This window comes from Pristis pectinata, chromosome 2 (assembly GCF_009764475.1).
Source record: "Pristis pectinata isolate sPriPec2 chromosome 2, sPriPec2.1.pri, whole genome shotgun sequence".
In the NCBI taxonomy this organism is placed as follows: Eukaryota; Metazoa; Chordata; class Chondrichthyes; order Rhinopristiformes; family Pristidae; genus Pristis; species Pristis pectinata.
Window position 1 is genome coordinate 104,736,998 of NC_067406.1, and position 144,179 is coordinate 104,881,176.

The following is a 144,179-nucleotide window of genomic DNA, read 5'->3' on the forward strand; positions in this document are numbered from 1 at the left end:
ACTGGCACAAATGCAAGAAAGAGACAAAGCAAGAATCCAAGAGGCATCATGTCTCATGTTACCATTGAAAACATGATGAATCAGTTTTATTGGAGTGACTGTCATAATCCAGTCATTGGGATACATTGTGAGAAATGATCTCGCTGGCAAATGGAATGGCTGTAGTAGGACATTAGCACGTCAAGAGGTGAGAATCTGCTGATAGAAATCTAGCACAGGGGGAAGCCTGCATGCAATTTAGGATCACTCTCAGCATTTCTCCTTTTTTAGTCAGTTAACATGCATCAGGTTAAATGCCATTCTGAGCACAGTAAATGTAAAAAGTCAGAAAAATGCAAAAACATCAGAAAGAGGAAGGGTTCAATATATTGCATAACATGCAATGGATATTTTTACTGAAATACGTGTATCAGACATAAATTATAACTCAGATTTTGGAAAAATTTAAAGTTAAATGATATAAGAGACAGAAAAAGAGTTACTGCTAACCTTCTTCCAATATTTCCAAAGCTCTAAATATCATTATGAAAGTTGAGTGAGCAAATAAATCTAGCAGGACGAATTATCTGCATTCTTTGTGTTTGTGAGAAGTTATGTTATTTATCATATTTAGATGAATTTTATGCCTTCCATTATGTGGACAATCTCATGAGTCTAATGGGGTAATTCTTCCTCTATATTCTTAATTGTGTACAGTTCCATAGAAATAGTTAAATAAGAGAAAAAATACATTTTTGTAGCATCTTTGACATCCCTTTCAAGATGTCCCAAAGTGTTTTACAGACATTTAAATAATTTTGAAATACACTGTAGTAATGTTGAAAACATGACATTCAATTTGCCCACAGCAAGTTGCCACAAATATCAATAAAATTATAACAACCTGGTAATCTTTCTTTGTGATGTTATTTATAGAGTGAATATTTCCTTGGATGCCTGTGGTAACTCCACCGTTCCTCTTCAAAGTACCTTTATGTCCACCTGAAAGAGATGACAGAGCCTGAACAATGGCTCCTCCAGCAATGCAGCACTCCCTTACTGTTTCACAGCAGTGTCATTCTAGATTTCTGAGCTCCTAAGCCTGGATAGGACTTAAGCTCATAACCTTCTGTTTCTAAAACAAGCATGTTACGACTGTGCCAGAGCTGATTTAATTACATAAACATTAATGAAGCAATGTATATACTCCAGCTGATGTCATTTTAAGTGATTCTAATATCTCAGTGGGTTTAGGATAAGTAACTAAATCAGCATTGTACTTGCTTTGAATTCTGACATTTGCTGATCTCCAAAAGAGTGGCAGAGTGTAGTTTTTATTAGCACTAAGAGGGAGGGAGAGAACTCAGTTACCATTCCTGCTCCTAATTTTTATCCAGTAGTTTTAGCTGGAAGAGTAGATACCAATGTTATGGTGCAAAATTTCCTCCACCACTTCTGTCTTGTGTTCATGACATAAATTCAGCTTCCATATGCAGACTAAGTCTTTTATTAACCAACTCCTCTTCCCTTGTACGAAGGAACAAACCCAAGATTAATAATTACCAGTTAATTAAAGTTTAAGCTGTGATTATATGAAAAGTTTTAAAATACTTTTCCACCAGACCAAACCTAAGCAGCAAGAAATAATGGAGATAATATCAGTCCATAAGAAGAATGAACTATTTTCCTTCTTAAGCAACTTGATAAACACCAGTGATATTGGATAGAAAAGCCTGTTATTTACTTATATAATACAATGTCCTGCATGAGTTAAATTAATACAAGTCCATTACCAGAGATGAACACTGGGTTTCCTTTTCTTCTCAGTACAGAAGAAGAAATAGATTTCCCCTCAGATTTCCAGTCAGAACAAAAGACACGAACAACTTAAGCTATGATATACTGCGCAAGTTCTATCTTTTAGTTTGTGAGGTCGATATTGGTGACAAGCAAATTTATCTTTTTTCTTTATAGTTCAGCAATTACACAAATTAAAAATGTGTGCATTTGAGAATATTAATATTTCAGATAATTTGTTCCCAACACCTGGCAGCAATGAAATCACAGTGTAATTTACCACCTTCAATGCAAAATACCAATTGCTTTTCAAATAGGAAATACTTTGATTAGTTTGTGTTCAAAGGTTGAAGGGACGTTACTCACAGTCTCTACTTGTAACTTTCCACATCATTCTAACATTATTTTTAAAATATCTGAAGAAAAGACACCCCAATGGAAATTTGCTTTCAAAATTTGGATAATGTCATTGTCAGACTCCTTTACTATAAAATAACATGAAACAATTGCCCAGGCTCCCATACAAAGAGTGGGCATTAGGGTGAGGTAATGGAGTGATACTTGCTGTGGGACACCATTCCAGAAAGGTGTCAATATCCCATTAACAGGAAAATTTCCAAAGTAATCTGGTTCATGTCTGGTAACATAGATTAATTATCCACTGCTCAGAGCTTTATTTTAACTTTAAATTATCAGATATCATCTAATACACAACCTGGACATGTCAATGGATTAATCAGCACATGCAGACAAAACTTTTCTGGTTTATGTTTGACGTATTTGAAAAATCAGTCTTCAGATTATCTGGGAAGACACAGCAGCTGCTCAACAGGAAGCCTGTGAGAAATCTTCCAGGCATAAATTCCTTGAGCATTTGAAAAAGAACCCTGAGTAGCAGTTTTGTGACTAACTATTTCAGCAAAAGAGACAGCAGTTTGTCCAGTACATCAAAAACAAGTTTTAAACATGTAATTCCACCCAGGGATTAAACTGTTAGCTTTACTTCCACTGGCTGAGTGATGGAGAACTTTTAACAGCCTAAAGACTTTAAGCCTCAGTGCAAGACTTCACATAAGACCCTTAACATAGGTAAAGTCTTTTAATCCTCTCGGACTACATGGTAGCTATTCAGTTTTTTCAGTAGACATGATAAAGGGTGCTAAGATATTAGATTTTGTATTTGTTTATTTGTTCACAACACATTTCAATGCCTAGAATTTTAACAAAAGTAACTGTAGCATTGCACTGACATGCAATGGACAACATTGTTGCATAGTTAAGACAGTGGTGTTGGCATTCAAAAGTCCCTGAGTGATAGCAAATGATAATTGGTATTATATAACGAATCAGGCTAGTCTCAAAGGCACATACATGCATAAAGTATGTGTGTGGAATTGCAAATATGCATTAATTGATTGGACTAATATGCAAAACTTTCAAATGGATTTCTGTGTAGGTAAAAATAAGGTCATCCAACTTGGATCTCAAAAAGACAGAACAATGTTCTTTCTAAATAGTTAAAAATGAGAAGCAAAGCGACATAAGATCCATTTACAGTACATAAATAATTAAAATATCATGTTCAGATACAGAAAATAAGACTCACAGAAAGCCAGCCTTTATATCTAGAGAACTTGGGAATAAAGGGATGGATGTTGTGTTACAGTTTTACAAAGACCTGTTCAGACTATACCTGGAGTGATCAGCTCTGGGCAGCATGACATAGGAAGGGTATGTTGGCCTGGAGCAATTGCACATAGATTTAGCCAAATGATGTCTGGGCTATAAGAGTTAAGTTTGAAGGAAAAAGACTTGCTTTTAAATAGCACTTTCATTTCTCTTTAAGGCACCCGAGGCACTTTTCAACCAAGGAACTACTTTTGAACTGTATTCCCTGTTGTGACATAAGAAGCACAGCAGTCAATTTGCTCACAACTCTGGAAACAACGTGATACTGACCAGATTATCTGTTTTACCATTATGAACAGAAGGATAAATATTGGCCAGGTCACCAGGAATAACTGCCCTGCTTTTCTTCAATGTTGTGGATAAGATCTTTTGCATCCACCTGCAAGAACAGACAGGAACTCTGTTAACGTCTAATCTGAAAGAGAGCACAACACTCCCTCAACCTAGATTTAATATTAGCCAAAGCTAATATTACAATACACAGTAAGTTTGTATTCCCTGAAATTTAGAACGATGGATGATTTGACTGAAGATTTAAAAATTGAGGGAAATGAAAGCATAAATAGAGGGATACCAACAGCAATTCTGCAAATTGTAATCAATGCAATTAACTTTGAATCTGAGATGGAAATCAAAGGTACTAAAGACTATGGGGAAATAATGGGTCCACAGAGTTACAGCACTCAACCACAATCTCACTGAATGATGGAAGACTTAAATCGTCTGCTCCTGTTCCTTTGTTCACATGGAGTTTCCTATTTCTTATAAAACAAGGAAGTGATTAGAATATATAGCAATCAACTAGTTAACAGTAAAAACAGAACCATCCATTGACAGAACATGTTCAGAGCATAACAGTGTTTTCTGTGAAGAAATGTAGTTAAAAGACAAGTGGTACAAGTTATTAAAAATATTCCAAAGGAAGAATAATGTTAACAGAAACATGTTAGGCTAAAAGCATGAGGTTAAAGTCTCAAGCAAGTTATACAAGGAGAAGATATTAATTTATAACTGAATGAACTCCCAATTAAAGCAGCTAATGAATATCCTTAAACAAATTTTGGATGTATCTCTCTATTGGTGATTATGTCTAAGTGTTCATTAAATGCTGTGGATTTTAATCATGTATCCATGCCAACACATGGAAATTCCATGTTAAGAAAAATAACCAATCAATGATCAATAACATTAAATATCAGATTAGATTTGTATTCTGGAGGTCACTCTGCAAGTTCACAGAAAGTGTCTCAGGAGACTGCACATAACTGATGTTCACCAGTACATAATTTGAAAGAAATGTGAACATGCCTTAAGTGGAGACCATCATCTGTGATGGTTTAATTTGTGAGCAAACACACAACCTAACAATCCTATTGATGAAGAGCAATGTCACACAATTTACAAGAAAAGTTTGCTTTTGCATACCAAGCCAAGATAAAATGTGAAAGAAAGCAAGATCCTGCAGTTGGCCATGTCCTCCAATTAAGACAATCAGAATTAATATTTTATTGCTAGTTGTAGGCTAAGTACAGCACAGGAATAGAACTATGGTTCGTCCAACTGTTTGGTTAAATGCCACATTTTTTAGAAAGGTTTCTTACAGAGGAGTACCCAGGACCCAATGACAACTCGTTCTTTTTTTTTCCAATTATACTTACATTGTAACAGAAAAATCATCAGTGCATAAAGAATAAACTCACAATCAAATATGATTTCCTGCCAACTTATTACACAACTGTAGATAAGGTATTGTATTCCTATTGCAAACTTCTTTAAACTTTGATGACAAAATGTTTCTACGTAGGTAGCCTTATATTAACTCAAATGTGCCTGTGCATTTTTTGGATTCAAGTGATTGACAACCAATAATACTCAATTGCGAGAAGCTCAAGGCATCCATACTCTTCAGAGATATCAGAGTGGGATGTCAATCAAATCAGTGGTGAGCGCTGAAGTGAAAAGGTCAGCAGAGCTAATGGATAGGCGTTCCAAATGACTAATTTAGACCAACCAGACTGATTGGAGAAAACATCCTGTGTTTGGCAAGGGGTTACACTGTGTTCACTTTCATTAGATATGCTTTGTAAACCTCAGTTCCCTTGTTTCTTTTAATGGTGCGTGTACAGAATTAATCATCTGGGCTCAGCCAGACACCATATCCATTACAGACTTTGCAGATGGGCACATATTGAACTGTATGCAGATTTTCTGGTTGATCTCAAGTTGATTGATATATCACTGCTGTAAGCAATACTCCTACAACAGAGTTCTTGCTTACTATTGAATTTAGTTCTTATTAAAAACAGGACATTCAATCCATTGAATAAATAATTTGGAGTCTATTCTTAAAGCTTTTGTTTGTTCATTTTCAGTGTTTTAAGGCCTACAGTTTAACTCAGGATTTGTAGGCATCCTGTTGGAGTGGATCAGGGATGTTCTATGACAAGCTTAAACCTGCCACAGGATTAGTTGGTTTGACCAAGTGACCTTGTGGGAGTAGCTGAGATGGGGGGTATTTGGTGGTGGGGGGGGGGGGTGGGGGGGGGGTTGGGTGAGGGGGGGACTGGCTCCTGGTGATTGGAAGCCTCAGCTGTGGCAATGTTTTTGTTGGCATGTTTTGTGACTGAAAGGTTTTATCAACACTACGAGATGAGCACTTTCTGAAGCTGTGCTGATGAGAATTGTGCTAATCAGCCAGGGATTATCTACAGCTCAAACTATACAGCTTCTAATTCCTCTTTCATGAATGCAGTTTAAAGAACTGAAAACAGAGCTGCATGCAGTCCATACAAACAAGAACTGAGTGGCATCAGCATCTTTTAATTAGTCCTGCTCTGTGTTTGCAATGGTGTGACAAAATTGAAATCTGTCATAATATTTGTGGAATAAGTAAAATATTAAAAAATACCAGCACAAGACAAAGACAAAAAAATAAGAAGACAAAAGACATGAGCAACATTAGAAATGCCATACAAGTGCATGACTCACTTCTAATGGCTCAGGAACTGTGTTTTATTTCTTGTATGGCAATTGCTTCCCAAACTGTCATTTCTATTTGCAGAACAAGTCTACAGAATGATGTTGACAGTACATAAAGTAATGTCATGTCTCACAGCACGTGGAATTCATACTTTAACAAAATAATGTAAATCGAAGGAAAATGTCAGGTACTGGTGGGAGATCCTACAGGTCTCTCAAATAACTGCTAATGTAGTGAAGTTTGGCACAACTTATGTTTGCTTGTTCCAAACACTTAATTTGCACTTCTAACTAATATTTCCTCCTCAAATGCTGCCACTTCAATCTAATTTACTTTAATGTACTTCACAGGCTGTAAAGGACTTTGTGAGAGCTGCTGTATAAATGCAAGGCCTTTTTTAATTACCATATTGTAATTGGATGGGAGGAACATGATGCAGGGTGAGTACTTCGAATCCTGTTTTTAAAAGGGAATAGACTCTGTGACCTCTGGCCACCAGCCTGATTTGGCTTTGTATCCTCACTCACACATGTTCTGCCAGGAGGTAAGTTTGCCTTTCCTGAGGTAATCCTTCCTGCCAGAATGTGGCCCACCCTCTTGGCCAGGAATCTGTGATGATGTAGAAAGGGGGAAGAAATGAGTGATTTCTAAAATTCCTCTGGACATGAGCAAATCAACAGAGCAAACTAGCTCTTCACACTGTCTTAGATTGCTTACAGACCTTTAATGTCTTACATTGTCCATCCTCTGCTTGTTGGTTAGTCAAGCAAGCTTTTGTGTCTGTAAGCTTTCTCCTTTGAGAAATGATTGAAGCAGAATATGAGTGAAATCAGTTGTATCAGTGCACAAGTTGTCTTGCTGTCGCAGGTGGATTCATTGTAAGTTTGATGAAATAATAGTCTTTAAGTAATAGACAGTAGCATTGTTACGTAAATACAATATGCTCTTATATCTATGCATAAGTTTTTATCTGCATCTAATTGCCCAATTGCACTTTCAATGCAATAATAATTTTTTGACCAAATTCTGTTTAATCAAAAAGGGGTGAAGAGGTCATTATACCATTCCTCACTAGCTAAATTGCAGGAACATACAGTTCTACAACGTTTATCCCAAGGCTAGAATTTCAATAACAACAGGAAAAAAAAGCTAATTTTGATTCAACCATCCTTTATCTTTTAGTGCTTGCTGAGCAGTTAGCGAGCAACTCATCAAATATAAAGGCCATTTATGAACAGATTTGACAAAGCAACAATGTTTCTGAGCATTTCACGGAAGAGGCAGAATGCATGTGAACCAGGAACTGGGGTGAAACATTGGGAAAATAGCAGGAATGAAGAAGGACTTGGAAAAAGAGTTTCAGACATCACAACAACTTAAGGCATCAATATTGGCACAGCAGGAGGATATCTTGCAGCTCCTGTTCCATCACAGTAATTTCACCAGAAATGCAATGGAAATCCTATTTACACACATCTTAATCCCCAGTGCTCATGTTCAAAGACAAAGCTGGCAGATAAGTGACAGCTTGACTCAATGGATAGCACTCTCGCCTCTGATTTGGAAGGTTGTGGATTTAACTTCTAGGCCAGGCCTTGAGACAGAAGCTAAGTTAATCCTTTATTGCAGCACTGAAGGAGTGCTGCATTGTTGACGGGTTGGATGAATTATCAGACTGAGGTTCAATTCTCCTGCTTGAGGAATTGTGAAAGACCATATACAAGGAAGAACAATGTGTTTTGCTGTTCTCACAGCTTTCTTCCTTGATTCCTACGATAAGCAAAATGTTATGTTCTGGAATTTGGACTAGAATCTGAAATACTGCTATACCTGAAAAGGACATTTTCATTAGACAAGTACCCTAACTCAGCATAGTTCAAAGTATGCACAGAGAAGGGAATAGCTTGAAGAGCCAAATGCCCCTTTCTCTTACATAATAAAAACAGAAAATGCTAGAAACACTCGACAGATTAGGCATTACCTGTGGAAAGAAAAAACAAAGTTAACATTTCAGGTTAAAGACTCTTCTTCCTTTCTGTTGGGTCTTCAACCTTAAAAGTTCTGTTGCCCCTTACTTTGCATGCATTCTTGTGTTTTTAGATTTTCATGAATCATAAATGTGGTAGTTGAAGGAAAAAGGCATTTCACATTGTTGCAAGGAGGGCTCTGTCACGGATTGGCTATTATTGTTTCAGCAGTGTCAAGGGTGTTTCAGTCTGGAGATAACTTGTGCCGTGTTGACAAGAGAAATTTTAGTGTCAGAACCAATGCAATAAAGTAGAAGACTATTCTACTCCACGTCACAGACATTTCTGAATTTGGGAAGTAATATTTTTAATGAAATATATTTTTAATGAATTTTGAACTTTGACCAACTCTAGAATAGACAGCAAGCTCAGTGCAGCATATGGTGGAACTCACTGCAATATGAAAAATCTTAATATGAAGGCTTAATAAGCAACAAATGGTAAATTAAATGGCATGAGATTTCCTTCAAAGTGTCATTGGATGAATGTTCACTAAGAAGGAACAAAATTATCACCTATTAGGTTACAAGAGAAACTTTCCACACACGTTGGAGAGTTCTGAACCTGGCAGCACTCTCGTCTATGGTATTTTTTCCCACAAGAGGTTGCAGTATCTGACATTGTGACCTGACAATTTTCTCAGTAACCTTCATTGAACACATTGTCAAAGTGACATAGAACAAGATATCATTAATTCCCTGACACATTTCTTTAGCTCAATGCACTGGATGACCACCCACAGAGATAGTGTTATTCCATTTGCCCTGGATGTTAACCCTTCCATTAGCTCATTATACTGAATGACCTAAGCAGCACATAATAATTTTCTTTATTCTTTGAGCTTGCTTTTCTTTATTAGTAAAAGATTAAAAGGAATATTACAAAACTTAATAATACTTCAGTTAAAATGTGGATAAATATTCTGGCACTTCCATTGTAAAGTAAAGCAACAGCATGGCCAATATTGTGCATTGTCTACTATATATCTACTTTATACATCTTTTTTACACAGTGTAAATACGTCTACTTTAATATTAGAAATTAACAAAATAAGAAAACATTTATTTCCAGAAGTTCATGATTATTTCTGAATAGGTTGATTCAGAAACTATCAACCAACAACAACGCCTCATTATAAAATAAGATACATCCACTCATCCTTTATTGATTTTAATGACTTAAATAACAGGGCACTACACAGACATAAATTGTCGCTGGGTAGGAACAGCAACACCACATCCACATAGATTTCTACTTTCTTGACGGCTAGTTTGTTCACACTCGGGATTGACTGTTGATAACTCAGGTAAACTAGTTGCCCAATTAGACCCATTCAAATTTTATAAAGTTTTTAACTTTATGGTCTTCTCCAAATTTAGGTAGCCTGTTTATTGTAAATTATTATAAGTGTGAAGGAAAAAAATGCTTTGAAAATATGCTTTCTTTTTCTCCAAAGTAAACAGCTGTCCCGCTTAACTAAATAGTTGCTTTTGCTTTATTAAGCAGTAACATACTTGTTTCAACAACATCTGGAACCATGGGGAGGAGTGAAACAATGGCCTCCCTTGCTCTGCTGAGTGTTTCTCTCCAATCTGATGGAGTTTCTTGTTGCATGGCCTAGCTTCAAATACTTTGAGTGCTTCAATGTCTTTCCAACCTTGAGGGAAACCAAGGTCAGAGAATGGGAAATGGCACTCCCGGCTGAATAAAATGAGAAAAGAGAGGGTGTTGTCAGTCATACTTCTCCAACTTTCAACACTCTTGAGGAGAACCCTAGAAATCCTCAGATATCATAAGCTGGCAGAAACCCAAGTTAATGCTGCAGATCTTCCATTTAAAAGCTGGTAGTTCCCTGCTGGCTTTTAAGCACGTAGAAGGCTACACTTAAGACTGCACCTGGGAGTCTTGCTCAAGTACAGCCTTCTGCTCCAGATAAGTCCCAGATCTGGGACACCTGCACTGTGCCAGTGGACTCTTTGTGGAGACTAAGGGGGAGTGCAAGCTTCCCCAGATTCCCATCTCTTAAGCTGGGAAAGCTGGTATGTTTGGGCAATTCAGCAGTCTGTGGTAGATCTAGTCCAATAAATCTTCTCATCTATTTCATATGCTTTATCCACCAGGAATAAATGCTTCCTGGGCACACGCTCATTAGAATTCAATTTCTTAAGAAGAAGCCAGAGGAATATTCTGGGTATTATTAATTGGCAACTGTTTGATGTAATATATGAAATTTCTGATAGCTATTTTAATGTAAGCTTTGACCCATTTGTTTTATTTTAACAAGGTTATCACATCTCATAAAATAATAAATAATATAACAAATAGTAATTTTTGCTGTGTCAGGTCAGTATGTTCTGACACTGTCAACACTGCATAAGATCATTGAAACTTCACTTCACACCCCAGAATATTGAATGCAAAACACTAGGCTGATATTGAAGTGCAGAATTGAAAGAGGTTTCACTGTTGGAGCTGCATTCTTTCAGGTGAGACTTTAAACTGATAGCCACAGAGCAGATGATTTAGTAATTTTCATATTACTGTTTAAGGGAGTTTGCTGACAGCAAATTGGTTGTCATGTGTTTATTATTGCAATTTAACAATACTTCATTAGCTGTAAAGTACTTTGGGATGACCTGAGATACGATAAAATCGAATATATTTTTGTCTATTTTGATGCCAGAACTTCTAAGTTTGGGGCTGCTTGTTACACCTTTAACTAAACATTTTAGTTGAGGTGCACTTCATGCGGCTAAAATTAAACCTAACAGCTGACGGTTCTTCAAAAATATATGAAGTGTTTTTGTACAAAATGTGTAGTGGTATTTTCAAATGTCACCATGCAGCTCACGGTCAAAGTAAGCAGGTATCTGATGCATAAAAGCCAACAATGGCGTGTAGATCTTTATTTTGATTATGTATGCTCCAACTTTCATCATTGATGTGGGTGCCCAGTTCCCTTGTCTGATAATCAAACATCTGATCCTGGTGGTTGGCTTGAATGTGTAAATAAGCCACATCTATCTCGTGTTCAGTGTGTTGCAAGCCCTTGCATGGAAGCAGTAAATGTACATGTCCATCAAAAGGTCAGAAATGAAAGATGGGAGATTGTGTCCAATGCATACAATCTGAGGGAGTGAAGGTCAGGGTGTGTGTCCATGGTAATTTACAGGGAGGGAGGGTTGTACTGACCTGGGTTATCATACCCTTTGGCTCTGGAAATGCCTGAAATTTAAAGTCTCATTGCCAAAGCTGAAAAAAACAGGATGCTTATCTCTAATCTGTTTACAAATGTCTCTAAAGTCTCTTGCAGACAATCAATTTAATGGAGTATTTTTGTGAACCTTTAAGAAAAGTAGATGATCTGTAGCTGGAATGTTCCAATCTGCCAATTGTCTTAAAATTTTCCAGCGCAGTTTATCCAATCTTGTCAGATTAAATAACATATTAATGAACATTTGTTAGGATAATTCTCACATAAAATCAATTATTTCTCTCTTATTCGAGGGAAGTTGAGAATTATTTATTCAAATGAACACAGATAGCAATTTACAATCAAGCATTCACTGGGAAAAAATATGAAGGAAATGAGGTACATGAGTGTTACATTAAAGGGTAGAATCCTTGCCATAATGATGAAGTATTCAAGCTAAAGACAAATGAATCTCATCATTATGCAGTGTGCATTCCATGCACTCAAGCTATTGCATTGTCAGATCATTTGGTACATCTGTCAAGTATTTCTGCTGCTTTCTCTACAGTGCAATTACAGGTAGACATCATCCTCACAGTTTGTGTTAGAGCCTTCCAGAGCTCTCACTCCCTGAAGATAGATGAGATTCTCATTATAAACAAACAAGCACTTCAGAAGGTAACATTTGACAGCTTTGGTAATCCCAAGAGTCACTTTTATCAGCTGATGGGTCTAGCACAAGGCCTGTACAGTTTCCTAGCACTGCAGGCTGCTTTGTTGCTGAATAAATTAATCTATTTTGCATTTACTTATCACTAAACAGAAAAAACTACAAAAACATTTTAATTAGCCTTATATATCCTAAGTGTGAAATACGCTATACATAACCAACCTCTAAATTTAGCCAAAAATAAATAATAAGAATGACTTTTTAATCTTATTTGATTTGTTAAAATGCACACCAACAACAGTTAAAGCTTTGTTACTTCAGCTAAAGCAGAATTATAAATAAAATTCAACTGAAATTGTCATGTAATTATTTTTTGTTAAAAGAAATCAAATTAAAATGAACATTACTTCATTGACCAATGCATCATTTGGAAAATATACCTCCTCTTGGTTGCTGAAGAACTGCTCCCTGGATCACAATGAGAATTCCATCCATCTAGAGACTCAAAGCGGACAATTCCATGTATCAACTCCAAGAAAAACGCAGGACACATTTTCAACCATGTTGCCTGTCCTTTTTTGACCTCACTATAACCTTTGACTCTGTTAATCGGAAGAGTCTATGGAGAATCATTCTCAAATTTAGCTGCCCGCAGAAATTCATTTCCATCTTGCATCTGTGACATAATGGCATGCAAGCTGTGACTTTAAGCAACGGATCCAGAACAGACCTGTTACTGGAGTGGACTGGTTTGAAATGAAATTGTGTCATTGTCTCAACACTTTTCTTAATCTTTTCAACCATAATGTTGCACCCCACCTCCAACAAGCTTCCTGCTGAAGGGAAGCTAATCTACATGCAAATGGGAAATATTTCAACCTACTTTGCTTCCACTTGCAAGATTACCCCAATTTCAGTGTTGGGCTGCAAAATGCAGATGACACCTGCACATGCACACATTCAGAGGTCAGGCTTCAAGTCATCAGTTACTTCTTCACTGAACCACATGAGAGAACATGCCTTACATTTGGCATGAGCAAAATACACGCAAATTCAGAGAGTGAGAGCTCTGGAAGGCTCTAACACAAACTGTGAGGATGACGTCTACCTGTAATTGCATGTAGAGAAAGCAGCAGAAATACTTGACAAAGGAACCAAATGATCTGACAATGCAATAGCTTGAATGCATTACTAGAAAATGTCCATATCGTGAATTTTCATAACAAGAAGCCGGATCATCTGTGCATGTGTCAAGAAACGGGAGCTGTAAAAGGACAAATTTTGTGTTCATTTGTTTACTTTTTTCACATAAATCCGTGAGAGCAAATTTTATTCCATATCTCAAATTTTTGAGTAGTGATTTGTAAATTCAGTAAGGGTGAACTTCCATTACCTGAACAGCTGTAACACGGGAGTCACCTATAAAAATCCACTACCAACCAACCAAATTCTGCTGTACAACACCACTCTCAGTCAATAAAGGTCTATGATGAAACACTGGAAAACTTGAACTATTTGTCATGGGTCAAGAGTCACTGCCCAATAAAGGCAGACATGGATGGTGAAATTCACTATCACCTTCAGTCAGTCAGCACAGCCTTATGCCTTCTATGAGGAATTAGTATTTGGGAATCAAGACCTCAAATTAAAAAAATCTCTTGGTCTACCAGGCAACGTTCATGCCTGATCTCCTCTCTGCTTCTGACTCATGGGGTATCCAGAACAGGCACCTCCAAGTCCTGGAGAGTTACTACCAATGTTGACTCTGCAAAATCTTCTGACAGGTCAAGTGAACTGACACCAGTGTCCTCTCTCAATCCAAACCTCCAGCACTGAGGCCCTAATTACACTGTCAATTTTGATGGACAGGCCACATCATTTGCATGCCCGAAACAGACACTCTATTCCAAGTTTTCTCATGGCAAGAGATTGCAAGGTGGATAAGGAAACTATCTGAGGATGTTTTCAAAGCCTCCTTGAAAAAGTATAATATCCACTCTGACTCTTGAGAATCCTTGATGCGTGACCACTCATAATGGAGAAGGGGTATTTGGGATGGCATTAAGAATCTCAATTCATCATGACCACACAGAAGCCTACAAAATGGTATAAGGAGCACCCAGCCACTACCCAGCCACTCACCCCATCAAGCACCTTCTACCTATCAGTGTCAGAGTCTGCAGGTCCCACACTGACCTTATCAACCAAGTAGGAAACCACAGAACTGCAGTGGAAGCAAGTCATCCTTGACCCCAAGGGACTGCCTAAGAAGAAAAGATATTATTTTGAGCTTCTTCAAAAACGTAATCAAAGCAATTTTTAATTAACTCATAATGGGATATTTAGAGATTACTGAGTTATTAAAATGTTATCCTGTGTACATGTCTGTTCTACATTAATATTCAATTATTTTTAACTTTTTCTTTACTAGTTTTTTTGGTTTAATTTAGAGTCCTTAAAGATTTTTTTTAATTAAATCAATCTTCAAAACATAAATGTGCAGAACATAATGCATTTAATGTCACAAAGTTATCAAAGAATTCATCAGCTAACAACTTTCTGAGGGGGCACCAGTGGAGAAAATAGGAGATGTAACCATAGAAATCATTAAAGAGTAAGACTTTATGGAAGCTTTTGAAGGAAGGAGAGAATGGACAAGCTTTAAAATGATCAAGATTGTTGGACTGCGCATTGAAAAGTGCTACGGAAAGGGTTGGAATAGAGTAGGCCAGACCCAAGAGACAAGAAAATGCAGGAAACACTCAGCAGGTCAGGCAGCACCTACAGAGAGGGAATGGTTTCTCCATCCACAGATGCTGTCTGACCTGTTGAGTGTTTCCACCACCTTTAGTTTTCATTTCAGATTTCTAGCGATCAGTTTTTGTTTTGCTTTTCGGACCCCAAGAGAAAGTGGAAAAAGAGTAGTTCTTGGAGAAAATGTAAAGATCCAGTTGGTCAGGGGGAGGGGGGAAAGTTTTGTTCATGTTGAACAATTTTCACTGCCTTGTTCAGATTAAAAGTAATATGTTGACATCATATTTGGTTGAATATACTACTTCATTTTAAAGGAGGGTCTGCTTTCTTGTTCTGCATTTGCCTGATTTCTTAACTGTACCATCTGAAATGCTTCTGTCAACACCAGCATTTCTAATCTCCTCAGTGCACTCCACTTGCCTGTGGCTCTATCATGGAACTCCACTATTATCAGAATGTTGTTGCATAACATATTGGACCAGTTCCTATCAACCATGCTCTGTAGCCTCTTGACCCATATTATTCTTGGTTCATTCATCACCTACACTCTCTAAATGACTCTCTGTATGTAAAGGACTTAATTCATATCAGTTTTATTATACTTCTTACTGATAGCCTGCTCATGTCTGTAAAGGCAATCAACTCTTAAAGCAAGCAGAAATCAGAGTACTGCATAACTTAATACTGTTTTGTTAGCAGTTGCTCAGCTGTCAGTACAGCTATTTCCAAGAAAAGCAACAGCTGGGGGAATATTACTTCAATATTAGTGACTTTTCCTTAAAAAGAAAGCTTCTGTTTATATTCCATTATTACATGATTCCCTTTTTCACAATTAGATAGCAAACATGCTTGTCATGATTGAAAGTGACTGTGAACACAGGGAGTTTATTTGGAGTTAGTATTGAGAGAGAGATTTTCATTGTGAAAATCTAAAGAAAAACTACAATTATTGGAAATCTAAAACAAAAACAGAAAATGCTGGAAACACTCAGCAGGTCAGGCTGCATCTCTTCAGTCTATCATCATGTTTTCAGATTTTCGTTAACTTTTGCTATGAGATATTAGAATGAAGCATTGTTTTGCAATTCAGTCCATCTGGGTTAAAGCTCAAAAGTATCTCCAATTATCCTTCACTTTAGCATCTTTTATGCTATCAGTGATGTTTTGCCAAATGTAGTTGCCACCTTTACTATGAGTTCATGTAACTCAATAACCTTTAGGCAATGAAAACTCAGACCATGTGTCAAATCATTATCCACTGCTCTGACTGGCTGTGCTGACCTCATCAGAACTATTCCATTACGTCTGCAATGTTCCTGATAATTAAATCCTGAAAGGTCATAGTCAATGAAACTTGTACCTTTTTCACATTTGTTCAAACTGAATATTTGCGCCTAGAATACCTGGTGATCCTTCCAAACTTCTAGATGGAAGTATCCTTGATCTTCTCATATTGATCACTCTAAACCAGCTTATTTTTCAGTTTATTCATTTATGGGAAGTGGGTATCAATAATTGTTATCCCTAATTTCCCTCTTGAGACATTGATGGTGAACAGATTTCTTAAATCAAGTCCTTCTGGTGACAATATTCCTACAGTATAAGTGGGAAAGGCACTCCTGGAATTAGGCCCAGTAGCAATGACAGAATGGGAATATAGAACATAGAACAGTACAGCACAGAACAGGCCCTTCGGCCCACAATGTTGTGTCCACATAGCTAATCCCTCCTACCTACAGAAGGCCCATATCCCTCCATTTTCTTCTCATTCATAGAACATAGAACAGTACAGCACAATACAGGGCCCTCGGTCCCGGCTCTTAAACTCGATCCCACGGCTTATAAGTGCTAATATTCCATAAGCTTTCTTAACTACCCTATCCACCTGTGAGGCAACCTTCAGGGATCTGTGGATACGGGCCCCCAGATCCCTCTGCTCCTCCACACTACCCAGAATCCTGCCATAAACTTTGTACTCTGCCTTGGAGTTTGTCCTTCCAAAGTGTACCACCTCACACTTCTCCGGATTGAACTCCATCTGCCATTTCTCTGCCCAGCTCTGGATCCTATCAATGTCCCTCTGCAGTCTTCGACAGTCCTCCACACTATCCACAACACCACTGTTCTTTGTGAAATGTGAAATTGTCCCCATCCTCAAATTTCCTGCTCTCGTTGACTGTCAGCTTATCCTTTGATCTGACACTGTCCTTAACTGCTCATTAATCATAGCGACACCAACTTTCTTCTTGGGCTAGTGTTTTATAAAGAATGCAAAACTGTTTAACATTAGCCATTGCTTGCTTGTTTTCATGCCTTTTAATGCAGTCCCCCAATCAACCAAAGGCAACTCACACCTCACTTCTTTGAAATTTGCAGTTTTATTTAAGACCCTGCTTTCAAACTGAACTTACTTCCAAGCACAATATTAAACTCTATCATATTATGATCACTCTTCCCCAAAGGTCCCTTGACGAATGGAATATTAATTACCCTTCTCCAATTACAAAACACAAGATATGAAATTACCTGTTCCCTCATTCTTTCAACTCACTGCTCCAGAAACCCAATTTGTGTACACTTCACCCTCCACGTTTACTGCTGATTTCGGTTGCACAGTCCACATGTAAAGTTCTGGTCATCACTGTTTCCCCTAGTTATATCGAAGTCTAATTTCCTGATTTGTACTGCTGGTGGGTCTGGAGACAACTTCCACCAATGTTCTCTGCCCCTCGATGTTTCCCAGATCCACCCAAACTGATTCCATTTCTTGATTTTCCAAGCTAAGGTTTGCTCTCTTCTGCTTCCATCCCACTGCTTGTCTCTCAAACTCTCTCCCACATGCAAATTCTCTCTCAAACATTCCCTCTCCTTCAAACTCTCCATCAAACACTCTCCCTCTCAAATACTCCACCTCTTCCTCAAATTCCTTTTCGCTTCCTCAAACTCTCCCTCCCTCAAATTCCCTCTCATTCTCTCCCTCTTACCCTCAAACTCTCTCCCTCAAACTCTCTCCCTCCCTCAAAATTTCTCCCTCACTCTCCCTCAAACTCAAACTTGCTCCCTCTCCCTCAAACTCCCTCCCTCCCCCAAACTCTCTCTCTCAAACACTCCCTCAAGCACTCTCCCCTCAAACATTCCCCCTCTACCTCAAACTCCACTTCCCTCCCTGAAACTCCCTCTGACTCTCTCTCCACCTCACTCTTTCCCTCACAACTCTCCCCCCCCTCAAAACTCTCACCTGACCCTCAAACTCTCTCTCTCCCCTCAAACCATCCCCGTCCCTCAAACTCTCCCTCAAACTCAAATTCCTTTTCCCTCCCTCAAATTCTCTCCAACTCTCTCCCTCTCTCCCCCAAACCCTCCCCCTCTCCCTCAAACTTTCTCCCTCACTCTCCCTCACTCTCTCCCTCTCCCGCAAACTCTCGCAGACACAAACTCTCAAACACTCCCTCTCCTTCAAACTCTTCATCACTCTCCCTCTTCCTCAAATTCCTTTTCCCTCCCTCAAACTCTCTCCCTCCCCCAAATTCTCTCTCTCCTTCAAACTCTCCCTCAAGCACCCTCCCCCTGAAACACTCCCCCTCTACCTCAAACCTCCCTCCCTCAAACTCTCTCTCCCCTCATTCTTTCCCTCAAACACTCCCTTCTCCCTCAAACACTCCTCTTCTCCCTCAAACACTCTCCTCTCTCCCTCAAACTCCCTCCCTTACCCGCAAACTCTCTCCCACACGCAAACTCTCTATCTCAAACACTCTCTCTCCTTCAAACTCTCCATCAGACACTCTCCATTTCAAACACTCCCCCTCTTCCTCAAATTCCTTTTCCCTCCCTCAAACTCTCTCTGACTGTCTCCCACTCTTACCCTCAAACTCTCTCCCTCAAATTCTCCTCATGTGCCCATCCAAGTCCCTCTTAAAAGCCCCCAATAAATTTGCCTCCACCACCCTACCAGGCAACGTATTCCAGGCATCCGCCACTCTCTCAGTAAAAAACTTACCCCTCATGTCTCTTCTGAACCTACCCCTCTCACCTTAAATGCATGCCCTCTGGTATTGGATCGCTCAATAATGGGAAAAAGATATTGCTTGTCCACCCTATCTATGCCCCTCATAATTTTATACACTTCCAACAGATCACCCCTCAGCCTCCGCTGCTCCAGAGGAAAGAGCCCAAGTTTGTCCAGCCTCTCTTGACAGCACATACCCTCTAATCCACGCAGCATCCTAGTAAACCTCCTCTGCACCCTCTCTAAAGCCTTGACATCCTTCCTATAGTGAGGTGACCAGAATTGCATGCAATACTCCCAGTGCGGCCTAACCAGAATTCTATAGAGATGCATCATAACTTCTTGGCTCCTATACTCAATACCTCAATTAATGAAAGCAAGCATTCCATAAGCCTTCTTACCCACCCTATCTACCTGTGTAGCCACTTTCAATGAGCCATGGACTTGCACCCAAGGTCTCTCTTGCTCTTCAACGCTGTTAAAGGTCTTGCCCCTCAAGAGTACACTGCCTCTTGACATTAGTCCTACCAAGGTGCAACACCTCACACTTATAGTGTGTGACTTAGAGTGGAACATGCTGCTGCTGGTAGTGTTTCCATGCACTGTTGTCCTTGTCTCCCTTGGCTGTTGAGTTCACAGGTTTGGAAGGTAAGATCAAAGTAGCCAGGGTGAGTACCTGCAGTGCATTTTGTAGTTTGTGCTCACTGCAGCCATGGTGCACTGGTGGTTGATAGAAGAAATGTTTAGCATAATGGATGGTAGTGCCAATCAAACAGGATGCTTTGTCCTGGATGCTGTTGAGCTTCTTCATTTTTGTTGGACCTGCACTCATCCAGGTAAGTCTGAATTCCATCACACAGTTGATGTTGGAGTGATAGGAGGTGAATCACTGGCACTAAGATTCTCAGCCTCTGACTTGCTTTAGTAGGCACGGTATTCAAGGGGCTGGTGCAGATGGGTTCCAATCAATGGTGGTCCTCAGGATGTTGGGGGTAAAGGATTTAGTAATGGCAATGCCATTACCCTTCAAATGTAGGTGGTTAGACTCTCACTTGTTGAAGATGATCATTGCCTGGCACTTGTATGACGTGTTACTTGCCACATCAGCCCAAGTTTAAGCTGCTTCATTTGCTGATGACTTGTGAATGGAATTGAACATTTTACAATCATCAGCGTTCCCACCTCCATCCCTATAATGGAAGAAAAATCATTGATGAAGCAGCTGAAGGTGATTGAGCCTAGGACACTCGCAGAGGAATTCTTGAAGTGATGTTCTGGGCTGGGATGATTGACCTCCAATAATCACTGCCACCCTTCCTTGTGCAAGGTATGATTCCAACCATTGGAATGTTTTCCCCTTGATGCTCATTAACGTCGGTATTACCACAGTTGATATCACACTGGCAGCTAATAGTATTGTCACTGAAATATTCCATCAATTCGAAGATGATTGACTGATTTGGTGTAGTTAGCCAAAGGGGATTTCTCCTCTTCTTTGTGGACAGGATATAACTGGGGAATTCTCCACATTTCAGCTGGATGCCAGTTATAACTGTACTTGTACAACTTGTCCAGAGACAAAGCTATTTCTGAACTATATTGCATTCACATTGTATTTTCATTGCTTTTGCTATATCTAATGCTCTCTGTTGTGCTGAAGCTACCTAAGTTGACTCAAAGGCTAGCTTCTGAGATGCTATGAAAACCTCAGAAGGAATCTGAAATAAATCAGCATTTCAGGCTGAACAAAGTAAGAAACTGTTGATGTTATTCACCCTGTCATACCAATGGGTCAGATCAAACCTGGAGGGAAAATGCAACAATGCTGGTAAATGTGTTACAATTGATCACAGTGAATATGAAACAAAGATTTCCTCTTCATAACTATAATCGACCTGAAGTCGTCCTCCCTGCTCCTCAGCCCCAAACCTTAGGACATGCAGAGCTCTTGAATTTCTCTCTTCACCAAAAACTCTGTCACACAGTCAAACTTCTCACATCCTGATCCACAAAGCCTCATCCCTCTCGAGTTTCTTTCCCATGTCTCCATGTTGTTTTATCTCTCCCGTGAGACCCTTACCTTGCTCGTTTTTCATTCCAAACTCCTTTGTTGTATAATATTGCACATTACTTCCTCTTCTTCGGAATTACTTCCCCCAGCTTCTTTCAAAACCACCACTGAATACTCTGGCTTTGACCCCTCCTTCCTTGCTAACTAGGTTTCTTTTCTGTCCAAAGTTCTTGAACTTGTTAACACTTCCCAGATCTGTGCCCACTTCACCTGCTGGTTAATATTTAAATTCCAGGTTTTTGCCCTGTAGCGACATCAAAATGCACTGTCTGTGACCATCCCTATTTGTGCTCCTTGGCTTCCTTAATGTTGAAAGAGATACTTATATCAGCTTCCTTCGATGTCTCCCCTGTTGTTGAGTTCAGTGCCCTCATCTGGTTCCACTTTAATTGTTTTGCTCACAGCCAGAGTATCTGTAGAAATGGCTTCTCTTACTACTGCTTTCACACCAGCCTGGTTGTCCCTGAGGTCTATCATTGGCTCCGTTCTCTTTCACATTATCCTGTGTCTGCCAACTCATATCTCATCTGCCTCTCTGTTTCCCTCTGTTTCCCTCTGTCTCTCTCTAACTCTCTCTTTTTCTCTCTCTCTTTGCCTCTCTTTTTCTGTCTGTCTCTGTGAATCTCTCTGTCTCTATGTCTCTCTCTCTCACACACCCCTTCCCCCACCACACACACACACGCACACTTTGTGCCCTAAGAACAGAACAACTCATTAATGCTCTTGAATCCTTTCCTCTGTGGGATTGACCACTGTAGAGCAGATTATCACTGTTCTGAACTGTTAGAAAATCAGTCTAGGTGAGACCTGAACCTTACAGATCAGATTGAGCTGTGGAGTTGGAGAGAATGTAATAAAATGCTGGGGTGGGGGGGGGTGGGGGGGGGGTGGAATGCAGATCTGGATTTATAATAGGATGGAGTAAGGGGGAGGTCAGCCTCACAGTCAGATTGGAGGGCAGGCATATGGCTGGGGATTGCAGGGATTGGAACACCAAGGGAGAGCTGACTAGAAGTAAAAGTGTTTAACAAAGCGGACCTGAAACAGAACCACAGCACCAAACTCCGTAACCTGAGGCTCACTCAAGCAGATCCCCATTAAGTTATGATGAAGCAGGTCTCACAACTGATACGAAAACCTGATTCTTCAAGGCAACTGTGGGACACCTATGCACGCGTTACAATAATGGAAGATATATCCAATGGAGGACATGTGTTGCAGAATAACATGAAGGTCAAGAGTGTCTGTACCTCACTGTATCAGTCACCAAAAGAAGTAAATCACAGACTTTGTAGACCTTTCAATAAGTCCCAAAGCACATACTGTGAAGATTTTTCCTATGAAGTTATATTGTATAGCACGTATAAAAATTATGCTGTTCCATAGAATTTTTAGGTAAAGATATCATCGTAGATTGCAACATCTGTTACCATTCCCTGCAAAGCCTTGGTGAAAGACCCAGGCTCCAACATGCTCTTCATTGGTATAATTGCAGGAGAAAATTCCTTTAATGAATGCAATCCATTTGAATGTGGCTGGTTTTCTGTCAAATATCTATTGAAGTAACAGCTGTTTCTGCAAAAGTCACCAAATCTCTTGAATCTCCTTTGGAATCTTAATGGATCAGAAATCTTATGGTCTATCAGTGACGGCATTGATTTCAGCACTTTGAGATACCTCTTGCAGCATTGCAACATTGCAAAGATACACGGTGTATTTGTCCTGCATGGGTGGTCCAGTGGCACAACAGGTAGAACTGCTGCCACAAAGCACTAGTGACCTGGGTTCAACTCTGACTTGTGGTGCTGTCTGTCTGGGGTTTGCACATTCTCACTGTGACTGCATGGGTTTGCCGTGGGTGTTGTGATTTTCTCCCACGTCCCAAAAATATGCTGCATGTTTCATTAACTGGCTACTATAGATTGTCTCAATGTTGACGGGTGGTAGGAGAGTCAATTGGGGATTGTGGGGGAGGGAAGGTTGAGAGGGAGCTGGTATAATAGGCATTAATGAAATAATGTGAGGTGATGGGATTGCTTTGGCAGCCAGCATAGACTTGATAGGCTAAATGGCCTCTATCTATATCATAAACAATATGAGGAAATAAATATTTTGTTCACTTTATGATCATAAAATTTTCTCTCATTCTTGAAGCTCCAATAGAGTTAAAACTGCATAACTTTTCCTCAGAGGACAACAGATCCATACCCAGAAATATCCTCGTAAACTTTCTCTGAACTACCTCCAATGAAATAATATTGTTCCTGAAACAGAGGGACTAAATCTGCTCACAGTACTCTGTATGTGGTCTCACTAGTGACTTGCAGAGTTGCAGTAAGATTTCCCATGATTGCTGGGATCATTTCTTCCTCCTAGAGCTCAGGAATTGAAAGTTGACCTTAAGCTGTGTTAGATTCAATTTAAAATTTTCATTAAATATAATATGAATAATCTCAAATGTAAAAGCTTCCACAAATCAGTGCAATCAGGCAACGATGGTCCAATGTATTGTAATCTTTCCATTGATAAAATAGTCTTTGGTCAAAACTGCCATTTTACAAGCAAATATAAACATTATTAATATTATCAGTATTTCACCCATGAATAATTGGATTAAAAACCATTATGTTTGTTTTTCTAGAACAAAACTAAATTGAACCATACTCTAGTCAGTCCTTATTAAATGTTTGCCGATATTGATAAACTCGTAAAATACGCTTATCAATAACAGCAACCTTTAACAACAAGCATTTCATTCTCCTTGTAATGGAAAAATTAATAAAAGTTGAAGAGTCTTCTCTAATCTGGGGAGTAAGTGGAATCCTGCAATTTTGATCATATAGTTTGTTGGAAGTGCATGGTTTGGACAAATTGCATTGTGAACTTGGATCAGTAAAAAACTATGCTAGCTAGTTTCACGTGTAACTCACTTACTTTTATTGTTCGATATATTTTGTACTCATTTACTGATTCCTTTTGTGTTGCACTGATATAAACAGTGTAGAAAACTGAAGTGCAGCCCCATAATGTTCAATGTTAGCAACGGGCATGTTAAGGAGTTAGAGCATCAGCACATTGAGTTGAATAGATCAATGATAAAACAGTGGACAATGAAATTTCATGAAGAATCTTCAAAGTGTTTGCTAAGCAATGGTTGCAACTCATCATCTCATGGTAACTTTATTACAAAATAGTTTGAGAGTTTCCAAGGCAAAAATGGTTAAGTTTGACAGTTGCTATTTGTTTTTTGCTATTCCTTTGACAAGCCCAATAAGGCAACATGCTTTCCTGATGATCTGATGAAAGAAAAAGTCAGGAACATCTGTAGGATATAGTTTGGAAATTAGGGGCAGAACCAACTTTGGGACTCTGTTTCTGGAGCAGTTCAAAATGTTAGAAGTGAAACATAAGAACACAGATGGTAGTGTAATTTCCAAAGGAAATTTGAGTTGTGTGACAAAGCATCTCACAGAAACACTTGGAAATGGTGCAGCACAATTGTATATCTTTGGCAGTCTTTTCAGGCTGTGATCCAAAACCACAGAACTGTAACTGTTAACATACTTCAGTCATTTTCCTTGTTCATTTGTTTATTCAGATGAAGACATGAAAAATATAGCAATATTGGTGCAATGTCATTATGATAAATGTAAACAGAGAATTGTTGTCAACAGAATGTATCACAATTATAGAGCTGAAATGATGGAGTAAGCTTAAAGAACATAACATTCACAGTTCGTAATCATACAGCTCCTGTAATTAAATTAAATGTCATTTAATCATTCAGTGCTACTTTGTTGAATAAAGTAACTTTAAAAGAAAATTAACTGGAATATATCTTCACTGAATTGACTGATAAAAATCTACTTCCATTTGCTGATTAGACATAATTAGAGCATTAATAAATACCTGATAATATATTTCATATCTTGATTCGGTAGGTAACTGGCAGACAGCATTTTTCAAAAGGGCAAATGGATAAATGATTGCCTGGTTCATCGAATGTCGTGAAAGTACAAGGGTACATTATGGAGGAATTCTGATTATTTCTGTTTTACTAATAAAGAGAACAAGAATATAAATCCTGTTTTTTAAACTTAAATGTAGAAACATGATACAAATAACATTCTCTGTCATTGGAAAAATTGCAAATAACTTTGTTTTATATTTATACCTGAAGCTTAGGTGTTCTAAAAATAAGCATTCCTAAAGAGGACATTTTCAGAACCTTTCACCATGTTATCCTTCATGTCATGCCATATCTTGATAGCATGGTATGAACAGCATGGCGCCACAATCTCTGTTATCCATTAGCTGTTCCTGTGTTGTAATCATGCTCAACTCTCCATTCTATCTCTTACTGATTTCTAGACAGTGGAACGGACAAGGGGGAGGGAGCGAGGTGCTTGGAGTTCTACAGACCGAATCTGGCATGGATTACATGATTTGTGCATTATGTATCTGTGGTAAGAGTTTCATGTCTGTATATAATTCATCTTGAGCTCCTCACCACTAAAAGAAGTGGATTGTGCATCTGTCAAATGATGTCCTGATATGAAAAAATGCAGTATGAGAACACATGGATCTCATCAGACACAGCCTCATTCCCCACAGCTGAACCACTTCAGTGAATCTTGGTCGTGCTCAAAATACTGCACCACACTTCATAAATAGCCATGATCTATTCAATCAGATGATGGAAAGATAACTGAGAAATACCCAGCCTTGCTTAACCTGAAAACACTTTTTTAGGTGTGCCAATGTAAGAAGTTTCAAGATTATTCCATTTTATATATTGTGAAGCCCTTAGATGCTTATTTCTAAATTGCACGTATTTACTCTTCCAGATTAGGACAACTCAGCAGGTTGTATTTATTGTCACTTAATATTCTGTCATTAACAGACATAAAATGGATATGCATTATACCTCGATTCTTGCACTTATATCATGTTTTTAGCATAGCAAGACACCACAAGACACTTCCCTGCAGCATTATTAAATATTGGAAGTCTTCATGGGGTGAGATTCCGATTTACTAACCTCACACATCAGATATTTGTCATGGGAATGGAGAGTTACCCATCCTCGGCCAATGGATGACTTGCTAACCAATCATTAACAGATTGTTCTATGGCAACAACAGCTGTGGTCAATGATATAACTGGCGGACAGCTGGAAGATATGCAAAAACAACACTTCTTTCCCATTTTCCAAAGTAATTTCAGTTTTCCACTCAAAAACAAAGAAATTGAATGATTTCAAAAAAAATCTTTTCCAAAAACAAATGGCTTTTAAGGCTTTATTAGTAAGTTTTCAGAGAAAGATTGATAATCACACAAGAAATTAAAAGGTCCAGGGCATTGCTCAGCTGTTTATTCAAAAATGTGCAAGTAAATCATTGTTAAGTTCTTGGCTCATGACCACTCAAAATGGAGAAAGCACAGTGGGGATGTTATTGAGAACCTGGAGTTCTTTTGTCTGGAGTGAAAAAAAAAGATAAATATAAATGGCAGAAGGAACACACCATCTCCCAAACTACTCACTCAAATATCCCGTGAAGCTCCTTCTGAGACAACCTCAACCCACTGCAATTCGCCTATCGCCAAAACATGTCCATGGCAACCCACTGCAATTCGCCTATCGCCAAAACATGTCCATGGCAGATGCCATCTCCCTGGCCCTACACTCATCTCTGGAACATCTGGATAACAAAGACACCTTTGTCAGACTCCTATTTATTGACTATAGCTCCACCTTCAATAACATAATTCCAAGCAGACTCATCTCCAAACTCCTAGATCTGGGAGTCAGCACTTTCCTCTGCAACTGAATCCTTGACTTCTGGATAACAAAGACACCTTTGTCAGACTCCTATTTATTGACTATAGTTCCTCTGCAACTGAATCCTTGACATCTGGATAACAAAGACACCTTTGTCAGACTCCTATTTATTGACTATAGCTCCACCTTCAATAACATAATTCCAAGCAGACTCATCTCCAAACTCCTAGATCTGGGAGTCAGCACTTTCCTCTGCAACTGAATCCTTGACTTCTAACCAACAGACCGCAATCAGTAAGGATAGGAAGCAGCACCTCTGCCATGATTGTCCTCAACACTGGTTCCCCACAACTCTGTGTCCTCAACCCCTTTACTCCCAATACCCTCATTATTGTATAGCCAGATTCTGCTCTAATTCCATCTACAAGTTCACAGATAACACCACTGTAGTGGGCCGGATCTCAAACAATGCTGATGCAGAGTACAGGAAGGAGATAGCGAGCCTAGTGACATGGTATCAAGACAACAACCTTTCTGTCAATGTCAACAAAAGAGCTGGTCATTGACTTCAGGAAGCGGGGTGGAGTAAGCACCCCTGTCTGTATCAATGGTGCTGAGATGGTGATGGTTGAGAACTTTAAGTTCCTAGGTGTAACTATAATTGACAATTTATCCTGGTCCAACTACGTGGACGCTATGGCCACAAAAGCACACCAGTGCCTCTAATTTCTCAGAAGGATAAGGAAATTCAGCATGTCCCTAATGAACCTCACCAATTTTTTCAGATGCACCATTGAAAACATCCTCTCCAGATGCATCACGGCTTGGTATGGCAACTGCTCTGCCCAAGACCACAAGAAATTTCAGAGAGTTGTGAACACAGCCCAGTCTCCCCTCCATTGACTCTGTTTACACTTCCTATTTCCTCAGGAAAGCAGCCAACAGAACAAAAGACCCCTCCCGCCCCAGTCAAAATACTTACCACAGCCTATAAAGACTCTTAAATCACCAATCTATGCTTAATCAAAATAGATGCACAATTTTAATGATAGCTATGCTGATCAGAACTGTTTTATTTTCCTTTAAAATCTATGTATCGGCTTGATTTTTGTTCAATCAAATCACCTCTAATCAGATGCACCACACAAAAGATCAAAAAACTTCACGTGAAATTACACTCAACCAGGCTCAAGGACAACTTCTATCCCGCTGTTATAAGACTCTTGAATGGAACTTCTGTCCAATAAAGATGAACAATTTACCTCGTAACAGCTCTTGCACCTTATCTGTCTACCTGCACTGCACTTTCTCTGTAACTATTTTCTGCATTCTGTTTTTGCCTTTCCTTTTGAACCATCTCAATGTACTTATGTTTGAAATGATCTGTCTGGATGGCATGCAAAAACAAATTTCTTCATTATATCTCGGTACATGTGACAATAATAAGCCAATTACCAATTGCCTCATGGGTGGCAGAGTCTGCAAGTCCCCACAGTGGCCTCACGAGCACCCCAGAACTAGATCAAAAGCAAGTTACCCTCAATCCCAAGGGACTGCCTAAGAAGAAGTACAACGAAACCCAGAAGGAAGTCAAATGACATTTCAATGTTGGTACCAATGCAAACATGGGACAGAATTAGTGAACAGTTTTGTCAGAGAACATGGCCTTATTAACGGCAAAGTATTTTAACTAATTTCATGGAGTTTTTACTGACAGAGATGCAGTAGGTGTAGTGTATGTGGACTTTCAAAAGATATTTAATAGAGTGCCACATAATAGGCATCAGCAAAATTGAAACCCTTGAAATAAAAGGAGCAGCGGCAGCATGGATAGAAAATTGGCAATGTGACAGGGACCAGGGTAAATGAACAGATACTTATCAATCGGAAGGAAGCATACAATGGTGTTTGGCAGGGGTTGCTACCAGGACCATTGTTTTTCTTAAATATATATTCATGATTTGGGCTTTGAGAACAGGACACAATTTCCAAACCTATAGGTGACACAAAACTCAGAACTGTGGGGAGGATTTTGGTTGGTAGAATGGGTGGACATGTGGTAAATAACATTTTATGCAGGAAAATGCAGTCATTCATTTTGGTAGGAAGAATAAACGAGGGAAGTATATAAAAAATAGACACAATTCTAAAATAGGTATATGTAAAGAGAGAAGAAGGTACAAATACATAAATCATTGAAATTGGCAGGGTAGCTTGAAAAATCAGTTAAAAAAGCAAATGGGACCCTAGGCTTTATTTATAAAGAGTAAAAGAGCAAGAAAATCATGATGAACCTTAATAAAGGGTTGGTTTGACCACAATGTAAATATTGTACCCAGTTCTGGGCCCAATGAGGGTACCAGAGATATCTGCTAGAATTATTCCAGAGATGATGAACTTTAATTAAGTAGATAAACTGCTTTAGAACAGAGGAGGTTGAGAAGCAGCCTGATGATGGTATTTAAGATCATATAGGGTATAGACAGTAGATAGAGGAAAGCTCTTCACATTGGCAGAAATGTTAAACAGGCTATGGGGAGAAGATTGGGGAAGTAAACTGGCTAGATAGCTCTTACATAGAGACAGCCCAGACTTGATGGGCCAAATGATCTTTTCCATGCTTCCTAAGATTCCGTGAAGGGTCAGTCCATTAATGCAAGAGGCTTGGTGCTAAACCAGCTGAGGTTAGTTGGCCAGTTGTCTTGTGCAAAGCTCTCAAGAGATTGTGGTAATTTGGTCAATATTTAGGAATACAAGGAATACTGAATTGACTATTTTTCATTCTGATTTCAAAATGCAGAATTACAGTAATACAAGAAAATATTTTGATTCCACTGCCATTGATTTATTATTCAGCCTTCCGACATTCAGAAATAGCAGTGAATTGTTAGAGTTTTTAGCCCTGCTCCATTTCGTCCTCTTCAAAGGTGAACTAATATCTTTGGCCACTCGAAAGACGCAAGTTGAACATTATGGGAGATGAGTCCTAATTGGCCAGATTACAACATTAAAATGAAATCACATGAAATTATCTGGGGTAAAAAACGACGATTATTTTATACCCCTTTCCATCTTCTTAGACAGTTGCTCAGATTGAGGAGGACTTGCTTCCATTCCTGTTCTGTGGGTTCTGCAATGGATGATAAGGACAATGTGGAACCTGTAGACTCTGCCACAGGAGATGCTTGACGAGGCAGATGGATGGATAATGTGAGATATGGTGTGCTCCTACTGCAGCCAATGAAGAGGCTTAAAGTTCTCAGTGCCTTCCCAAATCCTCCTTGTCTGTTTCAATCAGTCATGTTAGCAAAATGTCAACAAAACAAAAGAGCTGGTCATTAACATCAGGAAGAGAAGCAGAGTACACACCCCTGTATGCATCAACAGTGCTGAGGTGGGGATGGTTCAGAGCTTCAAGTTCCTAGATATACATATCACCAATGGCTTGTCCTGGTCCAACCACATAGACACTCTGGCCAAGAAAGCTCACCAGTGCCTCTACCTCCTCAGAAGGCTAAGGAAATTTGGCATGTCCCCGTTGACCCTCACCAATTTTTATAAATGCACTATAGAGAGCATCCTATCCAGATGCATCACAGCTTAGCATGGCAACTGTTCTACCCAAGACCGCAAGAAGCTGCAGAGAGTTGTGGATACAGCTCAGTCCATCACAAAAACAAGCCTCCCCTCCATGGACTCTGTCTAGACTTCTCACTGCCTCAGTAAAGCAGCCAACATAATCAAAGACCCCACCTACCCCAGACATTCTCTCTTCTCCCCCCTTCCATTGGGAAGAAGATATGAAAGTTTGGAAACACACACCACCAGTCTCAAAGACAACCTCTATCCTGCTGTTATAAAGACTCTTGAATGGACCCCCTTGTACAATAAAGATGATGCCTTGACCTCACAATCCACCTCATCATGGCCCTTGCACCCTAATATCTACCTGCACTGCACTTTCTCTGTAACTGTAACGTTATATTTTGCATTCTGTTATTGCTTTTGCCTTGTACCACCTCGATGTACTTATGTTTTGAAATGATCTGTGTGGATGACATACAGAAAAAAGTTTTTCACTGTATCTCGGTACATGTGACAATAATAAACCAATTCTAACTCCAGTTCATGGGCCAGAGACTCCTATGTTTCAGTGGTGATTTTACGTTTTTTTCATGAAGCCTTTGAGAACATCTTTGAAGTGTCTTATCTGTCTTTCTGGAAATGTCTTGCCATGACATGGTTCAGGGTGGGGGAATGCCTACTTCCGAAGTCAGGAATCGGACATACAAGCAATATGCCCTGTCCAACAGAGATGCCTGATGTAACTGGTGCTTTGATGTTAGAACTGGTGGGGCAGGCACAGTAGTGTAGCGGTTAACGTAACGCTATCACAGCGCCAGCGACCTGGGTTCAATTTCGGCCGCTGTCTGTAAGGATTTTGTATGTCCTCCCCGTGTCTGCGTGGGTTTCCTCTGGGTGCTCCGGTTTCCTCCCACATTCCAAAGGCGTATGGGTTAGGAAGTTAGGAAGTTATGGGCATGCTATGTTGGCGCCACAAGTGTCGCGACACTTGCGGGCTGTCCCCAGAACACTCTATGCAAAAGATGTATTTCACTGTGTGTTTCCATGTACATGTGACTAATAAAGATATCTTATCTTATATTTTGGTTTATTTATCCTGCAAGTGTACTTGGACAAGTATGCAAGGACAGCAGTGGTTATACTCCTCCAGTGCTTTGAAGTGCCCTCTGTAGGAAGAGATAGAGAAGGTGGGGGGGTGGGGGGGGTAAATGGAACATCAGAAAGAAAGAGAGAGGGAAAGGAGGTGGGGAAGGAAAGGAAGAGGGAAGGACAGGATGTTGCAGGACTCAAGAGAATGACTTATAGGGAGAGGTTAGACAGGCTGGGTCTTTACTCCTTGGAGTGTAGGAGACTGAGGGGTGATCTCATTTATATACCTCATAAAATCATGAGGGGCATTGATAGGGTGAGTGGTCTTTTTTCCAGGGCTGGGAATCAAAAACTAGAGGACATAGTTTTAAGGTTAGAGGTGAAAGGTTAATAAGAACCTGAAGGGCAACTTTTTACACAGTGGGTGATAGATATATGGAACCAGCTGCTAAAGAAAGCGATCGTGGTAGGTACATTAGATACATTTAAGAAGTGTGTGGACAGGAACATTGATAACAAGAGCTTAGAGGGATATGGGCCAAGTGCTGGGAAATAGGATTAGCTTGAATATACATCAACATGCACTTGTGTAGGCTGAGTGGCCTTTTTCCGTGCTGTACAACCCTATGGCTCTATGGCTCTATGACTCTATGACAGGGCTAGTGATAAGTTGTGCGGTTCAGGGTGGGTGAGATCGGGTGGGAGGCAAACTAAGAGAAGGTGGAGGGGTGGTGAAGAACATTAGGGCAGAGTACTCTGAGGAAAAAGAAATGCAGGATGGAAAAGACTGAGGATGCAGAGTTCAGGGGAAAATTCATGAGGGATAGATCATTTGAACGACAACAGCATTGTGTGTGTGTGTGTGTGTGTGTGTGTGTGTGTGTGTGTGTGTGTGTGTGTGTGTGTGTGTGTGTGTGTGTGTGTGTATGTGTGTGTGTGTGTGTGTGTGTGTGTTAGAGAGAGAGAGAGATAATGATAACGAGAAGGAGAATGATAATAGAATGAGAATGAGAATAGATTATGAGAAGGAGTCAGTGGACAACAGCATTGTGCGTGTATTTGTGGCATGTGTGTGTGTGTGTGTGTGTGTGTGTGTGTGTGAGAGAGAGAGAGAGAGAGATGTGGAGGCAGATAAGATGGGAAGATGTGAAACAGAATGGAGCCAGTGATAGACCTCAGGGATTCCCATGATGATGTGAAAGCAGTGGGAAGAGAAGCCATTGCTTTAGAGGCTCCTACTGTGATGAAAACAATTAAAGTGGAACCAGATGAGGGCACTGAGCTCAACAACAACAGAGGCATTGAAGGAGACTAATATGAGTAACTTCTTCAACGTCAAGGAAGCCAAAGAGCACAAGGGGGGGATGATGGATCAGAGTCAGTCACAAACAGCACAGTTTGTGATGTTGGTGCAGTGAACAGCGCAGAAACCTGGAATTTAAATATGAACCAGCAGGTGAGCTGGGCACAGTTCTGGAAAGTGTTAACAAGTTCAAGAACTTTAGAGGGAAAAGAAAGCTAGTCACTAAGGAAAGAGGGATCAAAGCCAAGGCAGTCAGTGGCAATGTTGAAAGAAACTGGGGGAAGTAATGCCTAAGAAGAGGGAATAATTTGTAAAGTTATATGGCAAAGGAGTTTGGAATGAAAAATGAGCAAGGTAAGGGTCTCACAGGAGAGGTAAAAGAGAACATGGAGAAATGGGAAGGAAGCTAGAGAGAGACCAGACTTTGTGGATCAGGAAGTGGGAAGTTTGATCGTGTGACAGAGGCAGATCTTGGTGATGAAATATTTCCAGATTTCTGCTCGTCCTGATCAAGCATTCCAACATTTTTGCATCTTTCTTCCGAGTTTGATCTCACCATTTGTATCACAGGTTTTAATAAAGTCCATATTTGCCCATTTGCCACTGAATCATGATCTTACTCTGCCATGTCCATTGGTAATTGGTGTGCAAACATTATCTCACATGAAGAGAAATCACTTCCAAGCATCCTTGACTCCACAATATGAAGTTCAGGACCTGTTCACACTTCAGTTTCTACAAGTGGAAATCATTAGGCTCTGTTCAGTGGTTCCTATATTGCTGTCGGCAATTACTTGGTCATTAATTGGGAAGTATGTAAATTCCACCCGCAATATTGTTTTCATGTTGGTTGACTTTTAGGAATTTAGGATATGTCAAATGAGAAAGCCTTAGAAACTACTGGAGGAAATAGAGAACCATTTTCATTGGTTTTATTTTGTATAAACATTTATTAAAGAAACTTCTTTTGCCTCCTTCAATAACACAATTGGTGAAGGCAGGTTAATACTGAATCATTGAGATGGACATGTTACAAATGGTTTCAGAATCTGCAGAAAATGGAAAACTCAACCAGGGATTCTGTATTTAATTACAATCAAGAGACTCCTGGCAGAACTTGAGTGTGTAAATGTGTTTGTGCATATGTGTGTCCATGTGATATAGTCTGTCAGGTCTTAGTTTGGAGTTTTATATTAATGTGCACTGTGCTTTCCATGTTTCTCTGTTTCATACTTCTCTGCATTTGTTCTCTTTCTTTATTCACCTTTGTAAATCTATCTATACAGCTTGACTTATTGCGGATATAATGGATTTTCCTTTTAACTAGATAAAATTGTATCTCTAAATAATTAAGGTGTTCCTGACTGTTTCATTTGCTCACAAACTCTTTAGTGAGGTTTTGCCTCAGCTTGTCTATAAAGAAATGACTCACTGTGACCAAGAAATAGATTTTGGAAGAACTATTGCTCTGTTTCATATTACTTCAATATCCAGTTAATACCTCTGTTAATTCAGAATTAATTAAGCTTGCTTGAGCCTGCCATGATCTTGTTTTATTTTCAAGCTAATTTTTAACAAGTGTCTCTTAATACCACAATTACACCAAACAGACTCGCTAGCTTGATGTCACATTCTTCCACACCAATAACATCTTTCCTTCAGGTATTTCTTTCCTCATCCCAGGAGTTTAAAAATTTAAGTTAAGGATTATTAGAGAGCAGTTTAGAGTTTAAATTTTTCTGACAGAAGTATTTAATGCTGACAGATGAACTAACTTTTGCGATGTAGATGCTCTGAGGCAAATTCAAAAATATATCATGCATGGAAAACTGCAGAACACAGCGGCATGTCACGTAATGGAGAAGAGAGAGCTGGGCCCGAACATCAGCAGGTGATGTTGCAAATCCTCTGCTTGCATTCTGCTGTCTCCATTGCCTGGCCAATATTAGATGCCTGCATGAAATTCAGTTTCTTCTCACTGAATGTATATCTTTGGGCTCTGCAACTCATACATTCCCCCAACTTCTCCAAACTCACTTCATAGTCTCCGTGTTCAGCAATTCGGCACATGCCCACACAAAAGTCTGCAACACTTTCATCCAGATGCTGATTCAGCTGTTAAGCATACTAATGCATTACAGCATCGGAGGTGGACACTCATGATATTCAACCAGTTTAACCTTGTCTCCTGGCTTGGCTGATACAGTAAAGTTTTAATCAACTTCTACATTTTAGCAGGCAAAATGGATGATTTCTTCCCACCTGCAATATCATTTCCAGCAAAAATGTGTTGCAATCTCTCCAGACATTCAATCCATGATTCAGTTGAACTATTGGAAGAAACTAAAGCACCAGTTGTGCTTATCTTAACCTATATCTTTCTCTGACAAACTGATGCAAGCACAAAAACTGAACTGGTGAAATCCAGCTGGGTCTCAGCAAAATGTGCCGTTCCATAGCTTCAAAGGAAAAAGAACTAAAATTGAACATAAGGCCAGCAACACATACTCCCGCATCTAGCTTGGCTAATCTCCTTTAATTTTGAAAACCAATTATCATAAGAGCCCCTTTATATGTAGACAACACTCACAGTTGAGCAGCCTTAACATTAGCTTCTGTGTGTGGGGCCATTTTTACTTCTTGGATGTCGGCCAACTACCAGAGGAAGTTGAACAACATCTCTTAAAGTTTCTCTTTGCATCATCTTCAAGAGATTACCATAGCCAGGTTACCAGACAATCAAGGGTTTTTGAGGGAAATGCTGACTCACTAAATCTAATAAAATGTTACCAAGAAAATTAAATACTTCAAAAGTAACAAATCAAATGATTACAATCTTTGTAAATGGACCTGAGTGATGGATTGAGTTAGAATACCCCTCCACCTTCCCCTGCCCTTTGTTACCCTTCCCTCTCCTCCTTCCCTCCATCCCATCTTTTCAGCTCTGGGGCCTACATTTCAATCCAGGCCATAATGATGCATTGGAAGTCTCTGTTCCAAATCAATGGAGCTTCTGCGTAATTTGGTGCAAAACTGCAATTCACTCCGAGTCCATTTGGTTGATGGTGTATGGAATATTAAATTAAGGTTGAGGAGCAAGAAGTTTACAGTTTAAATTTATTTGACAGGAGTGTTCACATCCTTGATATAGATGCTGTAGGACATTTCAGTAATACTTCATGCATGTGTGAGGAACATAGAAAACATAATGGAGAAGGAAAGACAGAGGCAGTACTATTATATCACAAAACAAAAATTTTGAGGATGTCCCTTTCACAGTGGGAAGCAGTTCTCATGGGGTACACTGTGCAGGAAGTTCCACAATTAATGTCAGAAAAATCACAAGCTTTTAATCCACAGCTTCTTTCAATCTAACACCTCAGAGTGCAATTGCCCACTTGGAATGCCAAATACTGGAAGTGTGTGTCAAATAACATCAATTAAAAAAATCCCCCACATTGCAAAGCTTTACTCCCAGTTTTTTTTGTTATCCCTTAGGGAATTGCCATTTAGACCTGTACCCCCCTCCCGCCTCCCCACTGGAAGCTCTGTCTTCCTTTCTGATTGGCATCAACAAATGGCTCTGTAACAAATCTCACAGATTGACATCTTCACCAGCAATAGTTGAGGGGCACAAGAAATGGAAAAAAACAGTGCCAGCTGAGTATTGCCATGGATTTGGGATTTAACTACTGTCTAAAAATGAACCAATTTATTATAAGAGTGATGTTCAATTTGATCAAATTACCTAACTGCACTCTATGCATTTAATTTTTTTCTGTTCCCTGGCCCAATGCTGAACATGAAAAGCCATCAATACAACTATAGCAAGGATGTTTATTCCATGTTATGTGCTCCGAAATAATCCAAGCAATTGGAAATCCCACATATACTATTACAGCGCCAGCGACCCGGGTTCAATACCGGCCACTGTCTTTAAGGAGTTTGTACGTTCTCCCCGTGTCTGCGTGGGTTTCCTCCGGGTGCTCCAGTTTCCTCCCACATTTCAAAGATGTACAGGTTAGGTTAGGAAGTTGTGGGCATGCTATGTTGGTGCCAGAAGCGCGGCAACACTTGCGGGCTGCCCCCAGAACATTCTACACAAAAGATGCATTTCACTGTGTGTTTCGATATGGATGTGACTAATAAAGATATCTTATCTTAAAAAGAAGCAAATATAAAATTATGAGAATCTGATGCCTTGTGGTCCCACAGCAGTGCCAGACGTAAAAACCAACCTAAGACTGTTTCACCAGTGTGTTCACTGTAGATGTTTATTTCAACAAAAGTTAACATGCACTGCCTTTTCCTGGTTCTGTGACTATCTGTGGTGTTCATTACAAGAACCACACTACTCTGACAGTTGTCTGGTTCGTGGCTGTCCTGTATGAAGTAATCCATTTGTTGCTGACCACACCTGCCATTTTCATCATACACAAGCCGCTTGAATGTAGGCTATAAATCTGTCAGCTAGGGTAGCACTGACTGGCACTAATGTTATACACAGACTTGCTCAGAACAAACTCTTGTCATCCACTTTCAAATACAAAGATACATAAATTTTATACTTGGTGAATAATGCTTATAACCTACATTTTTAGAAGGCATGACAAATGAAGATGACTTTATCTTTACAAAGTATCATTTGTTGGCCAGTCATAAATTAACATTACATTCCACAGAACTTGCATGCATGCATCTTAATACCTTATCTTTTTACATAGAAGAATAAGCTGGATAGTGACCTTTCCCTCTGGGCTTTACATTAGTTAAGGTGTAGGTTCTGATGAGTTAATGGAAAATGACTCTTAAAAAAAGGTTCAAAATCAGAAAAATAGGAACAATTTACTGAATCCTGGAAACCAAATGGAGAAGTTAGTCTGGGCCTGTTTTCGAGTTCATATCTGAGTGTATCTGACCAATGTATGTGTGATGCAAGAAGCTTATTAGCACGCTCATGATTTATTCTTCTATGCAAACATGAGGTATCATGTATGTAAGTTCTGTAGAATGTTACATAATTTATGTTTGGCCATCAAAATAACACTATAATTATAAAGATAAAGCCACATTCATTTTTTACATTTCCTAAAAATGTGTTTGCATCTCCAGGCAGCTCTCCCAAGCAAAGAGATCAATATTGGGCCACTGCCTTCGGGCAAGTTCAAGGGAATGAAGACTGGGGAGGTAGACATGGGTGAGTAGCTGTAAGTAAATAGCCCATCATCACTTGTCCCATTAGAAGATTACTTTAACAAAAGTAATCAACAAAGTTTCCCCCAATGATGTTGATTCTATGGGTTCTTGAAGAATCCTGAGCAGGGTAAGCACTAAACATTCCCTAATTATTGACAATTTCTTGATTGGGTCCTTCAACGTACCTTAATTTACATATTTAAGAGGCAAACAGATGAGTGTAGTGGAAAAAGCAATATCTGTGCAAATTAGATGCAGCCATTCCTCACAGATTAACTGGATTTTACTGGCATATAACAGCATGAATTTCTACCTCGCCAGAGTCTTTGGTCTTCGGTCTTCCAAAATCCTGCACAATAGACCATTGGGAACAGCCTGCCATATTCCACTCTGTCCAGACCACTCGTCGCTTTATGTACTTTTATCAAACCTCCTCTCAGCCTTTCTTCTCCAAAGAAAACAGTCCCAGCTTCTTTAATTTATCCTTGTTTCATTAGTCCCTTATGCTGGTTACCATTCTTGTACATATTTTCTGCAAAATTTCTAATGTCTTTGCATCCTTCCTGTAATGTGGCAACCAGAAATGAACACAGGTGAGACTGGTTTTATAAAGGTTCACTGCTTTTATATTCTTTGTCTATATTGATAAAGCCTAGAATTGTATATACCTTATTAATCATTTTCTCAGCCGGCCCTACCACTTTCGATAATCTGTGCATTCTGTGCATTCTGTGCAATCTGTGCAAACCCTCAAGTCCCTTTGCTCTTGCACCATTTTTAAAACAGTTTCCATTACTCTATATTGCCTCCCCTCACTCTTTCTGAAAAAAATGCTTCACCTCACATATCTCCCCATTAAAATTCATCTGCCACATCTCTGCCCATTCTACCGATTTGTTTTTATCCTGCATCAATCTATTACTATCCTCTTTGCAGTTCGTAATACTGCTAAGTTTTGTGTTGTTAGCAGATTTAGAAATTGTGGTTTGGACCATCAAGTGAAGATCATTAATATAAATTATTAAAAAAACAGTGGCTCTAAAACCAATCCACATCTGCCCTCACCCAGTCCGAAAAATAACCATTGACTATAACCCTCTTTTGTCTGTTACTTAGCCAACTTTGTATTCATACTATTATTGTCCCTTTTATGCCATGTGCTTCAACTTTGTAGACAAGCCTTTCATGTGGCACCTTATCAAAAGCCTTCTGGACGTCCATGTACACCACATCAACTGCATTATACCGATCAACTCATGATTAACTCACCAAAAAAGTCTATCAAATTGGTTAAATATCATTTGCAATTAACAAATCCATGCTGGCCTGCCTTAATTAATTCATTTTCCTCCAGGTGACCATTAATCCTACCCAGGATCAATATTTCTAAAAGCTTTCTTATCATCAAGGTGAAACTAGATGGCCTGTAGTTGCTGTACTTATCCCTACTCCCTTTTTGCAGATGTCTGATCTTATGTGGAGGAGATTAATAAAAAGAGAATCACTTTGTTTTATGCTTAACACAAGCGATTCCATAAGTCAGGAACAAAAGGTAAAACTAGTTTACCATTTTTGTTACAGATTCTGCATTGCGTTGATAATGGAGTAAAATACATCCCAATGGAATTTCAAAATGCAACTATTAAACTCTTTCCTTCTCCAAAAAACCTCCTGCTTTTGATTCTATATTTTGCTATACAATACTGCCTTTTCTGCTAAGTATCCTATGCCATTAAAATACTTTGTTTCTCTGGAGTTTAATACTCAAAGGAATGTCAAACAAACTTGTTTCAATTTTTTTTAATTCTCTAATCCCCAAACCACAACTTTTTACCACAGTCTCCAAATTGTTGGCACCAGAATAAGTTGGAACCAATAGTCAAACATGCACATGAAAACAATTGCTTCATAAAATATTACACAATTTTAGAAAACGTTATCCTATCCTGCACCATGGGATAAATAACCACAGTTGTCAATCTGTGAAATGATATGGGTTCAGTGGAAGAGGTGAAAGGGAATATCCTGGATACGCCATTAGTGATACTTCATATTAAAATGATACCCAATCATCACAGTTGGTGCAATTTGCAAATAAGTCTCTTGGATAAAGAATCTTTGCAAGATTGGAGCACATATTAGCAATGTGGATATAGAAATCATCAGGCTTTGCATAACTTTGAATCTGGTGTCACGTGAAGTTCTGTGCCAGCTGTGCTAATTCATAAAATCTATCCCTTTATAGACGTACTACACCTTGACACTTTAAAATAAACTCATAAGTCAGTGAAACATTTGCTTTGACTAAGGTCTAGTTTTATTTATCACTGTTAACAATATTAGCATCCTAACACTTAAAAGGTTCATACAGCAATTCTGGATTTGCTGTTTTACAACAACATAAGCAATTTAATATAAATAAGTTAAATCATCTCTTAATGTAGTCAAGTTTATGCTTTTGTTCTCTCCATCACAATTAGTCATTGCTAGGAACAAATTCTTTTGCCTAAATTCTGTGTGCTAATCAATCTAATTTTAATGAAAAATCATGTCGACATGAGTTGCAGTAAGTCTGTGATTTTTGCTACAAATTTGAGTGACTGATGCGACAATACACACAGGAGTGCGGGCTTTTGCAGCCGCAGCTGATGGTGCTTAGTACACACTTGGACATCACTTCCAATATCCTGCCTCTGTGGCTGGCACCATCTCTGTGGCAATCAGGGAAGAGGCTTTCGGACTGCCCATGAAGCCTGCTTCAGCGTGACTTGAAGGATACTGACCAGGGCTCATCCCAGACTGGGGCTTTGAACCCAGTGTAAGTAGATCCCCTTTAAGGTAGGCAATTACTCAGCTCACTTTGTACACACCAATCCCTTATCACCCTCCCCAAATATGTAACCTTCTCCAAGCTTGCAACCTTGTCTGAATTAACCCCATCCACTGATCCCATGATCACGAAACCACTCCAGCCACCTGGTTTGCCTCCTATCCCACAACTACTTACCTCACCCATCCCTGAACCACTAACTACAGTTACTGAACAATGACCTTGACCCCAATTCCTTATCCTCACTCCATCCATCACTGGCAGCCAACAATTGCCCAGAGTTCTCAGATTTTGCATCCCATCCTTGATCCTTCTGTTTTTTTTTAAATACTTTATTTATACAGCCTGGTAACAGGACCTTCCGGCCCAACGAGCCCACGCCGCCCAATTACACCTACTAACCCGAATGTCTTTGGAATGTGGGAGAAAACCGGAGCACCCGGAGGAAACCCACGCAGTCACAGGGAGAACGTACAAACTCCTCACAGACAGCGGCAGGAGTTGAACCCCAATTGCTGGTGCTGTAATAGTGTTACGCTAACGGCGACGCTACCGTGCCATCCTATCTCTCAGTATCTCTCTTCTTTGCAACCCTCTGGACCCATCCCGGCCACAGGCTTCCTTTATTACCTTTGTGGATAATAGTGACACACAAAAAGGAAATAGCTCAAGGTGCCAGAGCTACTCCATGGTGCACAATGCCATAGGACTTGTGCATTACTAACTTTACCACTTTAAGCAAAACATTCATCAGCCTGTCACAAACCGACTGTTTACAATGACTCTAAACTGAAAGGGAAAAGACGTCTGATTGCACTTATCTTTGAATGAACCACAGAATTGTGATGGTAGTGGTGGTTTATTAGCAAATTGGAAGTCCTGGTATGTAAGTCAGATAGCTTCTGAAAACAGGTGCAAGAGTCATACACCTGTTGCTTCCAACCTAGAATTCATACCGCCTACTATTTAATGTTAGTGTAGCATCTAGGTATTATGAACTGCATTGCTAAGTCCCATTTCCTTCCACTAGGAATCCCAAAATGAAGTCACCCTGCACCTGCTATGGTTGCAGCAGCTGCTGACAATCATTCTGCGAATGAACCTGATCTGGGGCAGTGAAATGAAGACCTTGGTACAGGAGCTAAAGAGGGTGACAGAAAGACTTCTAGCCAAGGCAGTGTGATACACAATAGCTGCAATGCTCACTGCCGAGTCTCAAGCCCTGAAGCAAAAACAGAAAATGCTGGAAATGCTCAACAGGTCAGGCAGCATCTGTGGAAAGAGAAACAATGTTAACCTGAAACATTAACCTTATTTCTCTTTTCACAGATGCTGCCTGACCTGCTGAGTGTTTCCAGCATTTTCTGTTTTTGTTTCAGATTTCCAACATCTGCATTTTTTTTATTTTCATCAAATCTTGAAGAACTGGAGACAATGCTGCAAAAAGTCACTTCACATGCAAGGCAAAGGCAGTGAGTCCAAATAGCATGTCCTGCCACATATCTCATCACCAGCCCACCAACTCTCATACCTAACATGTACCTGCTTCATCTCACCTTCACACAGTTAATTCAGAATTCATATTTATATCTCATAGCATGCATAGACAGCCAACTATTTTACCATCATTTCCAGATGGGAGCAGAAGACAACTTAGTTGGCTCAAAGAATAGCCAGTCTCAGCTTCTATTGCAACACTAGCAAAGGCCAAACTATTGGTGAGCTTAAATTCTTGCTGCCATGCACCATCAGACTGCTCTACAATGGTTGCAGATTTCTGTTAACCTTGGGGCTTGCCAACGTCATATATTTACACCAATAGATTAATAGAATTGCTCTGGCATTGCCCCAGGTATAGGGAACAGTTCTGGTGGGTACAGAAAAACTGCTGTCATCTGGAGACAGAACTCATCCAAACACCACTGTTTCTCCACCTATCTCCTTACTGCTGCCTGTCTGACAATCAGCCCAGATTATTGATGCACAAGCAACCTGAGCTGTTTGCCTAACAGACAACAATCTGGTAGACAGACGACAATCTGGTGGTTTCACAATTGCTGTGGTTTGTGTAAATAAGTATCACGTCACTTATGACATTTTTGATCTTGTGTATATTTTTGTGAACATCTGTGTAGTCTGCAAAGAACTTCAAATAAACCAGGCACTTGTTTTAGAATGTAAAAACGCAGTCTTATTAACAGAGGTAGGCTCAGATGTGTATGCCACATCAAAAGACCTCCTGATCCATGCAACATAAAAGATGGTGCAGTCTGAACCAGGGTCTTTTGGCCCAGAGCTACTCGAGGACATGCAAGCTGCAGCCTCACCCACTGGAAGTCAGTAGCCTTCTACTAGTCATTCTGCAGTTTCTGTGGTACTTCTGCTTGGAGGAATTAGGGCAGACAAAGACCCACAACACGAAGGCAAAGTGCAAGGGTGATTAGTTGGTATTTGAAAATAATATGGCTTGATTTTGTTTATAATTTTGATTTTGTATGTTTAGTTTTTATTCGCTCTTATTCTGGCCAAATAATGTATTGACAGTCAGTACAGTGTGGGTCTGTTAATGAATACGGAATTGGTGCTGTATTTGTTGGAATCACAGCCAATGAATTCTTCACGGACAGCCTAGCCAATAAAGATTGTCAATGATGCCTCCTCTCCAGGTCTGTCTTCTCCCCCTTGGTCCATCTCTCACTCCTCAGGTACTGTAGTTGTCAGACAATTGTCGGCAAAGGAGATGCCTTATAACAGATTTTTATGACAGTCTGGTAGTTTCATGGTTACTGTAAATGCCTGATATCACTAATGACATATTTGATACATGTGTATTTTTGGGTATGTTCCTATTGTAAGGCCTCAGATAAACCAGACACACCTCTTAGAATGTAAGAAGGTAATCATACTCATAGGAATAGGATTGAATATGTATAGACCGCTTTAGCAGACCTTCTGACATCGTGCAAGACAGAGGAGGTAACAAAGAGGTTTCGATGAAGTGATAAAGGGATTGCAGAAACAAATTAACTCAGCATCATTAAAGATTGTAGCTTGTTACAAATTTGGGACCAGAAGCCAAAGGCCAGGTAAGATCGTTAGTAATCATAAAGTGGTGTTGAAGAATTTGTCGCAACCATGTAAATTTAGCGCCTCACTGGACCGAGTGCTATGAGACAAATTTGTGTGTGTGGCTTAATTACTGATCAAACTCAGTCTATATTATTGAATATGCAAGATTAACATTGGAGTGCATGTGTAAAATAGCCAAGTCCATGGAAATGGCACCAAAAATGCAAAGGATTTCAGCCAATGCATAATGTCAGTGTTAATATTGTGTGACAGCCATGAACAGCAACAAAGGCAAAAGCTATGACATGCAATCCAAGTTCTATGTACGAGGCTGGTGCAAAAAGCAAGTAAGGTGGAAGGGCTGCTGGTGAAGTTCTGGAGATCACACATCACAGAAATGCCCACTTAGAGCAACAGTGTGCTTTAACTATAAAGAAAAAGGGCACATATCCTCAATGTGTACAGCGAATCCCAAATCAGCAAGCTAAATTAACATTGTCCAAATATACTCTAGTGTGAGAGAAACACTGATAACGGAAAGCCAGAAAGAAGAGGCTTGTATATCATTGAAACTCATGAGCAGTCTCAAGGGTCAAATCTAGACTGGATGTATGCCACAAATGGCAATAACCTCAAACAAAACAAAGTGTTGGTCAAAAGTGCACAGAGTAATAGGGCAAAAGCTATCATTACGGTATCCCAAGTAGACAAAATTGTTTAGCTTTGCAGGAATGATACAGTAAACCTCAACCATGACATGTGTAATGAACAATACCCTAGGCTTACATTGCAGGATCTCAATGGGGAATTGGTGTGGGCCAAGATCTGTACAAACTTGGATCAGTCCCACACATATTCATAATTAAACCTGAACATAGAAAAACACTAATAATTAATAACCATAAGCTACTTCATGCAAGTACCAAGCTGCCTACTTCATGACACCATCATTCAAAATAATTCAAGCCGCCTGGGACAAGTTTCTAAAAGGCATTCAACACTGTCTATGCAAACAAGTTGATGTTTAGATTACAACTGCCATACAGGAGGAAGATCTCCAAATACTTAAAGGAATTTTCAGGAGACTTCATAAAACTGAAATTAAGAAAAGAATCTGCCTTTGTGCAGAAAAATGGAGTTTCTTTCAGCTTGATGGAGACAGATTCTCGACAACATTGTGTGTAATGCCTGCAGTTATGGGGTTAGATCAGTTATATGCCACATGTAAACATTGATACAGTAACAAAGAGTGAGAAGAACTGCACTCAGAAGGAATTGGCATTCATACTTTGGTTCACGGGGTTGCGTCAGTTCTTGTTCGGTCAACAATGTTAAACTCTTGTTAGCAATCCTTGGAACTAAGCCTACAATTCTCACAATGACTGCCTCAAGATAGCAGCAGGGAGCTGTACTCCTGTTCCCATATGATTATGACATTGAATATTGAACATCTAAGGAAAATTTTACAGTGGATGCCTTATAAAAACACTGACAATGGCAGAATAGATGTAATATACACCCTATAGGGCCTTGCACCTTATTGTCTGCCTGCACTTTCTCTGTAACTTTATTCTTTAGTCAATTATTGCTTTTCCCATGTACTACATCGATGTACTGATGTGATGAATTGATCTGCATGGATGGCATGCAAAACAAAGTTTTTCACCGTACCTTGGTATGTGTGACAATAATAAACCAATTTACCAATTTACCAAGAGAAAACGGAGTATTAAAGAGATTGTGGAGCAATGAAAATCAAACAATGCAGATGATGGAAACCTGAAATAAAAACTGAAGGTAGAGATACAAGCAGCTTGACCCACTAAGTTCCTCTAGTGCTTTCTGTGTTGCATAAAAACAGAAACTGCTAGAAACACTCAGCGAGTCAGGTAGCATCTGTGGAAAGAGACATAGTTAATATTTCAGGTTGAAGATCCTTTACCAGAACTGAGTAGGAGGGAAAAAAGTTATTATCAAGCTGTGGGTGGGTAGGGAAGGAATGGACAGGACAAAGATAATATTTCTGATAGGGTGAGCCCTGGGGATAAGCTGTAAAATTTAGTGTGACATTCAGAAAGGGAATTTCAGGCTCAGGAACCCAGCAGCTTTCCTTGCTCTGTATGTGACTCCAACCTCACAATATTTTTTGACTCTTGATAGTTTCATGTCAACACTGGATGACTATCACTACCAACCCAGCACCTTGTCATTTCCCCCACCTGATTTCAACTCTTGGCCCCATTCAAGTGCTGAGCTGGTGGCTATTGAGCTCAACGTCTTCCACTTTCACTTTACCTAGCTTGTTTTCTGATCTCCAGGTCCACTCAAATCTGTCAATTTGGATCCTTTAGTTAGAGGAAAATAGATTACACAAGATTGAAGGTATTGATTGGACAGCACAGGGATACAGCTAGTAAAGCTGCTACATCAGAGCTCCAGTGACCCAAGTTCAATCCTGACCTCTGGTCTGTCTGTGTGGAATTTGCATGTTCTCCCTGTGACCATGTGGGCTTCCCCTAGGTGCTCTAGTTTCCTTCTGCAGCCCAAAGATGTGCAGGTTGATATGTACAATAATTGGCCATTGTAAATTGCCCCTTGAAGATATAATCATAGAATTATTGAATCATATAGCATGAAAAGAGGCCATTCAGCCTAACTAATCCATGCTGACCAGTGGGCAAACTTCCATATTAACTCCATTGTCCATTTCTTGGCCAATAGTGCTCTATGCCTAAGCAATTCAAGTGTTCATCATGAGTGGTAGAATCCTGTAGGAATTGATAGAATTGTGGCTAGAATAAAATGGGATTAATCCTTGATTAGTGTAGATGGGTGCTTGATGATCAGCACAGACTTGGAACGCCTAGGGCCTGTTTCCATGCTGTATGGATCGATGACAGTCGTCATACTTCTGTGAGCTGCAGAGAGTGATTCAAAAGCAAGCTTACAATCAAAATGGTGAAGGGAGTTCTGACCTTCACCACCCTTTTACAAAAAAAATTCCCAATTTCATTCCCAAGTAATTTAACTCCAATTTTTATGATTCTGTCCCCTTCTGACTACCTCTGTAGCTGTACCTTTGTTTCTGTAGCTAATCTATCAAATTCCCATATCTTTCAAATGCTTCTACTTAATAACTGTGCGACCGTTGAAACATGGCCATACAAGGAACTTATCCTCAGTATCCAAAACTTTAAGCCCTGGTATCATTGTATTTTAATTATGCCATTGCACCTCCAATGGCCTTCATGTGGTTCAAAGCCCAAAAACTAAGGTCTGACCAAAGGTCTGTTGACATGATAAAGTGAGATGTTACACATACTCAGGGCGAGTAGCCACTCGTTGAGGGTCTATTTCAATGCCCAAGTCCAGTTCACATCCTAGCTGTGGAAAGACTATCATCATGTGGGTGCAAACACTGGACTTCGAACACATCACAGAGCAGTACTCACCACTCGAATAGACCAGCACAAGTGACAGCGGACTTCCTCAGGTCGGCAGACAACAAAAAACAACGCAAGCTTCAAATCTGCAAAACCCTCAATGACCCACAACAACCTTGATTTAATCCACAGGAACCTCTATGGGATTGATTCAATGCCATCAACCCACCAATGTTTGCCAGCAAGGCTCAATGGAAGGAGACCTGGGACAGGAACAATATGCACACCAAACAACTTATCTCTCAAAAATGCCACCAGACTCAAACATTCCCTGTAGACCACAAGCAACCACAAACTTATGCGCAACCACCCATGAGAGGAATGTCCACCCCGTCTCCTCCTCTGAAAAATCAAACCCACCTCCTCAACTGACCACAGACATAAAAACCTGACAGTGACCACAACATAATCACTCTCAAAGTAAACGTTTTCTAAACATCCATCAGGGAACACCACAAGCCATGATATGAATGCTGCAAATCTATGATCCAACCAACTAATCAATGATCTGTGCACCAGAAGAGACACCTGAACATTTCTGAATTCCAAACCTCCATGAGATATTGTTTTATATATTTGCACAACTATTGGAGGTTAGTGTGTGCATGAAGAGTCACATAGAATTCAGCCTGCTGATTAACACGCCATGATTCCATTCCATGGTCAAATAGAGTTGGATGTGCAGGAACCTTCACCCTCAGAAGACAAATTTTAAGATGAGAGTCGTGTTCAATTATTTTTAGCATGCTTACGGAAGTTGGATCTTTGTAGCTTCTCGGTTATGCCAGAATACAAAACCACAGAGAGGAAGTGAACCCAATCAAGGAGCATTCATAATCTACTCAGGTATAATCTCACACCATTCCAGCCTAATAACACACAAAGCAAAATCTCAGTGCATTTTAGGGGTGGTTTATCTCTTCACTATAACTAGTATATTACAGACTGAAATAAATATTAAAACAAGAGAATCATTGCCTTCTAACTCCCAGGGCTCTTGGATGAAGTTCAAGGAACTGATTTCTTCATAAATTGGAAATATATGAAATCCACAGATTAAAGCATTCATTGAGTAAATTAAGCTCTGGGCCATCATCTGATGGGTCCCTGTTCCTCACCTTCTCGCATTCCATTCAGTAAACAAGTGCAAAATACATGTATAAAGTCAACAGTTTATATAGCTGATAATAACAGTGATCATAAATATATTTTTTGTGCCTGAAATTATTGCAGGAAGCTCTACTAGGTTCTACATACTAATGAAGTACAAAGCAGCAGTTTAGAAATAAGTTTGAATATTAACCCTGCAAGCTGAGGAAACACTTTCTAAATCCATCAACCAATGAGCAAGTTTAAGAACCCATCTCTGTTTCTATGCTCAGTTCAGCTTTCAATGCTTTGTACAGAAAAATGTTCTTAAAATAATGTTACAGAGAACAGCATTTCAATAATTATAAATAATGTTGTTCTGCTCACCTCTGCTTCAATGTTGACAACACCCAATGACCCCTTACTTTGCAAAAGAATCAACCTTTTAAATACTTAGTATTCCAGCTGCTTACGTAACGCAGCACAGCCATTGCTGCTTCATGGCATGGCTCCTCTCAGCAGTGAAACACAAGTTGCTATATTCATGATTACAACAAGCTACACACCCAGTGTCTCATTTGTTATGTCTGCAAGCTCATTTTAAATGGTTGACTGGTGTCAAAGTATAAACTTACACCTCCCTTCCCCCACCGATACCCCCAATCTCCGTTCTTTTTAGAACCTAAACTAAAAAGTAAGGGGATGAGCTCCTGTTGAGGAATATCATCAAGGTCATAGTCCATTAACCAAGAAGACTGGGCATGATAAAATGTTACTGACATGAAACAATTACTTATTTATGAAACACACAGAGGAAATCTCACAGGAAATCACCCCCAAATATTACACTCGTACTTCTGCTTAATTCAAAATATCTTTGTTACTTCTTTCAGCATGAATTAATATCCAACTGGTATGACTGAGGCTACCACTTACTTTGGGAAAATCAGCTCTTTCAGAACAAGTTGCTTTGTTTGATGAGTGTATTGGTAGATGAAATTTGGGTTCAGCAAGACTAACTAAGATTTATTTCTGCTATTTTTAATGCTATTTTAAGTTTAGAGTTTTAGAAAGTAGAATTACCTAGTTTTATTCATGAAATTGTCCTAAAAATCACAATCAGTTTGATTGATGCAGGTTAAATGTAATAGCAAATCATTATGATTATTGAAATAGTTAGTGATTCTTTGTACAACAATAAGATAGTGCGTAAACTTTGTTTTCTAATTGTGGATCAAGATGATCTTGCAGTTTTCAGCTGTGACATAGGTCCACTTCACTGTGTTATAAAGTGCTGTCTTGCTCCTTTAAAAACAGTCAGCTAGCTAGTTTCTGTGGTGCCAATCTTGGCCCACTTTCCCGACATGGAACCATCTGCTGTGTGCCCTGTTTCGTGTCTCAGGGCTTCCCTCCCTCTGTTCCTTGTTTAATATGAACATATGAACAAACAGAGTACTGCCAGCTGGTGTTGGACAGGGCATGTGACTGCACCAGTTCTTCTGAACAAACAGCCATGCCATCAAAGGTCTGGGGATTTATCATGGTAAGGAAATCATCAGCTCACTCTTCATCACCTCATTCATATTGAAATGTGCAATCAGAGGGTCACTCCTAATCCTGTGATTGAAACTCACAAGCACAGCTGTGAGCCTCAAAGTTAGGTCATTGGACTGCCAGCTCATAACAATATTAGTCCCCGTGATTGGATTAACAAAAATAAAAAGGAAATGCCATGTTACTCTAATGCCTGTCCAGGGCTGTGGTTTAACTCATTCAGAAGTGGATCTCAGGGGACAAAGGGCAATCAGTTTCTTTCACTTGAAAGTACAACAAGCTCTTTCTGCTGCAATTGGATGCAGTGGCTGAGCCATGCCCAGTGTCAGACAGTCTCAGCTGCAGTAGACTCTCTCAGACCTGTTTCACTCAAGGGAGTTCTTTGTGGATTTTGAGACCTCGTCACTTCCCAGAAGCAAAGATGATTATAGTTGAACTGAAAGTTATGCCACTGTAAACAGTAAATGCATTTGTTAAAAAGATAATTGAGACTGAATGACAACTTCTTAATAATTTTGAATACTGCATTGTTGGCTGCTCTTCAGTGACTTATGAAACCACAGTTACTGACTTCAGGTTTTGTTTTGACTAGCTTCCTAACGGAAAGAATATTAAAAAGCAACTAATCAGGTTGCTTAATAGAACAATACACTACAGCTGAATTGTTTCCTTTCACAGGGAATATATTGGACCAGTTCCCCTCTCACAGTGACTGATCAGAATTACTGTCACTGGTATTAACAAATTCATGTTTCAACCAGCTACCTGCATGGCAATGTGTAACTGAGATACAGTGGAAGTGGGAAGAGACCTAAAAGGAAGAAAAGGAACAAAAATACATAATTCCTTAGGAATCTGTTAAACGCTAAAAGGCTTGTCTCATCATTAACATATCTTAACCATTATTAATGGATCCATAGTTTGGTATTCTTGAAGAATCTGGAAAACAGCAAATGAGTAGAAGATAAGGAAGAGTTTTTTTGCTCATTGAAACTCATTCTTCTCATTCACATCAAAGCTCTGCACTCCCTCTCCTTACCTTCGTAACGTTCATCCAACATGGATTTGTTTAAAGTTGATCTAATGTGGCTAACTTAACTGAGTTCCTCAATGAAGTTGGTTGAAGATGGAGCTAGATATATACGCCTAGAAATTCTATGATGTAGTCTCATGTTTCTATGTGCCATGTAACAGATTGTTATCAAAAGTCCAATTGCTAGATGCAAACAACTATTTAATGCACCAGTAACCCACTTTCAGATTTTTATTACTAGTCTGCTGTCCGCTGTCCACAAGATACAAAGATGCATGGAAGCCACTGACCAGACATCTAAAAGCATGCAAGAATCATTCCAAAAATCACTTACTTGCAACTGAATTGCACAACCAAGGTTAAACATGCACTAAAGTGGTTTTAATTCTAGGAACTCCCTCTTATAATGCTGTAGGGGATCAGCTGTGGGAGGGAAAGTGTGCTCAAATGGGTGTTGGGGCCTCATGGACAAAGATTAGAAATCCTTTTTCTAAGGGTCATACTGCACGGAAACTCTCAAATGAGGCTATTACTAAGGAAAAAGTGAACAGCAGGAAGCACTTTTATACTTCTTCTTAGCTCAATAGAAAAAGAAGCAGGTAAGGTGTTAAAAGTCATGGCTTTCTAAGTTCATCACAAACCCTGTTACTTACACATCTCTCCAGGTAAACTACCTCTGTAACCAGATAAGGAACTGACATACAGTAATCGCAATATCCCAGGAAGCCACAGTGTGAGGTGTTTCTGGAATGGGAGGTCTGTTGTGTGAGAGATTTAGTTGACTGGGCCAGTCTTCACAAGGGTTTAGAAGAATGATAGGAGATCTCATTGAAATGTACAGAAGTATGATAGAACTAGACAGCCTGGAAGTAGGTAGGATGTTTCCCCTGGCTGATTGGGGGTGGGGCAGGTGTTTCCAGAACAAGGGGCCACATTCCCAGAATATGAATAAGATATTTAGGAAAGAGATGACAAGAAATTTCTTCACTCAGCGGGTAGGGAACCCATGGAATTCTCTACCATGAAGAACTGTGGCCAAGTCACTGAACGTACTCAACTAGGACATAGAAGGATTTTTATACACAAAAGGCATTGATAGGTCTGGGGAGAGAGCGGGAGCATGATGTTGAGATAAAGGATCTGGTATAATCGTTTTGAATGGCCTGCTTCTGTCCTGTTTTTTGTGCTTCTGAGTATTGGAGATGGTGCAAGTTTGAACAAAAGCTTAAGATACATCATATCTGGACTGTTCAACATTCAAAGAATGATTTTGAAGACAGAAAAACTTGCTACTTAAGTAAAAATCGGAATTACAACTTCCTGAGCTTCTATCCAACAGCGCAGTAAATATATGGCATTTCACTTTACATCCGAGCAGCAACCTTCCTCAACTGCCCCAAATGTTAGATCGTGCCAGGATTATCTGCCCAAGCTCTAATTCTGTCCCATCTTCTGCCCATTTCCCTAAACTGACACTTTGTATTGATACATGACAGACATTCAGCAGAAGTCTTGCTTCAAGAGCAAGTCTGCATTGGTCCTGAAAGAAATACTGATTGTGCTGCAGTCGCATATCCTTGCGAGGCTTAAACAAATTCCTCCTTACAGATGGATCCTTCTCTGCCATACCATGTCACAATTTATGTTCTAGTAACCCTCCACATAAAGCGATTTCTCATGCTGCTTATGGCAATTGACTCACTTCTCCCATCTCTGCCCAAATAAAAAGCAATTTCCAAAGGATCTCACAGGTTTTTGAGAAGAACTCAAATAATATCAGTTTCTGTAAAAATTATTCCATTTGAGATTGCATCATTTACTGCCTTTTTGAGGACAGGAGATGTTTGTAGACATCACATATGGGAGGCAATTTTGATTCGACAACAGTTTGTGTTTGGTATAAAGGCAGTCTTTTTCAAATCACTACTGAACTTCATTTTCATTGTGACTCGGCAGCCTATATGACATAACTCTCAGTTCTTATTTCCAGTAGGATCAATGAAAACATTGACTCTGCTGGAAAGGGGGTAAAAAGTACTGTTGATTTCCAATCATATATTTTATACCATCACACAAAATTAAAAATTACCCATGATTTCCACATAATTTAAGTGGTAATTACTAATTCTTTGGCAATATGACCTCTGTAAAGCTATCAAGGATGCCAAAAGACAATACCAGTCCATAATCGAGTCTCAGAGCAGCCATCAGTTGTGGCAGGGCTTACATGCTATAACGGGCTACAAAACGAAGTTGGGCAGCATCACTGACAACAGCACATCCCTTCCCGATGAGCTTAATACATTCTATGCATGTTTTGAACAGAAGGGGATTGGAATGTCACCACCCACTCCAACAGCCTCCAATGCACCTGAACCCACATTCACCATTATGGACGTAAGATCAGTCTTCCAGAGAGTGAACCCACGGAAAGCGTCTGGCCCAGATGGTGTCCCTGGCTGTGTCCTTAGATCTTGCGCAGATCAGCTGGCAGGAGTAGCTGCAGACATTTTTAACGTCTCCCTGTTTCAATCTGAGGTTCCCACCTGCTTTAAGGAGACCACTATCATCCTGATACCTAAGAAAAACAAGGTAACGTTCCTTAATGATTACTGCCCGGTGGCTCTGACATCCACCATCATGAAGTGCTTTGAGAGGTTGGTCATGGCACGCATTAACTCCAGCCTCCCAGACAACCTCAACCCACTGCAATATGCATAACACAGAAACAGGTCTATGGCAGATACCATCTCCCTGGCCCTACACTTATCTCTGGAGCATCTGAACAGCAAAGACACCTATGTTAGGCTATTGCTTATTGACTACAGTTCCACCTTCAGTACTATAATTCCAAGCAAACACATCTCCAAACTCCTGGACCTGGGACTCAACACTTCCCTTTGCAACTGGATCCTTGACTTCCTGACCAACAGACCGCAATCAGTGAGGATAAGCAGCAACACCTCCAGCACGATTACTCTCAATACTGGTGCCTCACAAGGCTGCATCCTCAGCCCCCTACTCTACTCCCTAGACACTCACAACTGTGTGGCTAGATTCTGCTCTAACTCCATCTACAAGTGTAGGGTGTATCACAAATAACAATAAGTCGGAGTACAGGAAGGAGATAGCCTAGTTGCATGGCGTCATGACAAAAACCTTTCCCTCAATGTCAGCAAAACAAAAGAGCTGGTCATTGACTTCAGGAAGGGGGGTGGTGCACATGCCCCTGTTTGTATCAACAGTGCTGAGGTCAAGAGGGTTGAGAGCTTCAAGTTCCAAGGAGTAAATATCACCAACAGCCTGCCCTGGTCCAACCACGTTGACACCACAGTCAAGAAAGCTCATCAGCACCTCTGCTTCCTCAGGAGGCTAAAGAAAATTTGGCATGTCCCCTTTGTCCTTCACCAATTTTTATCAAGGCACCAAAGAAAGCATCCTATTCGGGTGCATCACGATTTGGTATGGCAGCTGCTCTGCCTGAGACCGCAAGAAACTGCAGAGAGTTGTGGATACAGCTCAGCACATCACTGAAACCAGCTTTCTATCCATGGACTCTGTCTGCACTTCCCACTGCCTCGGTAAAGCAGCCAGCATAATCAAAGACCCCACCCGTCCAGGACATTCCCTCTTCTACCCCCTCCCATTGGGCAGAAGATACAAAAGCCTCAAAGCACATACCACCAGGCTCAAGGACAGCTTCTATCCTGCTGTTATAAAACTATTGAACTGTTCCCAAGTACAATAAAATGAACTCTTGACCTCACAATCCACCTCAATATGATCTCTGGTATTGATATTGGTTTATTATTGTCACTTGTACCAAGGTACAGTGAAAAACTTGTCTTGCATACCGTTCGTACAGATCAATCCATTGCACAGTGCATTGAGGTAGTACAGAGTGCATTGAGGTAATACATGGTAAAAACAATAACAGAATACAGAGTAAAGTGTCACAGCTACAGAGAAGAGCATTGCAGGTAGACAGTAAGGTGCAAGATCATAACAAGGTAGATTGTGAGGTCAAGATTCCATCTCAACATATAAGGAAACCTTTCAACAGTCTTATCACAGTGGGATGGAAGCTGTCCTTTAAGCCTGGTGATATGTGCCCTCAGGTTCCTGTATCTTCTGCCTGATGGGAGAAGAGAGAAGAGAGAATGACCCGGGGGGAGGAGGGGTCTTTGATTATGCCGGCTGCTTCACCAAGGCAGCGAGAAGTATAGAGTCCATGGAGGGGAGGCTGGCTTCTGTAATGTGCTGGGCTGTGTCCACAACTCTCTGCAGTTTCTTGCGGTCCTGGGCAGAGCAGTTGCCATACCAAGCCATGACGCATCCAGATAGGATGCTTTTCTATGGTTCATCGATAAAACTTGCTGAGTGTCAAAGGGGATATGCCAAATTATGGACAGAATAGATACAGTTAAACGGGATGAAACAGAAATGTCATCATTACTTATTTGGTATGTCAATTGATCCAGATTGTTTTTCACTCATTTACTTAACATTGGTGTGAATGGAAAGGCCAACATTTAAGATCCCTTGAGAAGAAGATAGCGTGCACCATTACAGACCACCTAGTAAAGATATTCCCAAATGCTGTTGGGTAGGGAAATCCAGGATTTAGACCCAGCAACAATGAAGGAACAGCGATATATTTCCAAGTCAGGATGATGTCCAATATGGACTGGAATGTGCAGGGAATGGTGAGCCCATGTCTCTGCTAGTAGAGGTCAGGGATTTGGGAGGTACTGCCTTATTAGGTGAGTAACTGTAATGCATGTTGTAGATAGTACACATGGTTGGCATGGTGTCCCAGTGGTGGAGACAATGAAAACTTCGGGTAGCGAACGGGTGCCATTCAAGCAGGCTGCTTTGTTTTGGCTGTTGCTAAGCTTCTTGAATTTTTTGGAGCTGCACTCATCCAGGCAAGCAGAGAATATTCCATGACTCTCCTGGCATACTGCGAAGATGATGGAAAAGCTTTTGGGGTATCAGGAAGTGAGTGAATCAGAGCAAGGTACCCAGCTTCTGACCTGTTGTTGCAGCAACAATATTCATGTGGCTGGTTTAATTAATTTCCTTTTCAATGAGGGCTCCCAGGATGTTTATAATGGGAGGACTCAGTGATGGTAATATCACTGACAGTCTGCATTTGTGGATGGACTCACTGTTGTTGGCGATGGTCTTTGCCTGGCACTTGTGTGGTGTGTATATTGCATGCCACTTATCAGCCCATACCTGAACACTGTCCAGATCTGGCTGTACGCAGGCATGGACTGCATCGTTTTCTAAGGAGTTGTAAATAGAATTGAACATTGCACCATCAACAGAGAACATTCCTACTTCTGGCCTTATGATGGAAGGATGGTCATTGACCAAGCAGTTGAATACAGTTGGGCTTAGGAAACTACCTGAGGAACTCCTGCACTGATGTCCTGGGGCTGGGATGATTAACCTCCAACAACCATCTTTCTGTGAGGCATGAATCCAGTCATTGGAGTATTTTCCCTTTGATGCCCATTGACTTCACTTTTACCAGGGTTCCTTGATGCTGCATGTAATTTTATTTTAAATTTTATAAGATCTGGGTGACACTGGAAAGGTCAGCATATATTGCCCGTCCCTAACTACCCTGGAGAGGGTGGTGATGAATCCTGAGCCAATGAAGGTACTCTCACGGTGCTGTTGGATCAGGAATTCCTGGACTTAAGCCTAGCACTGGTCATACATTGCACAGTGTACGACTTGGAGGGAACCTGCAGGTAGTGGTGTTTCCAGTGTGCCAGCTGTCCTTGTCCTTCCTATTGGTGGAAGTCATGTGTTTGGGAAATCTAATTAAGTAACTGGAGGGCAATGTGTAGATAGTGCATACTGCAGTCACTCTACCCCTGCGGTGGAGGTGATGAATGTTTAGGCTGATGGATGAGGTGCCAGTCAAGCCACCTGCCTTGTTGTGAATAGCTTCTTGAGAGCTACTCAAGCTGCACACATTCAGGGAAGTGGAGAGTATTCTATCATGCTCCTCATTTGTACCTTGTAAATGGTGAAAAGGCCTGGGATATCAGGAGTCAAGTTATCAACTGCAGGATACCCATTCTCTGGTTGCTCTTGTAGGCACAGTATTTATGTAATCCTTAGGATATTGAAGGTGTGGGACTATGTGAACCCATTACCATTGAGATGGTCATTGCCATGATTCCATCATTTTGCTGTTTATTGAGAGTGGACCCATTTTGTGGCAATTAGCCAGATTGGATTAGTCCTGCTTTCTGCAAACAGGACATACCTGGACAACTTTTCACATTGTTGGGTAGATGCCAGTGTTGAAACTATACTGGAACACCTTGGTGAGAGGCACAGCCAGTTTTGGAGAGCAGGTCTTCAGTACTAGTTAAGATATGCCAGGTCATGAGGTTACCTAATGTGGTGGAGTATACTTATGCTGCTCCTCGTGGATGCCAAGTTTAATGTTGCCAGATCTGTTCAATGTTTATTCCATTCAGCACAATTGCAGTGCCATACAATATGATGGAGGGAGTCGCCAGTGTGAAAATGGGACTTTGTCTGCAGGAGGACTACGTACGTCCACTTCTACCAATGCTATCATCGGCAGGTTGATCTGCCTTGGGGACATTGGTGAGAAGGTGGGTTTACTCCTTATGATGGTTCACTCACCACCAGCTACAGACCCAGCCTGGTATCTGTCCTTCAGGAGCTGTGGTTGTGCTACCAAGCCACTCTTATTGACGAACATTGAAGTCCCCCACCCAGAGCATACTCTGTGTCCTTGTTTTTGTTTTGTTCGGCACAGAGGAGCTTTAATATACCAACTGAGGGAGGAATTAGGTAGCAATCAGGAGGAGATTTCTTTGCCCATGTTTAACCTGATGCCATGTGATCTCGTGGGTCTAGGACCAATGTTGAAGATTCCAAGGACTGTTCCCTTCTACCTGTACACCACTGTACCACCCCTTTGGTGAATCTGTCTTGCCAGTGAGACCAGAGATTTTGATGGAGGAGTCTGGTACAATGTCTGTAAGGTATGATTTTGTGAGGATGACTGTGTCAGGCTGTTACTTGGCTAGTCTGCAGGTCAGCTCTCCCAGTTTAAACACTAGTCCCCAGTGATTATGAGGAGAACATTGTAAGATTGACTGGGCTGAAAGTAGTTTTACCGTGTCTGAAGTCAAGGACTAAGTTGATGTCAGGTGGTTTAACTGGTTCTATGCTTTCTCTTTTTGAACGTGGCAGTAAAGGTAGAACAGAGTGGTTTACTTGGCCACTTCAGAGGTATTGATGAGACAATAACTTGAGGCGGGCCGGGTGTCACATATGGCCCAGTAAGGACAGCAGATTTCCTCCCCTGAAGGACATTAGTAAACCAGATGGCTTTTTACAACAATCTGATGGTTTCTGTGGTCATTGTTACTAAGATGAGTTGTTGTTCTTCCAAATTCCAGAGCATTAATTAGATTTAAATTCAGCAGCTGCCATGGTGGGATTTGAATTTAGTTTCTGGATTGTTAGTCCATTTCTCTGGATTACTATCTACTGGCTTAACCATTGATGTTGCCTTGATGTTAAGAACAGCCACTCATATCTCACCTCAGGAGTTCAGCTCAGTTGACTATAAAAAAGTCTAGAGACTGGTCCTTGTTGACTAAATCCTACGTGATAGGACTGTTAACAACATTTTCCATCACTTTGCTGATGTTGAGAGTGAATTAATAGGGTGGTATAAATCTTTTAATTATGGACTGGAGAATTTCCCCCATTTTCAGGTAGATGTCCGTTTTGTGAACACAAGGTGAAGGAGCCTCAAACTTCTGCAATCACTGGCAACTGTAGCCAGCAGTCCCAGCTGGAACTGGAGATATTCAACCATTAAAATGGAAGCAAGACTCCAAGACTTTCAAGCATGTGCTGTGAAACACAGAGCCTGGGTATTACTGGCAGAGTCTTTTACCTCAGTCTGCCAATGGAGTTGCCGTTTGTTTTCAATGTCGACTGTAGAGCAAAGAGCTCAAGAGGTTTACATTTTTAATTATTAGTGTGTTTTAGGTGAACTTTAGTTTTTATAATTATCATAGAGAAATTAGTTGCTTTCTTTTTTTTAATTGGATACTTCAAATTTTAGTGCACTGATTCGGAACTGCCAACATTCATTCATTCCCAGATAAGTTAAGTTCAAGCTCCTAGAGACCCACTAAAACCACAATGTGCTGGGTAATGGCTGCTGGCTCATCCATCGCTTCATGTGGAATCCAGCAGTGCAGCCTGATTATTCAGGAGAGCCCCAACATTTTGCTACAGAATCCATCTCTCCCATCCTACACCTATCAGACCTGGCATACGGACACCAACTGCATTCATCTATAATTGAGATGGGTAAGAGGTTTTTAATTATTTATTATTGCCTTAATTTTTAATGAAATTAATTATTTGAAATCATCTTAATTTTTAAACATCCTTGAATATCAGAGACATTTAAAAATTATTAAATAAACTCTTCCCAACTTTGATAGGAGGTCAGACTCTACCTCCTGCCTTCTTGGTGTGCTGGGGATGATTCCCCAGGACTATGTTTCCTGAAGCCCATCTGAGACCTTGCCACCCAACACCCTGGGAGTTGGGAATCAGCTTGCTGGCTCTCTGCCTCTGGCCAGATATGTGCAGACAGGGACCAGAAACAGTGAATCTGGGTGATTGGAACAGATCGAGTTCAATTTATGCTAATAAAGGTTAAATGCCTTTGAATGTCAGAAACATTCAAAAATTATTAAAATTAAATAGATCATTTGCAGCCAGCATTGCTACATCCACAGCTTACTGCAGTGATGGTTGGGGGGAGGGGCAGGTTCTGCCCATTCATCAGCACTACCCATGGCTCTGTCATCATTTATTCAACAGGTCTCCTGGACACGTTCAGTCCATAAGACCACAAAATATAGGGCAGAATTAGGCCATTCGTCCCATTGAGTCGGCTCCACCATTCAATAATGGCTGATTTTTTTTATCAACTCCATTCTCCCTCTTTCTCCCCAAAACCCTTAACCCCCTTACCAATCAATAGCCTATCAATCTCTGCCTCAGATACACCCAATGACTTGGCCTCCAACATCCTCTGTGGAAACGAATTCCACAGACTCATCACCCTCTGGCTGAAGAAATTCCTCCTCATCTCAGTTTTAAAGGGACGTCCCTTTATTATGAGGCTGTGCCCTCAGATCCTAGACTCTCCTACTAATGGAAACATCCTCTCCCTATCCACTCTATCCAGGTCTTTCAGTGTTCTGTAGGTTTCAATGAGATCCCCCCTCATCCTTCTGAACTCCATCGAGTACAGGCCCAGTGTCCAGTTAAACATGAGGGTTCTGGACCTCAGACAGCGACTCTGGGCAGGGATACTGGGCCAGCATGAATTTGCTTTCTAATTCTTGTCATTCAACGTAACACTGGTTGGGTCACAACCAAAGTATTGTGTCTATTTCTGAGCACCACACCTTAGGAAGATTGCAATGGCCTTGCAGAGGATGGAGAAGAAATGTACCAAAATTATTCCAGGGATGAAAGACTTTAGTTATGTGAATAGGCAGAGGAAGCTGGGGTTGTCCTTGGAACAGAAAATGTCCTGAGGGGATCTGATCTGAGGGAATCGGAGGTGTTTAAAAACATGAATGGCCTAGCAGAAAGAGAGAAAGTTTTCCCAGAAGTGGAAAGGTCAAGAACTAGGGAGCATTGGCTGAAGATGATTAGCAAATGAACCAAACAAAATTATTATATAGTGTATGGTTAATGCACTGACAAGAGTAGTCATGGAGACCAATTCAATTATATCATTCAAAACAGAACTGGATAAGTACCTGAAAGGACAGAATTTTCAGGGCCACGATGAGTGGAGCTATCTGAATTGCTCTTACACTGAGCTGATACGGAAAATGGATTGAATGGCCTTCTTCTGTGCTGTAATAAGACTGTGATTCTTTGAATTGAAACATTTCCATTTGAGACAGTCATTAGCAGGCGTGAATTATTTTCTTGGCTGTTTCATCAAACCACTGAAGGAATTTGGAATGATAATATGACAGCTCTTCAAGAACTCTGCAAAATCAAACAGAAGCAATGTACAGACAGAACAGTTGAATTCTACCCATAAGATTTTACAATGTGGCCCATAAGTTTTTAAGCATAAATTTAATTAATCATCCACAGGGACTTGATCTACAATAAAGAGTTCTCCTTCAACAATATCTATTAATTTGCTGAGTTCATGGTATTGCTGAAAACCATCTTTACAACTCTTACAAATCCAAAGTAAGTGGTTAACAGTTTTCCAGCTCTCATAAGCACTAACTACTAAAGAAGTTTACTTTATGTGAAGCATCTATTGAATCTGCTCATTCCAACTAGGTTTATTTCCAAGGATTATTGGAGTAGTGATGATGGAGCTCTTCACAGTTAACAGCTGCTCGCTGTCTGCTGTTCCTACTTTGAGCTCCTCCACATAGCACCTCACCACAACAACCCGAGACATAATGTTTATTTTTAAATAGAATTTCTTCAATGGCAGCATAAGATAAATGAACACCAAACTCCAAGTTTACTTTTAAAGGCCTAAATAAATCATCGGTCATCTGCATTACTTACTGCAGTGATGCATTGACTAAATTCTGGCTATCTTTTTGTGGTGAAGTATTATTTTTAAAAAGGAATTTGTGTTTCAAGGCACAGTATGACCTTTTGTAAAGAACATAATGGGAAACTGCCATATAAAATGATTCTAGCATTCAAGTAATGTGAGGGCTTTTTTGTAAACTTCAACAAATTCAACAATGTTCCGGGTAAATAAATCCCATTATTGCATCAATGACCACTAGGGAAAGTCAATGGCTATTCAGTGAAGCACAATTCAATGGTAGAAATGTTTCTTAATTTAAAACATAATACAATAAGACCGATTTTTCAAATTAATGTTGGTCAAATTGTGGAAGAGATTGCCACCTGGCACAGGAAACACTAAGATCTCAATAGGAATTTAGCCCAACTATTACAGAGATAGGAAAGTGAATATCAAGACTTGATATAATTTGGTTCTGAAAAGACCTCATCAACAGAATGAGCTAGAAATGCTGAATATTTTTCTTATAATTTGTGCTTTCTGCTTTCACATACGTGGAACAAAGAAGTTACTTATGGCATAATGTTCAAGTTTGCGATCTCTTTCACCTCCATCCTATCAGTGAAGATACTACGAAGCAGAGGCTAATATGTCAAGAAATATATTTGGCCCAAGCAATATTTTGTAATCCTCTCTTGTCAGGAGAAATATCTTAAGTAACAGGAGCTACTTTTAAGAAAGTTTGCAAGGAATGTTATCCCTTTTGACCCATAAAAATATTAAGAAATTATTTGAGTATATTTAAAAGAATTTTTAAAACAAGACTACAAGGAGAATGCCTCAGCAACTTCCAGACTTAATATGCAAGAACCTTCTGGGCAATGTTGGCAGTTTCAAGCTGAATTGACACTTTTAGCTTTGTCAGAAAGTTCAGGAACCACATAAAGGCATGAATCCAGAACTTGTTGGTAGAGTTCCACAATCTCCCAGTTCTGTTCTGTCATAGGATTCCACATGAATGTTTGCCCATTTAAGTGGGTTGGTGGGACGGGACTGCCAAAGATTTGTCAGCTGACAAAGTTTCTTTCCAGTGATTTTGTGGAGAGGCTTGTTCAGCCCAGGTAATGGCCCTGCTGCCAGATAGGGCTTCGCCATTTTGGATCTGGACCATAAGGATTAACGAGTCAATGTGGGGAATCTGCAAAAATTGGTGTATATGTCAGTGAAGAGCAAAGACAACTCAACACTGGCCCATTTTTACCCTCCCTATCCCACTCATAATAGAAATTATGAGTATAAACCTGACGCACTGTAAAAGGTTTGTCTGATGAACAGCAACAATGATTTTCTCTTTTAATTTGTTCATGGATTGGGAAGGTCAGTGTCTCATGCACATCACTAATTTTCTTTGTGATATTTCTGGTAAGCAGTTGCCTTGAGCCAGTGCAGTACATGTGGTGAAGATATTCCTAGAGGGCTGTTAAGATTTTGATCAGCAACAACGCAAGAACAACCGTATATTTCCAAGCCAAATTAGTGTTTGAGAAGAACTTGCAGGTGGTGACATTCAATTTACTTGCTATGCTGATCTTTCTGTCCAGTATGCAGTCATAGTTTGACCAGTTCTATCAAAAAGACCTTGGCAACTTGCTGTGGTACATTTGGCATTTGGATACATGGTACATATACATATGAATGTATCTTTAAGAACTGTGTGAACCTTGTGATATGGTTTCTGTATATTGTTGTGCTAGCCATTGCTATTCGTTGAGTGTTGGCCACCTTCAATGAAGAATGTTGGTAGGTCTATCCTTGTTAATTGCTCTAGTGAGCAGCAACAGAGAAGAGCCTATGGTAACGAGTTTGAGTTTAGCAGTATGATGGCAGACATGGGCATGGCAAATATGTTGGCTATCTTGAGAAATACAAGAGGTCTCAGCCATTTACTTTGTATGTGGAACAAGTGGAGAATGTTCCTGAGAGCCAACAATATTTTTGAGTCCTGGAGGAGGACACAGAACAGAGAAATGCACCCATACATGAAAAGAAGAAGGTGATATTCTTCTCAACAGCAGCAGCTGACTCATGTGGACAGTACACATGGGTTCAGCTGGAAAGCAGTGGGTCACGTGAGCACCAAAGGCAGAGACGCCGCAAGCCACCTGGGTGTTACCGCGGGAGGCCTTGCCTGGGATGTAGGGGAGCCATCCGGCCTCAAAATGCTCACTCAGCGTAGCCCAGTGCTGTTACTATTTTAGAATAGGACATAATGCTGGAGGTGTAAGCTCTCAAAGAAAGTAACTGCTGACAAAGGCAGTGAGCTCTGATGCAAAGAGGAAAAGGAACAGTCCTGCTGGGCTGCTATTCATAACCTGGCATAAGATAATGATGTGGGATTATAGTGTGAATTGGCAAAATCAGAAAGAGATTATTATAATGTAATAATAATGTAATGTAACATAAGAAGGTAAGAAGCAGTAGAGAGTAGTGGACTCAGCCCAATACATCACGGGCACATCCCTCCCCACCATCGGTACTATTCACAAGAGGCACTGCCTCTGGAAGGCAACATCTATCATTAAGGATCCCCACCATCTGGGCCATGCTATCTTCTCACAGCTACCATCAGGCAGGAAGTACAGAAGCCTGAAGTCCCACACCACCAGGTTCAAGAACAGTTACTTCCCTTCAAACATTTGGTTCTTGAACCAACTGGCAAAACCTTAATCACTGCAGTTTTAGCAACACTACGACCACTTTGATCACTTTGCACTAAAATGGATTTAGTTTTTTTTGTTCTAATTGTGTTCTTTCTTGTAAAAATTGTGTATAGTTTATGTTAATTTATGTTTTTCTTGTGAATGCTACTTATATGATGCTATGTGCCTGTGATGCTGCTGCAGGTAAGTTTTGCATTGCACCTGTGCATATATGTACTTGTGCATATGACAATAAACTTGACTTTGACTTTTGACTTTGACTTTATAAATATTATGTGAAAGCTATGAGTTTTCAGTGTTCACTCTTCAGGTGTATTGCCATCAAGAGCTCCACACATGGTTACTTCACTATGAGGCAGCAAGTACATCCACCACAGTCTGACAATGGCTGTGAGGTAACTGGGCTGTGTGGAGTTTGCACGTTCTCCCTGTGACGACATGGATTTCCTCAGGTTGCCCCGGTTTCCTCACACATCTCAAACATATGCCGGTTGATGGGTTAATTGGCCACTGTAAATTGACCTGAGTGTAAGTGAGTGGTAGAATGAGGGGGAAGTTGATGGGATTGTGGGGAGAATAAAACAGGATTAGTGCAGGACTAGTGTAAATAGATGATTGATTGTCAGCACAGACTTGGTGACCAAAGAACATGCTTCCATGCTGTATGACTCTTTGAACAGACTAAGTTCAGAGTATCAGTTGGATAGTGACTTAATATCTTGAGGGGAATGGAAATACTCACAGTCCTCAACAGCAAACAGTTCAGACGATGACTCTGTGATCTATCTGGACAGTACACAAAAGCTGGTTCATCAGAATGTCAGGACAAAGGCTGCAACATTGCAAGGATCCACAGAAAGAGTGGAAGATGAGCAGGTCAACACAGGACACTGGAGCAAGGCCATTTCAATTAAATCAGGGTGAGTCTTGGAGAAGAGGTTGGGGTCAACAGGGCTTTGGTTGTTTACAGAGTTACAGAATGGTCTAAGTCCAGTTCTGACTGAGCGGGATGCCTTGAGATAGGACTATATTGCATTGTGGAGCTGTTTTAAGAGTTCAGAAGATCCCAGGAATGACTATATACTAGTCTTGTACATGTTGACATCGGCTTAATAGTCAAGGTGTACCAAGGGAGACTGAAAAGAGGTCTGATCAAATTGTGAGGATTGGAAACAATAGAAAGGGGCAAGGTCGGAAGAGGTGAACTTCTAACTTCTACAGGGACAGCAGGAAAGAGCAAAGGTCCAGTGTCTGTGGGAAGCCCAGATACAAGGCAGGGTGTGAGCAGAGGCAGGAAGATGAGGAATCTTAAGAAGGAATCAAAGCAGGAACTAGTAGTATGGTATTATGGTATCTGTTTATGATATTTAACAACTTACTGAAAGAAATGTATAACTGTAAGTGCTGCAGCAGCTATAAAACACTATTGGCATATTTAGTGTTGATCTTTTATATATTTTACATTATGCATACTTTAGGCAAATGCCAACCAGGCTGTAGCCTCTGTAATCATAATATGCCACTGTTGTGGGAAGGCAATTTTAATGGTGATGGTAGGTATGCCAATCAAATAAGATTTTAAATTTCAGTCAGTGGCGACCTTCAGAATATCGACAGCAAGGAAATTAAGGAAGGCAAAGAGGGGTCACAATATATCACTTGCAGACAGGATTAAGGTAAATCCAAAGGTGTTTTATAAGCATATTGTAAAACATATCAAGATATCAACAGTGACAGACATTGGTCATTTATTAGTGAATGTTTGACTATTGTCTGGGTCTTGGCCCTTGATTCTTTGAAAAGCTGTGACTGGAATTGAACATTGTGTATCATCAGTGAACATCTCCACTTTAGACTTTTCCAAGGAGGGAAGGCCATCGAGGCAGCTAAAGGTGGCTGCGCCTCAGCCTCTGCCTTGAGGAACTCCTACAGTGATATCCTAAGGTGAGATAATTAACTTCTAACAACCACAGCCAATTTCAGAGGACCATGTTCCCCTGATTCCTTTTTAGTGTCAGTGCAGTTTGGGGAGGTGGGGGGGTACTCATTGTTACTCTGGTCCTATTCAATAGTAAAAGGAATTGGGGGGGGGAGTGGGTGCAGTGACATCCAAGTAACTTTAATCATAAATAAATCAGCCATGATTGAATAGCGGAGCAGACTCGATGGGCCAAATGGCCTAATTCTGCTCCTCTGTCTTGTAGTCTCAATGAGTTGCTGTACTGCATTTGTAACAACTGCAATTATAGCTCATAAATTATCTTTTAACCCTCAAAGGCATGTGGGCATTGCGCAAGAGAGATCAGAAGGGCATAGCAGAAATCTTGATCTCTGTCCAGTTTTGATAATATTGTTCCTATCAATATTCACTAAATTGATATTTCTTGGTTTGAACTCTGAAATGTTTGAAAAACATTGAGTGTATTCCCTTGAATGTAGAAGTTGTGAGTGATCTAAACAAGTAATTTAAAATCATAAAGGGATCTGATGAAGTAAATCTTCTTTCCTTGATAAAGATATTGTCTGCAGGAAGAAAAAAACTTTAAAGCTAGAGCAAGACCATGTAGAGGTGAAATTTTCACATAAAATTAGCGGAAAATTAGAATTCCCCCCACAAAAAAGATTGTGGAGAATGGTCATTTCATATTTTCAGCAATGAAATTGACAGTTTTTTGTCGATAAGGAAATAAAAATGAGTATATGGAATTGCACAAATTAACTATGATCTAAATGAACAGAGGAACTTTATACACAATTGATGCCAATGCCACCACAATAAAGCAATATAGCAGTTGCTAGTTTTGGTACACATTTCTCCCACACTGTGCCTGGGGCACTATCGGGTCCTACTTGATGCATTCCATGACTTCCTTACATTAGCTGGACACTCAATTACTGAAAGTCTGTCAAAAATGCAAACAGGTGGCAGCACACGATTTTATAGTTATCCCCTGCTTTTTTTTTCCTCCTAAATTAAGTGGAATAAAAATCAGGTAGGCTGCAACACATGGCCAATAGTTTGGCTTGCCTACTAAATTTTAATTTCATCTGACTGGCCCCACTCTAATTTTCCACCACCATCCTCAAGCTAATAAAGCACATTATTCTTGTTTTTAGGGTTCAAAGATACTACATGCTATATAGCTACATTTTTCCCTGTAACGCTTTTGATTTCCTATTTAGACTTGAAAGTGTAAGTCATTTACTATTAACTCAGTTCTGGCATTTACCGTGACTAAGTAAGTGAAAATCCCCAGGAAGAGTTTTACAGCCAACATATTTATTAGAAGCAATTTATTAGAAGGCGGTATAGATAATTTTCAGTCTGATGGGCTGGAAAGTCTCTGATTTGTCATCAAAAAGATATTCCCTCTTCAACCTGTCAGGTCACTGTAACCATGCTCCGTACTGACATTCAATAAAAGCACTCACTGCAAGGTGTTTTCATTCTTCAGTGTTCAGTAATTCTTAATCTACTTTAATTCTTGGCATAAAGACAGCAATGCAAGTATGCTTTGCAACTTCTCTTGTCATTATAAAATTATCCCTTGTGTACTTAATATGTACGGGTAGAATTTTGTTAACAGAAAATTAATCCATCTACTGAATTGCAGTTAAAGCCTGTTAACCTGGAGTAAACAGATCTCTGTAAGGTCCCAGCAACTAATGGCAAGTACCAATTCTTCAAAAATACACATTCTTGTTTCACAGGATGAGAATTATCTATTGTGTTTTTGCAGACCTAAAATTATGTTGCTTATTCAGAAGAATTAAAAAGTGAATTCTTATATTTTGTCATATTTTCTTTGTGATATAAGAGGAGGCCATTTGAACCATCAAATTAATGCCCTTTCTCAGAACATTCCTATCGGTTCATTTCCCCACATATTTCCCTATGCCCTCTCACATGCTCATCAACTCTCCCCGGATATATTTGCCAGTGGCCTTCAATAAGGGGTCATTAATAATAGCCCATTAACCTACCAACATGCCTCAAGGATGTGGGACGATACCAGAGCATCCAGGAGAAACCTGCATGGTCACAGGGAGAACATGCTAACTCTACACAAAGGATCGAACCCTGGTCACCGGAGTTGAGCAACTGCAGCATTAATAAGGAAAATGTTTTGAATAATTGCACAGTCTTGGTCTTTACATACAAAAAGAACTTGCCAGTCAAATTTCTCACATCTGAAGTGTTATCAGGACTTTCATAAAGTGGGCTCTAAGTATTTAATGGTGAATTTTGAATTACAATTGCGTTGTCATTAGATACAGGTAGTAGCATCACTACAATACAACTAATCACAGTGCCAGGGGTCATGGACCATAAAAGGTAAATCAAGAGGCTCAGATTTATTCCCATTCCTCAAATATTTGACAGGTTGTCACGAACCAGCAACAAAAGAAACACACTGAGCATGATTCAGTGTTAAAAACTATTTTATTAATCACTACTTATGATAATACGTAAAATAAAAGTAAAAATGTTAGTATGTTAGAATTCAAAAATGTTAAACCTTGAACGTTAACCCCAAAACTAAACTCGTCGTGTGTGTGTGTGGCAAAGTCCAAAACTCCCAGTTCAGGAATGGTTCTTAAAGTTCAGTTCCGCAAGCCATAAGGTGAAACATGAGCAAGGGCTTCTTCAACAACCACTGTTGTCTGAAGGTAAGACGTAGACGTAGAGAAACATAGAGAGAGTAAATACGAAATCCAAATGTTCCACGATGGAACCCCAGCGACACTTCAGTGTTTACTCGGTAGTGACTTCCTCACCCCGAAAAGCATCGAATCGTGGTCGTCCACACACACAAATACCTGTTTCCTTCTACAGGTCAGCAACAAAGTGAACTCCACTGGATTACTTCCAACTTCTATACATGGATTTCAGTGGCAGACACAGTTATTCTTTCTCATCCATCGATAGAGAAAACTAGCAGGCTGGTGTCTCTCTCCTTTCTCTCTCTCTCTCTCTCTCCTTCTTCTTCTTCTAACTTCTTCAACAACGTCATTACATCCTTTATTTTCTACTGACGTAAGCACGCCCCACACACACATATACACACACTCTCTATCTTAAAGGGACATTCACTGAGTCCGTAACACAGGTATAGAAGAATTTTTCCTACAATCCTTCCATTAGCTTCTTCCAATGCAAATATGTCAATTCTTTGAAAGTATTCATTATACACGGTAGCATAGCGGTAAGCGTAATGCTATTACAGCGCCAGCGATTGGGGTTCAATTCCCGCTGCTGTCTGTAAGGAGTTTGTATGTTCTCCCCATGACTGCGTGGGTTTCCTGTGGGTGTACCAGTTCCCTCCCACATTCCACAGACCTATGGGTTAGTTGGTTAACATGGGTGTAACTGGGCAGTGCAGGCTCGTTGGACCGGAAGGGCCTGTTACCGTGCTCTATAAAGAAAGTAAAGTTTTAAAATATTCAGCTATAAAAACAAGGTACTTGAAAACTTGAATAAAAGTCAATCCAGCGTAGGACTTATACTATGAATGGTAAGGCACCAAGGAGTGTAATGGAACAGAAGGACCTCTGAATACAAGTGTATAGTTCATTGAAAGCAGTGTCCTAGGCAGACAAGGTGATGAAAAAGGCATTTAGCATGCTGGCCTTCATCAGTCAGGGCACTGAGTGCAGGAGTTGGGACATCATGTTGCAATTGTACGAGTCATTGGTGAGACCGCACTTGGAGTACTGTGTACAGTTTTGGTCACCACTGTTATAGGAAAGACGTGGTTAAACTGGAAAGACTGCAGAAAAGATTTACAAGGATGTTGCCAGGACGAGAGAGCCTAATTTATAGGGAAAGGTTGGCCAGGCTAGGTCTTTATTCCTTAGAATGTAGGAGAATGAGGGGCGATCTTATAGAAATGTTTAAAATTATGAGAGGCATAGATAAGGTGGACAGTAACAATCTTTTCCCCAGGGTATTGGGAGTCCAAAACCAGGGGTCATAGATTTAGGGTATGAGGAGAAAGATTTAAAAGGGGCCTGAGGGGGAAACTTTTTCACATAGAGGGTGGTGAGTATATGGAACGAGCTGCCAGAGGAAGTGGTTGAGACAGGTACAATAGTATCATTTAAGAAGCACTTGGATGGGTACATGGAGGGGCAGGGCTTGGAGGTATGTGGCTGAAAGCAGGGGATTGGGACTAGCTGGGTGGGCACTGTGGTCACCTTGGACTTGTTAGTCCAAAGGGCCTGTATCCATGCTGCATTGCTCTATGACTCTATGACTCTAACAGGGTGTCTGGGGCATTTTCCCCAATATGTAATTCTAACCAAATTACAGAACCTCATCAGAGGTGAAAATGAAGTTTGTACTTGTTTGCTCAATGTTTTTTTTTAGAAATTAGATATTGCAGCTCTGAGCTTTGACATTCAGTATGTAATGATTGATTGGTTGGACTTCAAATAACATAGAAATAAAAAGTCTCTGTAACAAATTTATAAAACTTTCCATTTCGGATTTAAGTCATAACTTTTGTAGGAACTAATTAGTTCAAAAACAATAAAAATGAGCTCTAATAGGGTTATTATTAAATAATTTCCATCTTAATTTTCCATTTTAACCCAGATGATTAATATTCTGTGCTATGTAAAATCTTAAATTTCATCTCACAGACTGGAGGAGTTAGATTACATTACCATATGTCAATGTTTAGAAAGTAAACCACATTAAGTAGCATCCAGACAAAAAGAAATGAGAAATTTCAATTCACATCTTTCAGTTGTGTTCTGAATTTGGTAGGAAAGTAAACTACAAGTCATGCTGCTGAAACCTTTTCATGTTTTCAAACAATTCCTTCAGGAACCCTCCAAAATTATCATCAGCAAAATTAACTGCAGAAGCTACACATGACGACTCATTTGAGGGGTTTCTTTTGGCTATGATGACTGACTGGCAATTAATTACTGTCCCATCTGGAACGTCTAAGCTTTGGGTTGAGAGTAACAATATTTGTGCCTGGTGCTACAGCTGATGCCACCTTTGATTTCTGCCCATATTTGCCTTTATATATTTTTGGAATCAAAGGACTCTGCTGAAGGCATCACTGGTTTGAAACTGTACTTGAGCACCTTCAGTAAGAGAGATTTGCCTCCCAGGTTACAAGAGTGACCTCTAGTGTTAATTTGAATAAATCAAACACACCGTTCATCCTCAACCAAGTGCTGGCCATCTGAGTGCCTTCACATGAATATCAGGTGCACACCTGTTGGCATATGACTTCATAATAAATTATAACGAACTCACTAGATAAAATGCTCAGGTCTGAGTGACTGATTAAAGGAATGAGATTTTCTCATCAGCTTCGGTAAGACTTTGGTGACTGGCAAGATTATGTAGTCAGTGCAACTTAACCTAACAAAGTATTATTGTAAGTAACACGTTTCTTTAAATGGGAGGAACTGTTTTTCCATCACCATTATGATCTCAGAAGAAAAGAACAGAATATAAGGGCTGATCACTGACAAAGCCGAGCATTATGAAAAGGAACACAAACAAAATGATTCCGGGGTGTTCAATGATCCCATTAACACTCCCACCCAGGTGTTCCTTAACCATAAGTGTTGCATCTGCTGGTGTTCTGACAACATTTAAAAATCAATGTAAAGTTTATTCAGAGCAAATTTATCAGTATGGTTAGGATAAGCTTTGTAAACTCTACTGTGATTTGTTCAGCAGCTTCTGAACCAAGAGGTAGAGGAAAATTGTTTTAAAGTACATTGGCAAAGGGAAAACAAGCACACACACAGCCTCTTTGCTTTAGTGTGGCAAGGTGATATAAAGAGGGTACTTCCATGAATAGAGACACATGAAACATTCAGAATGACCACGAGCTAATTGATCCAGGAGCATGGTATTGGTATTGGCATTGGTTTATTAATGTCAACTTGTCTTACATACCGTTCGTACAGATCAATTCATTACACTGTGCATTGAGGTAGTACAGGATAAAAACAGTAACAGAATACAGAGTTAAGTATCACAGCCACAGAGGAAGTGCAGCACAGGTAGACAATAAGGTGCAAGATCATAACAAGGTAAATTGTGAGTTCAAGAGTCCATCTCATCGTATAAGAGAACCATTCAATAGTCTTATAGCAGTGGGATAGAAGCTGGCCTTGAGCCTGGTGGTATGTGCCCTCAGGCTCCTGTATCTTCTGCCTGATGGGAGAGGGGAGAAGAGAGAATGAGCCGGGTGGGTGGGGTCTTTGATTATGCTGGCTGCTTTACCAAGGCAGCAAGAGGCAAAGACAGCCCATGAAGGGGAGGCTGGTTTCTGTGATGTGCTGGGCTGTGTCCACAACTCTCTGCAGTTTCTTGTGGTCACGGGCAGAACAGTTGCCATACCAAGCCATGATGCATCAAGATAGGATATTTTCTATGGTGCATCAATAAAAGTTGGCAAGTGTCAAAAGGGACATGCCAAATGACTTTAGCCTCCTGAGAGGCGCTGGTGAGCTTTCTTGGCCATGGCATCTACGTGGTTGGACCAGGACAGGCTATTGGTGATGTTCACTCCTAGGAACTTGAAGCTCTCAACCCTCTCGACCTCAGCACCATTGATGTAGACAGGTGCATGTACACCTCCCCCTTTCCTGAAGTCAATAACCAGCTCTTTTGCTTTTCTGACATTGAGGAAAAGGTTGTTGTCATGACACCATGTCACTAAGCTCTCTATCTCCTTCCTGTACTCCAACTCATTGTTATTTGAGATACAGCCCACTATGGTGATATCATCTGCAAACTTGTAGATGGAGTTGGAGCAGAATCTGGCCATGCAGTCATGAGTGTATAGGGAGTAGAGTAGAGGGCTGAGTACGTTGTAAGGATAGGGACTGGAAAAGTCTCAAACAGCTCCTGATGGTGATCAGGTAGAAATACATCCTCAATCTGCAGCACACAGTGCACAATGTGGTAACAGCTACACAATGTAATCCACTTCCAATATTTGGTTTTATTGACATCTATTGAACCAAATTTCAGGACTACAATGTAAGTAAAATCAAGAGCCCCACATGGTACGCTGCCTTCCTGATGCCAGCGCATGGGAAATCTCAGGTCACACTGGAGAGGGAAGGGAGGACCTTATAGCAACGTAGCATAGAGCGGTCTGTTCAGAACTAAAGTAAAGAACATGAACTTCAGGATTAACACCTGAGCCATTTGCACAATGGCATAGAGATAAGCAAAACACAGAAGTTAACACACGACTGAAGGGGTGGTGCAGGAAAGAGGGGCTTGATTTCTGGAGACTCTGACAGAAGGGAATTGTACCACTGACACAGGTTCTACCTGAACTTGGCTGAGACGAGGATCTTAGTAGAATAGATAAAAAGGGAGGTCACAAGAACTTGAAAATAGGACATGGAAGGAAAGTCGTAGGGCGCAAAGGTAGAATGAATAGTTCTATAGCAAATGAAAGTGAAGACCACAGTTAAGAGTCAGAAATGGTCCTTCAGACATAACGGGTAAAAGGAAACCTAAAGGATGCAAAGTAATTAAACCAGGAAAGCAATTTTAAAAAATGCATTAGTAAAACATAGCAGTAGAAGAGGTTAGAAAGTTTCACACTAATAAGTGTAATTGCCTAGAAAATGGACAACGCAGTGTTGTTTATTCAGCACTGTGCAAGATCAATTTAATGCTGGAAAGAATTCACGTTCGTAATAATTTCTGAGTGACATTGCACCAAATATGACAGTAAGCCAAGCACTACCGGTTACAATTCACATAAGTGCTATTAGGGAATAATCAGAGGGTATAGTGTGGGAGCCATTAAAACAAACAAGACCTTTTCATTCAAAGTCACAAATGCAGCGGACAATGTCCCAGTGTCAGACATTAATGATATCAATCATTGGGCACCACACGTTTCAAACCTTCTCAAGGTAAACCGGAACACACAGTTCCAGAAAGCAGCTGCCACTGGACAGTCACAACATACCTAGAAGCGTAGTGTGCTGCACTCTTCAGTTGGGCAATGTTTAAAGGGCCAGCCTGCTGACATCAGACACTTCACAAAGCAGCTCTGAAATGGAATGCACCTCCCAAAGTCTTCATAGTGTGCCCAAACTAGCAAAACATGCTTTTTGGAGAATTTAACAGTGCAGCAAACCACCTCATGTGTGCTTCAGTGGTCAAACTGCTGGCAGCACTTTATGAATGGAAGCTTCGGGCTAAATGTTACAGGTAACTCGGAAAAGGTCAAGGGGGAAGAAACACAGAAACACACACATGAAAATAATTAATCCCCAGAGAGTTTTCAGAGACACAAGATGCTACAATGATTAATGATGAGCAATCGATGAAGAGGCAAGTTTTCAAAGACTGACATCACTGAGGTACTTTACATAACTTCAGCCACACACTCAGACCCAAACCTGTGGAGGTCCAGTTCATTCCCAACTTCCTGGCTTCAGGATTATTCCAGGTACCCGTCTCTGCTACGCATCATAATTTGTTGCTCAGTTCTGCTTTAGCGAGATCACCCAAGCTCTTCTTTCAAAGAAGGAAGACTATGTACACTTGGGTTCTAATAAGAACCAGATACATTCCATGCATTGGGATTTGCCAACATTGCCAGCTTTCCCAAGATCTACACTGCCATCAAATGCCCATTAGGGCTCCCCTTGAAATCCCTGAGCTCCTCATGAATAGAAAGGACTTCCTTAACTGCTCTGCCCAGGATCACAAGAAACTGCATAGAGCTGTGGACACAACCCAGCGCTTCACAGAAACCAGCCTCCCCTCCATAGACTCTGTCTATACCTCTTGTTGCCTTGGTGAAGCAGCCAGCAGAATCAAAGACCACGCCCACCCCAGTCACTCTCTCTTCTCTCCTTTCCCATCGGGCAGAAGATAAAGGAGCCTGAGGGCACATATCACCAGGCTGAAGGACAGCTTCTATCCCACGATGATAAGACTATTGAACGGTTCCCTTATACAATGAGATGGACTCTTGACCTCACCATCTACCTTGTTTGAGCTTGCACCTTATTGTCTACCTGCATTGCACTTCCTTGTAGCTGTGACACTTTACTCTGTATTCTGTTATTGTTTTTACCCTGTACTACCTCAATGCACTGTGTAATGAATTGATCTGTACGAATGGTATGCAAGACAAGTTTTTTACTGTACCTTGGTACAAGTGACAACAATAAACCAATACCAATAACAATACCAATACCAATTACTATTCTAGTACATGTTGATAGAAGAATTTTCTTATGGTCAATGCCATGTTTCCTGATATCGTCATGACTCCTTCACTCTATGGGAATCTGTTCTGTCAGACTTCTTAAGTGACAGCACTGCCCTAAGGGATAGATCTTGGGAGATAAGCTTCTCTGGCATCTGTGCACACATACACCACTCTAGTTGAGTGTTGTTATAATGAGAGCTGCAGTGCAACCAGGAAAGTACCATGTGTCTACTCAAGATGAAACTCCACTGCCTGGATTGGTCTGGGAACACATCACACTGCCTGGACAATAGCAGGGCACTAGCTATCCAAGCAAAGGACCAGTCATGAGATCAGGAGGCTGAGGGCTACAAGTCTCAAGCTGATGAACAGTAGGAGCAGGACAAAGGTAACTCTAAGGAGAAAACACCACCTCAGGATAAGGTTCGTCAGGGACCATAGATGTGGGATCATGTTGCTCAACACAGGATAGAAGCAATGTCGAGCAATGTCACAGGAAAGAAGCAATGTCTAGCTATGTCACAAGATAGAAGCAATGTCTAGCTGTACTGTAAGAGATTCCCTAATCAGGAGGAGATTCTCACGAACACCCAGGATGATAATTGACCGCCTCCGCACAAGACGTGTACCTCTTCATTCACCACTGCAGTATAGCAATGAGTTTGTGAGCGACCCTGTATGAGGCATCTTCTTCCCTCACATGCTACTTTGCAAGTTCACCTGCAAAACTGGTATCAGGGAGCTCCCCACCAGTTCCATTTCTCAAATGTCTTACAGCCTCTTCCTTTTTTCCTGAGGGGTGATACCCCTCAAAAAGTGGGAAGGTGTTGCAAGACATTTGAGTGCTTAGAATCCATGAGCTCTTCGTGAACAGAAATAACTTCCTCAAATTCAAGGAGATGTCACACAAGAAATTTCTGATGGTCAATGCCATGCTTCTGAACTCTGGACACTATCTCTGCTCTCCCCTCCTCCCCCGCACCTGCCTATCACTATCTCTTATCTGCATCTACCGATCACTACCCTGTGCCCACCCCGCCTCCCCTCTTTTGTCCACCTATCACTGCTCTGCTTTTCCCTCCTATATATTGGGCTTCTCCTTTTCCTATCTTCAGTCCTGAAGAAGGGTCCTGACCCGAAACGTTGACCACCTGCTTTTCTCCACGGATGCTACCTGGCCTGCTGAGTTCCTCCAGCATCATTGTGTTTTTCATCTAGATTCCAGCATCTGCAGTCCTTTATTTCTCTGGGCGCTATCTGTTTCCCTTGAAGGACTCATATCCGTTAGTGTTAACTGCTCAAAAGTTTTAACACTTTGGCCTGTTAATCCACATCAGTGGTTGATAGTCACCATTGTAGCCAATGCAACCGAGAGTAATAGATTTTGCAACATTTTCTATAGAGTGCAGTTATTAAGGAAGTGCATTAAAGGGCCTAATGTTCCAAGTGAATGAAATCCCTTTCATTCAGGAATGATTGGAACCTTGTAAACTCACTAGGAGTCATAATTGTCAGTTGAAGCCATTGAGCCAAATGTCCAGCCCAATATACACAGTAGACAACTAGTGTTAATGGAAGCTTCAGGAGGAATGATTATGTTTCACTCTCATCAGACAAGACCGCTCACTTTTCATACAATCCTGATCAAGGAATGACTTTTCACTTGAGCAATCTGACCTGTTCAAACAGCTTTACACCTGCACATAAATAAGGCCTCTTACAGTGTGGACACCTAACCATGCTAATCTCCTTCAACGTTCCATGAGAGTCCTCCCTGCGGAGAGCACCATTTAAAGTTTTTGCAGAGCATGCCAAACAAAGGGGAATCATTCTGACTGAAGAATATCCTTGAAATTTGAGATCACAGTTGTTCATTGGCTGAATTACAAGGAAGGTGTGGGAAGAGTCTTCACTCTTGCACACTCACATGTTGCAAGCAGTGAGATTCTCATGATTTGAAAAGCATGCCTCATCAGTAAGCAACGTTCTGTTTTGACACAGTGGCATTTGAACCAACGTACATGTTGTTAGCATCGTTGACACCTGGGGTGGTCACTGGGTGTGTTGCTGCAAGACTACACTTAAGTTTATGGACTGGAAGATCCTATGAATCTGTTAGATGAAGGAATTGAACTGTAACTTGTATTGTGAAAATTGCATAAATTTCAATGAAATCAAATAAAGCTCAACACCAATAGAATCATAATAATTTCTTTTAACTTAAGCAACTCAGTGTTTTTCCTTGATGACTATCCTGTGGTGGATTTTTTGGCCCACTGCACACTGCCTTCTGGAAGACACACTGCCAGCTACCATGACATTGTTTATATCAATATTTTGAGTCCAACAAATGGTTCTATTGAATTACATATGTAGAATCAGAGCACACTATAACTGACAAGACAACAAAATGTTCAAACACCTTTCCTGGGACAAAGTAATTCACATGGATGGTCTAAATGTCCCTGAGGAGAGAGAACCCAGACACCCAAATTAGTGTTGTGAGGGCTGACTCTCTGGATACTCAAATATCCCAGTTATTGATGGACCATGTTTGATGTGTTAAGTGACAAAATAAGTCGGGTCTCGAACCTTCCTTGAGCTCTATCACAATGATGCAAACTAACTTAGCTAAAGATGTCTGATGCCTGATTTGATGTAGGCCAATTAACATGGCCCCATTGTTTTACCTTTAGCTGATGCATATAAGAATGTCTCATGGCAGTTTCAGCTTGCAAACCACAAGAAAGAGAAGCATTTACCTTGATATTTCTACACTAAGGCCATGAAATTTCTTGTAGCATTGCCACATTGTTCAAGGATTCTCCCTCCTGGTTGACACAATCCCTGTCACCTACTGCCAGGCTCCCCCAGTGGTGATCCCAGTGACTCTCCTGGTCCCATTGACACACAACCCTCCTGACAAATACTTCTTTGATCAAGTCTCTCTGGTAACATCATGAAGTTCTCTCCTTCTTCCTTAAAGCCTCCATCTCCTCCATTACATCCAAGATGTGTGCATCTGCTGTCCAGCAGCCTTGAATGACTGATGCCTATTCTGATTGCTGCACCATAATGTGGTGGTAGGTGCAATGAATTAATCTGATAGAGAGAATACTATTTAACATGCTGCAGCACATCAAAGAAAGTGCAATTCAAACAAATAAAAATACATTGAGCAGAGGACATAATGTACCCTTGAGTGAACTTTGGATTCTGCTGAAGTTTTGGTATGTTCTATTTGTAAAAAGTAGAACTTAATAACAATGTACAACAGGTGCCAACACAATAAGAATGTTGCCAGACCAGGTATGATGCTAACTTTTATTTTTTTAACTTTTCCAACCTTCATCACCAGTTGTACTGCATTCAAAGGTGGAGCTTGGATATTGTTCTTACAACTGTCAAATCAAACATCAGACAGTTTGTGCCTCACTGAATCCTTTATTGCTTAGGCACCACACAATCCTGTCTCTGAATCCACAATCTAAAAGCTCACCAGAGTTAGAATACCTTAAGAGGTCTTTAGGTTCAATAATGTAATCACTCACCGCTTCTCCCTGTTTTTGGTTGCATGTGGCACATTTAGAACACTCTTCTATCACAAATAGACCCGAATCCAAACTACACCTTCACACAACATATCTGTAGAACTACTAAGGGGATGAATGCATGATACATATTTCCCAATCCCACACACCACCCACCCTCCCTCACCCACACCTCTGGCCTGGCACTGCTGCCCATGGTTCTTTCTCACCCTAGCTTACCAAGTATGGATGTTCATATCGGTCATCCAAGTCTTCCAATAATCCTTGACATCTGCATTGGACAGTGCATGTGTGAAAGTATGGGTCTCATGGAAATGGAACTGGCCAATTAGTCAGCGGGATCCATCTCATTGGGTGATTCCATCTTTATTCTGTGAACTGCTGTATAGATCATGGGGTACTTAGCCACAGTACACAGCATCAGCCGTTTGTGTTTGCCATCTAGTGTTAAACCAGTGGCCATCACAATAAAAAGACCAAAATCTCTCCTTATTTACAATCCTTCCAGTCACTCCTTGGTGATAAAACTCTGCTGGGATATGCCTGTTTGGACAGCACCAACTTTTTTTTGAGTCATGTTGGGGTTAAAGGATAAGATTCTTTTCACAATTCTCAATGGGATTGCTTATGACTTCTGAACAGAAATGGCAATACTGATGTGTGATCAAAGCATAATATTTAGGGTGGGGTAAAGGTTTGAATTCTGGGTGCTCCCTTCTATTTGCCATCACAATGACACTTTACTTGAAGCCATGAAGGATCGCTTTAGATGAACACATGACTTAAACATCAAAGGAAAAGATCACAAATACTGTGTCACTCCAAGCTACACGAAACTAAAATGAATTCTCTTATTAAGGTGAAAAGAAAATCTCAGTTGCTGGAATTATAAAACAAATCTGTGAAAAATGCACATCAGCAACTGAGTGTAAAAAGATCTAACACTTCAAGACCTTTCATTAATTCTGAGGCTGACCACCATGTTTATTTTGGCTTTCTTTTAATATGGGCTCGAGTAAATGGTGGTGGAGTTGACAGCAATAATCTCTTTATAGTGTTTAATCTGTTTTGTTTTAACAAGTCGGGTGAATATAACTTGTAGGACAATTCATAAAGTTTCCACCCTATTAAATTTACTGCTGTAACTTGTGACTTGCTCCAAATATACCTCTCAGTGTTCTTTGCATTGTTAAACTAACAGAACATAACTGGATATCACTTGGATCAACAGGGGAAGAAAGGGGAAGCAGGGTGTTTATAGGCCAATTATATATTTACTAGACTCTGACGCAACTGCTCCAAGTATGTTTTTTTTTCATGTGATTTGATCAAATCCTGATTGAGTTTAGATATTTCAGCCCTATTCCAGTAGACTCAAGAACCAATAACTGAAGCATAAGTACTCCTCAGATGCTAAATGTAATTCTGTATTTACTTACACAATGTGTACCTCATTAAATGTCACTGGCTACGTCAGTACTGTGACCAACTAAATCTGAATCAGAATTTTACAGCTTCAGGATTCTTGTTTGTTTTAAATAAGCAGAAGCCTCCCAGAGCACTCTTAAACATTAATTAAAGTAAACTATTGAAAGGCCTAATAAAATATGTACTTGCTGATTTGGAGGTGAACCACAATGACATATTAAAAGTAAAAGAGAAAGAAATACATGTTATTTATGATTTAAAAGAGCTCCTTTTGAGCCATTGTTTAAATAAAGGATTAAACCGGAGGCAAACTATCATTAAGCGTTTGTAAAAACTTTGTTTCAACAAAACAATAATGATTTTATCTACCCATTGGCTGCTAAATCCCACAGGATCTAACTTACTGGATGACTTAATTTGAATTGTGCATTCTGAAGCACAATTTATTCCAATTAGATTTTTTTGTTTTCAAATTAAATCCTTCTTACTTGTTCAAATATTGAAAAAGATTCTGGATTCTTAAAGATCTGTGGAGAATATGTTGGAATGTCAGCTCAGTGTCTGAATACCTGCTCCTTTTGTTCCTCCTAACTGGAAGGGGCACTAATAAAGTTTACACAGACAACATAATAACCATCTAAGCATTTTGAGTTGTCAATTCTTCTTTAAGTCTTAATTCCCTAGCATTGACAAATAATTATAAAATGAGTTCTGAGCAATAAATCCCAGTGGGTTCTCCATTATACTTATTCCAATTATCCTTCCTAATTATCTGCCAAAATATACTTAATGCCAGAACAGCCTACTTTCTAATATACAGCCATCTCATAGCCAAAGATTAAGCTGAATTGACTTTATATGTTCTATATTTGTCTTCACTGTTGTGCCTAGGATTTTACTTCGGCGTGTTTGGGCCCACATTACTGAGCCAGACACAACCCTGCTGGCTACATTCTTACCCTCTTGTTAGAATAAGGCTTTGTGTCAATTTCCCACTGGCATATTGCTGGCAATAGGCAAGTGTTTTTGAAAATGGTGTCTCTGACTCTACTTAGCCAAAATATCCTTGGATATTTGTGGGAAAACATCTAAAAGAAACAGAAAGTTGACTTAATATGTGAAGCAACTGTGGCACTAGAACATCCTTCACAAGTGGCCTTCAGTCAGATTAATGATTGTCACAATTCATTCGCAATCCTTGTTCTTTAACAATATGACCTAATTTCCAGTAGTTAACTGCAGGAGGTTTAGCTTTGAAGTCAAGTTTGATTTATGGCCTGCTTGTATGGGGAGTGCAGAAATCAGATGCACTGTAGTTCACATGAAAGTGTTTCTCTCATTTAGAGTAAGAACCACATTTAAACTGCATTAGTTTATTCTCAATAAACTGATAATACAAATACAATTAGGTTTGAATTCTCTCATACAAAATGGGAAGAAGGGACAAAAGAGCAAGGTCAACTTTTGAAACAAACCTATTAAACAGTACTTAAACAATGATAAAAGTGAGATGCACAAAGGTAACTGGTGTAATTGTCTGTGCCTCTTCCATCCATAGTTAGGTTCATAAAAGCAAATATAGAATCATTACAGCATGTAAAATAGTTTTCCACCTGCTATTTGTTCATAATGTTATAGTAACCAGTGATGGCCTTGTGGTGCAAGCAGGCTTTCCACTACATCTCAATAAAAGTGCTGTTTGCACAATTATATTCTGAAAAGCTTTACTTTGGCAACAAATTTTAATCACCAGCCAGTTGGAAGATCCAACTAAATTCATTTTGTAGCTGCAGATAAAGGGGGCAATTATTAACTTCAGCTGGGATGGAACATTAGTAGTCTGCTGTACATTATTCACCACCCTTGGTTTTCATTTGCATTAGATCAGATGTAAACATTAAGGACAAAAAATAGCATCAGAAGAGCTGGCTCAGCCTTTGTAAGTATGAAAGATGTACTTTGATGCTGAGGTGGGTAAGTGGGATTGAAGCAAAAATCAGCCTCGATCTAACTTACAGACTTACTTGCCCCTCCTGAACTATGACTCCCAGCAGGCTTGTCTTAAAGTCTTCTCCATTATCAACACCAATGGGATGAATTTCAGTCAGAGAGAGTACCAAGCTAGAAGTAACAGATAGGTCCATTGCTACACAGTTATGAAGCTAATACAAAGGAAAATTTGGGTATCAACTGTATAACCAATCAGGATATACATTGAGTGAAAAAGGAGCTGCTGGAGGAACTCAGCAGGCCAGGCAGCTTCTGTGGAGGAAAATGGACAATCGAAGTTTTGGGTCGAGACCCTTCACCTGGACTAAAAGAGTAGGGGAGAGATAGCCAGTATAAGGATGTAAAAGGGATGGGTGGGGCAGGAGTTGGCAAGCGATAGGTGGATCCAAGTGAGGAGGGGTTGATTGACAAATAAAGTCAGGAGGGAAGGGTGAAGGTAGTGACTGAGGCTGGGAGGCGATAGGTGGAGGCTGCAAATTCTGGAATCTGACAGTAAAGCTGGAGTATGATTTCAGTGATATTGGGAATACAGACTTTACGTCAGAAATGGATGCAAAGTCATGGTCAGGAGGCCTGATCTGTTGTCTGGTTGCAGCAAGCCCCACACTGAGCCAGCCAAATTATGTTGACCAATGGCCAGCAGTGGCACATTGTGCTTTTACAGAGTCACCTCAAGACAGATGCACCTCAAGGATGCATGCTTAGCCCACTGCTCTACTCTCTCTACATTCATGACTCAAACGCCATCTACTAATTCACCAATGACATCACTGTTGTTGGTAGAATCTCAGATAGTGGCAAAGAGGCATACAGGAGTGAGATAGATCAACCGGCTGAGTGGTGTCGCAACAACAAGCTCGCACTCAACGCCAGCAAGGCCAAGGAATTGATTGTGGACTTCAGGAAGGGGAAGTCAGGAGAACACACTCCAGTCCTCATTGATGGGTCAGCAGTGGAAAAGGTGGAACCTTCAAGTTCCAGGGTGTCAACCTGTATCTCAGAGAATCTATCCTGAGCCCAAAAGATTGATGCAATCACAAAGAAGGCACACCAGTGGCCCTACTTAATTAGGAGTTTGAGGAGATTTGGTATGTCACCCAAGACTCTTACAAATTTCAACAGATGTGCGGTGGAGAGCATTCTGACTGGTTGCATCACAGCCTGGTATGGAGCCTCCAGTGTACAGGATCACAAGAGGCTGCAGAGGGTTGTACAGTCAGCCAGTTCCATCACGGGCACAACCCTTCCCAACATCGAGGACATTTTCAAGAGGCGGTACCTCAAGAAGGTGTCATCCATCATTAAGGACCCCTACCATCCTAGACATGCCCTCTTCTCGTTACAAACATCAGGGAGGAGGTACAGGAGCCTGGAAGACCCACACTCAATGATTCGGAAACAGCTTTTTTCCATCTGCCGTCAGATTTCTGAGCGGTCCATGAACCCATGAACACAACCCCATTATTCCTTCTTTTTGCACTATTTATTTATTTTTGTAATTTGTGGTAATTTTATGTCTTTGTGCTGTATTGCTGCCACAAAGCAACAAATTTCATGACGTTTATGTCAGTGATGATAAATCTGATTCTAAATCTGATTCTGATTCTGAGCCAGGCGATGTCCTATTAAGAAAGGCTAAACAGGTTTGTGTTAAGAAAAAAATGAGGAGTGATGTTATTGAAACTTGTCAGGTCCATAGGGGGCATGCAAGGGTAGGTGTCAAGATGCTTTCACCAGCAGGAGAGTCTCGAATGAGGGGACATAGTTTCAAGATATGTGAGAAGTCATTTAAAACCTGGAGATGTTGAAATTTCTTCTCACAAAAGGGTAGTGACTCTTTGGAATTCTCTACCCAGAGAGTTGTGAAGGCAATGGAAAGGAAGAGGGCAGAAGCCAGACTCTCACCTGGACTCGCCTATCCCCTGCCTGCGTGTGCTCCTCCCTCTCCCCCCCACCTTCTTATTCTGGCTTCTGCCCTCTTCCTTTCCAGTCCTGATGAAGGGTCTTGGCCCAAAACGTTGACTGTTTATTTCCCTCCATGGATGCTGCCTGACCTGCTGAGCTCCTCCAGCACTTTTTGCCTATTTTCTTGTGTTCCCATGGGTGAAGAACTTCTGATCCTCCGGCCTCACAAAAACTTCCCTGAGCAGTTCCTGAGCCCTTTCTGGAGTAGCCACCTACCTACAATTACTGTTACAATTACGATTGCCTCTTAAACAATTACTGTTACCACACTGCACTTAAAAAATCTGAAAGCACAGGCATATAGATCAACTGAAAAACTGGACCAGAACTTTAGAAAATGGTTAGCCAAAGTAGAAATAATCCAGATTTTCAGCAGTTTCAACATTCACCAGTCCTGTCAGTGTTTCAAACATAATCCTAAAGTATAATCAAATTGTCGATGGTAAATTTTACTGGTACAGACATAATTTTAACAAAATTAAGTTCAAGTATGAAGATTGTCTCCAGGGAAATGACATTAAAAATAGGTGTGTTGCAATTTGAGGCTACTGCTTAATCTTTTCATCCTGATGAGGAAGGAGAGCAGCCACATCTTGATACCTTCTTTGTGTGGTTGGGACTCTAACCATCTCAGTTAATTCATGGCAAGTTTCAGCAGGTTTCAGAAAACCTTCCATTATGAAGGATTGTGAGTATTCAGAATCCTGCACGGTGACCAAGAACTGTCTCTGCTTTCTCATTCACCTCAGTGCAGTGGCTACAAATTTCAGTTCTGCTTGTTCATTCATGTTGCTATAGAAAAGTAATGTAGCGACAGGTATACCAGTCACGTACAGTGTGCTATGGTGCCTGTTGACTGAGGACCAAGGCATCACTGTGCCTTCATAAAATGAGTAGCGAGACTATGAAATTTCAGGTTAATGTGCACATTTAAACTTTGGTGTAATTCAATAAAGTCATGTATTTCCAGATCCAAACACATTTGAAGGTATTCATCTGAAGGTAGTTTACTATTATGAAAATCTTTAAAGCAGGAACAATTACATGTAATTGCCTACAAATTGTATCATGTAATCCAATTTCTGTGAAAAATAACATATGAATGAAAATCAGTGACTTACTGAATGGATTGCAGATTCTTGATTCCTGAAATGACTCCCGAACTGAACCACTGAGTCTTCAAATGGGTTTTGATCTAGAAATACATAAGTGTTAATTTTATTGAATTAACTCAAGCTTTCTGCAGCACACAAATTTTACCTGAAATTTTTAAATCTGGCTGTGAATATGCATGGAGGAGCCTAGACATGGTGGGATGGTGGGGAGGTGGTAGGGCAATGCACGTCCAGAGGCTATGGTGGGGAGGTGGTAGGGCAATGCACGTCCAGAAGGTATGGTGGGGAATTTTGTTTGCAGTGGAGCATCCCTCACCATCCACAGACCAGTCCTACAGGTGCAGCTTCCCAACATGCCTCAGCATGACTTAGAGGGACCTTTCTGAGCAGGTGTCGGCCCAGTGATTTTTATGTTATGTACTTTCAGGTTCCCTTTCAGACAACCCACCTCTCCCAACTCCTGAGCCCAACCTTTCTCCCATGGTATCAAACTCCACCTCTTCCCTCCGCCAAACTTGTGACTCGTAGTTTCTCATATTTTCATATGACTTAAAGGGGAGGCCATTTGGCCCACTGAGTCTTGCAGGACCTCAGAGCATTCCCATCAGCCCTATTCACCCACTTATTTCCCTGCAGCTCATTCTCTCACACGTCGTTGAACCCCTGAGTTTCCTGCCTCTCACCTCCACTAGGTGTAATTTATAGCAGCCAATCGACTTACTCACATAAGAGAACTGCCTATTTAAATTGTTTTAGTCAGGATTCATTTTTCTGCCTCAGTACCAGAATAGCTAAAATCCTGAAGAACAACACCCCTGTATGATTGCAACTTTGATAATTCTATTACTTCACCTCCCCAAGCTATCAGCAGCTCCTGACTCTGTTAAACACACAACCTTTCTCAAGCATAACACCTCTGTTACCCGGGTCTATTGCTTGCTTCCACTGTTACCAACTTAGCTCCACCGATGACTTTTCTTCTTACTTCCACATCATCACCAAGTCTCTCATGATCCATCGCTAGCCCGGCCCTCTTGCTCAGTTTCAGTTACACTTCATCTTGGCAATATCATCCAAAGCTGAGTCCACATATTCCTTTAGAACAAGTACTTCCACTATCTCTGTCAACCTCTACCCTACCTCATTTCTAACAGGTTGCTTGCCCAACATCCAGTCCTACTTGAAAGGTCACTGACCGAAACAATAACATTGTTCCTCTCTTCACAGATGCCTGACCTGTAGACTTTTCCCAACATTTTCTGTTGCTATTCCAATCTTGTATGACTTTTTACAAATTGCAGCTGAGGCTTGAGGAGACTAAAACCATCTTCAGCTGAGTGCTACAACATTGACACCAATTCCAAGCCTCCTCCTGAGCAACGTCTCAGGCTGAACCCTCTCAATGCAACCTCAGCATCCTATTAAGTACCAAGATGAATCTCTAACTTCATGTCCTTTTCACAAGGTTATCCATTATATTTCTCACCTCAACCCATCAGTTGCTGAAATCTTTAGCCCTGCCTTTATTCCTGTATCTCTACATGCTGACACTTAATTAGCCAAGCATTTTCATGTCCAGCTGTTGATCTTCCTTCCTCAATAAACATCAGTTCAGCCAAAAGCACTGCTGAAGGATTCCTGTCCTGCAACAGTTTATGCTAATCTAAAACCAACCTAAACTTGCAACAGATTCCATTTTATGAGGGTTCAATTTTTTTTTAATCAGTGTTTCCAGGTCCTCCAGACATAACTTCAGCAAAAAATTCAGTGGAAATGTAATACAACAACAGTTTACATTTGTAGAGCAGCAAAACAAAGTACATCGTGAGAAGAATTATTAAACAGAATTTGACACTGAACAGCGACAGGACGTTTGACTAGAAACTTGATCACATTCTAACAACCATCTCATAGGAGGAGAGAGGGTGGAGTACGAAGGGGAAGGAATTTCAGAGTTTAGGGATTAGCTGTGTAATTGCTGTTCTTGCTGATGTGCTGATGGCGAAGCAGAATTAGCCACCCACGAGGTGCACAAGGCTTGATAGTTGAAACCAATTCAGCTCTCACTGTCATCAGAAGCAGGTACTTGTCAGCAGAAGTCAGTAGACTCTGATTTTTGCTGAGGCATTTGGCTGTTTATTTCCAGTTCTAGAAAGTGACTGCTTTACTGATTTCCTGAAAGTAAATGATTTCTATACCCAGCTCCATGCTGTGAAATACAACCACTCAGAGAACCACTGGAAAACAGTTCAATTCAAAGGCACTTTCAGGTGGCTTTTTAATAACTTAGTGTTAGTGCGCAGGCTCTATGACCTAGATGAGAAATCAATGTAACCAATATGCATCCATATCTTTACCAGTGTCCCCTCACCCTGTCACCAGAAGACATGAAAAAAACTTAACATGATTTTGGCCCCAGTCACAAAGATCCACAAACACATTTTCAACACAATGAATTGGAAATCTAAAGCTATCCATTGTAAGACAAAGTATTGAAACTACAACAGGAGCCAAACAAACTCAAAAATGTATTTTTATATTATTATTCATTTACAGCAGATATTCCTGCACTTTCTTACCCTGAGTACATGGTCCCTTCAAGTTACCAGGAGCACTTCATGCTGCTATTTAATATTTAGATGTTGTCATATAAGAGATTTAGGAATCTGTCAGAAAATAAATAACTGAAAGAAACATCTAATTAAAGTGTCTGATGCAACAAAATCATAAGAAATAGAAGGAGCGGGTCACAGATAACTCATAGCCGACAGTACCAGGCATGACTGAGCTTGAAGTTCAACCCCACTTCACTGCTTTTCCCTATTTTGCATGATCCTGGGGACACTTCTCTAACTTATCACAAATTTCCTTTACCCGGGGGACCCTTCCCTGTTTTATCCACAACTCTCAAGGGAGATGGAGTTAAAACAGGAATGATTGGTGAGGGGGAGGGGCATCAATGCACACTTCCTTGCTTTATCCCCATCTCCTGTGATCTTGGACATTCCCTGCTTTAACCTCTGCTCCATCAGTTCAGGGGGTGCTTTCCTTCTTTATTCCAACATCCCTTGTCTCCAGGATCACATTCCTGTCTTATCTCCATCTCCCTTGATTCCAGTTCACTGCCCTGTATTATCATTACTTCAATTGATCCAGAAAATATTTCCCTGCTTTACTCCAAACCCTCTTGATCCCGGCAACCTTTCACTGTCTTATTCCCACCTTCTTTTATCCTGGAGATACTACCCAGCTTTACCCCAACACCCAGGATCTTGGGGATATCCCTAATTATCCCCATCTCCCTTAATCCCCAGAAATCTTCCCTGCTTTATCCCAATCTTTCTTGGCATGAGAATAAAAAATGCTTTTGTTGCTATTCTACCTATCAAGATAGTGGTTGTTATCTGGGTAACCAAGAACGGTCCACCTTCGTGCATTGCGACACAGGGACTTTCCCCTTCACCCTGGCTGCTCACCTTTGTCCACTGAGTCAATCACCAACAACCAGCATCCATACACATATGTACTGGGATCATTTAAAGTGTAGGGACCACACTCTACCATGCTTTGCATTTGAAATAATAACATCTCTATGGAAGCACTGAATGCCTGCATTAAAGACAACTTTGCCAATTTCTCAGCTCCTGGCTTCTGGTCTGTTACATGCTGTAATTTCCTGTTGTACCCCAGAGTTCTTAGCAGTGGGTCAGCTAAGGATATACAGTGTATTAGGGCAGATTAAATGGCTAAAGTTTATTTTTCCATATATTTTGCTTGCATTGTTTTCCTTTTCCATGATCCTCTTTTGATAGCTTTGCAGACCACCAATGTGCATGGACCACATTGGCCTTATGGGACATTGGTGTTGCTGACAGGACAGCCTTTATTACGCCTCCCTAAATTCCAAAAGGGCCGTGTATGTGGAAATATGAAGCACATGAAAAGAGTTAGTTGTTCAGAGGAAACAATACTCAGGAGACAATGACTATACAAATACATGGCTCATAAGAATGTTTGGAAGGGTTGAGAGTACAGTCCAAACAAGATTGAAATGTCACTGAAAAAATATAGAATCAATTCAGATCGCTTACACTGATAATATCACATGCCTCATGGTCGTGTTGTTCTTACAATTCTTCATATGTAATTTACTCTGGCAGCACCTGTAAATAGATTTCAACTTCATAGCTAATATTGCTTTTAAACAAGATGAAAGCCACATGAGATGCATGGATCACTGTATTAGCCAGTGCTGTAGTTCCCTGACAGATAGTCTCAACACACAGTACACATGTTTAAAAATACAGCGGAAAATATAATTGAAACTTCACATCCTATGCTCTCAGTAACCTCTGTTCATCCAAGTGTACCTGGGGGGTGGGGGGAGGGGTGGAGGAAGGGATGTGTAATATAGCTACAATACCAAAATGTTCCTTTCGAAGGTAATCAATCTCTCCTCACTCTTCTTCAAACTTCTACCACCTCACAGATGAATGGGACTGCATTCACTAGGTTCCAGCCTCAATTTATCAATTCCTGTCTGTCCATCTTTTAGCTTGACAACATATCTGTGAAGTGTCTCGGAGTAGATTTGCTACCTTAAGTGTACATCTGTTCATTGCTGGAGTGCCATGTTTATTGGCTCGTCTTCCTGCACCTGTACTATAATCACTGCTATTCCCTCAAGAATGTATTGCTGGTCCTTTCCTATTTCTTGTCAATAACATCTATCAGAAGCACAGCACCAGTTTCCACAAAGTACATTGGAAATGCACAGACCTACCTCACCACCACTGCTTGACCTGTCCCCTGATTCTAATTTGTCAGACTGCTTGTCAACATCCAGTACCAGAGGAGAGAAAATTGCTCCAATTAGATACAAGGAAAAGTGAAGTTATTGTGCTTGATCACCACTCCCTGGCAACAGTTTGAGCCGCAGCCAGATCGTTGACAAGCTTGGTGTCATGTTTGACCATGAGATGAGCTTTGGACCATAAATCAGCACCATCATTGTGACTGCCTATTTCCAATTCCATGTCATAATCCAACAGCTGTTGCCCACCTCATGTGCTGTGGAAGCCAACATTCACAGCCTTATACTTCTATTCCAATGTGTTTCTGCCTGGCCTGACCCCCCATAAATTGAAGCTCACCCCCATCAGCCCCATCCTAATTTGCAGCCAATCTCAGTATCCATAATCTCTGTGCACATAGTTCCGCAATAGCTGCCAGTTAATCAATGCCCCTATTTTAACATTCTCATTGTTTTTAAATCCTTTCATAATCTTCTCATACATTACCTCTGCAATCTCCTCCAGCCCAAAGCCTCCAAGATATCTGTGCTCTTCCAATTCTGGACTTTTGAGCTTTCCTGTGTAAAATCCCTCTACCATTGGAAGCCATCTCTTCAGCTGCCAAGGCTCCTAACTCTGGATTTCCCTCCTTAAACCTCAATGTCTCTCTACCTCTCCTCTTTTAAGATGGTCTTTAACATTTGTACTTTGACTGAGCTTTTAGTCACCGGCTCCGAAACCTTTTAATGTGGCTTAGGATCAGTTTTTGTGTGTTAATGTTCTTGTGAAATGCTCTGGGATATTTCACCGCCTAAAGATACTGTACACATTTATTTTAATATTATTGTCATTATAGTGGTTGAAAATGAAGGGATTGTTTGAGTTTAAGGGAAGATTTTTCTTCCCATCCATATCCCCCAAATAAGATAACTTAAAAGAGAATTTGACTGTTTATAGGCTAATTGGAACTTCTTTTTCAGACGATATTAATCCAAAGGGATAGGGATGATCTCAACAGGTGTGTTCAAACTCTTTGCCCTTTTGTTCACCAAGCAGGATATTGCATGTTTGATGCGAATCTGGTCTTTGGCTGAACTTTCATCAGTCAGAATCATCCAACTCACATCTATACAAATGGAAAAAGTGTTATAACCTGTCAGTTCATGAATTGGGAGTCAGCCAGAGCATCCACCTCAAATAAAACCTTCCAATGTGATCAAAATTTATATCTGTTCCAAGTAAAAGTAATCACACGGTTTCTTTGAAATATCATTACTTCAGAGTTCAATGAACTGTACAGCTTTTCTCTCATACCAATGGAGGTGAGTTAATTGCAATGTGGAAATGGGTAAGCTCATGTTGTTTGCTCTGAAAGTGGCTATGGGGAGACTTAACTGAGGTATTTAAAATTAAATGGAAAGGATTTATTTCCCTTAGCAGAGGGGTCAAAAACCAAGGGGCACAGTTCTAAAGAAATTGGTAGTAGGATGAGAGCTGAGATGAGGAAAGTGTTTTTCACACTGAGGGCTCTGAGGTGATAGATCAGGCCTATGTGGAAGCTGTAGGTTTTTCCACAGGTGGGGCAGGGGGTTCCAGTCAGGGTGGGTAGTTTGGTACTTTGTCAGCTGGTACGCTCCTTCCAATGTTTATGCAGGGCTTTTGTGTGCTCCCATTCCCTTTGAGGTTCTCAATACTCAACTCGATTTTATGTGAGGGGTTGCTCCCAAGATATGGGAAGTGGTCCACATTTTCCAGGGTCTTGCCATGAAAGTTTATTATCGGAAGGCAGTGCGGTGAAATAGGGACAGTTGGTAAAGGACCTTCATATTGCGAATGCTGAGTGCAAGGCCCATCATGCTTCAGTGAATCAGTGCATCAATGGCTCAGATGGCTTCATCAATGGCTTCAATGCATCAGTGGCTCAGAGCAGGCACAAACACAAGCATCAGCTGCCTACAGTGACTTAACCACTGAGATTCCAAGGACCTTGGTTTCAGGTGTCATCAGTGTGGGTTGGGGAGTTTTCCTTTAGGTCTGAAGATTAGCTCCGGTGCTGCAGTAGAGGCAAGCTGCAACACTGATTGAGAAGAGTGATGGGGCAATGATGCAGCCTTGTTTTACACTGGTCATCAATGACATTGGCTATGTTGTAGATCCATTTTCAGTATCATGGCTTGCATGCCATCATGGAGCAGACATAAGATGGAAGTGAATTCTTACGGGCAGCCGAATTTGAGGAGGACGTTCCACAGGTTCTCACAATTGATTATATATGAGCATTATGAGATCGCATCTGGACTACTTGTACAGTTTGATCTTTTTATTTAAGGAAGGATGTTCATGAATTGGAAAGAGCTCAGAGAAGATTTACTAGACTAATATTGGTATTGGTTTATTATTGTCACGTACCAAAGTACAGTGAAAAACTTGTCTTGCATACCGTTCGTACAGATCAATTCATTACACAGTGCATTGAGGTAGTACAGAGTGCATTGAGGTAATACAGGGTAAAAACAATAACAGAATACAGACTAAAGTGTCACAGCTGCAGGGAAGTGCATTGCAGGTAGACAGTAAGGTGCAAGGTCAAACAAGGTAGATTGTGAGGTCAAGAGTCCATCTCGTCATATAAGGGAACCATTCAATAGTCTTATCACCATGGGATAGAAGCTGTCTTTGAGCCTGGTGGCATGTGCCCTCAGGCTCCTGTATCTTCTGCCTGATGGGAGAGGAGAGAAGAGAGAATGACCTTGTTGGGTGGGCTCTTTGATTTTGCTGGCTGCTTCTTATCCGAAATGAGTGGGTTGTCTTATGAGAAAAGTTTGGACAAGCTGAGTTTGTATCTGCTGCAGTTTAGAAGAGTGAGAGATGATTTGATTGAAACATTTAAGATCCTGAGGGGTCTTGACAAGATGGATATGGAGAGCATGTTTTCTGTTGTGAGTGAATCTAAAACTAAACATCACAGCTTAAAAATAAGGGGCTGCCCATTTAAGACAGATGTGAGGTGAATTTTTTTCTTACAGAAGATCATGAGTCTTTGGAACTTTTTTCCTCATAGAGCAGTAGAAGAAGAGTCTATGAATATTTTTAAGGCCGAGATAGAAAGATGAACCATAACCAAGATTGTGAAAGGTTACCACAGGTAGACAAGAATGCGGAGCTGAGGTTACAAACAAGTCAGCCATGATCTTATTAAATGGCGAAGCAGTCCTGAGGGGCTGAGTGGCCTACTCTTGCCCCTAATTCATACATGTTTGGATGCATGTATGTTACAACTCTGATACAGTGTTCTGTATACTAGAAATGGGATGAGTCAGAGGAAGACTGGAACAAAGAAAAATCTACGTATCCCATGAAAAAGCTGAGTGTTATAAAGGCAATGGTCCCTTCAGATCACTGAAAAATGGAGGGTTCTTTAATGGTGGCATCACACTGGAAGCGGTGTAAATAGTGCGAGATGCTGTGGTGGAAAGGAACCTTGTTGTGCTTCTGCGAGGGAAGAGAAAGGATGTAAGGTGTGGGATATGGACCAAATAAAATCAAAGACCTTGTCAACTACAGTGTTAAGGTAAGAGGAAGGCATATCAGGACCATTAGTATGGCTTTAGCGATACATTCTGCTACTTATTGATGTATCTTTTGATTGTCATCTAACAACTTCTCTCACACAAAAATTTGTTATAAGCATGTACCCTCATTCCTTAATAGTTGGAGATCTTAAAAAGTTATCAAATTTTCTTTTTACTTTTCTTTCTTTTTTCTCTCACTGAATCTTTACTTTTCTCTTTAATTTTCCTTCCATACCTGGTTTGTTAATGATTTCTCCCATTCTACATTTCTTTCTCAGTTGCACTTCAGTGGTTAAGGGGACACAAAGTTGCCGCGTGTCCTATGGTCACAGATGCCTGTTTCCCTCATTAGTTAGCATATATTTCCAGCAATAAGAACCTATAAATCTAAACTTGCATGAGCAAACCTGGTTGGCAGCATATGCCATTAGATACTTTAACACATTAAATTATAATTATGACTGATATGCTAATACTTTAATATAAAATTCACGTCAATACAATTCTGTTATCATGGAAAGTTAATCTGTTTGATGTGGCTCCAGACATTTATGGTTTTGCCAATAATTTGTACTTGTGTTGCTAATAAGAAGTACTTGTGTAATGATACAATTAAACAGGTGGAAATTTAGAAACACTTTTCTCCTCAAAGAGGACTTCATAGAACTGTAAATGCTACTACCCTTGATCATTGCTGTGCTTTCACAACTGTGGATGTTATGTTGACCAGAGATGCATAACAATAGGATGTCATGAAAAGAACAAAAGGAAAAAGGGCAGTTCGCCTGACCCTTCAAGTCAATAGGGGGGATCCTGTAGAGGTCATGTATTTGAATTTTCAGAAAGCATCTGACAAGGTGTCACATAAAAGGCTGGTGTACAAGAAAAAATGGACTGAAAATTGGTTATAGAATCATAGAATCATAGAAAGTACAGCACAATACAGGCCCTTCAGCCCACAAATGTTGTGCCGACCTTTAAACCTCACCTAAGACTATCTAACCCCTTCCTCCCACATATCCCTCTATTTTAAATTCCTCCATATCACATAGAAGACAGAGGGTCAAAATAAAAGAGGCAGCGTGTAAGGTTGCCAATAACACAAAAGTAAGTGGGAGGGCATATGGCAATGAGGACTCTATAGCTAGGTTGAGTGAGTGGGCAAAAACTTAACAAATGGAGTTTACTTGGGAAAGTGTGAGGTTATGCACTTCGGTTAAAGGTATCTAAAAGCAGACAATTATGTAAATGGAGAAAGGTTGCAGATGAGTGAAGTGCAGAGGGATCTACGTATTCTTGTGCATGAATTGTGAAAAATTAGCAGGCAAGTTCAGTAAGTGGTTAGGAAGGCCTGTGCAATCAATTCCCAGTTTAGAGAGGAGTGACCTGACATGAAGTGCATCCGGTCACTTAGCTACCCCCTCCCCCACCAATTGCTGTAATAGCAGTGGATCATTAAGCAAATGTACTATCATCTGACCTCCAGCTTGAATCCAACTTAAACAGTACAACATCCAGGCACAGAGTGAGGAATGAACTGAACTGTGAGGACTTCACCAGAGGTTCTCTACAGGAATTCTGGCATAAGATACATACACTTGGGCCATTGCACTCTCCAGCATAATGCAATAGAAAATCTTTCTTTTTCAATCTTTTTATTGGTTTTCAAATTAATACAGATTGATATATAGCATCAATATTTATACATGTAATACAAAGAGATCAGGATAACAATCATGGCAAAGATAATCATAAAGAACAATAAAATATAAAAAAATCTGTAGATCCAACGATCTCTTAGAAAATGAATATAGTATAAAAGAAAGGAAAGAAAAGGATTTATTATATAAATTTAAAAAAAGAAAAAAAAACAAATCAATAAGAAAAATTGTAAACAATATAAACTAAACTAAACAAAAAAAATTGCAAAAAAAACAAACAACAAAAAAAAGAAAAAAAAACTGGGCTAAAATTTCTCAGTAGAAACAGAGCAATATTATATCATCAACTCTGTTCCTGTAAGTTGGAAAGTTATTGAAAGGGGATCTACATCATGTGAAAATATTGAATAAATGGACTCCAAATATTTTCAAATTTAAGCGAAGGATCAACAGTACCACTCCTAATTTTTTCCAAGTTTAAACATGATATAGTTTGAAATGCAATAGAAAATCTGTCTTTTCTGGTGAAGCAAGAGACCTAAACTTCACTGAGTCCTTCAGAAAATTCACCCTAGCTCTTTCTGACATGAGTGATCTTACAGCACTGACACAAGTGGCTGGGATGACATTATTCCTTATGTTTCATTTCCCTTGCAGCATTACTGGAGAAGTTTGACCATGTTGTACCGGGGGAGCCCATAGTTGAGTACTCCTGAAACAACATGGTCCTATTGCCACAGGACTTGACTGGGAGGCCCGGGAAGTAAATGGAATGCATAACCTCATCCTTCAGCTTCACCCCATCTCCTCCTCAGCACTGCACTGACCTCCCCAGTCTTCACACTACCCTCAACCCAGGATCTGAATCACTCTCAACCTCTCGATCCACTCCAGAAGTGCTCCTAGTCCCAGTTTCCCACAAACTAACATCCCAGTCCTCCTTCCCAGAGATACAGACATTCCTATTAGGGAAAGGATAAGGGAACCAAAGCCAGAGCTTCCTGGATGAAAATAAATTGAAAATAGAATGAAACAGAAGAATAGGGATATCAGATGAATCATTCAAATGAGAACCAGACTGACTATAGTAGACAGAGTGGGGATCTGAAGAGCAAAATAAGATGGGCAAAGAGACAATAAGAGTATAGAATGATCATTAATATAAAATAAGAAAATAATATGATTGTTAATATAAAAGGGAGCCCAAAAGTCATCAATAGGCAATGTAAGCAGTTAGGGTAAGGATTGATTAGGGACAAAGAAGGTGATTTTTAGCTGAACTGAGAGTCATCATTGGAAAAAAATGAATTATCTCCCCATTCACTCTCAAATGCAAGTATCAAATCCCTTTTACTCTTCATTCCACAAGATATTTTGGCAGCTATCAATCTACTTTTGATGCCCACATCCTCATTAAAACCATTATCCTCACATCCCAGTTCTCCTTCTTATCCAACCATCATTTCTGCTCCAGTTTTAATGGAGGCAGTCTTGACAAGCAATCTGACTGGGCAGCACGAGGATGACAGACCTTTGCTCCCATCTGCCCAAACTGTTCACTATTTCAGGATAACCTTCAAGTACAAAGTTAACACCAACTGAACTCCTATTTTCTAATGCAAAGTATTTTTTTGAATACCTCTGCCTTGCCTCCTCTACCACCAAAATGTTTGTGAAGGTTATGGGCTCCCTCGCCACTGAGATTGAGACCATCCATCCAAGCTGCCTCATGGTCATGAACCCCTCACACTGAACTTGTATCCTTCTCTTTTTGCTTCCAACATGTTATCATACTCTTCATGAGCTTATCTAGTCCTGTCCCCTTGATCCAAGTCCAACCAAATCCTATCTTCCCTTCCTGGCCCCCAGGTTGGCTGATATTAATAACGTCTCTCCCTGTTCAGATATTCCCCCCCACTTCTTCAAAACTGCCATCATCATGCTCATCTTAAAAATATTTGACTCCTCTGTTCTTGCAAACTATTGCCACTTCTCCAACCTTCTTTCCTTCTCCAGAATCGTGAACATGCTTTTGCCTCCCAAATATTGTACTAATGTTTCCTGGGATTCAATGCCTGAATCCCTCAAATTAGGTTCCTTCTTCAACCACCATACTGAATGGGTTCTTATCAGAGTCATAAATGATAGCCCATATCACTGTGCAAGTGGAAACTATGCCTCCTCAATCTCTCTGCAACTTAATAAGAACATAAGAAAGTAGGAGCAAGAGTAGGCCATAGCCCCTCAAGTCTGTCCCAGCCTTCAAGATAATCACAGCTACCCCAGCCTTCATCTGTTGTGCCAGTTCCCCATGGCCCTCAATTCCCTGATATTTCAAAAATTTATCTACTTCTTTTAAATGCACCCAGTGATCTAGTCTCCACAACTCTCCAGGATAGGAAATTCCAGAGATTCACCACTCTCCACAAGAAAAAGCTTTGACATAGTTGGCCATAACGTTCCCCACCAATTTCTCTTTCTGTGGTCCAGCTGGACGGGATCACATTTACCTGATCCCATTCTCATCTATCAAGTCAAAGCCAGTGATCACTCCAATGGCTTCTTGTCCTGAAACCAACTGTTCACTCTGGTATCTCCCAAAGACCTCTCCTTGGTTGCTTACCATGTTTCACCTCTTTGCTGGCAGCAGAATGCATCATATGAACACACAGTGTTAGTTTCCATATGTAGATTAGCTACTGTCATCTCCGGATCATCATCTTTCTCAGCCCCACCGTCTCCAATTTGTCAACTGTTTATTTTGACAGTACTGGATGAGCAGAAACTTCCTTCAACTAAAGATTAATACAGTTAAATTTACAGTATCTATTATTTAGTCACTGATTTTCTTCCCCATCCGGCAACTCTATGAGGTTGAACTAGACACTGCTCATGGTGATGAATTTCCAGCCATCCATTAGACCATTCACCTCCACTTCCTTAACACTCTATAGCCTCAGATAATCTGTTAATAAAGTTGTCATCCAGGACATTCCAGTCCATTGCCATGGTCTCCCATCTTCTAAACTCCATAAGTGAGTTCATCCAAAGTCTTCTTGTTTGTCCTTACACCCCCTATTATTGAGCCTATTTGCCCCAGTATAATTGGCACATTGGCTCATAACTCGGTAGGTTCAGTACACCCAAGGTCATGAGTATTTCAGCATTTGAAATATTTTAAAAATTATTTATTTCAAATTGAAAAGCCTCACTTGTCCCCACATTGTACACTACCTGCCACTTTCTTGTCCACTTCCTCAGCTTGTCTACATTCCATTGCAGGCAATTTGCCTGCTTCTCTGAGTTCTCTTTCCCAGCTAGCTTTGTATTATCAACAAGTATGGATATATTACATGTCATTGATGTAAATGGTAATGGCTGGGAGCCCAACAATAGACAGGTGAGTAACTTTACATTACGGTAGAATGCTCAATTTAAGTATAGTCCTGGCGCACATTGAGGTGAAATACATAAAAGGTCGGCAACATCGTGGGCTGAAGGGCCTGTACTGTGCTGTTATGTTCCATGTTCTATCCCTTGCTGTCTGAAATCAATGGTTGAATCCACAAGCATTCAGCCACTTTAATCATACTAAGTCTCAGAGTCCTGTGCCTGTGTGGCCAAGTTTGGCACTCCAAGACTTACTGAGTGTTAGACCTATTGAATGAGAGATTAGGCAATGTTAATCTTTAAAGGGAGTTGGCTGTCCTTGTAAACAAGTCACTGAATGCTAACATGCAGGTTCAGTGGGTAATTAGGAAGACAACTGATATTTTGGCCTTTATTGCTAGAGGATTTGTGTACAAGAATTGGGATAGATTCCTACAATTATACATGGCTTTAGTGAGATCACACTTAAAGTAATGTGCACAATTTTGTCTCCTTACCCAACAATGGATATTCTTGCTACAGTGGGAGAGCAGTAAAGATTTTCCAGACTATTTTCTGGGATGGCCAATCTGTCATACAAGGACCGATTCAGTCGATTAGGCCTCTATTCTCAAGAATTTAGAAGAATGAAAGGCAAACCAATTGAAGAATATGAAATTTCTAGACTGATTGAAAAGGTAGATATGGGGAGAGTGTTCCTTCTGGATGAGAACCAGGAGTCACAGTCTCAAAATAAGAGGTAGGCCATTTGTAAGGAATAGGAGAAATTTCTTCACTCAAAATTAGTGAATCTTTAGAATTTTCTACCATAGAGTGTGTGGAGGCTCATTTATAGATGGTCACAGCAGAAATTGATAGATGATGTGAAGGGATAGATGATATCAAGGGTTATGGGGATAGTTCAGGAAACTGGCATTTGAGGTAAAAGATCAAGATTCTACTGTTTTGTAGAATGATAGAGAGGATTTGAGGGGCCAAAGGGCTTACTTTTTCTATGTTTATTATGTTCTTATGTTTTGGAATGCTTGAGTGGAATCCTTATAAGCACAGATAGATATCACATTGTGCCGATTCAGTATTCATTGCAATGTAAGGGCCTGGGTTATTAATGGAAGCCCATATGGGCACATGAGTGTAGTCAATGACTGAAAAACACAATGATGCTGGAGGGACTCAGCAGGCCAGGCAGCATCCATGGAGAAAAGCAGGCGGTCAACATTTCGGGTCAGGGCCCTTCTTTAGGACTGGGGTCCTGACCTGAAATGTTGACTACCTGCTTTGCTCCATGGATGCTGCCTGGCCTGCTGAGTTCCTCCAGCATCATCATGTTTTTCATCTAGATTCCAGCATCTGCAGTCCTTTCTGTAGTCAATGACTGCCTCATTTGTGGGAACCTGGCATATCCCCAGTACCTGAAACATCACCTGGTTGTCACCAGGTTCGGAGTGGGAGTGTCTGGGTGTTGCATCATGAGCATCATGGTTCTGTTGCCGACACTTGTAAGGATCCTGTGGCGAGGAGGGTGAGAGTGAACATGGCAGCCTTCTCGGAGAGAGGAGCCCAGGCACATGAGTGTGGGTGAAGGTCTTCCTGGTACATTTCAGGGAACTCTGTAATGTCAGCCTTGGAAATCCTGAGCCTCTGAATAAATAGTTCATCAGAGAGATTTAGGTAGGATGTCTTATATCTGAAGGCTCTGTGGAAGCAAACTCTTTGTAGGTGCCTTTGTCTTCTGCTACAAGGTTCACAGGTCACTGTAAAGGTCCAACCATGCCCATAATAACTCCTCCAATAATGGAGTTCTGAGAATGATGTCAGCACTGAGACACCCCTCAAATGAGTACCCCAGCAACCAAATGTTGAATAGAACACTCTCTGCTAGTTTAAGCACAAACTGTAGACTATGGAAGGTGTTTGAGCAGGCTCTAGTCAGCTCTTAAGCTGGCTGACAGGTCTCTTGATGTCAGCAGGGTGTTCCTTTGGATTGTGAAAAAAAGCACAATGTGTTTCCAGTTCTGCTCAGCCTGCTCCATGGTAGCAGTAAGTTGCAATCAAAAGCTCCAATTTATAGTGAGGATGGAAACATCTGGTGCACAACTTGTAACAAAATTATCTGCAAGACCGACCCCAGAAGATTATCAGATGTGCTCAGGTGAACTGCCTGTGCCAATTTTCTGATGAATGTGATTTCACCCTGAAACAACTGTAGTATGACCTAACCCATACTAAATCACTTTTTTATGCACTAATGCCTCAAATTTCCAGGACATGGAGTTCAAAATACTCACAGAAATCCTGTCCCAGCTTAACTTTGTAAATTTGTTGGAAGGATTAGTTTAAGGGAGAGAGGTATCGATGAAAGGAGCCAAGCAATGAGTTCAAATACCTACTAGGAATGTGACAGCGTATTTTTTAACATGCTGCCTCTCTGAAATTATTTATCAACCTTTATTTCATTCCAGTGAATCTGTTAGCAATCTTTGAAGTGCAATTCAGATAGTCTCCTCAGGTGATAAGAAAAGGAGGAGAATTATTACCCAAGAATGTTTCTGATATTGTTGTTTTTCACATACCAGAGTGGTCCAATTGACAGTTTTGACTTGGCAAAGAACTGGCTGCGCTTTACAACCATTATAAATATATATATGCTGTAGCTGGTATTATTTACTTCTTATTTTACTACTGTTTAATACCTCTGTTTGGAAACTAAAGCCCCAGCCTAAGTACAGCTTCCAAGCAAAAGAAGAATCATGAGATCACAGAACAAAACTCATTACTGAAATCAATTAAAAAACACTTCTCTTTTCCTCCCTTGGGCAGAAGACAAATTGAGCTGGATAGATATGAAAGATAACAAATTGAGCTGGATATAGATGAAACATAAAGCACTTTGCCCCAAGGTTAAGTCAGTATGTCCTGATGGTAGACTAGGATAATGACATTTTCTGTCCCATAAATTTAGGCAGGATCTTCATTCCAAAGACAACTTGTTGCAACTTCCATTGCTTATTTGGGCTTCCCTACAACCTGCTGTACTCATTAGGATAGGTGTAACAGCCTCATCAAAGCTCCCTCTGGCAGTTGCCATTCCAATTGTCTCAGGATGTGTGTCTGATGTGAACATTAAGAAGTAGCAGCTTGCATCCTACATTTTCTGTCTGAAAGCGGCAATGCAGATTCATAGAGGGGTCAATTGACATAGAGTCATACAGTATGGAAATGAGCCTTTCAGCCTGAGGAGTTCCCATTGACTATCAAGCACCCATTTTACACTAATCATACATTAATCCCATTTGTTTTTCCCACATTCCCAACAACTCTCCCCAGATTCTACCATTCACCTACACTAGGGGCAATTTACAGTGGCCAATTAACCTACCAATCAGCTTTGGGATGTGGGAGGAAACTGGAATACCCTTTGCTCTTCCAACGCCCCAACATTTTGAAAGTAGACAAGACCATCTTTTGGAAATTGGATCTCAAGGGCTACGTAAAATCTACACGAATGTTTCCAGCAGATACTCCCACCCACTACAAGTTCTCTGAAAGCAATACACTTTTCATGATGTGCTATACTTCAAATGAGATGTTGTACTCATGGGCACAGACACAGGTTAGTGGACTACTCCACATTCATGTGGTGAGTTTTGTACTTTTACAGCAATACCTTGAAGCCCTTGTGCTTGGGTAGAAAGCATGTTCAAAGAATATGATTGAGTGTTGATTCTGCTGAGATAGGATGTGACTGGCCCTACGTCCACAAGATTTGTCCTCCTCCGTTCCTCCTTCACCACAGCTGGGTAGTTTGTGGAAACATTGAGAGAACTGGGAGGTCTCTAAAGTTCAAAAATCAATTGACCATTTTGCTCAACAATTGGAGGCTCACGCCTCAGCTCACTCATGTTCAAAGGCTAATGTCATGCACTTTACTCAAGCTGGTACAAAATCCCCTGTTTGCACTGGTCAACAAGGGACTAGGTGATGCAGAATGATGTCCAGTGGCTGCCTTACTTGGAGGTTGCCATTAGAAACAGAAGAAGAACACGCATTAGAATCATCGCTGTAAAACCGCTCCTCATTGTTGCATGTCATTGTACTGTTTCTGTGTGAGTGAGTGAGTGAGTGCATGAGTGAGTGAATAGAGAAAGAATAATGGAAAACAGATGATATCAGGTCAAAGATTTCTGCTCCCCCTCCCCCACTCCCTCCAAACCTTCTTGGTCTGAGGATTTTCAGCATTAATGGGCTTAAAGTGAAGGACAAACCTTCCTCCATGCCACTTGTAGTTTGGCAGCTTTCCAAATCTTATCTTTCTCTCTGAACTTTGATTTTTTTCTGAGTTCAACAAGCAGAATTCATTCTTTCCACAACCTCCTTCCACTGCACTGTACCTTCCCTTAAGGGGGTCTTCTTAAATGCCAAGCGGGGACACCCTTCTTATGCCAATTCCTTGAAGGAGCAATTTCACAGTTAACATCAGTGAATGGAGAGGCTCCCTGTGCTGCTTTCCTCACAATGAAGGAATAAATCAACATGCCTTTAAATTCCAGTTTCTGTCCTTTCAGGGCATTTCTGGTCAGCACTCCCTACCCCTCCTCCTCATCACTGAACAAAGTCTCAGCAAGAATCCTTATTATGTTCAAATCCTCATAATTAATCCAACGGGTTTGTGCATCTTTTCTTAATGATGGTTGTGAATCACAATCTTTTTAAGTAATTCAAACACATTGATGGACAAATAGTGGTTTTAAGCTCTGCAAGGATGAGAATTTCATCCATCATCTGACTTGGATCTATAGTGCAACCAACTAGCACTTGTATCAGCTTCAATCACCCATTTTGCCTGTGTTTGCTAATCTAGCAACCCAAAATGTTGACTGTCTCACTTTCCATAACTGCTACCTGACCAGATGAGCTTTTCCAGTTTTTTTTGTTTTATTTCATATTTCTAGCATCTGCAGTTTTTTAAAAATTATCATTTGTTGATCTATGTTGGCTTCTGATTCAGCAAAGGCTCAATTTTAAGATTCATGCCATTATTGTCTCACCTCTTCCTATCTCTGTAACATACTCCAACCCTCTGAGAAGTTTGCAGTCCACTTAACTCTGCTCCTTTGATTATCCCCAAATTTCATCACCACCACATTTCCTAAGCTTGGTGTTAATTTCTGTTTGATGACACTTCGGTGAAGCACAACAGGATATTTTACACGACATAAATGGAAGTCAGTGTGGTTGTTTGATAGATTGATACTTGTCTTCAAGAACTTTTATCCCTCACCTTATCCCTTTCGCTGCTCTCCTCTAGCCCCACAAATCTCCACTCTCCAATGCTGTTCTCTTGCACTCTGCTGAATTTAATTGCTCTTTCTTTGGTGGCCATGCAGCAACCTTGAGCATGAGCTCTGGATGTCTCTCTTTAAAGTTCTCTCCCATCCTTTATGATGGTCCTTAAAAAGCTTTGATCTTTGCCCAAGCCTTTGGTTATCTGCCCTAATATATCACTCTGTACCTTGTTGTCAAACATTGTAATTTTTTTTTGCATTTATTACAATGTTTCTTTACATTAGAGCCACAGTTGTTCTAGTTGTTAGTTCACCGGCATGATGTCCAAGTTGTATTTTGCAGTAAACTAAAAAAATATTCCACACTTGGCTTAAGTATCAGAAGAAATGCAAACCAGATGTGTTACTGGGCCCAGTGCTTAATCTTATGTTAGTCATAAAGTAGTCATGATTTGATGACTTTATATGAGAATCCAAACTTCATAATGCTACAATCAAAGTAAATATGAGTTCCTTTTACATGCTTAACACTTTAAGTGGAGGGAGTTATCACAATGTTGAATTTGATTATTTATTTTCAGTTTTTTATAGCTTTAGGAAACTATAAGTATTTTAAATGTAGAACATTATCTCCAATATATAAGTGTACAGCAATAAATATGCCATGATATGTTATCACTCCACCAATCACTGGAGCTAGTTATGATTTTGAGTTATGATACTGGTACAATATTCCACCCATTATTGGTCAGTATGTGTGCCAGACTGGAATTCTACACATCGCACCACTGATGGATAGCTACAGAGTAATCACAGGTCTCACAGAATGCAAAACCACAAATATTCCAGCTAATGTCATAGTATAATGTCTTTTTGATTGATAGCATTACATAAAATAACTTTACTGCTTGATTGGTGCTGTTCGTGGAACGCTTTAAGGTTTTCGTACAATGAACTTTTAAGATTTCAAGAATTCATTTTCCTGTGGTGCATGTTTCTATTTTTAATTTGCCTGGTATGCTGTGCTAGAACAAGTAGATTAGGGAGCCCCAGGCGAATTACTTTTTGGTTTTCTTTCTCTGTTTTCTCTCTCAATTATTTTTGGGTCTTCCTCTCCCTTTCTGTTTTTTGTGGTCTTATAGTGCTCCTGGTGAAATTCCCCTTCGCTAAATGTACATTCCCACAGGAGGGACCAGTAGGAAGTAGCTATGGCTGCCAGTAAGGAGCAGAAAAATTCATTCATTGGTATATGTCGGTGTTTGGACAACTGTACGTATATATTAATGCTGCTAACCCTCCAGGATTGCCCAGGAGTTCAGCAAAGTCTCCATCACACCACTGCAACAAGCCAAGAGAAGTATAGAGGCATTAAAAATATTATTGCCTAGAAATTCCAGAGCACCGTTAACACTTACATAGTGGGAAAGTGACCCACTGAGAGTGAGACACTTACAACTAAGGGTCAAGGCAATTGCCTAGAAATCTGCCATTGAGTCCCCCTTTCCTGGATTTATGATGCAGTGCAAATATAGAGTTGATATTGCACATAATGAGGGAAATAGAGTGAAGGTCAGATTATTTTTCATTGTTTCTGTAATCCCAATACTATAAAAAAGCTTTACTGGATGTAAGTAATGAAATCAAAAGAATCATATTTTCAAAAACTATATGAAAAGAACATTAGATTTAGTTGTTCCTTATTTATCTTCAGTCATTTCATCCATCACTTTTGCTGGACTGATTGATTATGTGAGCCTAGCAGCCAGATTTGCAGCCAACTTGATACTGAAGAGATCTTTTGAAGCCTTCAGACACTGTGGCAGCAGTTCTGTACTGAATCCAGTATGTGGTAAGGCTAGAATTTGTCAGTTTATTCACAGAATACAACCACTAAAATATATTCCATGTGTTCTTCATTGAGTCAAATTTTCCAAACATCTGTTATCCATCTTGGATTTCATGGATTTGGGGATGGCCATTGAACCACCAACATAACCAGTATTTAAGGTACAACTTTAAGCATAACGAAATTTCTCACAGTCAGTACAGACAGGTAAAGCTAAGCTTCAAAGATACGCCTTTTCTGTGGTTTGTCTGAGATGAGTTTAAAAGATCAAGGAATCATCAATGAAATCCATGCATTAGAGCATTTTCCTTTTATAAATTACTCACCATTTCAACACTTTTTTTTAAGCACACCAAGTCAAAAATATGTCAACACAGCTAAGTAAATCAAATGCTTTACTTGTTTGTGGCCACGTATACATGAGTTTCTGTCTTTATATAGTGAATTGTTATTTGAAGGCTGGCGTTGTCAGGAGATTGATGATTATGTTTCTTATCATTGTTGTTAAAATTAGGCAGCAGGGTTTGAAACTAAGTTACTTCAAAAGACTGCAAAGACCGTTTGATGAAACTTATGCCAACAGTATAAATTATTGTAACCATAGTGCTGGCTGTGTTTGTTGCTTGGTGCTACATTTCGTAAAAAGAAGGGAAGTTTTCACAGGCTCCACTCCTGGTTGTATCCCTTGTTACATTACCAGCTTAGCATTGTGTTTGACAGGTCCATGTCCTGGACAGCTTGGCACATAGAGAGCACTTTGCCCAATTCTCAACCTTCCCATCTTTTATTATATAATGGAGAACACCACAAACTGGGCATACTAGGACCCATGCTCTGATTGTACAAAGCTTCACGTCAAAGCAGAATTTTCAGATACTTTTCCAGGAAAGTCTTTACGACATCTGCTCGAGAACTTGATAAAGTAGTTTATGAAATGCTGTTAATTTCTTCTCCAGACATCATGAACAAACCGACAAGCTGTGGCATACCAGAAGTACTACAACAGAAGTTACTGAATTTGTATTCCAAAGACTGGGACTAATAATCCCAGTAATTTGAGTTCAAATCCCACCCTGAGAGTTAGAGTATTTGAATGCAGATATTTTTAAAATAAATAAAACATAGAAGTAAAATTCTGGTATTGCTTACTTAGTTATGGGAACCTCTTAGTCTTACCCAGACTGATCTATAAGTGACTCCTAACCCGTTTAAAAGGCTGTGTAAAGCACAGAAAGGATAAGCAAACTAATATCAATGTCCCAATGCAAGCCAACCTCTCCATTACTGAGGTCCTAATTATACTCGGTCAGCCGTGTTGGGCACACCATTCCCATGACTCCAGAAACATACAAGAGTTCGAGGGCACATACCACCAGGCTCAAGGACAGCTCCTATCACACTGTTATCAAACTCTTGTATGGACCTTTCATATGCTAAAAGATGAACTCTTTATCGTCCAATCTACCTCATTGAGCCCCTTGCAATTTATTTGTCTACCCGCACTGCACTTTCTCTGTAATTCTAACACTACATTCAGTATTCTATTTTCCTTTTTACTATCTCAATGTCTTTATGTATGGAATGATCTGTCTGGATGGTATGGAAACAAAAGCTTTTCACTGTATCTTGGCATATGTGACAATAATAAACCAATTCCGATATTTTCTATCGGACTGAGATTACAAGGTGGACAGAGGAAAAGATTCAACAATGTGCTCAAAGCTTTCTTGAAGATGTGCACATCCCCACTGACTTTCAGGAATCTTTGACCCTTGACCACTCAAAGTAGGAAAGGAGCATTTTTTGGGATGGTATTGAGAACTTCATGTCCATACATCAGGAATGCCCAGAAGTTTTGTGCAAGAAGACAGAGGAGTGCACCGCCTCACAAGCTGCCCACCTACCCATCATATCTGCCACCACCTTCTCCATCTGCGGAAGGATCTGCAGTTCCTACATTGGTTTCATCAGTCACCACGAAACCTACAAAACCAGAGTCAAGAAGCAAGTCAGCCCCCAATCCCCAGGGTTTGCCTAAGAAGAAGATACCTAAGTGGTTGTGGTTAATTTTGGATATAATGTCAAACCAGTGCTAGTAAATTGGGAGCCCATTTTACATCTTTCCCAATATTTATTTTGATTGACTTCAGCAAGGGTAACTGCAAAGTCAATCAAAATAAATATTGTTTTTTAGTTTAACCTGCTGTTCTCTGCTTAACTCTTCTCACTGCTTTGCACTGCTGATTGGCACATACTACTATAAAATAGCTTTCTAATTTGTTGTTAATCTATGTATAAAATTCCTCAGATTGCTTGCTGTCTTTTAGTTTTGCAAGAGTTTCATTGTGAGTAACAAGGGTTAGTTGAAAACAAGGAAATGCTCCTCTGGAGAATATCAATTAAACATTAATGAAAACTGTTTTTTTTTTGCTTTTATTCAGTCCTCAGGAGCTTATATTCACACAGCTGCTCAAATGCAAGAAAATGGGATTAGTTTAGATAGGCATTTTGGTTGGCATGGACGAGTTGGGCGGACAGGCCTAATTCTCTGAATCTATGAAGCTTTGTGCAACATGGGCAGATTCTTCATTCTCTCCAATATTAGTGAAATGGGCTTACTTGAAGACAAATCACACGTAAGCTTGTCTTTCACAACTGTAGTAAAATGCAAATCTCGCATCAACATTTCTGAAGCTGAGAAAAGTCGGGCGTATAAATATTTGTCTCAGTTTCATGTTGCTCTCAAGTACCTATCTTCAATGTTTTGTAGAAAGACTTTAAGCATGTTTAAGTGCTCTATCTTGAGTGAACAAAGCTGAGGAAGTCCAAAGCAGTGAACTGATAAACTATGGAAAATTTCCAGTTATATATGTTTAAGCTTACACACACACACACACACACACACACACACACACACACACAAGTTGGATATAAAAGTTACATCTTAAAGCTAAATATAGACTGGGAAATCGCACAGTTTTTAATCAGGAGCAGTAGCTTATAACTTGGATAGGTTGGAAAATAAAGCAATGCAAAACCTCATAAGTAATATTTACATCTTTCTTTTTAATCTCCAAACTTCCATTCTCTTCTCTGCTTTTATTGTGCAGATTTTTCTTTGTGGCCAATTGCAGCTCTTTCACTCACTGTCAATTCTAACCTCCAGTTATTTTGTCAAATAAAAACTTAGGCTGGAAAAAAATGCTCTCTGCATAATGGCATTTCCTCTGATCTCCCTGATTTCAAATTTCAAATCAGTAACACTTTGTCCTTCCTCAAGCAGAGGAAATAACCTTGTAGCTCTTCACACTATCAAAATCATTCATAGTTTTAAATCTTCCCAGCCTCCTTAACATCAGTTAAGATTGTCCCAGTATCCACATTATTTCAGAATAATAAAGGGGATAAATTAGTAAATTATAGGTATATTATTCTCACGTCTGAGTGGTATTTCACATTTGTGTTTTGTGTCTCCATGCTCCAATAAATTCGTTGGATGCCAATTTCAGGAGTTAGACCTGATTTTCTCTTTGTGTCTCCTTCAGGACAGCAAAGATACACAAGATCATGCAAAAGTGTTCCTTAATTTTAAAATAACAAAGGACCTGTGCACAAGTACTGTGCCACCTTAAGCCATCATGCTCACTCATGCAATTACACAGTTTTTCACTGCTACATAAAATACCCTTACACTGAAAAAGGATCTGCATGCTTCGTGACTCGAAGTGGCAACAGCAAATCAGGAGACACATACAATAAACAAAATGGTAAAGACACAGACAAATGCTCAAGCATATAACAGGGCAGACAGACAGACAAAACACTGGATTGTCAGAGGAAGGAATTGTAAGGCACCATCCCCATCTAATACCCAAAAATGTGGCTGTGCTCCTCCCTTTAATTCTCTTAGGGATGCCAATGAAAACAAAGAATTAGTAATGATGATAATGTTCTCCAAAATAATAGTTTTTAATATTAGGCCTCTAACAAGTATTTTGCAATATTTTTGTTTGATTTTCATTATTGAGTACCAATTCCTCTTAAAAGCTCAATCTACTAATGTATTGGGATCCTTATTTATGTGTTCTGAAGTGCAAAATAAATTAATTACTGAGGAATTCGGAGTAAAGTGTTTGCCCAAGTATACTTTTCTCATTCCATTACTGAAGTGTTTTTTTTAACCTTTTTTTAAACAATTTACCTTTGCGACCAACCTCAATCAGATAAAAATCAAAGTAAATCAGTGTCAATATGACTGTCAACACAAGCAATTACGAAGCTGTGAGCTTGGCAGTGCCCTAGAAGATTACAAAATATGACCTTTCAGAGAGAAGGAGATAGCTTGATCCCTTTGCTTTTTTTATTTGATGTCTACTGAAAATTGAGCTGGAGTGACAGACATTTATTTTCACATGATGTTTAAGGGAGACAGGAATGATTGTCCAAAGCAGGCAGGTTTCTGGCTCTGCTGACATACATTTCAAACAGAAACAATAAAAAAATCAGTGCACAAAAATCCTCTAATGATGTCATTAATGGCACTGGCTTTTGGCAGGTGTGGTCTAATTGATAGATGGAGAGTCACTGTCATGTAGTAACAGAAGTAAGTCTGGGATTGGTGTCTCCAGGCAATCACTACTGTACAAAGGCATCCAGAGCTGAATAAGATGGAATGAATAGCTTTCAGAAGTTTAGACCTGAGGAAAAGTTTAAAACTTCTTTCTCAAAGTCCGCCCTATTTACTCTGCCTTGATCCTTCGTGTCACTAAACACAAAACATAAATAATTCCTCTTGGAGACAATTGTGCGGTGCAAAGGACAACCTTTGCCTGGAATCTTCAGGAGAGAGCAGTATCTTTGCCACGTGGCACGTTTGGAGCCCATCAACTGGACACAGTTGTCACCATAAAGCTTTACATGATGGGTAGGCATTAAGGGCAGTAATGTCAAAATCCCAGCTCTTGCACGTCTCTCAAAATCATCAAAGCTGCCGATGGGTAAAAATTGTCTGTTGTTGCTAATGTTCTCAGTCATGCAGAGGATCTGCTTAGGGGACAGTTTAAATGTGTAAATATGCCTTTCCCCTTGAGGCCACTGTAACATGTCACCAGTCATTTCACACCCAGGAGGGATCAATGTTAATGGAGAAGATACTGGCAATGTATTTACACTGGAGTCAAGTACAATATGAATTTCCATTTATTAGTCTCTCTGCCCTCTAAGGATTATGCTCAGTGCTCAATTAGCACAGTACCTGGCAGAAAAATGCCAGATTAAATAGGGATGCCTAAGATGTCAGGAGCCCTCCCTTGCTACAAGATCCACCAGTCTAAGACAGCAAAGCTTGGTCAGGTAGCACTGACTAACTCCTTCACGAAGATCCCAGTACACCTATAGTTTGTCGTGGCACAGCTGGTGGCCTTGGAGCCAGCATGGGACTCAGTATTTATCTGTGAGCCTTCTGTAGATTAACACAAAGAGCCCCTAATAGCATCAACTGGATTGTGGTCCACAGATCTCAACCGTATTTTTCAGCATACTGTGTGACTTTATAACTTTCGTTACTAACTGACAACAGTACCATGAGAGAACAGTACACCCAGGAACTTTTCCAGTAGGCAGACCCTCAGTACCTACAGCCTTCAACTGGCACAAGCCTGGAAACAGGTTCAAATGCACCAGCTGGCTTTGGCATCCAAGTGTTAGTTCAGATGCTTAACTCTATCCTGATTTACAGCTGAGGAACAGGTTTACCAGCGATTTCCTCCTCATTGACTGGTCACTGCACAGGAAGGGAAAGGTAAAATTTTATCCCCAGATTGAAAAAGCAAAACTGTGAATAAAAAAGCAAGAATAAATTTTCCCTGAAAGTTTTGTTGACACAGTTGGCTTCCAAATAGTGCACCAACAGCTATATCTGGGTTATAGATGACATTGATTGGAAAACCAGTAACGAATACCTGGATTAGCAAGTGACTGCATGTAGACCAAGTGTTGCTCTTGGTTGTATTATGTTATAATTAACATCTTTAAATTGACTCAATCCCACCAATGGCATGTAGATTACGATTTCCCAGGCTCACCATTTTAAGGACAAACATTGTATCAGTTTGGCCTTTCCTACTTTGCTGGTTGGCAGCCTCTCTCCGATATCATTTGAAGCTGGAAACACATCAAATTCCCAGAGGTCTCTGTGCCTTTCTTACATACACAGGAACACAGTAGGTGGCAACTACCCTAGCAACTACTGCATCCCCAGTTGTATCAACACAGCCATAACTGCTGGGAGGTATATCAGTGCTCATCGAGCAAACACGGTCACAACTTTACTTGCAGGCAGAAGTCCCACTGGTTTCTTCAGTTGTGGTAAGATGCCAAATAGGATGTCTAATACCCTTGTGGATGCCACAATATAAACATGAATGAAAGACTTGCAATTTAGGAATGGCAACCCTCCAATATCCTACAGTTTCCAGGAATTAAAGTTTAATCTCCTGGGCAATACAGCTGGTAATGAGAACTGCAACAAAACAGGCCAGACATTCTTTTGAGTAGCATTTAGTCAAGAACCCAACTGTGTATTTCCTGCTTGGTTCTCATAGAGAGTACATTTATTCCACTTCATGTGACGCACTTGTGAACAGATTTGACTTGACTTGTGCAGTGGCATATAAAGGTTCACACTGCACCATTTGGCATTGTTTGTGCAAAATTAATTTTTGTATGCCTGGCCCACTACTGCAGAAGTAGGTCTTGACAAGATGGGTGCTCGGGAGCAACTTAAAAGAGGGCCAGCCTGGTCCGATCCATAGCTGTAGAGTCCAATACATGGATCCCCCTATAGATCTCCTTTAAGATCCTTACTTTGCCCCAGCTCCCACCCTCACCGTGGGTCTCCTCCATCACTGGATCCAAGCCTGACTGGGTTTCCAACCATCAGGTTACCCCATCTCCTGCTCCAAGATCAGAACCCAGATTCTCCCTAACCAATCCAGGCCTCACCCCAATATCCTCCCAAGGTCCTGATATATTTTCTCCCCCACTTTAATAAAGCTCTAACTCTCCTAACTATCTACAAGCTCTACCCTACTCAACCACAGCCTCCATCCACTGCAACACCCCTCCTTCTGCAACCTGCAAACCACGTAACTTCCTTCACTGGCTATTTTTAGCAAATAGAGATATGCAAAAACAATACTAATGCACCTTTGGTCTTGTAGACCCTAGATCATTTCTTCAGAAGCCCCACACACAAAACAGAAATATTTATTGAATGCATTTTCTGAAAAAGATTTAGGCCAATTTAAGAAATTTCTGAACAAGTCCCAAAGATGATCACACAAGCTTTAAGAGCTAATGGGATCAGTAGCCCTTTCAATAACTCAAGGTATCTTCCACTTATGGAAAATTATCCCATTCCTTTTTGAACATTCCCTTATAATTCCGAAGCAGAGTGATGTGCGTTGAAACTTTTTAAATGAAAACAGAAAATGCTGGAAACACTGAGAAGGTCAGGCAGTATCTTTGGAAAGAGAAACAGTTAACTCTTTAAAGATCACTTGTCTGCCTGGAACTTTGCTCAGTGGAAATGCTGCTCAAGAATTAGGTTTGACAAAAAACACATTTCTAGCACGTTAAATGAAATAAACAAAAACGCACTTCAAAATGAACAAAGAATTAGAACAGGCTGTAGAATGTAAAAATAAGGAAAATAACCTAAAATGGAATACACAGAATTAAAAACTGGAAGGCAGACTAGCGCAAGTTTTACGACACAGTGGGAGAGGCAGCAATGCTCTTTAAATTGTATTGGAGTATATTTTGGAGGGTATTAGAAAAGATATAAGCTAGAACAGTGAAAACTAGAGAACAATATTCCCTAAAACAACAATGGTGCTTAAACCAATGAAGTCAGGAAGAATTTCATGATAGCCTCAAGAGAAAAGGGAAATTAATTTTAAAAATCATATTTTAATATAGACAGATCTAACAAGCAGCTGCCTTATTTCAATCAATGTTCTCAATTCCGGACCAGTCTACCTAATATATACACACATCTTTGTGACTGTGAACTTCAAATAACACCAAGATACAAAACATGCTGATCTCTATTTATAATCGGAAGTGTACTTTTGATGTGTGGATATTAAATTGATATTAACAATAATGCAGGATAAGGTAAGTCAAACATCAGTGAAATGTGGCTAGATTTTTGTTTGACCACAGAAAGGATATTGTAAAAGTTGTCAAGACAACTTCCTCAATCAGAAACAGTAATTTTGTGAGTCTTCTGGCAGGGTAGCATTTTTAACTAGTTGCGTCAGTGGTTAATACAAAATGTTTTTAATGGCTGTGAGTGAATCATGAAATATTTAAGTGTGTCTGTGCAGGGTCAGTTGACATTGCTACCTCACAAAAGTTGTACAATAGTGAAGCTTACTTCAACTTGATAGCAACTTTATTGACAATCAAGGGTATTGATCTGATTCAGGTGTTACCTGCCACAAGCTCACAGAGCTTCTGTAATGGAAAACAGCAAAAGAATATTTGCTTCTGAAATACATTCAGCATGCTTTCTACTTCATTGCATTATTCTCTAAATTAAGCTGTCTGGACAAAGAGTACACTGAAACAAAGATGGTCAAAAAGTCTGTGATTAAATTAAATATTCAAAATGCTGGCAATACAAGTCCACATACCTCATGGCAATTGGCATGTTACAGTGTTTATGAAGGGATGATCCATTAATATAGATAGCTTGAAATATACTGTTTTGAAAGCATTGCTTAGATGAAAACCATATTGAATTATTCTAGCTCCATCTGTAAACAAATAAGCAGTATGCTAAATTCATTTATTTTGCAAAGAAATTGAGCTTAGGATTCCAAACCTGCATACACTACTTCTATCCAGGCAGAACATTTGTTTCAATCTGCTCTTGCCCCAACCAACTTATTTCTTCCAACCTTGACTCCATCCTTTTTCCCTTGGTCCAGTCTCTTCCTACTTACATCCATGACACTTCGGATGCACTTGCCGAACAGAACGCCCAATCAGTTCCCCTCCATCAACACACTCATTCGCCTGGTTGAATTCATCCTCACATCTTCAACTCCACTGATTTTCTGCAGATCCAGTGCACAGCTACAGGCACCCATATGGTCCCAAGCTACGCCAATCTTTGGTGAGCCATATGAAAGAGTTTTTGTTTCAGTCCTACTCAGGTTCACTTCCCCAACTCTTTCTCCCATACATCGACAATTGTATTGATGCTGTTTCCTACACCCACACGGAACTCAATAACTTAATCACTTTTGCAGTCAGTTTAGCACCCTGCTCTCACCTTCACTTGATCAATCTCTAACACTTCCCTTCCCTTTCTGAACACCCCCACCCCCCTTCTCTTCCTCAGGGGATAGGCTAGTCACCAATATCCACTACAAACCTTCAGCTATCTTGATTATACTTCTTCCAACTCCGTCTCCTGTAAGGACTCCATTCCATTCTCCCAGCTGCTCCGTCTTCATCGCATTTTCTCTGACAATGAGATACTTTGCGCTGGTGCGTCTGAAATGTCTTCCTTCTTCCTGAATCTTGGCTTCCCTTCTACCATAGTGGATAGAGACATTGACCAAATTTCATCTATTTCCTGCACCTTTGCTCTCACACCTTCTCCTCCAAAACAGAATAAGAACAGAGTTTCCCTGGTACTTACCTTCCACCCCTCTAGCTTCTATATTCATCTTCAACAGATCATCCTTTACAATTTCGCCTAGCTCCAACAAGATTCCACCACTGGACATATCTTCTCCTCCTCTCCCCTTTCAGCATTTTAAAAGGATTGCTCCTTTCAAAACTCCCTGGTTCACTCTTCCGTCCCCACCTACTGCTTCCCACCTTATGGCACTTTCTCATGTAACTGCAGGACATGCAACACTTCTCCTTTCACCTCTTCCCTTCCTGCCATCCAGGGGCCCAAACAGTCTTTTCAAGTGAAGCAGCAATTCACTTCAACTTAATCCAATCTAGTGCGTTGCATTTGGTGTTCACAATGCAGTCTCATCCACATTGGAGTAATCAAATGCAGATTGGGTGATCACTTTGCGAATCACCTCAACTCATTCTGCAAGAATATCCCTGAGCTTCCCATTGTCTGCCATTTTAATTTGCCATCCCACTCCCACTCTAACCTTTCTGTCTGTGGCTTCCAACATTGTTACAACAAGGTCTAACACAAGCTTGAGGAACAGCACCTTATTTACCCTCTGGCACATTGTAGCCTTCAGGTAACTCACTCTGTCTTTATGTCTGTATCAGAAATGACCATGTCTGGCTGTCATCATTTTGGTTCAGTTATCCCTTGCTTTTGTTTCGTCTGGCCTGCTGGGCATGTACCAAAACCTCACCATTAGCAACATGTTACACAGACAAAGTGGTTTAATCTCATTTTAACTGCCACATTAAGTCATCTGGTCTCACCCTATCAGAGATATTCCCTTTTCTCGACCCATCCATCCCCCATCTTCTCTGCTACCTAAAACCGACTTGTTTTCTCACATTCCCATTTCAATGAAGGGTTAAGGACCTAAAACATTAACTGTTTCTCTTTCTACAGATGTTACCTGACCTGCTGAGTAGGTCCAGCATTTTTTATTTCAGATTTCCAGCATCTGCAGTTTATTTAATTTTCAATATATCCTCAAAGCTTCTTCAAACAATGGAATCCAGGGCCATGGTGGCAGCCTGGGCTTGCATGGCAGTACATGTATATTGTCTGGCTCCTGCTTGTGCTGCAATTGTAGCTGAGACATCAGCCGTCAGACCCTGTGCTGTAGTTGAGTCAGCATGTGTTACAATGGAGTTGGGCACCATTTCCATTCTGGAAAGGATGCATTCCAGGCTCCAGCCATGTGTGAGGATGGAGCTGGACTCCCCTCTGCTTGTAGATGCTTTATTACTTTTCAGGCAGGCCTGGCATTGCCCCAATCATCCTAACGTGCATGCATGTGAGCCTTGTCTGATAGGTTGCCCTACCTTAGAGTGGTAGAGTCATGGAGAGATATAGCATGGAAGCGAGCCCTTCAGCTCATCATGTTCACACAGACTGTCAAGCACCTATTTTTGCACCTAATCTATATTATTCTCCTTCGTCTATATGTGTTTGCTCCAAAGAAGGTCTTATGTACCATCTCACCCTTCAGACAAGGGGCATGAGCAGCCTTTCCACTCTCTGGCTCCAGCCAATCATGTCTGGTGACTCACCACTTGCAAATCACACCTTTAATCTGCCCTCTGTTGTGTATAAAATGCCAGGATGCGAGTTGGTGGAACGCAGTGACACAGAGTCTTCTTCTGATTCCACAGGCTCATAAGTTAGGGAAGGATGTGCAATTCCTTGAAATCTGAAGTGAGAAAGGCAAATGAGTATGGTCTTGATGAAAGAAACAGAGGACTGCAGATGCTGGAGTCTAGATGAAAAACACTATGATGATGGAGGAACTCAGCAGGCCAGGCAGCATCCGTGGAGAAAAGCAAGCGGTCAACGTTTCGGGTCAGAACCCTTCTCCAGGACTGAAGATAAGATAAGGGAAGCCCAATATATAGGAGGGGAAAGCAGGGCAGTGATAGGTGGACAAAAGAGGGGAAGCGGGGTGGGCATGAGGTGGTGATAGATAGATGAAAAACACCATGATGCTGGAGGAACTCAGCAGGCCAAGCAGCATGTGTGGAGAAAAGCAGGCGGTCAACGTTTCGGGTCAATACCCTTCCTCAGGACAGATTGTCCTTTGTATTACTGCAGTCCTTTGTTTCTCTCATCAAGACCATACTTGTTTGCCTTTCTCCACGGATGCTGCCCGGCCTGCTGAGTTCCTCCAGCATCACAGTGTTTTTCATCTAGATTCCAGCATCAGCTTCTCTAGTGGTGATAGGTAGATGCAGGTAAGAGATAGTGATAGGCAGGTGCAGGGGAGGAGGGGAGAGCAGATCCCCTGGGGATGGGTCAAAGGGAGGGAGAGAAAGGGAAAAAATGGTAGTAAAAAAGAGGCTAGGAAAGGGAAGAGAAGAAGCACGGTTGAGGGGGTGGGGTTGTGGGGAAGGGGGTGGTGTTTACCTAAAGTGGGAGAATTCAATATTCATACCATTGGGCTGCAAGGTTCCAAGGTGGAAAATAAGGTGCTGTTCCTACAGTTTGTGCTTGGAATTCTCCTGGCAGTGGAGGAGGCCGAGGACTGACATATCAGTGATAGTGTGGGAAGGGGAGTTGAAGTGACTGGCAACGGAAAGATGTAGGTCACGTTTATGGTCTTGATGAGAGGTCAGGACACATTAGGGGGGGCATATTTAACCCATCTGCATATCACAAGGCAGAATAGATTGGGGGATGAGGGGGAAGTTTGATACGGGAATGATGAATAGATATAACTTCATCTTCAGTGTTCTCTGTTCATCCCTGGAGTCCATGATGACAAGTACTCTCTCCATACTGCAACTCAAGCTACAGGCTGGTCTCCATCCCATTGATGCATTTTGGAGATGCTCACCAGCTTTGCCTGCAGGAGGAAGGGAAGTATGTTGCAATGTATCTGTGTAACTTGGTTGAATTGCTGGTAGTGTGTTCAGGAGTAAGATGTGTATGTGAAACCTTGGAATAGAAAGCTGCATTGAAGTAGTGATATATGCTTGACTATGGTAAGTGGGATTTATTTTCACTGACTAATGAGGTCATTGATTTTTTTCTTCCCTGCACTGGGACCAGGTCCTCTGGCCTTCAATCTTTGCATTCCTCCTGGCTGTCTCCTCCCTTGGCCGTGTTATCTCTGTCCTGCATGGCTTCTGGATCCCTGAGCAGACAAGACCTGTTGTCTACCTCTATCTGAGATGGGGATACTACTTCCATGTTTGTCTGACCATCCTACTATTTGGTGCTCCATAGCTGCACAATGTATTTAACCAGTTTGAGGCATTGAATACCTTCCCTTTAAGAGGAGCTATAACTCCAATCTGCACCAGTGGGTGAGACATTCTTAACTGGTCCTTAATTGTTGCACTATTCAACACTAATATAAAGGTACTGAGCATCTCCCTTCTGGTGATATAATTGAGATTTCCTTGACCAGTATCAGATTTTCCGCTGACTGGGACAAAATAAGTAATGCAGATCTCTTTAAACATACTGATTGACACAATATAAACATTTGAGGTAAAGGACTATGAGGAGAAAGCAGGACATAGAGATTAGTTTTAGATACCTCTCGTAAAGAGCCACCACAGACTTGAATATAAACTAGTGAAATGATGCTTAAGTTATATAGGACACTGTTAATTCAAGTGAACTACTATGTACAGTAGTTGTTCCCTTATTTAAGGAAGGATGGTCATGCGTTAGAAAATTCTCAGTCAAAGTTTACTGGAGATGGACGTGAAATGGATGGCTTGTTTCATGAGGAAAGGGTGGACAGGCGAGGCTTGTATCTACTGGCGTTTAGAAGAGTGAAAGGTGACACGATTGAAATATGCAAGATCAGGTTGGTACGGAGAGGATCTTTCCTCTTATGCCAGAACTGAGAACTAGGAATCATGGTTTAACTATAAGGTTGTCCATTTAAGAGAGAGTTGAGGCAATGTTTTTCTCTCGGAGAGTCACTGTGTGAGTTAGGTCTCTGAATATTTTAAAGGCAATTGGAGATAGGTACCTGATAAACAAGGGGGTTAAGGGTTACCAAAGGTAGAGAGGAATGCAGCCATGATTTTACTGAATGGGGAGCAGTTTTAAAGTACTGAGTAATCTACTTGTGCTCTTAACTCAAATGTTTGTATGAGAAATGGACTGGTCACCTTCCATTCTATAAAGTGATGTGGATCTATGGTTATCATGCAACCAGGCTCACAAGCTGTGCTCCAGGTCTTGGAACTACAATTCACAAAGTTCAGTTTTTATTTCCCTTTCTTCTCTCTTTCACTCGCAAGGAATATATCAATTGGTAACACAAATCTTATGCCAATTTCTGCAAGCCGAATGTTTACTGAATATAATAGAGAATTGGTTTTATTTTTACTGGGTCTTTTTAATTTTTTAAGTGTAATGTTTAAGTCAGAAATCATATTTTAGTTTTTGGGTTGCTGAAGTGTTATTATTTGTAAATTGGTCCTGAAGAGCCACTCCCAGCTGAGGTGAAGACCCATAGGTTCCCTAAATGGGATAGCGAATGGGAAAATAAATCCCATCATTATCACCAGAGACTGTAGATGACAAAACATCTCTGCATTAAGATACTAAAACCAACAAACCAGTTGGTTCACCAACATCAGTGCCAATTCCTACCCTGGATTTATGATTTAAATTAACCCTCGCGGATGTCAGCCTGTTTAACTTCATATACCGATTGTTAGTCTCCAAAGCTGAATTCAACTCTGAATTCCCAAGGTAAAATAAATTTTTCAATAGTTTCAGTTAGGTGCAGAGTTTCTGTTAGATATCATCCTGGTGCAAATGGATAGGATACTGAACATGATATAATTAATTTTACTTAGATTTATGGCATTAAACCATTGTTTTCTCCATACCGCACATATTTAGTCCCAGTTATAGGGGAGGTAAATTGCAGGTGCTGGGGTTGCAATTCATATTCACTGCATATGCTAAATGTACAGTACAGCAGCATATACATGTTGAACACCACTTCAGAAATCTGTACACTCAGGAATCAAATTTCAGGAATGGAGTTCAATGCATATCGCCCATAATCTTCTGGAGATACAATTTAGATTCAGGTAGTATCTTTAGAGAGTGCTATATTTAATATATCACATCAGATTGAGACAATGGGATCCATTGCCCTGCCACATTTTGGAACGCCTCCGTTCATTGGAGGCCAGCTACGTAACCGGCAGGTATGCCTGAACTTGAAGATGGGGGAGAAAGCAAAATGGGCTGGTATCTGGTCACATTGTAGATTGGTCAACAGAGCTGAGTAAATATCTATTGTGAGCAACCAATCTGTTCAATTAGTAGGTTAAAATTTGCCCTATATTGACTAATTATATTAAAGTCTCCTGACCCTGAGCAAAATAAAACTAATTCAGGTCACAGTGCAGACTAATCTGGGGCCTTCCTGACCCATCTGTTCTGGTCTATGCTGGGACAAATTCCCACAGCTCTGTTTGTGCAAATTAGGTTCATGTCTATACACACATGATTCAGTATAGAAATAATTATGTTACCTTATTAAACATATTCCATCTACTCTAACAGGTATACATTTTAAAAGTGGCATCACATATTAATTTTAATCAGTAATTGTCATCCAAACCCTGCTAGAACAAGTTGTGTTGAAGTAACTATTTACTATGTCTTTATTTGACTAATCAATTTATTGTCCTAATTTCTGTCCTATATTAACAGTCAGAACTTCAAACAGTTTCAAAATGCAGGTATAATGCCAAAATAAATTGCATTTATACAACATCCTTCATACCCTCAGGATATTGTAAGTAATTTGACAGCTAATGAAGTATTTCTGAAGCACAATCAATGTAGTAGCATAACAAGCATGGCAGTCAATTTCCAGACAGTAAGCTGCCACAGTTAGAAACACATTGATGACCAGATAACTTGAGATGTACTGGTGCTGCTGGTTGACCAAGACACTAATGAGAAGTCTCCTGCTCTTCACTGGAGCAGATCCTTTACATCCACTTTTTAACACTGAAAACAATAACAGTTAATCAAAGGCTTCATTCACAGCATTCAGTGCCTCATACAGGAACATAGATAGCTGCCAAAAAAGATGTAAAACTTGCCTCAGCCCTTCTCAATTTGTGCAACTTTTATCCGTAATTATAAAATATTTAGTCAATGGTAGACTTCATCCGATTGCAACTTTTATAGTGTGGTGTGGTTATTGTTATTTTCCTTTAAAGCTGTTTTATTGTGACTTTGCAGAGTTTAAATGGTGGTATTTTCTTACATGCAGAAGCATAAAGTAGTAATAAAAGAAAATGAAGGAATGGTCCTTCTAAAGTTCTATCATAATGGAAAATATGATAGTCTCCACATAAACCCCTGCTCTATCTGCAGCTAGATTCAGCACCAAGAAACCATAAATGCCAGGGTAATCCATAGATGTGACATCTGATACACGGCATTAGTTGTAATTGCAAGGATTTGGAAAGTAAAACACAGCATCTGGTGGGTGAATGTAATTACTCTGGCACAGGCGTCCTTTCTAGTGCTGTGAGATAAATGGAAGATTTGCTCCATGCTCTTGCTCTCCTTGTCTACTTATTTGTGGTATTTGGTGTAGCCTTTAGCATAAAAATGACATGGCACTACCTTTCCTTCTAAATATCCAAAAGCTTGATCATTCTCCTTAGTATAATCCGTATCAGAGATAACTGTCTTGCTCTGGCATGTACTGGAGCTTTTAATAAAATGAACACAATGATCCACTGAAACTGGCCTTGTCCCTGCTCTGTGAAAATACAATTTTTCCATCAGTATAATCCACTTTAGTTATTACAGGTCTGAATCTCTTTATGACTACAGATTTACTCAGTTACAGATCCATCCCTTGTTTGAAGGCTGATTCCTTACAGTGAAACATGACCATGCTATCCAAGCTTATTCACAAGAATGACAGTTCTTTTGTATCAGCTATTAAGGGCAAATAATTTCAGCAATCCGCCCAAAAAAAAACTGTCTGAAAAAAAAAACATATGAAAAAAAATTGTCTCATATGTATTTGATGTTCTCAATTTGAACCATACTCTGAACTAGTTTGTAGCTGTGTTAGAACTTGTGGGTGGTTTCAGTAATTTACATTTCTGATTGACATACACTGGCTGATTCCATTTCAATGGCTTTGGAGACCAACAATCAGAGAAATGTCAAAGCAAACAAGAATAGAACATTGAATTCTTCGCAACCCAGTATTAAACTCGATGATTCTGTATGACTTTGCACCATCATCATATTTACTGTAATAACCCTTACAATTTCATTTTATATAATCCTATAATTGCCTGCAAAACAAATACAGGGGCAGAGTAGTAAGAAAGGGGCAAGGATGATGAAAATCAAACTGTGGCCTGCCTTTCTGAGCTTGATAGTTAGGGAGGGGCAGATGACGTGTGAGGGTGTATACCTCAGCTGTCCCAATAAGGCCCAAGCTGTTGGTATATCAGAAGTGTAAATGGACAAGAGCCTGCCCATCTGAAACAAGTGAAAAGCTGATTTACGGTGCAAATTGGGGTCCTATTCTGGTTATATGATCCAGGTACAAAATTCGTGCACACATGAACAGGATTTGCCTTTATATCTCTGTACAGAATTCTGATAAGAGAAGATATGATTTCTTTATTAGTCACACGTACATCAAAACACACAGTGAAATTCATCTTTTGCATAGAGTGTTCTGGGGGCAGCCCACAAGTGTCGCCACGCTTCCGGTGCCAACATAGCATGCCCACAACTTCCTAACCCATACGTCTTTGGAATGTGGGAGGAAATCGGAGCACCCAGAGGAAACCCAGGTAGACACGGGAGGAACATACAAACTCCTTACAGACAGCAGCCAGAATTGAACCCGGGTCGCTGGCACTGTAAAGCGTTACACTAACCACTACACTACCGTGCCTGGTTTAGAGGCCTAAACCAGCAGTCCTTAAATAGATGACTGGGTGCTGGTCAATAAACAAGTACAACCATACCATAAACTGCACTCTGCAATGTTCTAAGTGATGCATCAGGAATAGTGTCTTATTGCACTCTCCGGTACATAATTTGCTTCAGAGTCTCAAGGGTGGCTTACACAAGCAGGTGCCTGGTCAAGTTTCCAGCATGAAGCAAAACAACCTGTAAAGGGCCATTATTATATTTCAGTCTGGAAAAACATTGATTTTCAGTGGCACAGTGCTGAAAAACAGCTTTAGTTCATTGGATTTCTGGACAAAAAGTTCTAACATTTGTTAACAGCTCCATCCTGTGGCCATATGGCAGTTTTACATTATTATTGATCACAAACCAGCCACATTTCCTCTCCAGACTGGGGATCTTTGAAGTAACAATTTCCCTTCCATACTTCTGCCGCCAGCCCACACTTATCTATGCATATACCTAATTCATTACCGAGCACCACAGTGGCACTAAGTGATGACCTTTGCCGATTTCCTTTCTTGCTCCTTCATAACAGTTCAGCTTTTACCTGCGGTCAGGTTTTCAGTGGATAAAACAGTTTTAAAGGAAAATAACAATAATCACACCACATTACAAAGGCTGCAATCGGATGAAGCCTACCATTGATTAAATATTTTATAAGTACTGATAAAAGTTACACAAATTGAGTGAAGGTTAGGCAAGTTTTACATTTTTTTGGCAACTAGCTGTATTCTTGTATGAGGGACAGAACGCTGTGAATGAAGTTCACCCACAGCAGCTGCAGATAGACGCAGGGTACTTTAACCCAGGCCTCGGTAATGGGCAGGAAGTGAGTCCTGGTCCCTGGAAAATGGATATCTCAAAGCCACATGTTTACAGGGAGGTTAGTGGGAGGAGAGGTGTTCCAGAAGGTCTTGTGACAAAGGAATTAGAGAGTCTGGACCAAAAAGGACAGCAACTTCCCTTCAAGGTTCTTCTGTTCCTCCTCCTGCCTCCACAGAGGAATGTGAAATACTCATGTATCAATGTTTCTTCTTCATTTTGGCGAGTCTTGACCTGGCCAAGAGGAATAGCCACGGTGAAAGTCAAAGAAAAAACTGCCAGTAATACGAAATAATAATAGAAAATGCTGGAAATGCTCAGCAGGTCAGACAGCATCTGTGGGAAGAAAAACATTTTGGGTCCAAGTCCCTCTGTCAGAACTGTGATAGCAGTTGTGGCTTCCTTTCTCAAGCGTGAGGTAGAATTGCTGTCATGCTAAGACCCAGACTTTTATCATTAACAAGGGCTCCGAATGGTTTGAGGGAGGAGTTATGGCAGGGATTTTTTTAACCTAAATAAAACTAGGTTGTAGGCGGACTGGATGGGTTTCTGGCCAGTAAGTTGGCCAGAGTGTTTTAACTACTCATTTACCCTGTCTCTACCAGTGTGAGGCAAGGGTGCAGGGGTGATTTAAGATCACACATGTTCATTATTTAAGGACATTTATACTAATAACAGGAAGGAAAAGTTTCAGATTTTCATTGCAGGCATCTCTCGGCATGTACTGTGAGGGACAACTTCACCATTCGCCTTACAAATTTAACTTTCTAAAAATCCAAGCATATAATAAAACAACAAGGAAAGGAAGCCACCCTGGGCCTGAACTTGAATGGCAGTTACCAGGACAAATTCTAAACCAATCAGTACTGAGGAATAAAAAAAACTAAATGAGAAGGCGGGCGAGTTAGGAAGGATGTACTCAAAATCAAATCAGGAGAAGAAACCAACATAAGGGGCTGGATCTTAGCATGGAGAACATTTCAGTGCTATGCCATACTGTATATACTTATTTAAGAAAGGATGTACTGGCATTGGAAGCTATCCAAAAGAGATTCGCTAGGCTAATTCCTGGAATAAGAGAGTTATCCTATTGCAAGAGGCTGAAGAAATTATATTTATGTTTTTTGGAGCTTAGAAGAATGAGATCTTATTGAAACTTATGATCCCAAGGGGGTATGATGGTATAAACATTGAGATGTTTACACTAGTGGGAGGGTCTAGAACGAGGCGACATAGTTACAAAATAATGGGGTGATCACTTAAAACTGAGGTGCATAGGAACTTCTTCTCACAGAAAATGATGGGTGGGGGAGGCTCGATCACTGGGAGTATTTAAAGAGAAGGTAGATAATTTTTTGAAAGAGCAGGGAGGACTGCAAGGAGTTGACACTAAAGAGGAAATGAGACCTGGGCAGTTCAATCATGATCACATTGAACAGTGGGGTGGGCTTGAGGGGCCAAGTGACCTATTCTTGCTTCTATTTCCTTGTTCTTGCTTGGTGGGTGGGGGAAGGTGGAGGTGCTGCTTATCGGTTTCAAGGTTGAGCAACAAAGCAGAACAGATTTTGGGAATATCCTGTTGAATTGCACCCTTCAAGTGGAAGCTCCTGCCCAGGGGAATTCATGTTGATAAAACTTGGCTCACCCGGCTCTCAAACAGTGTTGTAAAAACACTTGTGTTGTAGATTCACACCATTTTGCTTACTTTTCATTGCTGGCTTGCCCTAAGCCTGGGAAACCTGGCCACTTTAGGTCAATGATTAATTAACTTTTAAAAATGAAGACAGGCAGCCTTATTATCATGACCAACCCACTTATCATGAATGGATCAGTTTGGATGTAACTGAGGCGAGTTTGGATTTTGTTCCAGAGTTTTACTGATTCTTACATGAATCCAGCCCATCCAAATTTAGGAGGTAAGATTCGAGAAGGAAAGAATGAAGAGTCTGAAAAAAATAGGTTTGATGTAATAAGAAAGCTGAAACTGAAAATCTGAAAAGTAAACAGAAAATGAAGGAAATGCACAGCAGTTCAGGCACCATCCATAGAGGCTAATATTCCAGGTCAATGACCTCTCATTAGAGTTTAACTTGTCATTTTTAAAACCTCCTGAAACACACAAAATCTGGCAGAATGAGACTATACACTTATAAAAGTTAATGTTCAGTGGCTGAATGGCAGTAATTAACAGTTACCAAGTTATTAAAAGGATTCTTAAGCTACTAATTATCAGCACTAAATATCTGCGGTTGGTTTAGGTTACATTGACCATACAAATATAGTGACTTCTTGTCATTGAAGGCAAGTCAATGGTGAGGCAGACAATGAAATGCCACTAACACAGAGCTGAGTGTATGGCGCCGGAAGCGTGGCGACACTTGCAGGCTGCCCCCAGAACACTCTACGCAAAAAGATGCATTTCACTGTCTCAATATACGTGTGACTAATAAAGATATGTTATCTGAGTGTATTCTGGGATGTCTGCTTTCGAACATCATACTTAATCACAACTCTGCCCCTCACCTGACAATCTTGTACCATTTGTGAATAACTCTCAGAATATCTTGTTATTATCAATGTACGTTTCATGGGGAGCTTGCTGCATGCAAATTGATTGCCTTATTTCCTCTTTAACTACAGCAAGTACATGTAAGTTGAACTTCATTGGCCTTAAAGCACTTTGGTACATCCTGAGACCTGACAAATACATGCTCCTCCTTCCTTTTAATCAATATGATGACACACAAATCACATGTGAGTGAAGCATGCAAAGACTTTCAGGAGAGAACAATCCCAGTTTTTGAAGAATACTGGGCTACCAAGTGGTCATTGATGAAATATGGATATTGTACTCTACTGAAAGGTGCAGTTGATTTTAATCTTGCCTGACTTAGTAAGATTTCTCCATTGATGAGTGGTGAGCATAATGTCCTGGTGTTCACATTCAGTTCCACACCATTCTCCTTCCACTTCAGATCACCACTCTGCAGCTTCCCCTCCTTTGCTTTGCATTTAGCAGCAACTCATTCACAACTAACATCATAGAAGCAGGAGTATCTCTCCCATTTTGAGTACAAGATTGCAAGGAGGGTGGCACTTTAAATTGCTGCTCTAAATCTCTCTGCTACTCACCAGCTTCTACTTACCCTATCTGGCAAGCTTGGAATCCATGCCTCTCTGGTGTCTGCAGCTCACCTACAATCATATAATGAGATTGGCCTTGGAAAGTACTGCTGGCCAACTGCTGGGATTTGAGGCACCACATGCTCTCTATGGTACTTTCAATCATGATTACATAAATCAGAAAGCCTAGGCTTTAATGTCTAATTAATGCTAATAATGTATCCTCCTTTAATAGTTTTGTCAATTGTGGGCAATAATAAAAGCATAATTTAATGAAAGATAGTGTGAGAAGGAAGCTGCTTTAATAATATAATCAATGTACAGTTAGAAGATTTGCTTCCCCCCACTCTAAAAAGACACTCACATCCTCTGTTTTATTGCCCTCACCCGTACCAGGAACAAATATACTGAAACATAAACTTCCTTTTTGTTAAATGAAAGTTTAAGTTTACACTATACACAACTCAATTGCTAAAATAGTCAAACACATCCATCGGTTATTATAGCAATAATACAATAATTAGTAGCTGAAAAGCCATAGAATTGTGCACTATTTAGCTTATAAATACTTTGCACTATAGTGTACACACAGCTAAAGAGAATAATTTTCTTTGTAGTCCTTTGTGGGCTATGTTTGAAAAGACCGAACACTACAAATATCACTTTGTGGCCTTATTACCAGATACAATATGATAACATTTAATCAAGGTGACAATAAGAGTAAAAAGAACCTTCAGAACAATGAGGTTGAAATATAAAACAATTGGAAGGTGAACTGCTTTGGGAAATGATTGACTTTTCCAATAGATAGCAATATTTCAAAGAAACAAGAGAATCTGCAGATGCTGAAATCTGGAGCAACACACACAAAGTGCTGGAGGAACTCAGCAGGTCAGGCAGCATCTATGGATGGAAATGAACAGTCGACTCTTTAGGTCGAGACCCTTCATCAGGACTGGAAAGGAAGAAGGCAGAAGCCAGAATAAAAAGGTAGGGGGAGGGGGACGGGAGGAGCATGAGCTGGCAGGTGATAGGTGAGTCCAGGTGAGAGAGGGAAGGTAGGTGGGTGATCGAGGGGGATGAGAGAGAATGATGAGAGAAGCTGGGAGGTGATAGAACATAGAACATTACAGCACAGTACAGGCATGTCGGCCCACAATGTTGTACCGTCCTTTTAACCTACTCTAAAATCAATCTAACCATTCCCTCCCCAATACTCCTCCATTTTTCTATCATCCATGTGCCTATCTAAGAGTCTCTAATGTATCTGCCTCTACCAGCACCCCGGCAGCGTGTTCCACGCACCCACCACTCTCTGTGTAAAAAACTTACCTCTGATATCCCCCCTGTACTTTCCTCCAGTCACCTTAAAATTATGCCCCTTCATGTTAGCCATTTCCGCCCTGGGAAAAAGTCTCTAGCTGTCCACTTGATTTATACCTCTTATCATCTTGTACACCTCTATCAGGTCTCCCCTCATCCTCCTTCGCTCCAAAGGGAAAAAACCAAAATCGCTCAACCTATCCTCATAAGACATGCTCTCCAATCCAGGTAGCATCCTGATAAGTGTCTTCTGCAAAAGCTTCCACATCCTTCTGTCACGAACCACCAACAAAAGAAACACACTGAGCATGATTCAGTGTTAAAAACTATTTTATTAATCACTACTTATGACCATACGTAAAATAAAAGTAAAAATGTTAGTATGTTAGAATTCAAAAATGTTAAACCTTGAACGTTAACCTCAAAACTAAATTCGTCGTGTGTGTGTGTGGCAAAGTCCAAAACTCCCAGTTCCGGAATGGTTCTCAAAGTTCAGTTCCGCAAGCCATAAGGTGAAACATGAGCAAGGGCTTCTTCAACAACCACCGTTGTCTGAAGGTAAGACGTAGACGTAGAGAAACATAGAGAGAGGAAATACAAAATCCAAATGTTCCACGATGGAACCCAAACGACACTCCAGTGTTTACTCGGTAGTGACTTCCTCACCCCGAAAAGCATCCGAATTGTGGTCGTCCACACACAAATACCTATTTCCTTCTCCAGGTCAGCAACAAAGTGAACTCCACCGGATTACTTCCAATTTCCATGCATGGATTTCAGTGGCAGACACAGTTATTGTTTCTCATCCATCGATAGAGAAAACTAGCAGGCTGGTGTCTCTCTCCCTTCTCTCTCTCTCTCTCCTTTCTTCTTCTGCCTTCTTCAACCACATCATTACGTCCTTTATCTTCTATTGACGTAAGCACGCCCCACGCACACATACACACACACTCTCTATCTTAAAGGGACTTTCACTGAGTCCGTAACACTTCCTATAGTAAGGTGACCAGAACTGAACACAATATTCTAAATGTGGTCTAACCAGGGTTTTACAGAGTTGCAACATTACCTCACGGCTCTTAAACTCAATCCCTCAACTAAAGAAGGCTAACATACCATATACTTTCTTAACAACCCTATCAACTTGCGTGGCAACTTTGAGGGATCTATGGACTTGAACCCCAAGATCCCTCTGTTCCTCTACACTGCAAAGAATCCTGCCATTAACCCTGTATTCTGCCTTCAAATTCGACCTTCCAAAGTGAATCACTTCACACTTTACCAGGTTGAACACCATCTACCACTTCTCAGCCCAGCTTAGCATCCTATCAATGACCCGCTGTAACCCTCGACAACCTTCTACACTATCCACAACAGCACCAACCTTCATGACATATGTAAACTTACTAACCCACCCTTCCACTTCTTCATCCAAGTCATTTATAAAAATCACAAAGAGCAGGGGTCCCAGAATAGATCCCTGCAGAACACCACTGATCACCAACCTCCAGGCAGAATACGTTCCATCTACAAGCCCCCTCTGCCTTCTATGGGCAAGCCAATTCCAAATCCTTGGATCCCATGCCTCCCAACCTTCGGAATGAGTCTACCATGGGAAACCTTATCAAACACCTTGCTAAAGACCATATACGCCACATCCACTGCTCTACCCTCATGAATGTGTTTTGTCACATCCTCAAAGAATTCAATCAGGCTTATGAGGCATGACCTGCATCTCACAAAGCCATGCTAACTGTCCCTAATCAGACTATGCTTCTCCAAATGCTCATAAATCCTATCCCTATGGATCTTTTCAATAATTTGTCCACCACTGAAGTAAGACTCACTGGTCTATAATTCCCAGGATTATCCCTACTCCCTTTCTTGAACAAAGGAGTAACATTTGCCACCCTCCAATCACCTGGTACTACTCCTGTGGCCAGTGAGGATGCAAAGATCATTGCCAAGGGCTCAGAAATCTCTTCCTCGCTTCCCGTAGTATCCTTTGATATATCCCGTTCGGCCCCAGGGACTTATCTATCCTAATGTTTTTCAAAAGTTCCAGCACATCCTCCTTCTTAACAATGACATGTTCTAGCTTATCAGCCTGTTTTACACTGTCCTCACAAATGTCAGGGTCTCTCTTGCAGGTGAATACTGAAGCAAAGTATTCATCAAGGACCTCCCCTACCTCCTCCGACTCCAGGCACATGTTTCCTCCTCTACCCCTAATCTACCTCCACTCTAGTCATCCTCCTATTCTTCACATATGAGTAGAATGCCTTGGGGTTTTCCTTAATCCTACTCGCCAAGGCCTTCTCGTGCCCCCTTCTAGCTCTCCTAAGTTCATTCTTAAGCTCCTTCCTGGCTACCTTGTAACTCTCTAGAGCCCTGTCAGATCCTTGTGTCCTAAACCTTAAGCAAACTTCTTTCTTCCTCTTCATTAGATATTCCACATCTCTTGTCAACCATGGTTCCTTCACCCTACCATCTTTTCCTGCCTCAGTGGGACAAACCTATCCAGAACTTCTGCAAGTGACTTCTAAACAACCTCCAAATTTCCATTGTGCATTTCCCTGAGTACATCTGCTCCCAATTTACACTCCCAAGTTCCTGTCTAACGGCATAATTCCCCTCCCCCAATTAAATACTTTCTCATACCGTCTGCTCCTATCCCTCTCCAAGGCAAGGGTAAAGGTCAGGGAGTTGTGCTCACTGTTTCCGCAATGTTCACCCACCAAGAGATCTGACACCTGACCAGGTTCATTGCCTAGTACCAGATCCAGAATGGCCTCTCCTCTGATCAGCCTGTCTACATATTGTGTCAGGAATCTTTCCTGGACACACCTAACAAATTCCACCCCATCCAAACCTTTTGCACTAAGGAGGTCTAAGGAGGTGCCAATCAATATTCGGGAAATGAAATCACCCATGACAACAGCCCTGTTTTTGCACCTTTCCAGAATTTGCCTCCCGATCTGCTCCTCAGTGTCTCTGTTGCTATTGGGGGGGGGGGGGGGGTGGTTCTATAGAATACACCCAATAGAGTGATTGCTCGATTCCTGTTTCAGACTGACTCAGTGGACGATCCCTCCAGGACATCTTCCCTTTCTGCAGCTGTGATACTATCCCTGATTAGCAATGCCACTCCCCCACCTCTTTTACCTCCTTTCCTGTCCCTAAACCCCAAAACATCTAGCAGCCATTCCTGCCCTTGTGACAGCCAAGTCTCTGTAATGGCCACAACATCGTAGTTCCATGTACTGACCCATGTACTAAGTTCATCACCCTTGTTCCTGATACTTCTTGCATTAAAATAGACACACTTCAACCCATCCAACTGACCGAAATTTTGCCCTATCAACTTCTATCCTTCCTCACAGTCTCTCTATACACTGCATCAACCTGTACACTAACTGCCCCATCTTCTGACCTATCACCCGAGTTCCCATCCCCCTAGTTTAAACCCTCTGCCAGAGCTCGAGCAAACCTGCCCTCAAGGATACTGGTGGAAGAGGCAAAGGGCTGAAGAAGAAGGAATCCGATAGGAGAGGACAGTAGACCCTGGTATAAAGGGAAGGAGGTGGGGAACCAGAGGGAGGTGCTGGGTAGGTCGTGAGGGCGGGGAAGGGGAAAGAGAAGGGGAGAGGCGCCCACAGGAATGAGGGAAAACAAAAGGGGGGAAGGTAAAATAGAGGGGAGGGGTTACTGGAAGTTAGAGAAATCGATGTTGATGCCGTCAGGTTGGAGACTACCAAGATGGAATATGAGGTGTTGCTCCTCCAACCTGTGTCTGGCCTCAACGTGGCAGTAGAGGAGGCTGTGGATAGACATGTCGGTTTGGGAATGGGAAGTGGAATTGAAGTGGCTGGCCACAGGGAGATCCTGGCCGTTGCTGAAGACGGAGGGAAGGTGCTCCACGAAGCAGTCACACAATCTGCGTTGGGTTTCACTGATATAGAGAAGGCAACACCGGGAGCACCAGATGCAATAAATTTCACCCTCGGACTCACAGGTGAAGCGCTGCCTCACCTGGAAGGACTGTCTGGGGCCCTGAATGGTGGTGAAGAAGGAGGTGTAGGGGCAGGTGTAGCACTTTGCATGGTTGCAGGGATGTGCCTTGACGGTGATTGGTAGGGAGGGATGACTGGACGAGGGAGTCGCAGAGAGAGCGATCTCTGCCGAAATCAGAGAGGAGAGGAGGGGAAGACGTGCCTGATGGTGGGATCCTGTTGGAGATGGCAGAAGTTGCAGAGAATGATGTGTTGGATGCAGAGGCTCGTGGGGTGGTACAGTAGGTGAAGACAAGGGGAACCCTGTCCCTGTTATGTTGAGGAGGGCAGATGGGGTGAGGGCAGACATTGGGGAAATGGAGGAGATGCAGGTGAGGGCAGTATTGATGGTGGTGGAAGGAAACCCCATTTATTGAAAAAAGAGGACATCTCAGATGTCCTGGAATGGAAGACCTCATCATGAGACAGTCCTTCCGGGTGAGGCAGCGCTTCACCTGTGAACCTGAGGGTGGCATTTATTGCATCTGGTGCGGCCTCCTCTACATCAGTGAGACCTGATGCAGATTGTGTGACCAGTTCATTGGGCACCTTCGCTCCGTCCGCCGCAACAGCCAGGATCTCCCAGTAGACAGCCACTTCAATCCCATTTCCCATTCCTATACTGACATCTCTGTCCACAGTCTCCTCTGCTGCCACGTTGAGGCCAGACACAGGTTGGAGGAGCAACACCTCGTATTCCATCTCGGTAGTCTCCAACCTGACAGCATCAACATCGATTTCTCTAACTTCCAGTAACCATTCCTCATTTTCCCTTCCCCCTCTTTGTTTTCCCTCATTCCTGTGGCCCCCTCACCCCTTCTCTTTCCCCCCCCCCTGCCCTCATGACCTACCCGTCACCTCCCTCTGGTTCCCCACCTCCTTCCCTTTATTCCATGGTCTACTGTCCTCTCCTATTGGATCCCTTCTTTTTCAGCCCTTTGCCTCTTCCACCTATCGCTTCCCAGCTTCTCACATCATTCCCTTTCATTCCCCCTCCCCACCTACCTTCCCCCTCTCACCTGGACTCACCTATCACCTGCCAGCTCGTGCTTCTCCCCCTCCCTCTACCTTTTTATTCTGGCTTCTGCCCTCTTCCTTTCCAATCCTGATGAAGGGTCTCGACCCGAAACATCAACTGTTCATTTCCCTCCATAGGTGCTGCCTGACCTGCTGAGTTCCTCCAGCATTTTGTGTGTATTGAGCAATATTTCAATGGTTTGAATCAGTCCCCATTGAGTGAAACTGTTTTGTAGTTTCAGCCCAGACTATATAGGGATAAGGTAAGCAACTCTCAAATAGCAACTCTCTTCAGTATTTCCAATTTTACTTCCCTCTTGGACTGAACTGGAAATACTTCCCTCATAGGAAGAGGACCGAGGTATTTGTGCAATGAGTTGATGCTTGGTTAGGTGGTCCTCAAACCATTCCAGCAGAAAACCCAAAGAAGGCAAAAAGCAGAAAGAAAAGTAGTAACAATTTTCTACCAATGAGATCGAGGAAAACTAAAAAATAATGCTGTCCTTTTACATAACTGTTGAAATTTGTATATTTTGGATGTTGATGCCGAAAAAAATATAAAACTTGTTTACTGTTTAGCTATGTAAACATTAGAAGATGAGAATTGCTTCATGGTTCATCGCACTTTTGTAATTAAATTTTATAATTGACATCAGAAACATCTTATAATGTGCACATGGTTTCTGGCAGAAAAGACGTGTGTTTTGAAAACTGAGAAGGCCTTTCAAAACTTAATTAAATAACCAGTCAAAACAAAGCCTATTTCAAGCAAGGGGCAAGGTTAGTTTACTGCTCTCCTCAGGACATAATATTTATGGGAAAGATTTAGCAGAGTATTTACACAAATATAAAGCATTTAGTTTGATGCAACTGGTAACATCAACATTTCAAGGTTTGTCTTCAGACCAGCTGTCGGCTTGTTTAAAATAGAGAGTAAACTGATTTGCCTGATTTATATTGAAGTTAATTTAACGATCTTAATGATCAGGGGGCAATTGTGGTTCTTCCAATACAACTTGAAAAGACGTAGAGAGGTTCTCAATAAAGGCCCAGAAATTAAACCAGCTTCTGGATATGCCAGGACCCAGCCTTAACCTGGGGCTTCAGTCCCTGCTCATGAGTCCAGCAATGTTAGAGGCCCAGGGATGGGGCCAGAGGCATATACAGGCAAAAGTCTACCTCTGACCCTCACTGGTGGTATTGACTATAGCAAAGCTGAAGGGCTACTGACCTGGATCCCAAAGAAAAGACAGAGAATTTTTAAAGATTATTTAAATGTGAAGCCTCTTAACAGAAGTGTGATGATGGGCCATGGGCTTTTACTGAGAGACAGAAGCAAACAAAGGCCTATACCAAACCAAGCATTGTGTACCGCATATTGCAGATTCCTGGATAGGGTGTTACCATAGAAGTGCAAAGTAATTGATATACTTAGCAGGAAAATTTCTGCTGATGCATGGTCATTGGCAAAGTCCCAACATGAGTTTTGAACTGTCCAACCATTTTTAGATCTTTTGTGTGATAGTATCAGACAATTACATTGGCAAACTAGAATATCAATAAATCTGTAACTTAAGGTTGAGGTAAATTATCCAATACAGTCAATCCCTAAGAGGTCATGTCCCAAAGGAAAGCAGACTACATTGGTAAGGATGTACCCACCGCAGCTTCCAGATTCATACATTCTTATGGCCAGGATATACCTACTGAGTCTGTACCTCCCCATACCACAGTCGGGGAAGCAGAATTTTCTCTGCAGCAGTCACTATTGGGAATATCATTTCATCAGTTTTTCATGAGGCTTTTATGAGACTCATGAGGTAAATCTTCAACTTGCCACTCGGTCATAAAACTGGGCATTACAAATGAGCCTTCAAATGTAATAACTCCAGGTGTGCAGACAACACAAAGCTGGGTGGGAGAGTGAGGACGATGCAGAGAAGCTCAGGGTTGATTTGGATGGGTTGAGGGAGTGTCAGATCCAGGATAAATGTGAGGTTATCCACTTTGATGGCAACAACAGGAAGGCAGATTAGTATCTGAACAGTGATAGATTGCAAAAGGGGGACATGCAGTGAGACCTGGATGTCCTTATGCACCAGTTGCTGAAGGTAAACGTACAGGTGCAGCAGGTGATTTAAGAGGACAAATGACATGCTGGCCTTCATGGTGAGAGAAGCGGAGTACAGGGGCTCCCCGGGTTACCAATGACTGATGGAAATCTGACTTTATGCAAATTCTCCCAGATATTTTTAAAGCATTTTTCAAACTAGTAATAAGAATAATAAAATGTTTCATTTATTACAGTATATATTCCATTAGTTTAATTACGGGTTGTGTTCAGGTGAGTATTCAAAGAAGTGAAAAAATTATAGCATATGTAAATCAAGTGATGCGATATGGGTTACTATAGAAAACAGATGTTTCTGACTTATGGAGAAATTGGCTTATGGACAGTTCTCAGGAATGGAACTCTGGGACTGCCTGTATAGGAGCACGGAGATCTTGCTGGAATTGTACAGGTCCTTGGTGAGACCACACCTTGATCTTGGTATGCAGTTTAGGTCTCCTTATCTGAGGAAGGATGTTCATGCTATGGAGTGTGTTCATCAAAGGTTCACCACAGTTCAAGGTTCACTGGCATGTGAAGAGACCTAGGGTCAATTAGACTAGAATTTGGAAACATGAGAGGGTTACTTTATAGAAACCTACAAAATACTAACAGGACAATACAGATAAGGTATAGGGAGAATGTCCCATATTGCGAGTGAAACCAGGACCTTGGATCACAGTCTAAGGATACAGATAGGGTTTTTAAGACTGAGATAATGCCAAATTTCTTCTCCAACAGAGAGCGAACCAGTGGAGTTCTCTCCCACAGGAAGCAGTTGAAGCAAAATCATTAAATATACTCAAGAAGGAATTAGCTATTGTTCTTAAGGGTAGAGAAATTAAAAGACATGAGGGGAAAACTGGAACAGGGTACAAAATTTGGCTGAGCAGCCACGGTCATATTGAAGAGCAGAGCATCCGAAGGGCTGAATGGCCTATTCCTACTCCTATTTTCTATGTTCCCATTATAGAAACTACCCTGTTTTGTATTCAATAAAGACAATATGAGAAGGAATTCAGGACATTTCTATAACAGGCAGTCAATCTGTAGTACTCATTTTAGACAGCAGGGGTCATTTGAAAATCTCCCCCGCGCGCATGAGCGCGCGCGCGCGCACACACACACACACACACACACACACACACACACACACAGTTCTCATTAACAACTGGAAGCAATAAGAACACACAACCAACCCTGGTTTTCCTGCTGGTTGTCCGTCCCACTTGCAAACTGGTCAGAGCGAGAGCTGAGAAGCTCACTGGAAGACGAGTGTCGCAAAGTGTCCAATATCACTCACGCTACTGAAGACTTCATTACTGATAAAATCAATAGCAACCTAAGTACTGGTTCAGTGACATTCATCCTGGATATAGAACATAGAACACAGAACAGTAAAACACAGGAACAGGCCCTTCAGCCCACAATGTTGTGCTAAACTATTTAAGCTAATGATGCTTAATTATACTAATCCCTACTGCCTGCATATCGAGTGATAGAATATAAATATATCAGAAGCAAATCCTATCTTTCTACAACAAAGTCTGAATTCAAATTTCAAACTGTGTACCAAACACTGCTTCTTCATGCTCCAGAGTCTTAGGGGAAAGACTTCCTTCAAAGCTGAACTCTGTTTCTAATCTATCCACATACAAGTACCTGCACATGTGGGTGCATTGGTATGATGATGGAGGAAGAGGTCAAAATACCAGCTGCAAGGAAATCTATAAGTAAGCCTGGGGGCTGAGTTGGGAGGGATATGGTTTAAACTTGAAGAAATAATGTATGTTTTTTTTAAATGTAATAAGGAAAATAATGGGAGTTAAGACACACCAAGGATTTGGTAGTCTCTATTTCATGGTATTAGAAGAGATATGAAGAAATTGCAGATGGAATAATTCCTAACAATTTTCCAGAGTTTTTCTCCACAATGGCAATTCCATTTGATTTTATGGGAAGGTGACCAATATGTGTAAGATGAGTTTCCAGGAATGTTTCTAAGTAGATTTACTTAAGGCATTCGATAAGGTTCCATACTTCCTTGTGACTTAGGAAGCAGCCATTCTATTCATTGAGTCAATGCCGTCACAGAGCAATCCCATTCCTCACTAATTTTCCCTGTAACATATTCTCCCCACATTCTGTCAACACGCACACCTACACAAGGGGCAACCTACATGCCTTTTGGGATATGGGAGGAATCCAGAGCACCCAGAGGAAACCCAGGAGGCCACAAGGAGAACATGTAAAGTCTATATAGCACAGGAGGCCCAGATTGCACCCGAGTTTCTGGAGCTGTGAGGCAGCAACTCTACCAGCTGCATCACTGTTGACAAAAATTGATGGAAAAATCAAAGCACATGGGGTTGAAGCTAACCTTTTGCTTTGTTTGTTATTGGCAACGCGCCGTTTATTGCCCATGCAAGTGTATTTTTGTATGTACATGGGATATAAATGCCAGTGATAATATCTGCATTTTTGTACATCCTTAATTGTCTTTCAGGAGATAATAATGGGTTCTCTTTTTGCCCCACTGCAGCCCTTGTGGTAAAAATGCTTCCCCAGTGCTTTTTGGCAGAGAGTTCTGGTTCTTGGGCTCAGCAACAACAAAGGCACCTCAATTTTTTTTCCAACTCAGGATAGCGTGGAGTTGAAAATCATCCATTGTAGCATGTACTCAACATACAGTATAATATCGTGTGTGCTGAAATTAGTAGAACTGAATTTCAGGACAACGTACATGCTCCACCATTTTGTGCATTTAGTGCAGGCATACGTGGATGAATTTCTGCCTCCATGTGTGTTATAGAGTTCTTGGAGGTGATGGAATTCCCGTACCCTTCCAGATGGTGTAGCTCATGTGTTTGTAACATACTGTCAAGAAAGCTTTGAGAAGTGGCTGCTATGCACCTTGTAAACAAGGGCATGTACAGGAATTTAAATGTGATTGCTTTTGAGGGGCACATTAAACATATATGGTATACATACAGGAGTGCCCCGCGTGCATTGATTATTATGGTGGTAGGCACTTCTGTTCCTGCTCCTTGCAGACTGCACACACCAGCCTGCAGGTAGACACATTGCAGCTACTGTGGGGCACTGATGGAGGGGTTGGAGTGGATGAACTGCTGATCCAAATAAACAAAAGCAGAAAACCTTGGATGACCCTTCCTCAAGCTAAAATGTTAATTCTGTTTATTCCTTTCAGATATGCTGCCTGACCTGCTAATGATCCCCAGCGATCTATTTTGTTACAGGTTTCCAGCTCCTGCAGTATCTTACTGCTGATAAAGCACGCCGATTTGTCCTGGATGATGTTTGGCCTCTGAGAATTATTACAGCCATAACAGTCCAGGCAGGTGAAGAGTACTTCAACATGTTCTTTATTTGTAGGTAGGAGAGAACCTTTGGGGAATCTGGAAGTGTTCTATTTAACATAAAGAAGCATACAGAGAAGGTTCATAAGGTTGACTCTTGGAATAAGCTTACAAGGAAAGTGGATACACATTGCACTGTGTAACGAATTGATCTGTACGAACGTATGCAAGACAAGTTTTTCACTGTACCTCAGTACATGTGACAATAATAAACCAATACCAATATCAATTGGACTTTTATGCTCTGGAGTTCAGATGAATGAGAGGTATTCATATTAAAATATATCCTTCAGAAAGAAATTGGAGGCATAGCTTTCAAATAAAGAGGAGATGAGGTGGAATTTCTTCTTTCAGAGTGCTGTGGAAATTTGGAATTCTTTACAGCAGAGAGCCGTGGCAACAAAGTCATTAAAGGATGAGTAACACACACAGAATGCTGGAGGAAGAATGCATCGACAGTCCATGTTTCGGGCTGAGACCCTTCATCAGGATTAGGATGAGATAGATTTTTGGATTATAGGGCTGGAAAATGAAGTCCAAAACAACGGTCAGGTCACCCATGATCTTACTGATAGGCAGAGCAGAATTGAAGGGCCACATGGTCTAATCCTGATCCTATTTCTTATGTTCTTACGTAATGATTTAGAAGAAGGAATAAAAAAGGTGTATGTCCAAGTTTTCAGATCTAGTACACTGTTAGGAGCTACAATGCATTTTGTAGATGGGACAGGGAATTCATAAAAGGACACAGGAAGTCTAAGGTCAAAACTAAGGGAAATGAAACTCAAAATGGGGAATAATGAGAATACCCATTTTGGATGTGAAAAAAGACAACAAAAAGGTAAGTGACTAGGAGCCAAGGGATTTGAGTATTTATGCACACAAGTTGTTAAAAGATAATGAGCAGACACAAACAGACAAATGAAATGGTGGCCTTTATCTAGGAAGTCTAAGGAATTGGTGCTTCAAATGCATACAGTCTTGGTGAGAACCATCTTAAAATAAATCATTGAAACACTTAGCAGGTCAGGCAGCTTCTGTAGAAAGATAAATAGGGTTAACACTTCAAGACCTTTCATCAGAACTGAGACAGAGAGAAAACAAGTTAGTTTTAAGTTGTGGAGAGTGTAGGGGAGGGAGGGATGGATAGGACAAAGGGAATATCTCTGATGGAGTGAGGTCAGGGTTGCTGTGGGGATGAACAGTAAATGTAGTCATCTGGTTGATAGGTTAGTGAGGACTGTTAAAGAGAGAGAGAGAGAACATGATCAAAGAAAACATAAGATCTATGAAATGAGAGTGTTTAGAAAGAGAGAATGCAATCAAAGGAACATAAAAGCTGCAAAATGCTGAGTTCTAGGAAATACCCAGCAGGCCAGGCTGTGCTGAGGGAGAGAATAAAACTGAGCCATGTGATATTGGCTTATTCTGATACAGAGAAAGTGAGTTATTTAAGATGTAGAATTCAATATTGAATCGGGAAGGCTATAAAGTGCCCAGATAGAAGATGAGGTGCTGTTCTTCAAGCTTACATTGGGTCTTATTCTAGTATTACAGAGGTCAGAGCAGGAGTGTGATTAAAAATTAAAGTGGAAGGCAACAAAGTTCAGGATTGCCCTGCTGCATCCTCAGCCCCTTACTATACTCACTATACATTAACGACTGCGTGGCCAAATTCTGCTTTAACTCCATTTACAAGTTTACAGATGACACCACCAGAGTGGGCCAGATCTCAAACAATGACAAGGAGTACAGAAAGGAGATAGGGAGCCTAGTGACATGGTGTTAAGACCTTTCCCTCAATGTGAGCAAGATGAAGGACTGAGGGCACATACCACCAGGCTCAAGGCCAGCTTCTATCCCACAGTGATAAGATTATTGAACGGATCCCATTCACGATGAGATGGACTCTTGACCTCACAATCTACCTTGTTTGACCTTGCACCTTATTGTTTACCTGCAATGCACTTCCCTGTAGCTGTGACACTTTACTCTGTATTCTGTTATTAATTTTACCCTGTACTACCTCAATGCACTCTGTACTACCTCAATGTACTGTGTAATGAATTAATCTGTACAAAAAGTATGCAAGACAAGTTTTTCACTGTACCTCGGTGCAGGTGACAATAATAAACCAATACCAATATCAATACAATACCAATACATGCCCCTGTCAATATTAATGGTGCTGAGGTGGAGATGGTTGAGAGCTTCAAGTTCCTAGGTGTAAATAGCACCAACAATTTGTCCTGGTCCAGGCACGTGGACACTACTGCCAAAAAAGCACACCAATGCCTGTACTTCCTCAGAAGGCTAAGAAAATTTGGCATGTCCCCAATGACTCTTACCAATGCAGCATAGAAAACATCCTACCTGCATGCATCACAGCTTGGTATGGCAACTGCTCTGCCCAAGACTGCAAGAGATTACAGAGAGTTGTGTATACAGTCCAGTCTAACCCTTTCATTGAGTCCGTCTACACCTCCTGCTGCCTTGGGAAAGCAGCCAACATAATCAAGGACCCCTCCATCCCTGTCATTCTCTCTTCTCCCCTCTCCCATTGGGCAAAAGACACAAAAGCTTGGGAGCACATACTACCAAGTTCTGCCCTGGTCTTATGAGGCTCTTGAACAGACCTCTCATTTGCTAAAAGATGAACTCTTGATCTCCCAATCGAACTAGTCGTGGCCCTTGCACTGTATTTGTTCACTTGCTCTGCACTTTCTCTGTAACTGTAACACTATATTCTTCATTCCATTTTCTTTCTTATTACCCTTTTATCTCAGATCTATAATCCTTGCTTGGTCTGGGAAGAGTCCAGATGAGAGCAGAGATGCAGAAAATAGATGTGATGTGGTCAAGGGCTCAGTTAACTATGATAGAAGGGAAACCATGATTCAGGATGAAGGAGGACATTCTGGGACACAAGAATGAGACACAATTTAATCCTTATGGTTCCAGTATATTAAATTGCTTCTCTGTAAAATTGCATTTATTTCTATGAACCTTCCTCAGAGAGGCGACATGTATGATTGGTTTAGATAAAGACAATATTACAATAGGATAATGAGGCAATGTGATAGAGTATTCCAGTGTGATGGAATACTCTGCACTTGCCTGGATGAGTGCAGCTTCAACACTCAAGAAGCTCGACACCACACAGGACACAGCAGCCTGCTTGACAGGCATCCAATCCACAACCATTCACTCACTCCACCAGCGAGGCAGAGTAGCAGCATTTTGTACCATCTACAGGATGCACTATAACAACTCCTCAGACGGAACCTTCCAAACCCACAGCCACTACCAGCTAGAAGGACAAGGGCATCCTGACTTGGAAATATATCGCCCTTCCTTACCATCGCTGGGTCTAAATCGTGGAACTCCCTCCCTAACAGCATTGTTGGTATACCTACACTTCAAGGGCAATCAGGGACGTGCAATTAAATGTTGGCTCAGCCTGCGAAGCTGACCTTCTTTGTTCTGAAGTCTGACATGTTCTATTAGGCCACAAATTCAAAAATCCACATGAACAGCAAAGTTCTCCCATATTTCTTCTCCTGCAAGTAGAGTATTAAGTGTGGTTAAATTGATGAATCACAGTAATCAAATGTGAACTAAACAACAGTAAATCTGTTGTAAACCAGTACAATTTGTTTTGCACACAGCAAAAGATTTGTCTCAGAAAAGTGCTAAAAGCTTTATCTTTTCTTCCATGAGGGTATCAACCCTAACACTAAGTACAAAAATTGAAGGAAAAATTGCAGCAGTCATAAGATGCATTTCACTGTGTGTTTCGATATACATGTGACTAATAAAGATATCTTAAACAAAGGAATTGAAATTCAGACTATCAAATATATTCTGACCTTTTGTTACTATTTTGGCTCTATCTTTTTAATCCCAAATCCCTGCCCTATCTCCATATATTTAATTCCCCGGGAAGAATGTTACTTTACTTTTAAATAACTTAAATGATTCTGCCTCTACGACTTACTGGTGAATTGTATTCCACATTCTCACTCACAAATATTTATGGGAAGTAGGTATTCACTTTCAGTTGGCATGGTTCTGATCTTCCCACTTTCCTGACAAAAGGGAAGAAACCAAATATATAAAGCAGTCTCTCCTGGAAGAAAATCACATAATTTATAGAGCAATATATTTATCAGTGCACTATTTTCTGCATTCTTCTGCTTTCTAATGTGTACCTTCCACAGAGACCATAATGTTGACCCACCATATAAATTTTGCCACATTTAGACAGTTCTGGAGAGCTTACTACATGGTCATTATTTATTCTCTATATGTTGCATTTTTTTTACATTTGCTACAGTTTCTGGTTCCCTTCTTCGAACACTATGAAATG

The 144,179-nt window shown here is 40.6% G+C and overlaps 1 long non-coding RNA gene across 1 annotated transcript; it reads right to left on the reverse strand.

The window, feature by feature from the left end:
- Window positions 1-881: 881 nt before the first annotated feature.
- LOC127567456 (uncharacterized) lies at window positions 882-85,833 on the reverse strand. The gene is made up of 3 exons (XR_007955876.1): window positions 85,787-85,833; window positions 3,736-3,844; window positions 882-981 (listed from the first exon to the last, which is right to left on the reverse strand). It is a non-coding gene; the product is annotated as an uncharacterized LOC127567456 (long non-coding RNA).
- Window positions 85,834-144,179: the final 58,346 nt, after the last annotated feature.